This window comes from Oncorhynchus keta, chromosome 17 (assembly GCF_023373465.1).
Source record: "Oncorhynchus keta strain PuntledgeMale-10-30-2019 chromosome 17, Oket_V2, whole genome shotgun sequence".
NCBI classification, from domain to species: domain Eukaryota; kingdom Metazoa; phylum Chordata; class Actinopteri; order Salmoniformes; family Salmonidae; genus Oncorhynchus; species Oncorhynchus keta.
Genome location: NC_068437.1, coordinates 28,279,512 through 28,423,690, shown reverse-complemented (window position 1 = coordinate 28,423,690; position 144,179 = coordinate 28,279,512). Strand labels below are relative to the sequence as shown.

General features: G+C 42.4%; 7 protein-coding genes and 1 pseudogene across 25 annotated transcripts in view; 5 read left to right on the top strand and 3 right to left on the bottom strand.

Annotated features, from left to right (window-relative positions):
* The window catches only part of LOC118396752 (telomere repeats-binding bouquet formation protein 1-like), a 23,080-nt gene extending 21,360 nt beyond the window's left edge, over window positions 1–1,720 (bottom strand). For 6 of the 8 annotated variants that reach the window (XM_035791154.2, XM_035791155.2, XM_035791159.2 and 3 more), the window contains exons 1-3: window positions 900–1,085; window positions 292–343; window positions 74–184 (exon numbers count right to left, since the gene is read on the bottom strand). In XM_035791154.2, the coding sequence (XP_035647047.2) occupies window positions 74–184; window positions 292–343; window positions 900–953 (217 nt within the window). In that variant the 5' untranslated portion in view covers window positions 954–1,085. Of the gene's footprint in view, window positions 1–73; window positions 185–291; window positions 396–899; window positions 1,086–1,573 lie in introns of those variants that run through there. The other 2 variants (XM_035791157.2, XM_035791156.2) reach the window with 2 other exon arrangements.
* Window positions 1,240–8,202, top strand: LOC118396753 (tripartite motif-containing protein 16-like). 6 transcript variants are annotated; one of them, XM_052465801.1, is made up of 4 exons: window positions 1,240–1,533; window positions 3,060–3,111; window positions 3,233–3,764; window positions 4,208–4,506. In XM_052465801.1, coding segments are annotated over exons 2-4 (585 nt in total). In that variant the 5' UTR covers window positions 1,240–1,533; the 3' UTR covers window positions 4,209–4,506. The 6 variants fall into 6 exon arrangements, with proteins under 6 accessions (XP_052321761.1, XP_052321758.1, XP_052321757.1 ...); XM_052465798.1 differs by lacking the exons at window positions 3,060–3,111; window positions 3,233–3,764; window positions 4,208–4,506 and adding exons at window positions 5,994–6,045; window positions 6,167–8,202; XM_052465797.1 differs by having other exon boundaries at window positions 3,233–4,506.
* Window positions 8,203–24,306: 16,104 nt separating this feature from the next.
* On the bottom strand, window positions 24,307–38,081 carry LOC118396749 (transmembrane protein 116-like). 5 transcript variants are annotated; one of them, XM_035791147.2, is made up of 14 exons: window positions 37,957–38,081; window positions 37,189–37,279; window positions 36,950–37,043; window positions 36,704–36,747; window positions 34,544–34,607; window positions 28,678–28,812; window positions 27,984–28,079; window positions 27,832–27,881; window positions 27,605–27,709; window positions 27,404–27,449; window positions 27,236–27,307; window positions 26,921–27,074; window positions 26,636–26,709; window positions 24,307–26,354 (listed from the first exon to the last, which is right to left on the bottom strand). In XM_035791147.2, the coding sequence occupies exons 2-14, from the start codon at window positions 37,248–37,250 to the stop codon at window positions 26,178–26,180; spliced, it is 1,173 nt and encodes a 390-aa protein (XP_035647040.1). In that variant the 5' UTR covers window positions 37,251–37,279; window positions 37,957–38,081; the 3' UTR covers window positions 24,307–26,177. The 5 variants fall into 5 exon arrangements, with proteins under 5 accessions (XP_035647040.1, XP_035647042.1, XP_052321752.1 ...); XM_035791149.2 differs by lacking the exon at window positions 37,189–37,279 and having other exon boundaries at window positions 37,957–38,020; XM_052465792.1 differs by having other exon boundaries at window positions 37,189–38,011.
* On the top strand, window positions 38,052–41,959 carry LOC118396751 (ADP-ribosylation factor 4-like). The gene is made up of 6 exons (XM_035791150.2): window positions 38,052–38,282; window positions 38,878–38,958; window positions 39,552–39,661; window positions 39,788–39,859; window positions 40,154–40,279; window positions 40,360–41,959. The coding sequence occupies exons 1-6, from the start codon at window positions 38,216–38,218 to the stop codon at window positions 40,444–40,446; spliced, it is 543 nt and encodes a 180-aa protein (XP_035647043.1). The 5' UTR covers window positions 38,052–38,215; the 3' UTR covers window positions 40,447–41,959.
* Window positions 41,960–43,414: 1,455 nt separating this feature from the next.
* LOC118396253 (peroxisomal membrane protein 11A-like) lies at window positions 43,415–44,680 on the top strand (annotated as a pseudogene).
* A 1,373-nt stretch (window positions 44,681–46,053) lies between these two features.
* Window positions 46,054–90,395, bottom strand: LOC118396748 (RNA polymerase II elongation factor ELL2-like). Its single transcript, XM_035791146.2, has 12 exons — window positions 90,240–90,395; window positions 85,246–85,293; window positions 70,083–70,210; window positions 69,241–69,401; window positions 58,803–59,047; window positions 58,189–58,313; window positions 56,702–56,819; window positions 54,302–54,758; window positions 51,909–51,972; window positions 50,469–50,640; window positions 50,298–50,342; window positions 46,054–49,470 (listed from the first exon to the last, which is right to left on the bottom strand). The coding sequence occupies exons 1-12, from the start codon at window positions 90,375–90,377 to the stop codon at window positions 49,360–49,362; spliced, it is 1,812 nt and encodes a 603-aa protein (XP_035647039.2). The 5' UTR covers window positions 90,378–90,395; the 3' UTR covers window positions 46,054–49,359.
* Window positions 90,396–93,426: 3,031 nt separating this feature from the next.
* Window positions 93,427–142,635, top strand: LOC118396747 (peptidyl-prolyl cis-trans isomerase FKBP8-like). Its single transcript, XM_035791145.2, has 8 exons — window positions 93,427–94,253; window positions 94,646–94,815; window positions 95,121–95,209; window positions 130,025–130,242; window positions 138,415–138,593; window positions 138,815–138,892; window positions 141,833–141,967; window positions 142,075–142,635. The coding sequence occupies exons 1-8, from the start codon at window positions 93,797–93,799 to the stop codon at window positions 142,159–142,161; spliced, it is 1,413 nt and encodes a 470-aa protein (XP_035647038.1). The 5' UTR covers window positions 93,427–93,796; the 3' UTR covers window positions 142,162–142,635.
* On the top strand, window positions 123,489–126,161 carry LOC127908236 (uncharacterized protein DDB_G0290685-like). 3 transcript variants are annotated; one of them, XM_052465790.1, is made up of 2 exons: window positions 123,489–125,510; window positions 125,637–126,161. In XM_052465790.1, exons 1-2 carry the CDS (start codon window positions 123,500–123,502, stop codon window positions 126,071–126,073), a joined length of 2,448 nt encoding a protein of 815 aa, XP_052321750.1. In that variant the 5' UTR covers window positions 123,489–123,499; the 3' UTR covers window positions 126,074–126,161. The 3 variants fall into 3 exon arrangements, with proteins under 3 accessions (XP_052321750.1, XP_052321751.1, XP_052321749.1); XM_052465791.1 differs by having other exon boundaries at window positions 123,489–125,678; window positions 125,889–126,161; XM_052465789.1 differs by having other exon boundaries at window positions 123,489–125,888; window positions 125,931–126,161.
* Window positions 142,636–144,179: the final 1,544 nt, after the last annotated feature.

Here is a 144,179-nt window from a genome sequence, read left to right as displayed (position 1 = left end):
CACTATTATTGGTTCACTTGTCTATTAAATTAATCTACAGAAGATTTGCTGTTTGTGTGGGCGTGTGAGAGACCTCTCTGTTGACAGATGGAGTAGATGGTGAAAAGAGCTTGTTTCTGTGAAGCAGGACATTTCATCTGGTACTTCAGACACTCCAGCAACAAACTCAGATCTGTCTTTGTGGCTGTAAAGTAGAAAAACACATTTAAAAAAGACAAACCAAACAAATAAATGAACAAAAACATAAAGTAGTGTCATGTGTAACATAAAAGTCCAGCAATTAATACTCACCATTACGTTTGCTTATGCTGGAAACATACATTTCCATTTTCAATGGATCGAGCTGCCAGGGTGGGACATGGATATGTTTCAAGAAATAAGGATGCTAGCTAGGACTGTAGGACAGATGTTGTTACCAAAGAAATACAGGCTGTATTAATCTGTGCTGTTGCTGTAACTAGCTAGCTAGCAAGAAAGTACGATCCAAGAGGTTTATAAACTCTGTGGGATGGCGCTTTCAAAACAACTGGGAAGTTGAAATACAATAAACAGGTAAAATCGTGACGTCGGTGATCTTTAGGTCGGAAACTCCGAGCTCTCGAAAGAGGCCCGAGTTGCAGACTTGGACTGCCAAATTGGATGACCGTTCAAAACACGGTTTCCCTCCCTCTCAGTTCCCAGTTGTATTTGAGGCCGGATATGTTATGAACGCGGCAGTAGTCACAGATTGTTGTCACCACCTGAGCTAGCTAACGTTAGCTATCTGCTACTAGATGTGTCACGACTCTCATGAGCGACCTTGCACAAAAAAAAACAGCTATCTAGCTACCTGTCTAGTGCTTGCCAATTCATCAATACACTTCATGAATTACAATTCAAATCAAAGCATACACTCTTACATTGTCATTTGCTGGCCAGTAAACAGACTTTAAGATGTTTATGTGTTGATGCATTTGCTGGTGCACCGGATGGATGTACCTCCACCGTTTTTGATTGGCCTCCGTAAAGGCGCGACTTGTCGGAGGCCGAACGAAGCCAGGGACTTTTTTTTTTTAAACCTAGCTAACGTTAGCTAAATATCAACAGGTCAAGGTGTCTTAGCTTCAGTATTATTTACAGTAGTGTAAAATAGTTCGTTATGCGTTAGCCTGGGCAGCTGCTTTGGGCTTTATGGATCTCCAGTATCTATGTACTTATAGTGTTACTAGTGGAGATCCATAAAGCCCACGGTTTAGCCAGACGTTGGTTAAGTTAGCAGCTGCCCAGGCTTCAGTTCGGAGTGAAACTCATGTCATCTCCGTATGCCTTGCACATTTCAGACGTTTCCTAGCTAGCTAATGTTACATTGCAACAGTTACCAGGCCAACAGGGCAGGGGTCGCTTTAGCTTTTAGAAATCTGCATTTTAAAAACGCACACCATCATAAACATTTTTTAAAAGCGCTGCGTAGGCCTTGCAACATTTACGGTGATATGGCCTCTGCAGAAGTCGGCATTCATACTTGGGATTTTCCGAGCCGCTCAGAGATGTGAAGTGAGTTTGTGTTTATACAGGACCTCCCACCCTCACCTACCGTTAATGCGGAGCCCGAAAATGTAAGAGGCGTATGGCGATGCGGTAGAGTTAAATGTGACCTCTGTGTGCCTCCAATCTGGCTTGCAATTACACCATACCACCCATATGGCGTCCGCGTTTTCGGATCAAGCATAAATTTACTCTTGACCCGAGATGTATGTATTTTTTTTATTTAACTAGGCAAGTCAGTTAAGAACACATTCTTATTTACAATGACGGCCAAACCCGGACGAGGCCCTATGGGACTCCCAATCACGGCCGGATGAGATTATGCCTGGATTCGAATCAGGGACTTCTTGCACCCGAAATGCAGTGCCTTAGACCCGCTGCGCTACTCGGGGGCGTGCAACTATAGTTTTCACACAAAATAAAATAATGTAAAGCTATTTGGCTAGCAACTAAGCTACACACCATAAGACGTTTACAATGAAAGAGCAAGGTCTTTTTTTGCCAACAGGTTTATCATAGAAAGCATTTAGACAGCTACATTTTCTAATGTTTTGCTTGAAGTTAATCTCTTATTTTAACTAGCTACCGGAGAAAATGTGTTGGTTAGCTAGCGAACTACATACATATCAGGAGCAATAGGGACGTCGCACGTACATGTGTGAAACTAGCCACAATAGTGGCGTTTGCCATTCCCTTTCAAAATAAAAATCCCCGATTTGAAAGTGATCAAACGGGTTCAAATAGTGTAATCCTGCCATTTGGAATAAATAATTCTGAGCGAGGTCAGAATGTTGTTATATAAATTCCACAAAGACAATGAGAAAAGTGTAAACAAAATGTTACACATTTGTTGAAATCGGACTGTGGATGTATTAGACTTTAGAGTTGCGTTGGGGCATATCACTTTGCCAGTGCCGTTTAAGATGAGGGAGGACGATTTGTTTTTTCGTGAGCATGGCCTTATTTATATTACAGTATATTGGTTGACTATCATTCATATTCCATTTACCCTGTTCAATGTAACAGAGATCAATTTTAGGTTCCAGACAATGACATTCAGTACCACCTTGCAAACTCTTGCCTGCATCTAGCTGATATAGGGTGTAATCATTAGTCCAACAGTTGCAAACAAGACTTTCTATTGGACAAATTCAGGTATGTTGATCGCTGTTTTGTTCCGTTTGCTTCAGTTTAAGAAACTTCCGTTTAAGAATCCCTTTCAACAGAATTGGTGAAATGAATACACCCCTGATCACGAGTAAACACAGTTCACTGAACTCGCATGCAGCTGTGTGTGTGTCTCTCTCTCTCTCTCTCCCTTGTATGTATAAATACATACACCAATGTAAATTACTAAAAATATTACAACAAAAACATTACATGTGAATACAGTTCATGGATAGGTTGCAGTTCACACAGTTCAGCTCATGTGAGGGGGGAGGAGGAGGTTGTTGGGCAGAGTTATTTGTTTGATTAAATTGGTTGTAATGAATCCCCCTCTTCTCTATGTGTTTCCTAACGGGTACCGTGCAAAGATGAAGGTTGTTTCACCTCCTGAACCCAATACCAGAGAAGAGTTCTTGAAATGTGAGTAAATATCTACACACAACTATGAATACGGTTTCACTAGCCTGCCTGACCTACACACAAATGCGTGCAGGTATACAGACACATGCAAACACAATGTTTTATTTCAAAATAATTTCAGATTCCTGCCAGCTCACATTGGACCCCAACACAGCTAATAGATATCTGCGTCTGTCTGAGGGGAACAGGAAGGTGACCAGGAGTGAAAATGCTGAGTCCTATCTTCACCATCCAGACAGATTTAACTTCTACTGCCAGCTGCTGTGTAAAGAAGCTTTGTCTGGAACCTGTTACTGGGAGGTAGAAAGGAGTGGGAGCAAGTGTAAAGTTGCCGTGTCTTATAAAGGGATCTGCAGGAGAGGAGATGGAGTGGATGTTAGCTTTGGACGAAATTATCAGTCCTGGACTTTGGTCTGTGATCTGTCTATCTGCTCTTTCAGGCACAAAAATATAAATACTGATATCCCTACCCCCTGCTCCTCCAGAGTAGGAGTGTACCTGGACCACAAGGCAGGAACTCTGTCCTTCTACAGTGTCTCTGACAAGATGACCCTCCTCCACAGAGTCCAGACCACATTCACTCAGCCCCTCTACCCTGGATTCTGGGTTGGTCCTGGTTATGGATCATCTGTGAAGATACTGACACCAATATAGTAAATTAACAAAGTTGTATCTACACTCATTGACTTTCAGTATGCTCATAAGCATCGTAAAATCTTTTTCAGCCTGACACAATAACATGATACCTTTATGAAAACAGTAATGCAATCTACAAGTGAGTGCACCCGTGCACTATTCAGAGGATGCAGTCCATTTAAATGAAAGGGATTTAATCTGTTCGACATCAGCTTTGCACAAGCTCCATTGACAATGAGCTGTTTGCATTGTTTGTTGAAATCAATTCTATGCAATCTGATGTAGCTCATGGAATGGATGTTTCTTTTGTAGTATATGTTTTGTTGAGTTGATGTTTAAATGGCTTCCGGTCCACAGTTATGGAGCTTTGACTTGAAGGGTTACCGCTGTTCTAGTAAATGTCATTCAATCTCAAACTTACAATAAGAAAGTTCTCTCTCTCTCTCTATGGTTGTGACAGACCACTTATAGCCCCTCTGCTGGCCGTAGCTGGTATCTGATACGTGAGTTAAGATCCAGGAAGTGAAATGTTATATGGGTTATTGGGAGCCACTCCAAAGCCTACTCCTCAGCACAATTGGAAACGAAACTCATCTCTTCAGCTCAGTCTGCTTGCATTTCAAAATGGCAGAAGCCATGGACTCAATCAGTTGTTCAATCTGTTTGGAGATACTGAAGGATCCAGTGACTATTCCCTGTGGACACAGCTACTGTATGGACTGTATTAAATGCTTCTGGGATCAGAAACTTGTCTGCAGCTGCCCCCAGTGCAGACAGATCTTCCCTACAAGGCCTGTTCTGAACAAAAACACTGTCATTGCAGAATTGGTGGAAACACTGACAGAAATAAATACGAAGAAGATTCAGGAGGTGAGACTTAAGGTGAGTTCTGTACCATCACTCATTCGTATATCTATATGTACATATTCTTTATCCCTTTACACTTGTGTGTATAAGGTAGTAGATTTGGAATAGTTAGGTTAGATTACTCGTTGGTTTCTACTGCATTGTCGGAACTAGAAGCACAAGCATTTCTCTACACTCGCATTAACATCTGCTAACCATGTGTATGTGACAAATAAATTTGATTTGATTTGAGTGTTGACAACTCACATGTAGCTTATTGAATTAGCAGATTCCTAGACTAAAGCCAATGAGGAGCCCATGCAGGGCCTCATTCAAACACCACTGAGTCCCACTGTGGGGAATAGGCTATCTGGGGTCCTGGTGTGAGCTGAGTGAATGGGTGGGATGATAATAATAATAATCATTCTTTGTGCCTCTTTTTTTGTGTCTTGCATGATCTCAACAACACAGCATCACCACATTTAGCACTTAAAGGGATATATATATATTTAACCGGGCAAGTCGGTTAAGAACAAATTCTTATTTACAATGACGGCCTACCACGGCCAAACCCTAACCCGGACGACGCTTGGCCAATTGTGCCAAACCCTAACCCGGACGATGCTAGTTCAATTGTGCACCACCCTATGGGACTCCCAATCATGTCCGGTTGTGATACAGCCTGGAATCGAACTAGGGTCTGTAGTGACGCCTCGGGCACTGAGATGCAGTGCCATTGACTGCTGCGCCACTAATAGTTCACCCTAATTATAAAATTACATGTTGATTTTCATACCCTGTAAGCAGTCTATGAACAAGGTATGACGACAATGAATGCTTGGTTTAGTTTCTCTAGCTCTCTTTCCATATGCTAACGTTTTAGCATTTGTGGCACAAATCCTTTTCAAGTCATGGTACCAATATTAGAATTTTCCACGCATTATGTTCAAATCATCTATAAGTGACTTTGTTGAGTTTCACAATCAATTTGAAATGCTTTTGGATGACTTGGACATGATGTGTGACAAATGCTTATATCGGTACCATGACTTGAATGGGATTTGTACCACAAATACTAAAACGTTAGCATTTGGAAACAGTTCCAGGGAAATAAAACAAAAGCATGGATTGCTGCCATACTGCTCACTCCAGGGTTAGGAAAACCAATGTGTAATTTTGGTAAACTATCCATTCAAATGCATACACCAATGTAGATCACAAACAATATTACAACAAAAACATTACATGTGAATACAGTTCATGGATAGGTTGCAGTTCACACAGTTCAGCTCATGTGAGGGGGGAGGAGGAGGTTGTTGGGCAGAGTTATTTGTTTGATTAAATTGGTTGTAATGAATCCCCCTCTTCTCTATGTGTTTCCTAACGGGTACCGTGCAAAGATGAAGGTTGTTTCACCTCCTGAACCCAATACCAGAGAAGAGTTCTTGAAATGTGAGTAAATATCTACACACAACTATGAATACGGTTTCACTAGCCTGCCTGACCTACACACAAATGCGTGCAGGTATACAGACACATGCAAACACAATGTTTTATTTCAAAATAATTTCAGATTCCTGCCAGCTCACATTGGACCCCAACACAGCTAATAGATATCTGCGTCTGTCTGAGGGGAACAGGAAGGTGACCAGGAGTGAAAATGCTGAGTCCTATCTTCACCATCCAGACAGATTTAACTTCTACTGCCAGCTGCTGTGTAAAGAAGCTTTGTCTGGAACCTGCTACTGGGAGGTAGAAAGGAGTGGGAGCAAGTGTAAAGTTGCCGTGTCTTATAAAGGGATCTGCAGGAGAGGAGATGGAGTGGATGTTAGCTTTGGACGAAATTATCAGTCCTGGACTTTGGTCTGTGATCCGTCTATCTGCTCTTTCAGGCACAATAATATCAATACTGATATCCCTACCCCCTGCTCCTCCAGAGTAGGAGTGTACCTGGACCACAAGGCAGGAACTCTGTCCTTCTACAGTGTCTCTGACAAGATGACCCTCCTCCACAGAGTCCAGACCACATTCACTCAGCCCCTCTACCCTGGATTCTGGGTTGGTCCTGGTTATGGATCATCTGTGAAGATACTGACACCAATATAGTAAATTAACAAAGTTGTATCTACACTCATTGACTTTCAGTATGTTCATAAGCATCGTAAAATCTTTTTCAGCCTGACATAATAACATGATACCTTTATGAAAACAGTAATGCAATCTACAAGTGAGTGCACCCGTGCACTATTCAGAGGATGCAGTCCATTTAAATGAAAGGGATTTAATCTGTTAGACATCAGCTTTGCACAACCTCCATTGACAATGAGTTGTTTGCATTGTTCTTAAAGAAACACATATTTATCTACACTTATTGACTTTCACTGTGTACATATACATCATGCAATCTGTTTCAACCTGACAGACTTAACATTATTTTATGATACAAACTACTGGTGAATGCACAACATGTGCACTACTGTTAAAATATGAACTGTCCACAGTCTTTGTCACTGAAAGGGATTGATTCTAATGTTAGGCATCAGTGTACACAAATTACTATACCCTGTTCAAAGGCACTTAAATATTGCCCATTCACCCTCTGAATGGCACACATACCCAGTCCATGTCTCAAGGCTTAAACATCCTTATTTAATCTGTCTCCTCCCCTTCATCTACACTGATTGAAGTGGATTTGACAAGTGACACCAAAAAGCGATCATGGCTTTCATCTGGATTCACCTGGTCTATGCCATGGATAAAGCACTTGCGTTTCAAAATGGCAGAAGCCATGGACTTGATCAGTTGTTCAATATGTTAGGAGATACTGAAGGATCCGGTGACTATTCCTTCTGGACACAGCTACTGTATGGACTGTATTGAAGGCTACTGGGATCTGGATGTCCAGAAGCTTGTGTGCAGCTAGCCCTTGATCATGACTCTCTGTTGCATTACGTTACACATCAAAGTCATTGGACGGTGCCGTTTTCTGTAGGGGCAAAATATGTTAAGAGCCATGACGCTCTTTCCGAACATTATCATGCATCACTTGCGGTACAGTTTTGGAAGCATAAGGACCTTGTATTTCACATCGGCAAGAAATTATTTTTAAAAAACAAAAGGTTAAATTGATGCACAATTTTATAGGGTTAGGATTCCCACACGGACAACAGACGGAAGACCAACTGGACTACCTGTGCTAATTAGCTATATGCATCTTTCGAACACCTGTGTATAAATGGAAGACGGAGGCCACAAACGTGTTGTCCCTGAAAAATACTGTCAGCTACAACTGTGTTAAAACCGATTAAAACAGTATACAGTGAGTGTGTATTTTGCATTTGTGAATATATATTGTTGTGATATGAAAGTGGATGGATTTATGTTTCTAGAACCGTACCACAATTGAGAATTCACTTGGGCTATTTAAGCCGGTAAGGCCCGCCTGCTCTTTGTGCGGGCTTCATTTTCCTGTGTGTATGTTTGTGGTGGTGCGTTTCCCTTTGTTTTTCCAACGGACGGGTTGGGGCCTGGTTTTGGGCCAGTCTCGTATGTGCACCCAGTATTGGCGTGACCATTTTTCTCTGTTACGGAATAAAACATTGTTCTTTACCTTCTGCTTCCTGCTTTTCCTGGGATGGGGTCCCTGGACGAGAAAAGGTTGAAGACTTGTAGTCTTGGCCCTAATTGATGTGCTCTCTGTCACCTGGAGCTGCATGTCAGATGGTCCAGGATCACAAGGAAAGCACAAAGGACAATGCCCAAGGACTAGTCAGCCCTTCCCCTTGAGTGGTAAAAGTGTATCTCTCTTCTGTTACACTATTCAGAGGACTAACTATTGAATATGATAGAGTAATACTATAGTATCCATGTCTGGTATCTCTCTTAAACTTGTTCACTGAGGATAACTCTGACGCTCTCTATATGGATGTACTGTATGATCTCTGTGGTTACTTGTATTCGTATAGGGTGAACTCTGAATTACTCTATGCAAAGGGGTTGTATACCTGTACAGGGTGGACTTCTTAGGAATGATTTACATTGCTCTCATGCACTACACAAGCCTTTAGACGCTGTGACACCCTGTGCAGATTGGGCCTGGATGGTCAGGCTAGTCTGTAAACTTGGTATGTTTTGTTTGGTGAATGGGGGTTGGTTTTGGGTTGAAAGGTTACACCCTCATAAATTGAATGAAATGCCTTTGTTCTCCCTCTTATCCTGTATCCAGTCCATGGAGGAAAGCTGTATGATCAATTCTCATTTCCTAGGCTTCCAGGACTCTGGCCAAGAAGGCATCTCTTTGTTCCTGCTTTGTCATCTAAGATAACCTTAGGATCTACACTACTGTTCAAAAGTTTGTGGTCACTTAGAAATGTCCTTGTTTTTTAAAGAAAAGTACATTATTTGTCCATAAAAATAAAAATAAAATTGATCAGAAATACTGTGTAGACTGTATTTCGAATCATACAACACCGGCTCCGACGCTTGTCGGATGTGGCAGGGCTTGCAAACTATTACAGACTACAAAGGGAAGCACAGCAGCTGCGCAGTGACACGAGTATACCAGACAAGCTAAATAACTTCTATGCTCGCTTCAAGGCAAGTAACAATGAAACATGCATGAGAGCACCAACTGTTCCGGATGACTGCGTGATCACGTCTCCACAGCTGATGTGAGTAAGACCTTTAAACAGGTCAACATTCACAAAGCCGCTGGGCCAGATGGATTACCAGGACGTGTACTCAGAGCATGCCCTGACCAACTGGCAAGTGTCTTCAATGACATTTTCAACCCCTCCCTGTCTGAGTCTGTAATACCAACATGTTTCAAGCAGACCATCATAGTCCCTGTACCCAAGAACACTAAGGCAACCTGCCTAAATGACGACCGACCCATAGCACTCACATTTGTAGCCATGAAGTGCTTTGAAAGGCTGGTCATGGCTCACATCAACACCATTATCCCAGAAATCCTAAACCCACTCTAATTTTCATACCGCACCAACAGATCCACAGATGATGCAATCTCTATTGCACTCCACACTGCCCTTTCCCACCTGGACAAAAGGAACACCTATGTGAGAATGCTATTTATTGACTGCAGCTCAGCGTTCAAAACCATAGTGCCCTCAAAGCTCATCACTAAGCTAAGGACCCTGGGACTAAACAGCTCTCTCTGCAACTGGATCCTAGACTTCCAGACGGGCCGCACCCAGGTGGTAAGGGTAGGTAACAACACATCCCCCACGCTGATCCTCAACACGGGGGCCCCTCAGGGCTGCGTGCTCAGTCCCCTCCTGTACTCCCTTTCACTCATGACTGCATGGCCAGGCACAACTCCAACACCATCATTAAGTTTGCTGATGACACAACAGTGGTAGGCCTGATCACCGACAACAATGAGACGGTCAGTGACCAGGTCAGAGACCTGACCACCTCTCCCTCAATGTGATCAAGACAAAGGAAATGATTGTGGACTACAGGAAAAAGAGCACCAAGCATGCCCCCATCCTCATCGACAAGGCAAGTTGAGATCTTGTCCACATCAACAACAAACTAACATGGTCCAAGCACACCAAGACAGTTTTGAAGAGGGCACGATAAAACCTATTCCCCCCATTTGACATGGGTCCTCGAATCCTCAAAAGATTTTACAGCTGCACCATCGGGAGCATCCTGATGGGTTGCATCACTGCCTGGTATGGCAACTGCTCGGCTGCTCGGTCTCCGACTGACAAGGCACTACAGAGGGTAGTGCGTACAATCCAATACATCACTGGGGCCAAGCTTCCTGCCATCCAGGACCTCTATACCAGGCGGTGTCAGAGGAAGGCCCTAAAAATCATCAAAGACTCCAGCCACCCTAGTCATAGACTGTTCTCTCTGCTACCGGATGGCAAGCGCAACCGGAGTGCCAAGTCTAGGCCCAAGAAGCTTCTAAACAGCTTCTACCCCCAGCTTCTACCCCCTCTACCCCCAAGACTCCTGAACAGCTAATCAACTGGCTACCCAGACACTATTTGCACCCCCTCCACTTCTCCACTTGCAAAGTGGAATTATTAGCTGTTTCGGGTCAAAAGTTGCATGATTTCACGTAGCCACTGTCTTCTATCTCCTCATCATTATGGCCTGCAGTGTCAGTGAGTATCCTAGCAACGGTTCTGTTTTGGAATCTCAATATTGACACAGAGAGCTGTTAGCAAAGAGCAGGTAAGGGGTTATTGAGAAAACCTTAAAATGTTTCAAGACCCTCATTCACAGTTTCAATGTTTCCTCGGTCAACAATAATTACTTTTATTTCATTCATTTTGCGTGTACACACTCTAAATTTGCCTCTCCGGGCTGCATAGAATGAATTGAAATGCTCTTCTGCCCTCTCCAGTGGGGTCTTATTTGGAATTTCATCCTCCATCATTCACTTTTAATTCTCTCAATTTACAATGACACCATTTTGGGTTTGATTGTTAACTGCAATGCCCCTTTAGACCTCCTTTAATGCTTTGAAAACACAGTCATCCATTTCAGCGTATGGACCCATTTTGCATTGAACATGTGCAAGTTTGGGATTTTAGATGCATTTAAACATTTCATTCCATTATAGGTTTTGTCCCCTTTAATTAAGTTTAAACACGCAGTATCTTTAGATCCTTTAGTTGCGTTCCATTGATGCATTGCATTTCTGCGTTAGGCCAAATATTAGACATTTGATTAGGCCACATTGTGCATTGGTGCCCAGTGTTTCCCAAACTCAAACGTCTTAATTGTTTTCACAGCGCTGTGTTTGGAATTCCATTTCCAAGTTAACATTCCAATTATAAGCACATTTGCACTTCCATAGTATGCTTGATCAAATTGCATTGAACAGGGCAGCTCATTCATTTGCAGAGATTACTCGCGGCTGATGAATTCTAGGAGTTCAAGTCCTTCCAAGCGAGCTGTCCTTGCGGTCCGAATGAAATGATAAATAGAAAAATATCCAGAGTGTGTCCATACCAGAGCTTTCCTTCCGATAGTAATCCTTCACGGAGTCTTTTGACTTGTAGTCACCAAATACAGTAATTGCCTCAACAGCACTCTGTAGGGTAACACCATGGTGTAGCCAGAGGACAGCTAGCTTCCATTATTCTTTCGGTACATTGACTTCAATACAAAACCTAGGAGGATCACGGTTCTCACCCCCTTTCATAGACTTACACAGTAATTATGACAACTTCAAGAGGACGTCCTCCAACCTATCAGAGCTCTTGCAGCATGAACTGACATGTTGTCCACTCAATCAAAGGATCAGAGAATGAATATAGTACTGAAAGAATAAGCTAAAGCTAGCTCACACTGCAGTGCATAAAAAGTGGTGACAATAGTTGAACAGTTTTGAACAAATTAATTTATTCAAAAATGAAGGAAGCGCAAGAGAGAGAGAGATTACTAGAAATATCATTTTTGTCACCTTTCACTTACTTAGCTAGCTAATGCTTAAGCCTACTCAAACACCCAGCTCAAACAGAGGATGATATGTTAGCTAGCTGACTTTGACTATCCAACACTGGAACTCTTCCAAGTCAAGTTAAGCTTTTGGCTTTACTAATTAATTTCCCCCGGGGCCCGCCGGTGTAACTGCTAAACTAGTTACTGACTGTACTGCATGATTGTAGTGGGTTTGCTAACGCATTAGTTCTATTAGCTATGTTGACTATGATGTTACTTTAGCTAATATGGTGACAATGATGTAGGCTGTGTGTAGCGGTTAGTGGTTGTTACATATCAGACAACTGATGTGTTGTGCATTAAAGTCCACAAGCAAAGGGAAAAAGTGAGAGGAGGAGAGCCGATAGATGCGATAAGCAATACAACAAGTTATTTGTATGTGGCTGCTATGAAAGTGAACTGTATTTACGTGTGATCAGGGGTCTATTCATTCCTCCGATTCAGTTGAAAAACATTTCTTAAACGAAAACGAACTGAACGAAACGGGGATAAACATACCTGAATTTGTCCATTAAAAACTCTTATTTGCAACTGTTGGACTATATGATTACACCCTAGATCAGCTTGATGCAGGCAAAAGTGTGCAATGCGGTATTGAATGTGTCACTGTCTGTCCATGTGTTACTGCCCGTCACCTCAACATTTTCTTTTAACCTGTGTGCACCTACGTTATAAACTTTCATTCTTAGGCCAGCAACCTAATGATGGGTATAGGGAAAATGTTTGTATCATGTAGTAGCCTAAACCTATCAATTTTACATTGAACTGGGTGAATGGAATATTAATGACATCCAATATGCTATAATAGGAATAAGGCCATGCTCATGAAAAAAAGAATCATCCTCCCTCATCTTAAACTGCACCGACCACCACTCATGTGAAAACATGTTTCATATTATTTGGGCAAATGATTGAAAATTAAATACAGAAATATCCCATTTACATAAGTATTTACACCACTGAGTCAATACATGTTAGAATCACCTTTGGCAGTGATTACAGCTGTGAGTATTTCTGGGTAAGTCTCTAAGAGCTTTGCACACCTGGATTGTACAATATTTGACCATTATTCTTTTCAAAATTCTTCAAGCTCTGTCAAATTGGTTGTTGATCATTGGCCATAGATGAAGCAGATTTAAGTCATTACTGTAACTCGCCCACTCAGGAACATTCACTGTCTTCTTGGTAAGCAGCTCCAGTGTAGATTTGGCATTGGGATTTCGGTTGTTGTCCTGCTGAAAGGTGAATGAATCTTCCAGCGTCTAGTGAAAAGCAAACTGAACCAGGTTTTCCTCAAGGATTTTGCCTGTGCTTAGCTCCATTCCGTAACTTTTTTTATCCTGAAAAACTCTCCAGTCCTTAATGATTTCAAACATATGAATACCATGATGCAGCCACCACTATGCCTGAAAATATGGATTGGTACTCAGTAATGTGTTGTATTGGATTTGCCTCAAACATAAGGCTTTGTATTCAGAAAAAAAGGTCATTCCTTTCCCACATTTTTTGCAGTTTTTCTTTACTGCCTTGTTGCTAACAGAATGCATGTTTTTGAATATTTTTATTCGGTACACGCTTCCTTTTCACTCTGTCAATTGGGTTAGTATTGTGGAGTAACTACAATGTTATTAAACTCTGTCCCATTGGCTTCATGGTGAAATTCCTATTTCAGCTTTTCATGTTAAATGAACTTGTACATATTTCGAAAAACATACACATTTAATTCAACATCGAAAAACTCTCCCACTTTAGTAGATGCTTTTTCCACTTGGAAGCGCCAGGTTCACTCGACCTTATTCATGGTTTCCACCTGCATAATGGTGAAGGAATTATGAGGGAATTAGGTCAAGGTTAGAATATGGCTTATCTGTAGACACGCCTCCACCACACCTTAATTTCTTAGATCTCCACCTCAACAAATAGCTGGTGAACAGCATGCTATTCTCATTCTTAAGTTCATGGTCAGAATAAGCATAGTGAAAAAAGTGCATAAAAAGGAATGACGATGTATTTACACGTGCTCAATAACTTGGGTCAGAATCGTCTCCTAAGGGGTTTGATAAACAAAATATCCTCATAAAGTGTGCTTTACCGTGTCAAGTAAAGTGACACAAGGTCCCCTTTGGCACCAGGGAGTATGTACCAAGGCAAAGTAGGTAATGACAAAGAAGTACTGTAGAACTTTCCCTTTTCAATAATGTGCCTATACATACAGTATCTTCCCATGTGTGACTACAAGAGACACCGCCCAGGATTTATCTGTAGTCAGATGATGTGTTTTATAAAAGTCAAGAACCATATCTTGTCCTGGTCAACCATTAACACAAAACGTCATATAGTACCCTCCATGTGCCTCTCTGTCTAACCATTAACAGTAAAATGGCCAATATAGAGTGAACTCTCGACTTGAACCACTGTTATGTCTGCGGGGAGGCTAAATACATTTGATTCTATTACAGTGAAATTCAAATGGATTTAATTGTAATTTTTGGTCAATGTTCTACATAAAATACTCTGCAATGTCAAAGTGGAAAATATATTTAAAATGATTTTAAGATCAATAAAAAACAGAATACTAATATAGGTTGATTAGATAAGTATTCTCCTCCTGAGTCGAGGTATTGTGGATCATGATATTCACTGTGTTATTGGTAAGAAACTCCCATGTAGATTTGGCCTTGTGTTGTAGGTTATTGTCCTGCTGAAAGTTGAATTCCTCTCCCAGTGTCTGTTGTAAAGCAAACTGAAGCAAGTTTTAATCTAGGATTTGACCTGTGTTTAGCTCATTCCGTTTCTTTTCATGCTAAAAAAAACTCACCTTTCTTTGCCTATGTCAAGCATACCTAAACGATGAGGCAGCCGCCACTATGCTTGAAAATAAGGAGCTAGTTACTCAGGAATGTGTTGTATTGGATTAGCCCCAAACATAAGGCTTTGCATTTAGGCCAAAAAAGTGTATTCCTTTGCTGTCTTCTTTTGCAGTATTACTCTACCGCCTTGTTGCATACAAGATGCATGTTTTGCAATATTTGTATTCTGTACATTTTATTCTTATTTTTACTTTGTCATCTAGGCTATTATTGTGGAGTCACTACAATGCTGTCGATCCATCCTCAGTTTTCTCCCATCACAGCATTTGAACTCTGCAGCTGTTTTAAATCTCCAATGGCCTCATGGTGACATCCCTGAGCAGTTTCCATCCTGTCCTGCAGCTCAGTTCAGAAAGACGACTGCATCTTTGATATGTCTGGGTGGTTTAATACATCACCCACAGCATAATTGGGACCCGTCAGGAAACTAGGCATTTGTTGCGCATCACTACTTCACAGGAGAGGCATTTGAACGTAACACTTTTTTATTTATTATCAAAATGTGTTTTTTTGCAGATATGCCTTCTGGAACATGTGGACTTGCATGTGCCTTAATAACAAACTTCTATGCCTTCTCTAAATATGTAAATATGAGCCTAGTTGGTTTCAAATAAAATCAAATTTTATTTGTCACGTGCGCCGAATACAACAGTTGTAGACCTTACAGTGAAATGCTTTCTTACAGGCTCTAACCAATAGTGCAAAAAAGGTACATACAGACACTGGTTAGTCAGGCTGATTGAGGTAGTATGTACATGTAGGTATGGTTAAAGTGACTATGCATATATGATGAACAGAGAGTAGCAGTAGAGTAAAAGAGGGGGTGGCGAGTGACGGGACACAATGCAGATACCCCGGTTAGCCAATGTGCGGGAGCACTGGTTGGTTGGCCCAATTGAGGTAGTATGTACATGAATGTATAGTTAAAGTGACTATGCATATATGATAAACAGAGAGTAGCAGCAGCGTAAAAGCCACAAGAAAAGACAGGAACCTTCCCGCTAGCCATGATTGGCTGAGATAATGAATGGGCTGGACATGCCGAGAGATTAGTTCGGATTGGTCTGCCATGTAGCACACTTCAATAACATGAGCTGCTCAGTATGTGTAGGTAATCCTTTCTGACGCTGCTTTTTTGAAAGATATCACATAGTAGAATTGCAAATGAGTTGCTCTCCACTTTCTGGAGCACAGAATTTTTAAATCAGTGGAATGCTTGGTGGAATTAGAGTATGATAGCTAAGGAGATGGAGAAAATTATTGCGTTTGATTGCAAATAAGCAGAGGTAGTCGAAAAGAGAACACATAGAAGTCAAACTAAGGGCAGCCGTGACAGATTGGGAGAAGCGTCCATTCATGTATACAGGTAAGATAGTCTAGCTCGCTACATTTTCAGATATAATGCGTTTCTAATTTTGTCCGAAATGTGTTTGAATTTCAAGTTAAATGGACTGTTAGCTAGCTAACTAACGTTACGTGTATGGTCTGTGTAGTAATATTATTTGTATCGCAGAGCCATTTGCATTGCTAGTTATAGCCTAATGTTAACTAGCTAGCTAACATTGAAACTGGTTGGTTAGCTCCATGCAGATTCATGCAGGGTAGTAATGTTATGAGTTGGGATTATGGTTCATTGTTTAGTTAGCTAGCTACAGTGTCCAAGTTAAGAAATTCTCCGGTAGAATGCCCTGCTTTTATTTTGTCACACTCACAACCATAGACTATTTTCTGTAATTTGCTCACCATTAAGTTGTAAATAATGATATTGTTGTGAGTTTATTTTCCTGTAATAAGGAAGACAAAAGAGCTAAAGAAAAGACGTTGTCAGCTATATGATATGGTCAACTAAATTTATTTTTAAACGGGTGGGTTTATTGTCTTTTAAAATACACTAGTTATGCTATTTAGGGCCACCAGGCTACTGATGTCACAAAGCCTGTAGCTTTTTTGTTTATACTTTTTCACAACGACAAGTTTGATGTCGGACAACAATAGACTGTTCATGATGTCACTGCGACATTGGTTGATAGACATAGTATAAACCAGCCTTTAGTCTTGAAATTTTGGGTTGTTTAGTACATGGCCTCACATGTCCCTTATCGAGATGGGTGGCGCTAAGGCTTAAGAGGGTGTGAACGATGCTGAATGAGTGTAGACAAAGAAGAGCTCTCCAGTAGGTTTACCAAAACATTCAAGGCCCATTTTCTCAAAAGTGAGGTAACAAGTTTATCAACTTTCCAAGCAAAATTACTTTTTCATTGTTCCTCAACTGTATTGTATGATATACCATTTTCTATCTCTGAGTCTCTACTTTTATCCAATGTAAAAAAACACAATTTCAAATTTTTGCTAGATAAGCCCGAATCGAAGCCGGTCGGTCACAATTATTAACTTAACCATGCTTAAATAAATATTAAATGTCTGATTTGTTATTTTTACCCAGCTACAATCACTGCCCTTCTTTATAAGGCTTTCAAAAAGTTCCCTGGTCTTTGTAGTTGAATCGTTGCATGAAAATCAATATTAGACTGAGGGACCTTACAAATGTTGGTAACCCTTCATTTTACAGTCTGGTAATTACTAGATAAATACCTCGCAACAAAAAGTAAATACATAGTAACTATTTAGTCCCAAACATACTTAGTAGGAACCAAAAATGTACAAACTACTTACGAAATACAAAGGTACAAAATGTAATTATATAGTAGTCCACTTTATTCCAAAATAAATGTATTAAGCACCTTATAAGTACAAGGTACTTATTATGTAAATACCTAGAAACAACATCTGATATATATATATTTTTTACCATGTACTCACCACATAAATACCTTCAAGTCAATCATCCTGACGTTGGTATTCTCTCACAATGTTTATATGTGCTTTGCATTTAGTTACCATGTACAGTGCATTTGGAAAGTGTTTAGACCCCTTCACTTTTCCACATGTTACAGTACATCCTTATACTAGAATGTATTAAATAGTTTAAATCTACACACAATACCCCATAATGACATAGATAGCAAAAATAGGTTTAAAGAAATGTTTACACATTTTTTTTAAATATCACATTTACATAAGTATTCGGGCCCTTTACTTGGTACTTTGTTGAAGCACCTTTGGCAGCAATTACAGCCTCGAGTATTATTGGGTATGACGCTACAAGCTAGGCAAACCTACAGTATATTTGGGGAGTTTCTCCCATTCTTCTCTGCAAATCCTCTCAAGCTCTGTCAGGTTGGATGGGGAGCGTCGCTGCACTGCTATTTTCAGGTCTCTACAGAGATGTTGGATCGGGTTCAAGTCCGAGACTTGTCACGAAGACCCTCCTGCTTTGTCTTGGCTGTGTGCTTAGGGTCGTTTGTCCTATTGGAAGGTGAAACTCCACCCCAGTCTGAGGTCCTGGGCACGCTGGAGCAGGTTTTCATCAAAGATCTCTCTGTACTTTGCTCCGTTCATCTTTCCCTGACTAGTCTCCCAGACCCTGCTGCGGGAAATAATCCCCACAGCATGATGCTGCCAACACCATGCTTTACCGTAGGGGATGGTTTCATCAGACCAGAGAATCTGTGCCTTTTGGCAAACTCCAAACAGGCTGTCTTGTGCTTTTTACTGAGGAGTGGCTTCTGTCTGGCCACTGTACCATAAAGGCTTCATTGGTGGAGAGCTGCAAAGATGGTTGTCCTTCTGGAAATTTCTCCCATCTCCACAGAGGAGCTCTGGAGCTCTGTCAGAGTGACCATCGGGTTCTTGGTCACCTCCCTGACAAAGGCCCTTCTCCACCGATTGCTCAGTTTGGCCGGGCGGCCAGCTCTAGGAAGAGTCTTGGTGCTTCCAGACTTCTTCCATTTAAGAATGATGGAGTCCACTGTGTTCTTGGGGATCTTCAATGCTGCAGAAAGGTTTTGATACCCTTCGCCAGATCTGTGCCTCGACACAATCCTTTCTTGGGAGCTCTACGGACAATTCCTTCGACCACATGGCTGGGTATTTGCTCTGACATGCACTGTCAACTGTGGGACCTTATATAGACAGGTGTGTGCCTTTCCAAATCATGTCCAATCAATTTAATTTACCACAGGTGAAATCCACTCAAGTGGTAGAAACATCTCAAGGATGATTAATATAAACAGGATGAACCTGAGCTCATTATGGGATATTGTGTGTAGATTAATGGGGGGGGGGGGGAATGATTTAGTCCCTTGTAACATAACAAAATGTGGAAAAAGTCTAGGGGTCTGAATACTTTCCGAATGCACAGTATGTTTGTATTAAAAGGGCTGTAAAATTAGGTGATGTCTGTTTCCAGGTAGATACAATGTAGTTACTTGTAAAATACTACCACATTGGATGACTCCATCTGATAAAGACGACAGAAAATCTGTCCGTGATCTTACCCTGTTGTCTCATGGTACACCTTCACACATACAGGGTAGGTTAAAAGTAGACAGGCTGTAAAATGAAGCTGTTGCTAATACATGTAAATACCAGATACTTGTAAGTCAACACTCTATGGTTTAGTCTAATTATTGTGTAGACATAATGTACCAAGTCATTTTCCTTACATGATACTACTTTAACACTTACAGGGAAGGTACATTTTACATTGACAATTTAGTCACTTAGCAGACAATCCTATCCAGAGTGACTTACAATTAGTGCATTCATCTTAAGATAGCTAAGTGAGACTACACATCACAATCTTATCAAGTACAGTTTCCCTCAATGTATTTATCAGCTAAGTCAGTGCTCATGGGAAAAGAGAAGCGCTGTGAGAGTAATATAAGATACTCTTTAAAGAGGTAGGGTTTCAGATGTTTTTAAATATGGGCAGGGACTCCACTGTCTTGACTAGAGTGAAGCTTGTTTCACCATTGGGGTGCCAGGACAGAGAACAGCTTATTTTTTCACTGCAACTCCTCAACTGGCTTGGGAGATTCTAAGGTCGAGTCATGCGTCCTCCGAAACATGACCTGCCAAACCAAGCTCCTTAACACCCACCCGCTTAAGCCAGCTGCACCAATGTGCCAGAGGAAACACCGTTCAACTGACAACCATATTCAGCCTGCAGGCGCCCAGCCCGCCAGAAGGAGTCGCTAGAGCGCGATGAGTCAAGTAAAGCCCCCCCGGCCAAACCCTCCCCTTACCCAGACAACGATGGGTCAATTGTACGCCGCCTTATGGGACTACCAATCACAGCCGGTTGAAACACAGCTTGGGATCAAACCTGGGTCTGTATTGACATTTCAACCACTGCGATGCAGTGCCTTAGACCGCTGCGTCACTCAGGAGGCCAGACAGAGAACAGATTTGACTGGGCTGAGCGGGATCTGAACTCCTGTAGGGGTGGGGAGGCCAAGAGACCAGAGGTGCCGGAAAGGAGTGCTCAGTTTGGGCTGTAGGGTTTGAGCATAGCCTGAAGGTATAGAGGGGCAGTTCCCCTTGCTGCTCCGCAGGCAAGCACCAGAGTATTGAAGATGATACGAGCTTCAACTGGAAGCTAGTGGAGTATACAGAGACGTGAGGTTGGTATGGGAGAATGTAGGAAAGTTGAACGTCAGGCGGGCTGCGGCATTCTGTATAAGTTCATTGGGTTTGATGGCACAAGCGGGGAGCCCAGCCAACAGAGACTTGCAGTAGTCTAGACGGGAGATGACACGTGCATGGATTAGGACCTGCACTGCTTCCTGTTTGAGAAAAGGTTGTACTCTACGGATGTTGAAGAGCATGAACCTACAGGACCGAGTCACTGCTTTGATGTTTGCAGAGAATGACAGGATGTTGTCCAGGAACATACAAAGGTTCTTTGCACTTTCTTTTCAAAACACTTGAGCGTGCTCTCTCTGACCAACTCTATCGTTATCTCTTTCAGATCAGCCAAACTATTCAGGGTTCAAGCCAAGGGTTCAAGGTGGCTTACTCAACTGACACCACTCTTCTCTGTGTCACAGAAGCTCCAGAAGGAGGTCCAGATGGAACTGGCCTGTCGGGGCGACATGTTCAGTGTCCAAGGAGAGGTTGTCGTCTCGACATGCTAGTTCCGTCTGGACCTCCTCGCGCAGTCCTCTTCTGAATAGCGTACGGAGCACCGGCTCATTCCATCCACTGGAGGCTGCTACTGTCCGTAAGGTGAGCGTGTACTTGGCAGCCGTAGTTGGAGTAGGCGCTCACCCCCCTCTCTGCCCTCCGGTGGATGATTGAAGATACCTCTGAACAAAGCTATGAACCCCTCATACAAAGCCAGCTTCTCCTCTCTTCTCTCCCAGACGGCCATAGCCCACTCTAACACCCGCCCAGTCAGCAGAGAAATAACCATGGCAACCTTGGACTTCTTGGTGGTGGGGCTCCCATCTGGTGAGCAAAATAGAGGGAGCACTGGAGTAGGAAGCCACGGCATTTAGATGAGGTTCCGTCATATTTGTCCGGGAGGGACAAACGGGCATCGCTAATCTGGGCGGACTGCTGAATGGACTGGTGTGCTGGCTCGCTGAGTCGACTGGTTGTAGAGTATCCTCTGCTAGTTGAAGGCAATGCCGCTCGGGTATGTTTGAGATGTTGAAGAACCAAGGACCTCATCCACAGCCATCCCCAGTTGCGCCAGCTGGTCGTGGTGTTGATGAAGTAGGTTAACCTGTTCGTGGACCGTCTGGGAGATGTCCTGATTCCCTGCTTCTTCCATTTGTTGAGGCAGTACTCTATAACGGAGATGCTGGGACTTGAGAACAGGTGCAGGTGGTGAGTTTAATAAAGCAATAAACATGGAACAATACAAAACAAGAGTAGCGTCTGGACAGGAAACAAATAACCCATACTGCCTGAACGAAGGGAGTGACAGATATAGGGGAGGTAAGAGCGGGAGCAGACGTGACACTGCCCTTCTTTATGAGGCTTCGAAAAGCTCTCTGGTCTTTGTAGTTGAATCTGTACTTGAAATGCAATACTTGACTTAGGGACCTTACATATGTTGGCATGGGTGACAGAGGAAGAGGGTATTTGTCACATCTCCATCTCCGGCCTCTAGGTCACCAGGCTGCTCGTTTATGGCGCACACCTGTCACCAGCGTTACGCGCATTTGCGCATAATGACACTCACATGGACTCCATCACCTCCTTGATTACCTGCCCTTTATATGTCACTCCCTTTGGTTTCTTCCCGTCGTCATTGTTTCTCTTCCTGTTTCATGTCGGTGAGCTGTTTGTGTTTCTTGTTTTGTTAATTGATTAATTAAATGTATTCACTCCCTGAACTTGCTTCCCGACTCTCTGCGTACATCGTTACAGTAGTCCTTAAAAATCATATCTATCCATATTATTTTACACAGTGAGTCCATGTAACTTATTATGTGAAAAAAAAATGAAATTCAACATTTTGTCTTTCCTTAACAAAGGGGGTGCATACTTACAGTACCAGTCAAACGTTTGGACAAACCTACTCATTCCAGGGTTTTTCTTTATTTTTACTATTTTCTACATTGTAGAAAATTATGAAATAACACATATCGAATCATGCAGTAACCAAAAAGGTGTTAACCAGATCCAAAAAAAGGTATATTTGAGATTCTTCAAAGTAGCCACCCTTTGCCTTGATGACATCTTTGCACGCTCTTGGCATTCTCTCAACCAGTTTCATGAGGTAGTCACCTGGAATGCATTTCATTTAACAGGTGTGCCTTGTTAAAAATTAATTTGTGGAATTTCTTTCCTTTGTAATGCATTTGAGCCAATCAGTTGTGTTGTGACAAGGTAGGGATGGTACACAGAACATAGCCCTATTTGGTAAAAGACCACGTCTATATTATGGCAAAAACAGCTCAAATAAGCAAAGGGAAATGACAGTCCATCATTACTTTAAGACACGAAGGTCAGTCAATCCAGAAAATGTCAAGAACTTTCTTCAAGGTCAGTCGCAAAAACCATCAAGCTCTATGATGAAACTGGCTCTCATGAGGAACACTACAGGAAAGGAAGACCCAGAGTTACCTCTGCTTCAGAGGATAGGTTCATTCGAGTTACCAGCCTCAAATTTCAGCCCAAATAAATGCTTCACAGATTTCAAGTAACATTAATTGATCAGAAGAGACTGCGTGAATCAGGCTTTCATGGTCGAATTGCTACAAAGAAACCACTACTAAAGGACACCAGCAAGAAAATACTTTTTTGGGCCAAGAAACACGAGCAATGGACATTAGACCAGTGGAAATCTGTCTTTCGGTCTGATGAGTCCAAATTTGAGATCTTTGGTTCCAACCGCTGTGTCTTTGAGAGACGCAGAGTAGGTGAACGGATAATCTCTGCATGTGTGGTTCCCACCATGAATCATGGAGGAGGAGGTGTGATGGTGTGGGGGTGCTTTGCTGGTGACACTGTCTGTGATTTATTTAGAATTCAAGGCACACTTAACCAGCATGGCTACCACAGCATTCTGCAGCGATACACCATCCCATCTGGTTTGCGCTTTAGTGGGACTGTCATTTGTTTTTCAACAGGACAATGACCCAACATACCTCCAGGCTGTGTAAGGAATATTTAACCAAGGAGAGTGATGGATCAGATGACCTGGCCTCCACAATCACCCAACCTCAACCCAATTGAGATGGCTTGGGATGAGATGGACAGCAGAGTGATGGAAAAGCAGCCAACAAGTGCTCAGCATATGTAGGAACTCCTTCAAGACTGTTGGAAAAGCATTCCAGGTGAAGCTGGTTGAGAGAATGCCAAGAGTGTGCAAAGCTGTCATCAAAGCAAAGGGTGGCTACTTTGAAGAATCTCAAATATAAAATGTATTTTGATTTGTTTAACACTTTTTGTGGTTACTACATGATTCCATGTGTTATTTCATAGTTTTGATGTCTTTGCTATTATTCTACCAAGTAGAAAATAGTAAAAATGGATGATAAAGGGGTATATTGACATAATGGAAGGTAGGGGGGTTAAGAACGAGTGGGCTAGGGTTAGGAATGAGGGGGCTGCTACAGGTGAGTGTGAGGGGGGACTGAGGGATTAGGGGGAGGTATGGAGGGGGGTCAGAGGTGAGGACAGAATATACCCTAGAGTAGAAACACCTGCCACTACAAGTCTGTGACCTCAACCTTTTAAACTGTCATATCTTTCATCACACACTTTAACGTTTATGACTGGGCATGACTCAGCAGAAAACACATCACTCGTCTCTGTCACCAGTTGACTCAGCACTCCCAGCCAGTGACACACATAATGACTGAGTACAAGTTTATATTTTATCTGAACTATGCATTACAACAGGTGACCATCATGAAACAAGTCTGAAGTCATTATGATACAAGGTCACCATAGGATTAAACCATTTTGTTCTGAGCTTACAATAAATGAGAGTAGGAGAATGTCAGTTAAAATGGGACTGGGTACGAGGCCATTTATTGCACAAATAAAACATCATAACAACATAAATATACAAGGGAAATGTTATCCTGTGATTTTAATGCCTACCAAAGAACATCTACATGCTAAAGTACAGTACATTTAGTCCTTGAGTGCTTTTTCGTCTTTAGTCTATACACATGTCAAATGACTGAATAAAAATGATACTTCTGATTTGAATTAATTTTGTTCAAAGGGTGATACTATATAACCTGATAAAAAACAAACACTGAATGTGTACAAATGATAGCTTGCTATGGTTACTAGCTATATTGCTTGCTATATTGTACACAATCACTGACAGTTGCTCTAGCTATCTACTGGAAAGAGTGAAATCCCCAACACCATAAGGAAGCGCTTCATAAACCATATTCCATTAATCAAATCAATCAATCAAACGATGGTCATTGTCATGTCATGTTGTTCTCTGGCCCATCTGGCTCTACAACTCATCAAAATAATCACCTCATTCTCTCTTCTTACTGAAATAGCATTGTACTAAAAAATGAATATATCATTGAAGATTCTTCTAAATAACACTAACAAAAATGGTGCTACAGAAATCACATTCAAACGCATGTTTTGAGGTCCAGGAAAATTCTGAATTGCAAATGGTGTCTTCTGACATACCACTTAACGTAGTAGCATTTTATGTAGAATACCAGGTGAACTCTGTGATTAAAGGTGTTATTCCAGTCTCTTCAGTGGTGAGGTGGGAACAGTATCTTCCAGTAGTGGATCAATAGGCTAACGTTGCGCAATAATTTGGGGCATGTAGCCTATTTGAATCATTATGGAAGTCAGACCACACATAGCAGGTTAACCCTGGAGCCTGGCGCACAGTTCACAATGACTGGACCAGTTCAATTATTAGTAAGGATTATGGTTGATTTATCGGACTAGCCTATTGTTCAACCCCTATTGCACACTTTTTTCACCTTCCAATATTTTATGGATTGAATTTGAATATGGCAACTTTCAGGATGAATCAAAGCACTGTATTTTTGATTCATTTCTGTTGTGTTATTGACTGCATGTTTGTTTATTCCATGTGTAACTCTGGGTTGTTGTTTGTGTCGCACTGCTTTGCTTTATCTTGGCCAGGTCGCAGTTGTAAATGAGAACTTGTTCTCAACTGGCCTATCTGGTTAAATAAAGGTTCAATAAAAATATATATATTATATTTTGTGCGGAAAGGCTCACCAAACCAGTTCATGTCATACATACCTTCCTAACCCTAATATTTGCCTAAATAATCTACCAGAATATTTTTTAACCAGTTGGTGCTGAAACTGTAACAAATATGCATATATTTAGATGGCTTCCTTCCATTGATCTCTAATACTCTGAAGCTTTTCTCTCTATGTATTCTAGTGAGTCTGTCGACCAAATTCGAATTAAAGGTACACCGTATTTAAAGGGATGGTTTAAGTTGAATGTACAGAAAACTTTATTGAATGAAAACTCGATGAGAAAGTTTGTTAGCCAGCAAGTGGGAGGATTTTCAGCTGTTCTAGGAAATGTAGAACAAAGCCCGTTACACGCCTGCATAAGGAAAGTCTGAATACCAACTACTGAGAAGTGCATAGGAAAGACGTGTGTAGGATAGGCATACATTTCCTGAGTCTGAATCGACCCCTACGTCCATAGTACACCATTGTCTTGGTTCCGGACAACCATCCCAGTGGGAGTAGTAGAATGAAGTTATCCCAAGATGCTGATCTGAGGTCAGTGTTACATTGCTTCCCTCAGTGGTAAAGGTTAGTATTTGAGGAGGGTAAACTGTTTCTGTGCCAGAGGTAGAATTCCACCCGCAGCATAGCAGCTTCTCTAGAGTCAGGAGTTAGAGGTTAAGGGTCCAAGCGGCCCCCTCAGTGATTCGTCAAAGAAGGGCAGAGGGGCGTCTTGGCTGAGAAGGGGAATCCTCTCTCCGAGCACAGCGTCTCTGAAGTTCGGTCGTCTCCAGGCATAGACCACACTGTTCAGACAGCCCTGCAGAGACAACGTCATCGCCTGCAGAGACACCAGGATGGAAATGGAAGGGGGCACCTAGTCAGTTGCACAACTGAATGCATTCAACTGAAATGTGCCTTCCGCATTTAACCCAACCCCTCTGAATCAGGGTGGAGTATAGTGGGTAAGGATAAAGCATTATCGGTGCTTATCTTAGTGTCATTATTCATTTTTACATAGCTAAAGAAGGCTCTCTAGGGGAAAATGGCAATTCATTCTGGGTAATGGTATCTTGGAAGGGGTATGTCTGCAATCATCAGTGAGATAGTTGAAATACTGACCTGTATAACATACAGGGGGAAGAGATTTACTTGAGGTATGTCTGGTATCACAGACAGGACAACCAGAACAAGAGCTGGGGACGGGACAAAATAGATGATATTAGTCCTAAGGTTGGAGTTACAGAGTTATACACATACAGGGTGTGTGTGTGTGTGTGTGTGTGTGTGTGTGTGTGTGTGTGTGTGTGTGTGTGTGTGTGTGTGTGTGTGTGTGTGTGTGTGTGTGTGTGTGTGCATGTATGTGAGCGTGCATGTGTGCGTGCGTGGGGAGATGAATTTGTGTACCTGGGGTCCAGCAGAAGATGATGACCACCATCATGTAGCGAGCAGTGGAGAACATACCCCTCAGCCGTTTCCTGGAACGTGCATCTCCCTCCACAGGAAATAGTCCCTCTTCCTCATACCTGCGATACCAGCTGCCCACCTTGTAGTAAACCACCTGTACAGGTACATCATCATCATCACCTTAGCTCCTAATTTTCATGATCATCATTCTTCATTCTATTGGCTGTAAACTACTGTAAACTAACCCATGTTTATGAGATAACTATGGTGATTATTGTACTGTATGCTAGACTAGTGAAGATTTATGGTACTTACTGTGCAGCACACCAAAACTGGTATCACACTGACGAAGAGGAAGCATTGTATGAAGATATCATGGATATGTTCCTGGAAAACAAAACAAACAAGGTCTCATTCATTATGCTGTCCAATCCCTTTATGAACAGACAGATACAACATGCGTGGAACAAGGTATTTACTCACTATATCTGAGCAGTTGTCCCTCCAGATATGCAGGAAGAGGATACAGCTAAGAGGAACACACAATCACAGAGAGATGTGAGACACTCATAAGAAATGTTTTGCTAGAGTATGTACATTTTCTCTCATTAAAGTGTCATAAGCGTTATGCAAATGCACTAGGACGAACCCTGGCCTGTGCAGCACACAAAGAGACATACACACCTGTTGCAGTATGTGCTAGCTTCAGCGTTGTTTGCCGTCATGTGGCTGGGTGGTACCAGGACTAAAGTCATCACATACACAAAGTACATCACCAATGGTATAAACCTGTAGGGGCATCACACTCACTCAGTCAGGGACATACTGTATGTTGCTTTTAAACCACTACACAGAACAGTTTGGTTAAAAGTAGGGATGTTTCTATTTGAAAATGAAATAATTTGACTCACCACACACAAGCATATACAGGCACAACCCCCATCCTTTGTCGACACTGGGACTGGGGGGAGAGAGGGATACTTGATTTTATAATAAATCAAACAAAGTTGAGGTGTGTGCGCATGCACGTGTAGGAGCCCTTGGTGGATGCTTGGGTCCTCACCTCTTCCTCTCTTGGTCTCTCCCTCCATCCCTCGACTGCATGCTTTGACTCCCAGGCATACACTACCATCAGGAGGAACGACACGAAGTAAAACATCTGGAACAGAGCACGCACGCACGCACGCACGCACACACACACACACACACACACACACACACACACACACACACACACACACACACACACACACACACACACACACACACACACACACACACACACACACAACAAATTATTATAATAGCAAATGGCACACAGTAGTGTCAAGAGCACTTCAGTTAAAAGTCTATAATAGAAAGGACAAGCAGTAAAACTTTGCATCGTCACACTATCTCTAAAAATGACATCGCATAATGTCATGCTCCATGACATAACACAGTGTAGAACAGTTCAGCCAACACAAATTCTGTCTGATTTACACACAAAAAATGCTATTACAATTGGATCACGCTGAAGCAGTCAAAGACAGATTGTATGTATATCTATACCTTATGTATTCCTTAGTCTAGAGGTGCGCACACAAGCTTTTTTATAAATTCGTCATCAAAGCTATAGAGTGTATTTGAGGGAATAAGGACAACATTAAACTGTTTAACAAACTCTTTTGCATTTACAGAATGTTCATTCTAAGATTAGGATCATTATAGTGCATTATCCCTACATATAGTATAAAAGCCACAGAAGACTGGCTCACCAGTGACAGAGGCAGTAGTTTTTCACAGATTAACACACTGGGGGTGAAGGTGTGTGTTTCATTCATTGTGCTGGTGAACATCAGGGTGACTGCTGCCAACAGATCAGCTAGAGCCAGCTGGACCAGGGGATTCACCTAAAGAGACAAAGGCATTTGTGTGTTTGCAAAACTATGAGAACGTGACAATAACATTGTACATCTCTAGCCATAGAATATCTATCTGTCTAATGTGCTTGACGCAGGTGGGAATAAACTTGATATAATTCATAGCCTTGGTATTACAGCTTCAGTACGCCACAGGATGTTTTTGTGCTGGTCAACGGCAGTCAAGTCAGGAGTGAACCACAGGCTATATCTGTTCTTAGTTCTACATTTTTTGAACGAGGCATGCTTATAATAATAATAATAATAATATATGCCATTTAGCAGACGCTTTTATCCAAAGCGACTTACAGTCATGTGTGCATACATTCTATGATTGATTTAATTAAAAAATCAATGTCTTCCAAATCAAGGTTTCACAATTAATGGCACCCTTAAATATTACTGTAAATAAAATCTACCAAAATTAAACCAGGAATTAAATTCCACTTATTTAAGTTATCTAAGTGTTAAGGAACTATTTTGAGCCATTATATCACTTCCTTTTTCACTAGTGTATAAAAATGAGGTAACACACATGCAATATCCTTTGTCATTCAACACCATGAAGAAAACAAAAGAACTGGCAGTTCAAAAGAGACAGATGGTCATAGACCTTCAGAAATCTGGTAATGGCTACAAGAAGATCCACAAATGATTGAATATACCACTGAGTACTGTCAGGGCAATTATTTAAAAAAATCAAAAGATATGGAACAGTTGAAAACCACACGGGTAGAGGACGCAAATGCATTTTGCCCCCCAGGATAGGGAGGAGGATCGTGAGAGAAGCAACAAAAACCCAGAATCACTGTGAAAGAATTGCAGGCCTTGGTGGCATCTTGAGGTCTCCAGGTTTAAAAAAAGCACCATCAGCCACCTCCACAACCACAGGCTCTTTAGAAGGGTTGCCAGATGAAAGCCCTTAATGACCCCAAGACACAGACGCAAACGCTTGGAGTTTGCCAAATGTCATTTAAATTATGATTGGAAGGTGCTCTGGTCAGATGAGACCAAAATTTTACGTTTAGGTCAGATACAGCATCAGCATGTTTGGCGTCAAAACAGAGATGCATACAAGGAGAGGCACCTCATACCCATGGTGAAATATGGTGGTGGGTCAGTGATGTTTTTGGGCTGTTTTAATTCCAGAGGTCCAGAGGCACTAGTTACGATTGATGGCATAATGAATTCCACCAAGTACCAGGTAATTATGGCTGACAATCTGGTTGCCTCTGCCAGAAGGCTGGGACTTGGCCGTATGTGGACTTTCCAACAATACAATGACCCAAAACATGCCTCAAGATCCACACAGAAATGGTTCTGTAACAACAAAATCAATGTTCTGCCATGGCCATCTCAGTGGCTGGACCTCAATCCAATGGAAAACCTGTGGGCTGAGTTGAAGAGGGCAGTTGATAAGCGCAAACCCAAGAATGTGAAGGATATTGAAAGGATCTGCATAGAGGAATGGTCCAAAATCCCTCCAAATGTGTGTCACGCCCTGGTCGAAGTATTTTGTGTTTATCTTCATGTATTGGGTCAGGCCAGGGTGTGGCATGGGTTTTTGTATGTGGGGTGATCTAGCAAGGTCTATGGCTGTCTGGAGTGGTTCTCAATCAGAGGCAGGTGTTTATCATTGTCTCTGATTGGGAACCATATTTAGGCAGCCATATTCTTTGAGTTTGTCGTGGGTGATTGTCCTTAGTGTCCTTGTTCCTGTCTATGTGTTAGTGTACACAAGTATAGGCTGTTTCAGTATAGCTGCAGTGGTAGAGGCTGCACTACCCGGAGAAATGGACATGGGAGGACGAACTGGACGGTAAAGGACCCTGGGCTCAGCCTGGAGAATATCGCCGCCCCAAGGAAGAACTGGAGGCGGCGAAAGCTGAGAGGCGCAGGTATGAGGAGGCAGCACGGCGTAGCGGATGGAAGCCCGAGAGTCAGTCAGCCCCAAAAATGTATTGGGGGGGAGGCTACAGGGAGTAGGGCTACGCTAGGTAGGAGACCTACGCTAACTTCCTGTGGTTACCGGGGGGCTAGAGAGACCGGGCAGGCACCGTGTTATGCAGTGGTGCGCACGGTGTCCCCAGTGCGGGTGCATAGCCTGGTGCGGTATATTCCAGCTCGATCGAGCGTCGAGCCAAATGCCATGAAGCCGGCTCTACGCATCTGGTCCCCAGTGCGTCTCCTTGGGCCGGCTTACATGGCACCAGCCTTGCGCTCGGTGTCTCCGGTTCACCTGCATAGCCCAGTGCGGGCTATTCCACCTCGCCACACTGGCAGGGCGACCGAGAGTATTCAACCAGGTAAGGTTGGGCAGGCTCGGTGCTCAAGAGCTCCAGTGCGCCTGCACGGTCCGGTCTATCCAGTACCACCTCCACACCCCAGCCCTCCGGTAGCAGCTCCCCGCACCAGGCTTCCTGTGCGTGTCCTCGGTTCAGTACCACCAGTGCCAGCACCACGCATCAGGCCTACAGTGCGCCTCGCCTCTCCTGCGCTGTCGGAGCCTCCCGCCTCTCCAGCGCTGTCGGAGTCTTTCTCCTCTCCTGCGTTGCCGGAGTCTCCCGTCTGTTCAGCGCAGCCAGAGCTGCCAGCCTGCATGGAGCAGCCAGAGCTGCCAGTCTGCATGGAGCAGTCAGAGCTGTCAGTCTGCATGGAGCAGTCAGAGCTGTCAGGCTGCATGGAGCAGTCAGAGCTGTCAGTCTGCATGGAGCAGTCAGAGATGTCAGTTTGCATGAAGCAGCCAGAGATGTCAGTCTGCATGAAGCAGCCAGAGCTGTCAGTCTGCAAGGAGCTGCCAGAGCTGTCAGTCTGCAAGGAGCTGCCAGTCTGCAAGGAGCTGCCAGTCTGCAAGGAGCTGCCAGTCTGCAAGGAGCTGCCAGTCTGAAAGGAGCTGTCAGTCTGTAAGGAGCTGTCAGTCTGTAAGGAGCTGTCAGTCTGCAAGGAGCTGCCAGTCTGCACGGAGCCGCCAGAGCTGCTAGTCTGTAAGAAGCCGCCAGAGCTGTCAGCCTACATGGAGCAGCCAGAGCCGCCAGTCAGCATGGAGCAGCCAGATCTTTCAGTCTGCCAGGATCCGCCAGTCAACCAGACTCTTCCAGATCTGCCAGTCAACCAGACTCTTCCAGATCTGCCAGTCAACCAGACTCTTCCAGATCTGCCAGTTAACCAGACTCTTCCAGATCTGCCAGTCAACCAGACTCTTCCAGATCTGCCAGTCAACCAGACTCTTCCAGATCTGCCAGTCAACCAGACTCTTCCAGATCCGCCAGTCAACCAGACTCTTCCAGATCCGCCAGTCAGCCGGGATCTGCCAGAACTGCCAGTCGGCCAGGATCTGGTAGATCTATCTACCTGCCTGAGCTTCCTCTCACTCCTGAGCTTCCTCTCACTCCTGAGCTTCCTCTCACTCCCGAGCTTTCTCTCACTCCCAAGCTTTCTCTCACTCCCGAGCTTTCCCTCAGTCCCGAACTGCCTCAGTCCCGATCTGCTCCTCAGTCCAGTGGGGGTCGGCGGCGAGGGTGGACTATCCAGGGACGCGAGGAGAGGGGACTAAGACATTGACTGAGTGGGGTTCACGTTCCGCGCCGGAGCCGCCACCATGGACAGACGCCCACCCGGACCCTCCCTATTGTTTTGAGGTGCGTTCGGGAGTCCGCACCTTAGGGGGTTCTGTCACGCCCTGGTCGGAGTATTTTGTCCTTCTGTAGCTCAGTTGGTAGAGCATGGCGCTTGTAACGCCAGGGTAGTGGGTTCGATTCCCGGGACCACCCATACGTAGAATGTATGCACACATGACTGTAAGTCGCTTTGGATAAAAGCGTCTGCTAAATGGCATATATTATTATTATATTATTATTTATATATTATTTAGGTGTTTATCGTTGTCTCTGATTGGGAACCATATTTAGGCAGCCATATTCTTTGAGTTTGTCGTGGGTGATTATCCTTAGTGTCCTTGTTCCTGTCTATGTGTTAGTGCACACACGTATAGGCTGTTTCGGTTTTCGTTACGTTTATTGTTTTTTGTAGTGTTTGTATTTAGATTCGTGTTACGTTTGTTTATTAAAACATGGATCGCAATCTACACGCTGCATTTTGGTCCGACTCTCCTTCACACCTAGAAAACCGTTACAATGTGTTCCTTAACCTTGTCAAACATTACAGGAAAAGACTCCATGCTGTTATCCTTGCTACTTAATATAATGTTTACATACCCTACATTACTCATCTCATATGTATATGTATATACTGTACTCTATCATCTACTGCATCTTTATGTAATACATGTATCACTAGCCACTTTAAACTATGCCATTTTGTTTACATACCCTACACTACTCATCTCATATGTATATACTGTACTCGATACCATCTACTGCATCTTGCCTATGCCGTTCTGTACCATCACTCATTCATATAACTTTATGTACATACTCTTCATCCCTTTACACTTGTGTGTGTATAAGGTATTAGTTTTGGAATTGTTAGGTTAGATTACTCGTTGGTTATTACTGCATTGTCGGAACAAGAAGCACAAGCATTTCGCTACACTCGCATTAACATCTGCTAACCATGTGTATGTGACAAATACATTTGATTTGATTTGAGATGGTTGCACTAAGTACTAAATGAGGAGTGCCAATAATTATGAAACCTTGATTTTGGTGAAATGTATTTTGTATTAAATAATTGTATGATTTGGTGGTTTCCATTGGCACATTAATAAAGTACAGTATTTCTCACATGTTGGTATTTTGAGTTTATCCCTATAATTAATATTGTCAATATTTTCTTAAGTATTGTTTGTGCATTGCCAATCAGGGGTGCCAGTAATTTTGGAGCCAACTGTATATATTCTTAATCCATTTCTTACTTAGATTTACGTGTATTTTGGGAATATGTTGTGAAAATGTTAGATATCACTTGTTAGATATTACTGCACTTTCGGGGCGAGAAGCACAGTCATTTCATTACACTCGCAATAATATCTGCCTAACACATGTATGTGACCAATAAAATTAGTTTTGAATCTTTCTCCATCCCCTGTGAACTCACTAGAACGGCCTCTACAAATTTTTCTAGAGTAGATAGAGCAGTCCTATAGCTCTGACTCAATGAAGAAGTATAGGCACAGGCAGACAGCCAGGGAGTAGCCTGGGCCATGTTCAGTAGGCCACAACGATTCGGAAGATAATGATTATGTTATGTAGAACAGACATGCCTCTATCTGACAAGGAGAGTAAGGAATAATGTCAGCTCTCAATTCATGACTATTCTACAGATGTAGGATCTTAATTTGAGCCTGTTTGCTACAGCAGAATATTAATCCTGCAGCAACAGAAAATTAAAATGATGTGCCTTATAATTCATGGAGATTTTTGTCAAGGTTGATACATTTTTTGTAAGTGAACATCAAGCCTGAAATGTCAAAGTGGAAATTACAAACTTCAGAAGCGTTTTTAAACCTCAAATACACTACAAGTTCCATATTCCCTGGATTGTAGGAAAGTTCTCCTGCAACTGGGTGATCAAATTAAGATCATACATCTGTATCTGTAATGTTTATGTAGTTACATCCTAATGAGAGTGACCCTGGTAAACACATACTGTATTTTGCTAAGAGACAGCCTTGGAAATAATTATATCAAACTCACAATCACAGAAAGGTACAGGCACGCACGCACACACACAGTCAAAGATACTCTTCCTCTCATCCACCCACCTGTTCTTGTAGGTGGCTCCTCTTTACAATGGAAACCACCAGCACTGAAAAACTCCCAATCAAACTGGAAATAGAAAGTAAAATACCTAAATACTGATAGTACACAATTATAGCACCATTAAATAACAGTCAATCATGTCATTCTGAATGTTCACAAAGATTGTGTTGGAAAATAAATACAATCAAATTCCAACAGAAAGACATTGTATGCTAGTCTGGGTACAAGGAGTGGAAAATAATAGCTGAATAGAGATGGCAACCAGGCTAATATAATTAAATTAAGGAATATCAAATAATAAAATGTAATGTAGGCCTACACCATGTCCTATAAACCATCAGAATAACTAGCAGGTAATATATGCCTGACCTAGACACACACACTGTGGAGGCTGCTTGGTTGAGGGTATGTAGTAAAAGGGGGGAGCTGTCCAGGTGGACTGGGTGCTGAAATGGGAGGCAGGGGCTTGGGTGGGCGTGGGGCCATGTCCTGATCAACTGGAAGCTTACAACTCAAGAATCACTCACTGATCAAGACCTCTGCATTCAGATGTAGGCTACATGCATTCAAATTAAGATTTTCTTTCTAAAGCGCTATATCCACCTCTATATATGGGGAGACAGGTAGCCTAGCGGTATATATTGGTGGGCTAGTAACTGAAAGGTTGCTGGTTCAAATCCCAGAGGCGACAAGGTGGAAAAAACTGCAGTTCTGCCCTTGAGCAAGGCAGTTAACCCTGAACAACAGCTGGTCCCCGGGCGCCGTGTATGTCAATTAAAGCAGCCCCCGCACCTCTCTGATTCAGAGGGGTTGGGTTAAATGCGGAAAACGCATTTTGTTGTGCAACTGACTTGGTATCACCCTTCCCTATATCCCCAAATGTGTGTTTTTTACTAGAATTGATTGCTTTTGGGCACCTTCATGTGTGTGTAAAATATTACTGTTCATCGATTTTAGATGTGTGAAAAATATTAATATATATATTTTTTTCAAACCTATATATCCATTTTTAGCTGGAATGGAATGTTAATTTGCTGTAAATTTGACTGTGATATGTGGTTGTCTCACCTTGCTATCTTGAGATGAATACACTAACTGTAAGTCACTCTGGATGAGGGAATCTGCTAAATGACTCAAATGTAAACGATTAATAAAAACTAATATAATACTAATATTGATGTCACTAATGTATCATAAAAAAAATACATTTGCCTGTGTAAAACCTCCCACTGGGCACAGACATCAATTCAATGTATTTTCCACGTTGGTTCAAAGTAATTTCATTGAAATTATGTGGAAACAACGTTGATTCAACCAGTGTGTGCCCAGTGGGCTAGCAGTACAACTTGTTTCTCTGAGTGAGGCAGATAGAATTTAGCAAAAACATGATTATCTGTCTCTCTAAGATGAAACCATCAAGTGACAGATTTAACAACCCCATGCCATGATTTGATAGTGAAAACACACACCAATCTATTTCATAAGTTCTTTAAACAATAAAAGCTAATTGGCCAACATTTCTGAAAATGGATATATAGCATTTTGGAATGAAACCCTTCAAATATAATACGTAGAGAAAAATAACAAAGTTGTCTCCAAAATGACACATATCAAAATTGACCCTAAATAAACAAAACACATCAAGCGGTTCTTTGCAGCCAAACAACAAACTCCTCATCTACTATGCAGGATTAAAAGACAGCATAGTACTGTAAAGAGCTAGAGTTAGGCATGGAAAACACAGCGCTTTATATATTGAGTTATGATAAGTTATGATAAATTACTTTCGTCACATGCATGTCAAGTTGCTCAATTGGTCTGACTGGCAACACTGCAGAAATAAAAGATCAAATGACTGGATGCCAACCATGTTATTATGAGATGACACGTGTGTGACGTCAACTTTTCGGCTGTGTAATTTACTAGTCTACATTTTCATCAACAACCAAAACAAACTCAAATATTTTCTGGACTAGCCTGCTATAAATGGGTTAGATTTGAAAACGCATAGCGTAGGTAAGACTATTTGCACAACACAGAACAGTTACATTTAGAAACACTAACACTTAGACCTAAACGTTCTCAAATCTTAGCTGACATGCAACACTTCACATCCATGTGTCACAGATAGCCTATGGGTGTGGGAAGTCAGTTTTGCTTACCTTATAGACAGAGATACCAGGTACACAGTCGAGAGACCAGTGATCTACATAAAGAAAACAATGCAGAATCAATTCAACAGTGTGCTGAAATAGCCCTAAAACAGAATGAGCCTGGGCTTATTATAGCTAACTCCATTGTGGCTCTGTGAGATTTTTCAATGGGGCTTTTATAGCTATACCTACAATGTACACAGGGTTAGACTACACATCAATGTACTTGCACTAATTTAAAAAAATAGTTATTACCTGGTCATTGCTTAAAAATCGATTCAAACTCATTGTGAATGAGCCGCACAATTGCCACCTAGGCAAAGTTATCCAAAGCGCACCCGTACTTTGTCTGAAATAAATAAATCGTTATCCATGTAGTCCACAGCACAAAATATATGATTCTTTCTATACACCTGACTGGGTTATTAACAGGCGGCCCGCCCACGGCACCAAGACGCCTGCGCCTTGGACCTGTCTGTCACATGTCGATTTACCTTTGCAGCAAAAAATCCCCACACGGGACAGGTGTAGGAATTTCCCTGGAAATGCCGTGCATGGCGGACAGTCGATGAGCCAGGTCTCATACTGGTTTGGAGAAGACCAGAGCGAGTTGGCTATATATAACCCTATACATCCTATAATAATAACTGTGTAGCCTATAAGTTATTTATTTGTTTGGCATAGGCTACATTATGCATGCACCAGCTTTTAATGGGACACACAAGTTGCAAAGGAGAAATTAACATGCAGTCAAAACATTGTTTACTCTAAACACCGGGTTAACACGTGTCTCAGTGATAGTAGTTGCCCTATTTAGCCAAGCAGCACACTCCTGATAACACACAAGTCTCACGTTTTGCTCAACTGTTGCACAGAACGTGTGTGTGTGTGTGTGCGTGTCATTGGTCTGCCCATTGCAGAAACACATGACATCCCTCACACTTCACCAGAATGTAAATGGCATGCATGATGAGGAGGATTAACAAATTAATTATACCCTGTGAAGTTCAATATGGCTGTCAGAAGATATGGTGCGCTGAGAAATACTGACCAAAGAGGGTCTTATCTATCTAATGTGACATCATTAGTTCGCGTTGCAATAACAGCGAACCCGTGTTGTAATCTGACATCTGCTGGCACACAATGTGACTGCAAATAATCAGTGTGAACAACAAGTGACATTTTTACCTCAAAACATTATGTGACACAAATGGGTAGTGATGGATCGGTCGAACCTGTACATGCAGAGTCGTTTTACTTACGATCATGTCTGCTCAAGACAATTGTCTCTGCATTAGTTTAATATTGCTGTTGTCCATCACCACGTTGGCCCAAATGCTAATAAAGTTTAGTCAAATCGATGACGTCGGGAGTTCCACGTTGGCCCGGACGTGGCAGCATCAGAGGACAGAAACGATTCTTGCTTGGGAGTCACAAACAGAAAGATTCAGACCAATTTTCTCAAGAACGACAAGATTTTAGAAAAACTTTCTGTAATAATTTGAGACATTCACGCACAACATGGGGCTCCTAATCTCGTCAGTTTTTACCAGACTGTTCGGCAAGAAACAGATGAGAATACTTATGGGTAAGTGTCGGATGTTAGCTGGCTAACTGTGGCTTTCAAATGAACGCTGACGTTACAGGAGAACATCACGGGAGTCTTTAGTGAGTATGGAACATATAACGTTGTGTATATAAAAAAAAAGTTGATTTGTTGGACCCAAATGGCGTTGTAACCGTGACCAGTTAGCAGTAGCTAACGTTAGTTCATAGTTATCCAAAAAGTGTTGCTAGCTGCTACGTAGCTAACTTTTTGGTGGTTGATTTGTGTCAACAAACTCAGCAGAAAGTTCAAAAATGTTAACTAGCTAGGTAACCCGCGGGTATAGAAAAATGGAAAGCTAACCGGCTAACGCTAGTTACAAAAATGTGTTTCTTGGTCTGTCGTCGTGAGTGACAAGCTAGTTCTAGCTCACGTTAGTAAGCCGTCTGTTTAGCTAATGATAGCTATCCTTCATTTGCTGGTGGGTTTTGTGTCTTCATGCAGCTGTCGACACCGATAAGATACACCGTTAATAGCTACAATAAAAGTGTCCATTAAAAATATATATGCACGTTCTTGCTTGCAGTTGTATGTGAGAATGAGATATAATGTTCAAAATAAATGTTTGTTTTCTCAGTGGGTTTGGATGCTGCAGGGAAAACTACTATCTTGTACAAACTGAAGCTGGGAGAAATAGTGACCACCATTCCAACTATCGGTAAAACAAACACAGTCACACCCACCTTTCACCCTCCAGTCTCAAATCACTGTATTGGTCACATAAACATGTTTAGCAGATGTTATTGCTGGTGTAGTGAAATGCTTGTCTTTTTCTAGCTCCAACAGTGCAGATCTATCTAACAAGTAATATCTAACAATTTCACAACAATACAGACATCTAAGTAATGAAATGAAGAATATATAAATATATGGATGAGCAATGTCAGTGGCATAGATGAATATACAGTAGAAGAGAATAAAGTATATATAGATGAGTAATGCAACATATGTAAACATTATCCGTGACTAGTGTTCCATTTATTAGTGGCCAGTGATTTGAAGTATGTATATAGGCAGCAGCCTCTGTGCTAGTGATGGCTATTTAACAGTCTGATGGCCTTTAGATAGAAGCTGTTTTTCAGTCTCAACTGAAATTTAGCTTTAAATTGAGGTATAATTGACTTGGGTAGGATATTGGACTGTCACTAACCACATTCATGCACTTGTCTATAGATATAATATATTTCCGTCCATATATAATACATGGGATTGACATTTAGACCTAATGCATATCTTTGGTGTGTGTGACAGGCTTTAACGTGGAGACGGTGGAGTATAAGAACATCTGCTTCACGGTATGGGATGTGGGTGGTCAGGACAAGATCAGACCCCTCTGGAGACACTACTTCCAGAACACACAGGTAAATGCACACACCAAAAGGGAACCAGGGAGGCTACAGCCTACTCCTTTACTTCTCTCATGTAATGCCTCAGGGCATCCTCCTCCTCTGACTGTCCTGCTCTGACTGTGTTCATCCCTCACTCAGGGTCTGATCTTTGTAGTAGACAGCAACGACAGAGAGAGAGTGGCCGAGTCTGCAGAGGAGCTCTCTAAAATGGTAGGTATATTTACTCTGTATGATATGTAGTCGATGATGGGTATATTTACTGATGGTATGTAGTTAATGATGGGTCTATTTACTGTTGGTATGTAGTTAATGATGGGTATATTTACTGTTATGGTACGTAAAGGCCTATAGACTTGCCAAGTGTCTTGGCTGGGTCTATTTATAATTGACTGGACATTGAACCTGAAACTTATTGTGAAACAAATTATTTAATCACAGAGCACAGTGTTGACTTTCTGAGCAAGAGCTCATTATCTCAACTATTTATCTAATCCCCCCCCTCAGCTCCAGGAGGATGAGTTGAGAGAAGCAGTGTTGCTGGTGTTTGCTAACAAGCAGGACCTTCCCAATGCTATGGCCGTCAGCGACCTTACAGACAAACTGGGACTGCAGAGCCTCCGCAGCAGAGTGGTGAGTATGTGAGACATAGACATGCAGGCACGCTTTTTCTCAATGTTGATCCTTTTCTCTCTTGCTCTCTTACTTCTCAGTGGCACGTGCAGGCGACCTGTGCGACCCAGGGCACAGGACTGTATGAAGGACTGGACTGGCTTTCCAACGAGCTGTCCAAGCAATAACACCGGACATCACATGAGAAAAGGAGAGGGAGAACCACAGATAGGCTGACACCTTCAATCAAGACAAGTTTGGTCTTGAATAACTTGTGCACCTAGAATGGACAGGACTTGTGGACAAGGCAATCAATACATATAGGAACATCTTATTTTACTACTATTTTTACTTTGCTTTCTTTGACCATTATCCCTTTATATACTCTAATCTTCACTTTTTCCCCCACCTCATATCTTGCAGTAGATAAACTGATGCTTTCAGTTGCATGTTTAGCAAGTGGCTGCTCTGAGACACCATGGAGACGCCCCTTCTCTAAAGTGTTCTGCTGGGTTGATGTTACCCCCAACCACTGATCCTGGGTCAAATCTGCGTATGGTTGAGTATCAGGATTGTGGGTGTTGCAATCTGATCCTAGATCTGTGGTTAAGGGAAACTTCTACTGCAACCTGTTCAGCTACACTAGACCTCATGGACATTTTCACTGAAACAACCCATGTCCTATACCTCTCACCCCTGTGACTTCACTCCCATGTGTATTCACCTATGTAAGGGACCGAAGCTTCTAGAATGAGATGAAGAATAAAATGACAATGATGTCATAAATATCCAGATGTTTGAGGAAGTCTTTCTGCACTGGGTACCAAATGGAACACCTACCAGTGAATGGAACACAATGGAACCACTGGAAGCAGTTTGCTCCTGGTACTACTGGTTTTCGCCATCTCTTTGTAGGGTTGCTTTGCTCTGGGCTCGCCGCATAGAAAAGAGATGCTTGACTTCTTCCCCCCTTTTTTTTTTTTTAAATGGGCCACAATTATGTAATGACCCATTTCCTTATGTGCTATGATGTAAGCTGTGGGAAGCTGAAATTAGTAGGTTAGTAGGTAAAAGTTGCCACTAAACATTGAAACAGGTGTTTGATACTTTTCCATCCCCCTAATGATTCAGGTTAGGATGGTTAATCTGATCCAGGATCTGTGTATAGTATAACTTCTACCACAAATGAGCTGAAACCACTTTTTTTTGTCTAGTCTAGTGAGAATGTGCACCTAACCAAGACTGTGGCCCTGTTCTAATACTTAGGTGCTTTCTTCCCTCTCTGCCATCTTTGAAGTTAGTACATATCTGAAGTATTGGCTTTAAATAATGGTGTCAATGAATGAAATGAAGGAAGGAAAGGGAAGAAGGCTGAAGGATGTGTTTTCTAAGCATTGGATCCGGGACAATATTGGTGTTGTATTGTTCAGTGGCATGCTTTGGCTCAGCAGTGCTTGCTTGTGGCTGGGCACACTCTTCTGATATTTGATGGCTGTTGTTGTGTGCTTAATCTGACCCTCCCCCACACACCCTGCTGTATCTCCCGGAGCTATGCATACATTCCAACTGACGGATGCTTCTTGAAACTGCATAAAGCTGCCACAACTTTTGAATGATGTGATAACTAATTGTTTTACAAAACATGTATAAATAAATTCACCTGTTAAATTGTCTTTTTCTGAGGATTTAACTTTAAATTGACAGAGCTTGTCTTTTTTCATGTGTTTTGAATGTGATGAAATGGTTTTCAGTTTGTATGTAATTCTCTTTTAAGATTGCGTTTAGCAATGTGTAATGTACACATACATGCTCCATGTTCAGCAGCCCAAAGCTTTAGGTCTCTCCGGCTGAAGTGAATCAGCTCCTCCCTTCTGGCATAGTTCCAAAGCCAACACTAGAGAAACCTGAAGGGTGACTGCACGTTCACCTACACCCTGGCTGAGTGGAAACCTGGAATTAGATTAAATGGACTTGTCTAATGTGCTTGACCTCCCACAGAGTGCCTGACACAGATTTTACCTGAAGTATAGAGGGGGTGTGACACTATAATACATCCTGCCACGTCTTGGTATAGGTTGAAGTAGCCCCTAGTTATAATATTACGTGAGGTTTGCATCTACCCCACTAATGGTTAAGGTTAGGATTTGGAAAGGAAAGCTGATCCTTGATCTGTATCTAGGGGACACCTCCCCGGAGCCCAGATCTCTCACCCCAAAGGTGCGGACTCCGACCGCAAAACCTAAACCCATAGGGGAGGGTCTGGGTGGGCATCTGTCCGCGGTGGACCCCACTGCACCATAGTCTTGGCCCACTTAAGTGGCGCCTTTGGAGCGGCGACCCTCGCCGCCGACCTCGGACTGGGGACCCTTGCAGCGGGCCCCAAATAGACGGGAGACTCCTGCGGCGCCGGAGTGAAGGGCGGCTCCGGCAGCTCCTAACTGACGTGGCGGCTCCGGCAGCTCCTGACTGACGGGCGGGGCACCAGCAAAGCAAGCAGCACAGAGCTCCCCGAAAAGGTCAGGGACAAAGTTGTGTATAAGTACAGATCAGGGTTGGGTTATAAAAAAATATCTGAAACTTTTGAACATCCCACAGAACACCATTAAATCCATTATTAAAAAATGGAAAGAATATGGCACCACAACAAACATGCCAAGAGAGGGCCATCCACCAAAAATCACAGATCAGGCTAGGAGGGCCTTAATCAGAGAGGCAACAAAGAGACCAAAGATAACCCTGAAGGAGCTGCAAAGCTCCACAGCGGAAATTGGAGTATCTGTCCATAGGACCACTTTAAGCTGTACACTCCACAGAGCTGGGCTTTAAGGAAGAGTGGCCAGGAAAAAGCCACTGCTTACAGAATAAAATAGGAAAACATTTGGTGTTTGCCAAAAGGCATGTGGGAGACTCCCCAAACATATGGAAGACGGTACTCTGGTCAGATGAGACTAAAAATTAGCATTTTGGCCATCAAGGAAAATGTTATTTCTGGTGCAAACCCAACACCGCTCATCACCCCGAGAATGCCAGGTTCCCCTCAAGAATTTTGCTGTATTAAGTGCCATCCATCATTCCTTCAATTCTGACCAGTTTTCCAGTCCCTGCTGATGAAAAACTTCCCCACAGCATGATACTGCCACCACAACTCTTACCCTACCAGGTCTGGAACCCGCTGGTTTTCTGTTTTGCCTGATAATTAATTGCACCCTCTTGGTGTCCCAGATCGAAATCAGTCCTTGATTAGAGGGGGAAAATGAAAAACGCAGTGGACCTGGCTCGGAGGTCCAGAATTGAGATTGAAGGATCTAGTGTATATATAAATCATTGGTACTGTTTGGTATAGCCAAAGAATTCAGACCCTACCGTTACGCTTGTTTACACTGAGCTGCACTGAATGCCATCATGGTTACATTAAGACACCGCTGAGTCAGCGCAAGATATGGGTCGGAAATCTACCTTAATGCATGGATGGGATAAGGTACTATACTCAAAACGTTACTTTTGTTCAAACTCCTACATCGAGAAGATTGAAATACTGCTAGTGTTTCCTGAAAAACGCCCTTTTCGCCCTCAATATGCATGTGCCTGTCAAAGTATTTGCTTTGCAACAATTCCGCAATTAAAGAGTTTGTTGTCAAACTGCAGAGTCTGGTGTCCAACATGAGTTCTGGAAGGAAATGTGAGTTTGTACAGCCTTCCCCACCAACAACTACTGCACTCTCCAGGGACATACTGTAACTAACTAACCGGTTGAACAAGTGTTTTTGAAACAAGAAGTAGGCTAATTATTATTGGAAAGAGGCTCTCTGGTCTACCAATAATGTTTGGTTCAACAATATGTCAAATGTAGCCTAATTGATAACTGTTTTCATTCATGAGCATGTGCTGAAATCTGTCTTTGCTCTTTGTTTCAGTGTTCAAACTGGGGAACACTGTGAACTCCATTGACGAAGCCAGGCAGACCTTGTAGCTCTCTGACCCTGTGCTGCGTTTCTGCCTTACTGTGGCCAACCTCCAACGGCCCTTTGCTTTATCTGCAACAATTTACTCTGGGCCAGAAATGTTGGCATTCATTGTCTATGATATCAACAAGGAGCAGTGGAGCTTGAATGCCTCTCGTTGCTACTTCTTGCCAAGAAGTTAAGAGTCTAACCAGAGATGTTTACGTTATTACCCAGATTATGGTTCAGAGAACCAAAAATAGGCTGTTTCAACAAGAAATGGATCAGCACCTCAAAGACAGACCCGATCATGCTTTTCTGCTCCTGCTTATTGAGAGTCTTAAAAGACATCCCTCGGTTGCCCTCAACACACTGAAAAACATTTGATATTTCCATTTCACTGGACAGGTTGGGCGTTTACCGGTCAAACCCAGGGGTGGTGGGCTTTTGTGGGATAATGTCACCCCAGTTTGAAAATTAAACCATAACCTAGAGTTAACGGTAAATGAATGGAGCTAGAGTTATTAAATGAAGAGAAGCTATATACAGTATCATGAGCAGATGCCGGTACTAAGGTTTGTAGTCAAACACTGGTCAGAGAGAATTTAGCACGGGTTCCTTACTTTGAATATCACTACAGGTGAAGCTTCGTGTTGGCAGAAGTTCACTGTTGATAGCAACCCCTTCGGATAGTTAAACTGTTTGGAGCTTAAAGGGCAAATACTTTTATGTGTATTTTATGAGTAGCTTTCATTTTTTAAATCACCTCATTTTTTAATGATTACTGTTGGGACCAGAAATAGCTCATTGACTGACACATCGGTATCATTAGACATCTTTAAATTAGTAGATTATAAAGGGAACTTTGCAGTAGTTTAGGAATCACAAAGACAGAGACTGGACAGGGATCTTAGTAAACGTTATTGTTTACTAGTGTATGATTGAACTTAGTGCACTGTAGTTGGGTGCCATAATGCTTTATTTTACAGAAATTTGACGGATCAAGAGTTGCATGGAGATTTGCACCTGTATGGCCTTATCATTAGTTATAGATAATTTCTGTTCATTGTGAGGAAAATATAGTTAAGTTCAAATGTCTATGCAAATCATGTATTCCATAATAGAAAAGCATTATTAATACAGTAGATTTCTATGCATAATGCAATGTATGTAACAAAATGGGTTGAATGAGATTTTTTTTAAACTGTTCAATAAGAAAATAAAGAGATCCGATGGACTTTTATGCAGTTATTCACAATGTTGATGTAAAGGTACACTTATTTGAAGTCCTGAGTTGAACAAAGTAAAAAAATAAATAACATGGTTAATTACCAAGCAATTTGATAATTGTGGCCCCTGGGACTGAAACATATTGAGAAACACTCAAATGTAGATTACTAATTTGGGGTTGAAATCTTTGATTTGGAGAAAATATTTGTCCTTCTTTGCTTAATTGATTTGATCTAAAGTATTGTAGGTAATTGTGTGATGCACATTCGCTATTCAATATGATGATCAGTTTGTGGTGCAAGGATTCCCCAAAAAGTGCTGAAACACTGCCCCCTTAAGGAAATATATAGCAATTTATAAAACAGACAATTATTGATGAAAAGAGCTTTATTTATTTTTTCAGAGACATTAATACATTTTCTAGTATTTTTCTAGAGGAAAAGTTGGTGATAAAGCATCCCCCACAGACAATTGCAAATATATGTATATATATATATATATTACATTTACCTTTCGCCAAGTAGAGGCTTCTTGTCTGTCTTGAATAGACTGAGGAAATTGGGCAAAGAAGGAAGCAAAAAAAAGAATAGTTAACCAAATTTGTTCTCAAAAGTCGACAATCTGTAGTGATTTATACTAGACAAGAGATTTTATTTCACATTTCTATTGAGACATTTAATTTACCAATATCAACAAAGTAAATGCACCAGCAACAGCGAGACAATAAACAAAAACATATTCTAGAGTTGTTTGATTTGTAAGCAATATGCACATTAAATGGCATTTTGCATTTCAAGAGCACATTGTGGCTGTCTTAACAGTTTTTTAGCCACAAAGCTGTAGTCCTACACATGAAAAATAAAATTTAGGGACCAATAATTTGAGTACATATATTTTGTTTCACCTGCGTGTCATGCAATCAAATCAATTATGAAAGATAACATTATGTTAAAGCCAATGTGACTCAGATTTTCCTATTAGAAGGCACCTCGCTAACTCCTGCGTATATCACAATTGGCACTTATTCAGATGAATATGGCTCAGTCCAATACTGCACACAGAGACAGTGGTCTGTACTAGTCTCACATCTGGTCATGCGCTTTCCAGAATACCACAGTCAGTAGCATATATTTAATTTATTACATTTAGAATTCAACAATAAAAAAAGAACCCAAACTGTGACAGAAGAACTTCCACTATGTGTACATGTCAGGGATGAATCTAGCCCAGTCAAGCACTTCTGAGAGACCTTTCGGACATATTTCGATACGGAGCTCTGAAACCATGTGGTTTGTGACAGTGGTGAAGAATGGTAATGGATGAAAAAAAGGCCCTTAACATAGTCACAATTCATTTTCTATACTCCATTCATCATTATCAAACAGATATCCACAGAGCATTCATGAGGGAAACAAACAGAAATGAACACAAAATAATTAAGGCCTAGATTCAATCGGATCAAGCGTTAAGCGGTGACAGCAGACACCCGCATAGCGGATGTTGTGGCCCTCAGAGGTGGAACTGCATAGGAACCTTCAAATCGGTGAGCAGCTGCTCTTGCAACCATTGTCACAAAGCCACAAACGTCCCACTCGCGTTACATGTTCAGAAGGAGAAAGTGTAGGTTATACAGGAATAATGACGCTCAACTTGAAAAATCGTTAAACTAAATAATGAGGGTTTCTATCATCATAATCAAGGTGCACATTACATCACACGTTACACTGTTCCATAGTGTAAACAAGACGGCATGAGATTTCTGTTAATGCGACTCCGTGTAGTCAATTGCAATGTTGGCTTTATCTATAATGCAGGGAGCCACTTGTGGATTTGACAGCTCCACCTCATAGACTGTCAAAACAAACGCTATGAGGACGTTCGCTAAAGCAGATCTGATTGAATCGAGCCCCAACTCACATGGTAGAGGAATAGATCAACAATGTAAAAAGACATGCAGACATATAAGACGCAGTATTGAAAGCATTATACATTAACATAAATTATGCATTTCCTTCAACCCCAAAAAATGTGAACTAAAATACATGATCCTAAAACATTATACTAAATTGAGCAGATTAAAAAAAAGAGAGATTACATTACATTTCAGAAAGTCAATATCAGAGACATGAAAATGTGTTCATGGTGTGTTAAGGCAAAATGAACTATCTTCCCTTTACATTTAAGACAGCAATTAAGTAGCAAGATAGTGTACACAGACACTCACATTGATTTCATTACTGCTTACGAGTAGTCACTGTATTTGAAAAAATATATATCTTCAAGCCACAGATAATCAAAGTGAACTGTATGAAATCCCAGGTGATGACGACAGGTACACCCAGAGAGGTTCAGTTAATGTGGTCCAGTTTGTGTAAATGCATCTACTGCAGACAAACACATCCAGTAGCCCAATGTTGTAATGGAACATTCACTGATTCAAACTGAAAATAAACTGTCCCATCTTGCTGAGGTGAAATCTAGTAGACTGCTAGAGCAACATTAAGAAATACAATGTTACCAATGGTTACCACAGCATTTTCCTACAGAGCAGTTTCAACAGCAAGAGTGAAGAAGTTCACACAAGTCAGAAAATAGGTTTCTGAAATCTCATCTTTGAACTATGATTCATCTCTGATCTATCTAACCTAAACCAGGTTGAAATCCAAAGACACCAAAAGCTTCAAAATATTGCATTTCATCACTGCATGGGAGCAATCCTGTTTCTTGCTGGGCTGATAGAATACATCACACAGGCACAAGCTTTGTAATATAAAAATGGCTTTTGGAAGTACTGTTAAATGCTCCGGCATTGGACTATTGATCAAGGTAATAAAATATTCATGAATATTGTATGAACTGTATTACTATCATCAAAAGGTCAGAGAATACTGGCTCAAACAATGAGAATCATTTATCCAGAAGGATAAGAAGGTAATAGAATGCCATAACAATCCAAAAATATTACTTTGGCGTTTGATTGCAGTTCTTATTCAGATTAGTGTTCTTTCAGTAATGATGTAGTGGTTTAAACAGAAACATGGGAGTATACTGTATGACTAAGATGGCATTTTACTATATCATACAAATATCAAGATTCATAAACATTTTCTTCAGCATAGAGGGGGCGGTTGTTTCCAATCCCATGGCCCATATTTGATGAAGCAGAATGGCTCAATTACTGCAAACGGGAACTACAGACTGAACGTGAAATGTGGGTCAGAGGCGAATGTATAGGAGATTTGACTGGCATGTCTGATTAATGACATGTACTGTATCATCAACTTTAACAAATAGAGAAATGATCAACTCAAACAGTTCACTTGTTGTTCATAGAGGTTTGAGATATTTCCACATAACATTGCATATCTTCCAGCGTCCCCTAATCTTAATCCAGTGATTACAACCCTCTCTATAGAAATCAAGATCTTATATCACTATTTTACATCTATACATTCAGTGAAACAACAAACCGCAAATTGTACTGGGTACTTAAATATAGCATGGATAGAAGACTGGGTGTTAAGAGCATTTATTCTCATCTGTCCTTATGATTGTACCATCAAACTAAGTCTTTCTGTGTAGTTATGGCAATAGACCAAACGTTAAAAGCATTGGGCAGGAGAGTTCATGTACATTAACATTATGGATAGAAAAAGAAATTTGGCTTAAATTGCCAGCCATTACAACAACACTCGTCCTCAAAATGATTCATTTGATCACGTGTCGCTGGTCTTGGCCCACTTCATATAAGAGAACCTCTCTCCTCTCTTCCATCAACACTTGGAGGAATAAAGTGAATGTGTGATTCATATGTGATTAAAGTCCTTAACACTCCAGACCCAGGCTCGGCTGGTCAGTCTTTTGGTCCTGGGGAGTCTTTTGTTCAGTTGATAAAATAGCACCCTGTGGCAGCAGGGTGCAGGCCAGTCACTATGAAGGGGCCTGGATACGGTCATAGTCCAGGATCAGACCTTTGATGTGAGACAGTTTCTGATGCAGATACTCGCATCGCTTCTTCTCTTCCCGGTAACCAGGAAACTTCTACAAAGACAAGGCAGAGGGCCGTCAGAGAGCTGGCATTATGGTGGCATTGACAAAGTAGAGGGGCGTGTAGCGTATGGGAAAATATTATCCTCAGAGGTGTAAGGAATTAAGTAAAAATACTTTAAAGTACTACTTCAGTAGTTTTTGGGGTGGTATCTATACTTTACTATTCATTGGACTATTTTTTACTTCAATACATTCCTAAAGAAAGTAATGTACTGTACTTTTTACTCTATACATTTTCCCTGACACCCAAAAGTACTCATTACATTTTGCTTAGCAGGACAGGAAAATGGTCAAATTGCCACACTTATCAAGATAACATCCCTGGTCCTCCCTACTGCCTCTGATCTGGCAGACTCACTAAACACACATGCTTCATTTGTAAATTATGTCTGAGTGTTGGAGTGTGCCCCTGGCTATCCGTAAAATAAAATAATGATAAGAAAATAGTGCCATCTGGTTTGCTTAATATAAGGAATTTGAAATGATTTATACTTTTACATTTGATACTTCAGTATATTTTAGCAATTATATTTATATTAGAATAATTAAGCATATTTAAAACAAAATACTTGTAGCCTTTTACTCAAGTAGTATTTTATTGGATGACTTACAATTTTACTTGAGTCATTTTCTATTAAGGTATCTTTAGTTTTACTCAAGTATGACAGTTGGGTACTTTTTCCTACACTGTTGATCCTAATAACAACACTAATATCACTGGTATGAGTCAAAGTTCTTTGTGATAACCATACAGTCTATAGTAGATAAGACAGGCTATAAAATAATTCAATAATACTCCCTGCTCATGCATTACTTACCTTCTTATATTTTCTGTATTTCTGCAGTATTTGGTCCTCCATGAGCTGTAACGGAAGAAAAATACAAGACATTTAGTAAGCCCTTGAAAGTTCATCAAGCCAGGTCTTTAAATGTTTAAACAGAAGTGTTTTGCTTTGTGTATGGAAGTGACGTCAGTTCCTTGCTCATACCTTGTATTCCTGTGTACCGGTGGAGAGTGTGTTGATCTTTGAGCCCAGCTGAACAAACATCTCAGTGATGGTACCGATCCGGTGATGTAGGGCCCTGTACTCATCATACTCCGCACAGAAATCCTCCTTGTACTGTTTCCGTTGCTCTGAGGCTGTGATGATGTTGTACTTTCTGGAAAGAGAGACATTAACATCTTGTGAGCTGTCATTTCAACAACCACAGGCCCATGGCATCCATCCACTATGGTCTGGTCTAGTCTGGCCAGCTGTGACAGGCAACGTGGAATGGCCACATCAGGAGATAGAAATAGACAGGTTAGTTGACAACGTCACGAAAACGATGCGCACACTTCGACGGGTCAGAAGGCTGTGCATTGTTGTGATTCTGGATGGCCAGATACAGTAGTTAGCAATAATGACAAAAAGCTGCCATGTGGGGAAGCATAGGTGGCTTGTTTCAGGTCATTGTATCTTGTTACCATGTCTTGTTTTGAGGTGTTTTGACTGATACCATGTCTATGCTAATATGGCAAAAAATGTGCTAGCTAGCTAACCAACAACTGTAATGATGTATTTTCATTTAATTTAATTTCACCTTTATTAAACCAGCTAGGCCAGTTGAGAACAAGTTCTCAATTACAACTGCGACCTGGCCAAGAATAAACATTGGAGATTAAATATAGTTTCCATATAATAATATAAACCATCCCTGCATGTTTTATGCCACGTAGCATGCGTAAAATAAACACCTTAAACTAGATCCCCTACATAATGATCTTGATTAGAAGAAGAAAAAACTATCAGGGGAGGTTCAACCAAATCAGTAAATGTGGAGGAGTTAAGATGGCATGTCGCCTTGTTAACGTCCAAAGTGGAAGTTGTGCCACAGGCTCTCTTTCCATTTCCCCTGAAAACCAGAACATCCAGGACTCAGAGGCTACTAATCAACCAACCCATCTATAGAAACATGCATTCATCTCTCCAGCAGGTGGCACTGCAGATTAGCAGAATGATTGGCCTTTGACTCAGCAATGATTTCAGAGATGTGTTCTCAAGATGTGGAAATGTAAGACATTAGATCATTTGTTTTCTAAGTCATTCTCTGTGAAGCTCTGTTATTACTGAACATGTGACAGACCATTTAAACGTTCACATTTTCCACTATTTATGTGAATATTTTTAATCTGAATCCAGACCTTTTTGAACAAATCACATTCCTTTCACAACAAAAGTGGTTAAAGTAGTCATACCATTAAAGAAAACATTGAAGCAACAGATGTTAGTAACAGAACCTGAGACTTTGAAAGCACATACTGGCTTCACTTCTGCCATGTTTACAGTTTGAATGGGCTTCAAATAACAGATGAACCTAGCAGCACCACTCAGCAACCCAGGGCAATTCTGGAGGACTTATGAATGAAGCAGTGTGTTTGAACTTACATGAAATAGTCGGGCAGCTCTTCTGGTGACGTACGAGTGACAGGTGTTTTAGCCCCCTCATGGTCTGGAGATAAACACAAGCAGAGGAAAAAAAGGTTCATGTAATCTGCCAATGCAAACGTGACAAAGCTCATATCATACTAAGGCTGATGGAGTCGTTTATCAGTGCTACTGATAAGAGACCTGCTCCAAGGCAGGCGGTGACGCCAGCAGCGCCCCAGATTGGGAGGCAGAGCAGCCTGCTGACTCGATGGACCGTGGGTCACCCAGCTGTTCCACAGTCAATCATGTACACACTAGCCAGGGAACGGAATGGGGGTTGCTCGTGGAAAGGGAAAGGGGATACCTAGTCAGTTGTACAACTCAATACCTTCAACTGAAATGTGTCTTCCTCATTTAACCCAACCCGTCTGAATCAGAGAGGTGGGGGGGCTGCCTTAATCGACATCCACGTCTTCGGTGCTGAAGCTACATACACAGCACCCTTTCCACTGGAAATGTGTCTTCAGCTCACTGATTTAGTGTCACTCTGTTGAAAACCTACAGTATTTCACCATGAGCCTTCTAGATAAGTCACTTAACCTATTTGGGATAGGTTCCTTTGAAGTTTCATAATACTTTTCCAAATGAGGTAGTAGTTTTACTACTGCAATAAATATGGGTAATAAAAACATACATTTTGACTGTGATCTTTGCTATTTTGTATATGCAGAGAGTGTTTGACAATATTTATGTATATATGGAAAGTGTTTATTCGTATGTATACAAATACCGGGCAGTCTATGCTGTAATCTTGTTGGCTCAAATAAACAGAGTAGGTGCTTCTTCTAATGATTAAACTGCTCTGATTTCCATGTGTGCATAGGCCAGAAGTAGTGTACATCAGGGATCCCGTTAGAAAAACAGATATTTGACCGGCAGCGTTTTAATTTACCGGACATTTGAGAGATTTACCGGACCCATGTGCATTGGTATACGTAACCTGATTAGGGCGTCCACCCACAATGCTTAGAATGACAGAAATCACCTTTAGATGATAGTCATTCCTATTAACAGAACATCCAAGTCAAGGATGCAACGTTGTCGAAGTCTGATGTGCACTTTGTAGATGTTAGAATAACTGTCCACATTTACTTTCCTCGGACAACAAGACGAGTAACGAGAAGCAAAATCACTAGTCTATGTCAATCTACTATCCCCGATAGTAGAAACGTTTACCTATTCTATTGGTCAGCTTGTATAGAAAAAAATGCCTATTCCAAACAAACTCTGGGACAGCTGTGGGACGATAGGTCCCAAATTCATACGGCCTAGGCTATATATGTATATATATTTAAAAGCAATGATTATTTTGCAACAGATCAGAACGTTTAGCTAAAAATGTTGATGAATGATTATTACTTCACATTATAAGCGCAGCAATGTGCACAAGGTAGTAGGCTACGCACGAATGTTCGCTCCATAATACAATTAGATGTTGCCAAAATGACAACTCACATGCAAGCGGTTTGATGTGACAGTGATCAAAATATCAAATCAAAAGAACCAGCAATGCAGTTTTAAGAAAAAATAATTATGAAAATAATTAAGAAAATAATAAAATAAATAAAACTAACACAATAAAGTAACAATAACAAGGCTATATACAGGGGGTACCGGTACCGAGTCAATGTACAGTTTAGTCTAGATAATTGAGGTAATATGTACATGTAGGTTGGGGTAGAAATTTATAAAGAGGGGAGATGCAACAACTAGCATGGGTTGCTAATATGACTAAGATTGTGCCTTTGTCTACTGGACAATGAAAAAAAGTTGATATAAAATAATTGCCTCCACAAATAGGGTCTGATTGTGGCTAGGCTACTTTGAAGCAAGGTAAGACATCCCTCATAATATGTTTTACATTTTCAGGTTTCAAACAATTAAGTATGTTTTCAAAATGCATACTGCCTCCAGCTCATTGCAAGGTGGTTTGTTGTTTGAGATGCTGTACGTGTGTGATGAATAAGATACATAACAAATATACTGTACACAAGTGCCAATTTAATTCCGTTCAATTATGCAAATTTACCTATAGACCGATAAGCATGACCAGTTAAATGTATTTACATTGACTGGTATTTCCATCAATGAATAGGCTAAAAGCATTATTTGCAATAGGATTTATTTTTCTCCCGGACAATTGACCAGTGGCAATTTTATTTATTGGCTTTTAAAAAGAAATGATCAGCTACTACCGGCTATCGGAAATTCTGCTGTAAATATACCCTTGGATATGAATACTGTTATCATTATCAACATGTTTGTTTCTGTTATCATTCTAGTCAACAAGGTCTCAAAATTATATGATTTAGTTGAAAATGACATTGGGAATGAGAGGGTGCTTTTCTTACCATTGAAATGTTCCTGGTTCTGCTTCAGGTCGGGACTGTTCTCTATCCAGTCTTGTTTTAAGTGCTCCCGTTCCTTGTCTTTGTGCTTCTTGGACTTCTTCTTTTTGTGCTGGCCGTTGGCTAGCTGCTGGTCAGTGTAGATGGAGGGCTCAGTTTGTGGGGCCTTGGGGCTTGGTACGGCTGGGACCGGCTCGGTCCTCTCCAGCTTGGGAATGCTGGAGGAACCATCCAGTTTGTGCCGTGTGTAGAGACCATTAGGGCTTCCCTGGCTGTGATTGTTGGTTCTCTCAAACTCTGTTTTGGTCTGTACACTGGTGTTTCCTGGACCAGATGAGCTACGGGCTCCAATGGGACCAAGGTGTCCATTGGAAAGGGACTGCAGGGGTAAACTGTGGTCTAATAGTCTTTGCTTCTTGGGGGTCTGACAATCAGATAGCTCAGAGGGAAATGGGCGTTTCTATGTGAAGGGGTAGAGAAGAGGTTTTACGTGTAAGACTTTTTGGCAAAGACTAACCATTAAAACTTCCCAACTGGCTCCTGAAAACGGCAGTGACTGAACTGCCTCCAGCACTCCCATAAATAAAAAGCAGATGCTGCCACACCAACAAACGTTCCTCTCATTTCTTCCGTACTCAATCTTATTCTGCAGTATGTCTTGTCAAAAGGCACTAATCAAACAGAAATAATTTAAGCCTTGAAATTAATCTTTGCATTCTCTTTAATTTATAATGAATATCAAGAAAATAAACAGTGAGAAAGGGCAGGACATAGAAATGATTTTAGAGTTAGGAAGGTGAGTATTTACCACAGAGGGATATTTTAGAGTTAGGAAGGTGGGTATTTACCACAGAGAGAGATTTTAGAGTTAGGAAGGTGGGTATTTACCACAGAGAGAGATTTTAGAGTTAGGAAGGTGGGTATTTACCACACAGAGAGATTTTAGAGTTAGGAAGGTGGGTATTTACCACAGAGGGAGATTTTAGAGTTAGGAAGGTGGGTATTTACCACAGAGGGAGATTTTAGAGTTAGGAAGGTGGGTATTTACCACAGAGGGAGATTTTAGAGTTAGGAAGGTGGGTATTTACCACAGAGGGAGATTTTAGAGTTAGGAAGGTGGGTATTTACCACAGAGAGATTTTAGAGTTAGGAAGGTGGGTATTTACCACACAGAGAGATTTTAGAGTTAGGAAGGTGGGTATTTACCACAGAGGGAGATTTTAGAGTTAGGAAGGTGGGTATTTACCACAGAGGGAGATTTTAGAGTTAGGAAGGTGGGTATTTACCACAGAGGGAGATTTTAGAGTTAGGAAGGTGGGTATTTACCACAGAGGGAGATTTTAGAGTTAGGAAGGTGGGTATTTACCACAGAGAGAGATTTTAGAGTTAGGAAGGTGGGTATTTACCACAGAGGGAGATTTTAGAGTTAAGAAGGTGGGTATTTACCACACAGAGAGATTTTAGAGTTAGGAAGGTGGGTATTTACCACACAGAGACATTTTAGAGTTAGGAAGGTGGGTATTTACCACAGAGGGAGATTTTAGAGTTAGGAAGGTGGGTATTTACCACAGAGGAGATTTTAGAGTTAGGAAGGTGGGTATTTACCACAGAGGGAGATTTTAGAGTTAGGAAGGTGGGTATTTACCACAGAGGGAGATTTTAGAGTTAGGAAGGTGGGTATTTACCACACAGAGAGATTTTAGAGTTAGGAAGGTGGGTATTTACCACAGAGGGAGATTTTAGAGTTAGGAAGGTGGGTATTTACCAGAGAGAGATTTTAGAGTTAGGAAGGTGGGTATTTACCACAGAGAGAGATTCTAGAGTTAGGAAGGTGGGTATTTACCACACAGAGAGATTTTAGAGTTAGGAAGGTGGGTATTTACCACAGAGGGAGATTTTAGAGTTAGGAAGGTGGGTATTTACCACAGAGGGAGTTTTTAGAGTTAGGAAGGTGAGTATTTACCACAGAGAGAGATTTTAGAGTTAGGAAGGTGGGTATTTACCACAGAGGGAGATTTTAGAGTTAGGAAGGTGGGTATTTACCACAGAGGGAGATTTTAGAGTTAGGAAGGTGGGTATTTACCACAGAGGGAGTTTTTAGAGTTAGGAAGGTGGGTATTTACCACAGAGGGAGATTTTAGAGTTAGGAAGGTGGGTATTTACCACAGAGGGAGATTTTAGAGTTAGGAAGGTGGGTATTTACCACAGAGGGAGATTTTAGAGTTAGGAAAGTGAGTATTTACCACAGAGGGAGATTTTAGAGTTAGGAAGGTGGGTATTTACCACAGAGGGAGATTTTAGAGTTAGAAAGGTGGGTATTTACCACAGAGGGAGATTTTAGAGTTAGGAAGGTGGGTATTTACCACAGAGGGAGATTTTAGAGTTAGGAAGGTGGGTATTTACCACAGAGGGAGTTTTGACCGGGCTGAGCTGTGACGGAGAATCCCCAGGGGTTTTGTGGAATGAATGGTTTGACTGGAAACTCTTCAACTGGCTACTGCTGCTCAGTGGCTGCAGTTTCCTGCAACATTAGAAGGGGAAGGCATTTTTACTTTGCTATTCCGTCTATATTAGGGAAGATCATTTAAGCTTTAAACTTGACTTTGGACAGACGTATTAGTTTGTAAATAATGGTTCAAACTCCAACTGCAATTGTATGGTCTCCAGTGAAGTGAAAGAGTTGGGGCATGTTAACAGATGAAAACATAACACAACAAAACAGAAAGAACCATTTGGTTACTGTAACTTCAGGATCAAGATACATAAATTACAAGCAAAGTATTACGCCTTAGAAAATAACAAATAGAACCACGCTGTCAGACAGAAATTACACTCCAAAATATTTTACAACACACCAGTTTTCTACACTTGACCTCAAAGTGAAACTGACAAGTTTGCCAGCATGTTTCAAAGTGTTAGGCTATCTGTAGATTACATCTGTAAGAGACAGGCACTAAGGCGGAGCAGTGTCCAGTCATCTCAGTGAGGAGAACAATGGTGCCAGATGCAGGCTATGTTAGGCAAAACACTCCTCTCTCCACTGGCAATCTGCTTCCTCCAGCTCCTTCCTCACAGAAACCTCACTGGAATCAGAGTTCCATCATACCTCCCACAGCAGCCACATTACCTTTTTAACTAGATGATCAATGGAATCTGCTGGAAGCAGCACTGGCTTTCAGGACATTCCAGACATGAGATCCTCTGACAGACTAGGCTGCCAGCCTGGTTGGATTCTGATACTAATCACATCCAAATTAAGTTTCTCTCTGAGATAAACTATAGAAAAAGGCTCTTCATTATGATTCAAGAACGGACATATAGTTATGAGCCAAGTCAACAGCACCCGTATCCTGTACATTCAAAAGGCTCTTTCTAACATGTGAGTCAGTATTGTAAACAGAAGGGCAACAGCAAGTTGCACAATAAGCAGGCAGGACGTGGACATCCATCCAAAATGATGTCCACTCTCTCATTCTGAAAAGCTCAGCAGGGCTACTGTCCTCTACATTAATGCTATTTGGCAACACCATGCAGATAATATCCCCCCCACCCCATTAAGACATTATCTGTGCCGAGATATAGTCATTTAGAGTCTCTCCTTTCAACATGATCACAGCAACCTGCCACAGTAATCCAGTGGGCCTGCAGTCTTAGTGCCAGCACGTTGTCAAAAAGCATCAGAGCCCCCCCGCTACTGAGGAGAGGTAATCATCCAAGTACTGAAGCTTACAATGTTACATTAAAATGAACTACAGACAAGGGGGGCTCTCCACCACGACACCAACATCATGTTGATATAGAGGGAAATATTAAAATATTCACTGGTGAGAATGAGAAGGAGAGTGTGATGGTAGAGAAGGCAGGTGAGTAGAAGTACAAGCCACACCCACCTGGCCAGGAGCCTATGGATGAGCTGCTTCTCTTCCTCTAGGTAACCGGGCCAATCCTTCTGGACATGACTGTAGAACTCATCCTTCAGTGTAAAGCTGTGGTCTTTGGGATTCAGTTTAGCAACCTGCAAATCAATGACAAACACATTTTAACCGTCTGTCTCTAAAGTATTAGTTGCAGTTTTGACCCTGGTTAAAAAAAGGATCCAGTGGCAGGCTGTCAAAGTTCAATAATACATTGTTCACTATTAACAAGTAATTCATAGTAAACACAGCACTTACACCAGCACTGTGTTCAGTTAGAGTCACAAATGGAATGGCTCCGTGACAAAGAGAGCGAGAAAGCGGCGAGAGAGAGAGGCTCCTTTGCAGTGTCTACATTTGGAACCCCTAGAGGGGTTTAGAATGGCTTATAAATGCACCTGAATCCCAAAGGCACATTTAAAGTTGCTGTGATGTTTTACATGTGTTTCATTTACCTAAATAGATTAGGTTTATTCATTTCAAATGTATTACAATTGGACCACAATATGCAAAAGTTGTGCGTTATTGAGTTTGATCTCTACTCAATGAAAGTACAGTTTTAGTGTCGTGTTGTGTTCTAGAGGTCTCACATCGTCCAGTACTGCTCCCAGGTCAGCCTTGTCCTTAGGACTGGCCCTCTCCCTCTCCAGCCACAGTAGCAGCTCGGGCTTCCTGTAGGCCTTCAAGGCCAAGACGTGGATGATGCGGTCTCTTAGGGGCCGGAGGGCCACTGGGCTGGGGGCCCCGCTCCTCTTGTTGCTGGGGGAGTGCTTGTTGCTGCTGCTGTCCATGCTTGACGACAGGCCCTGCTTCCTCTGGATCTTCACACATTTACCTGACAGAGAAAAGTAGATACACAGAGAGGTGCCATTTGATGAGAACAATGTTAGTGACATACAAACAATATTATAGACATAAAAGCTACCTTCTTACTCATCTAAGCTACTGTTACCAAGTAAAGAGTAGTGGTTTTGTGCTCTTGTCAGTCGGTGAAAGTTTCAGCAATTACCACAATTATCACTTGGATGATCTAAAGCGCTCATAGAAAGCCAAGCAGTACACTGGACAAGCGGGATGGGAGGATTATGTTCTAACTGCCTCTGGACAGGTTTCAAATAGACTGACACTTCTCTGAGCCCAGCAACTCAACATCAGGCCAATCCTCAGGCCAGTTATGCAAAAAAAGGCCTGGTATAATGTGTGAGACAAGGGCCAGAAGCAAAACCTGATGTGCTTTGTCTTGACAGATGTCTGTCATAAATACAGTATGCAAACACTGCACACAGGAATAGCACCTTGCATCCATAGCAGGAAATAGCATCTGAACAAACATGTTTAGCCAGAACTCAAACAGCCTCATGTACACATGCAGTGTTGGTGGGCAGCGCCAGGCTTGGAGTTCAGTGAAAGAGTTGCCAGTGAAGTTAACCGGCTCCTGTGCAAGCAGAGGAGCATGGAAAGTTAAACACCTCACTGCTCACTCATACACAAAGGACTTTTCTTCCTGTTGCAGCACTAATTATCCTGGCTCCAAGCCAGCAGGACGTGGCGGTGCTTATAGATATATCTCCCAACCCTGATCTCATTAAAAAAGTTTAAGCTCTGCTTTGAAGGTTGCTATAGGATGCAAAGCACAGCATCTTCATGGAAGCAGAGTGGTTCTGGTACAACCGGTATCTACTATATTAAGTAAAGCTGGGGGCCAGCTGCACTGTACAGTGCGTGAAAGAGTTGATTTACTCTATGACATATGGACCTCGATGATTTACATACTCTGTAAAATAATGTCTGGCACCATGCACTCAATTTGACATTCCTAAAAGCCTACAGTTGTTGCACAACTGGAATGTAATAATGTTAAAGCTAGAATCTGCAGTTGATACATACATTTTTGGACTTCTAAATTAATAATATGTACCCATTGATTCTTGAAGAATATAACTTATAAATGACTTATGAGCTTATTTCAACTGTTATAGAACTCAAAATAAAAACTTGTTTCACTCCAATGTTTGGAAACAATGTACACATACACTTAGGTTGGAGTCATCGTTTTTCAGCCACTCCACACATTTCTTGTTTACAAACTATAGTTTGGCAAGTCGGTTAGGACATTTACTTTGTGCATGACACAAGTAATTTTTCCAACAATTGTTTACAGACAGATTATTTCACTTATAATTCACTGTATCACAATTCCAGTGGGTCAGAAATGTACATACACTAAGTTGACTGTGCCTTTAAACAGCTTGGAAAATTCCAGAAAATCATAGAAGCTTTAGAAGCTTCTGATAGGCTAATTGACATAATTTGAGTCAATTGGAGGTGTACCTGTGGATGTATTTCAAGGCCTACCTTCAAACTCAGTGCCTCTTTTCTTGACATCATGGGAAAATCAAAAGTAATCAGCCAAATCCTCCTAAAAATAATTATAGACCACCACAAGTCTGGTTCATCCTTGGGAGCAATTCTAAACACCTGAAGGTACCATGTTCATCTATACAAACAATAGTATGCAAGTATAAACACCATGGGACCACGCAGCCGTCATACCGCTCAGGAAGGAGACGCGTTCTGTCTCCTAGAGATGAACGTACCTTGGTGCGAAAAGTGCAAATCAATCCCAGAACAACAGCAAAGGACCTTTTGAAGATGCTGGAGGAAACCGGTACAAAAGTATCTATAGCCACAGTAAAACGAGTCCTATATCGACAATGGCTTCTTCCTGAGTAAGGAAGAAGCCATTGCTAAAAAAATAAAAAATAAAAAAGCCAGACTACGGTTTGCAACATCACATGGGGACAAAGATCATACTTTTTGGAGAAATGTCCTCTGGTCTGATGAAACAAAAATAGAACTGTTTGGCCATAATGACCGCCGTTATGTTTGGAGGATAAATGGGGAGGCTTGTAAGCCGAAGAACACCATCCCAACCATGAAGCACGGCGGTGACAGCAACATGTTGTGGGGGTGCTTTGCTGCAGGAGGGACTGGTGCACTTCTCAAAATAGATGGCATAATGAGGAAAGAAAATTATGTGGATATATTGAAGCAACATCTCAAGACATCAGTCAGGAAGTTAAAGCTCGGTCGCAAATGGGTCTTCCAAATGACCCCAAGCATACTTCCAAAGTTGTGGCAAAATGGCTTAAGGACAACAAAGTCAAGGTATTGGAGTGGCCATCACAAAGCCCTGACCTCAATCCTATAGAACATTTGTGGGCAGAACAGAAAATGCTTGTGCGAGCAAGGAGGCCTACAAAGCGGACTCAGTTACATCAGCTCTGTCAGGAGGAATGGGCCAAAATTCCCCCAACTTACAGTGGGAAGCTTGTGGAAGATTACCCAAAACATTTGACCCAAATTAAACAATTTAAAGGCAATGATACCAAATACTAATTGAGTGTACGTAAACTTCTGACCCACTGGGAATGTGATGAAAGAAATAAAAGCTTAAATAAATAATTCTCTCTACTATTATTCTGACATTTCACATTCTTAAAATAAAGTGGTGATCCTAACTGACAAATTCCCTAAGACAGGGAATTTGTACAAGGATTAAATGTCAGGAATTGTGAAAAACTGAGTTTAACTTCAGTAAGTCAGTGTGCAACAGATGGAAAATACATTCATGGGTAACAAAACATACCAGAATTCTCAGCAACACAAGTAAATTGTATTTGTGTCATACTTCCACTATGAAATTACTCCTGTGCAAGACAAAGACTACTTATAGACTTCAACTGTAATTGTAAACAAACACCGTATAGCCTTTAAAGCATGGTTAAAATGATCATTTTGATATCATAGATGGTCAGTCCTTGCATCCATAGCTCTGTCTATGAGAGTCGTTTCATTTCTCAAGGCCCATCACTCAGTATTTTACCTAAACAGAGGTGGGGGAAATGCTATGTTATTGTTTCAGCTTAGGATTCTAACTTTAAAACCATATTGGTTAACAAGTCTTCAAAATGTCTATTCTTCAAGAATGAAATGCTTTGCATAACAGTTACACAAAACTTCCTGACATTTTCATAACGTGAGAAATGAGGATATCATCAACATATACTATGCACCCCAGTAAGATTAAAGGGTGTAATTTTAATCAACTCTGGGCCTGAGGGTAAATCTCTGCTTTTGCCAAATGCAATGCAGTTTCCAGAGCTTGTCGTAACAGCTACTGTGGTTCAAGACACATACCATTTACAGTCCAATATCTTCCTGTAGTGTAGTGAAATAGCCTGTGTTGCCACATTTTAAACATGCAGCGACTAGACGCTAACAACAATAAATTCAATATGCTTGTCATGTAGTTGGTTATGGGAAGATTTGAAAAGCGCAATTCTGTCTACTGTATAGCTTTTACACGAAACCAGCAGAACACTGAACATGCTTGACTAAAACATACTTAACTTATTAGAAATAGGATATGGGTTGGTTCCTTTGTTGCTGAAAAATATTGTGTGAAAAATGCTCTAAAAAAAATCTAAAGCAGTAACTAGATACAGTAGTTGTACAGTTCTGTATATATTTTCTTTGTCAAACTTGTTCTGTTTGGTTGTGTTCTTGAACGTAGCCCTGTTTCTTTGTGTTCTTGAACACATTTCATTTTTGTTCATTGTTTTCACCTGTGTTAGTTACTCACCTGGTCTCATCAGCTCCTGATTTAGTTCAGTTCATTCTGTTTGTGCCTTTGTGAGGTATTATTTGTTTTGACTCTATTAAGCCTTTTCCTAGCTTGTTTGTGAGAACCAGTTATAGCCTTCAGTCCTTGTTTTGATTCACCTGCTTGTTTGCCAACCTGTGTATGACCATTGCCTGTCTGTGACCACGATTCCTAACTTCTGTGAAAGGTGTAATAAACACCTGCCGCGCTCTGCGTGTGAATCTACACCTTTTTCTTCCTGCGTATTCATTACAGTAGTCACATGTTTAGACACAACCATGTTGATAACATTGAAACCAAAACAGTAGCATTCACCCAAAATGTACGGTTACACCAAAAACTATATAATGGCTCAGCTTGATATTGTATGGGTGTTCCTCATCCCATCTGTCACCAAGGTGTAGTGTATCACAACCATGAGTAATGTACGTCAGACTGACACCAGACCCAGCAGAGAAGTGATGATGATTGACTGAGCCTATAACAGGCTAAGGAGAAGTTCTTCATGGTTCCATGTTGGGAGTCTATCCAGGACGGTGGGGTTAAGTCCTACTCTAGCAATAAGTGCCATGGGATCTTCAGTGATCACAGAGTTAGGATCTTGGCTTATCATCTTAACTGAAAGAGTGCACACAGTGTGTGGTATTCCTCACTCCTATAGACTCCTATAGAGGGAGGAGCGCTGTAGCATGTTCTACTGGTACCTGGTGTTCTCAGGCCGTCTCCTAACAAGATGACATTATTTTAACGAGACCCAACACTAACTGGACTAACCAGACCCAACACTAACTGGACTAACCAGACCCAACACTAACTAGACTAACCAGACCCAACACTAACTGGACTAACCAGACCTAACACTAACTGGACTAACCAGACCCAACACTAACTGGACTTACCAGACCCAACACTAACTGGACTTACCAGACCCAACACTAACTGGACTAACCAGACCCAACACTAACTGGACTAACCAGACACAACACTAACTGGACTAACCAGACCTAACACTAACTGGACTTACCAGACCCAACACTAACTGGACTAACCAGACCCAACACTAACTAGACTAACCAGACCCAACACTAACTGGACTAACCAGACCTAACACTAACTGGACTTACCAGACCCAACACTAACTGGACTAACCAGACCCAACACTAACTGGACTTACCAGACCCAACACTAACTGGACTAACCAGACCCAACACTAACTGGACTAACCAGACCTAACACTAACTGGACTAACCAGACCCAACACTAACTGGACTAACCAGACCTAACACTAACTGGACTAACCAGACCCAACACTAACTAGACTAACCAGACCCAACACTAACTGGACTAACCAGACCTAACACTAACTGACCCAGACCCAACACTAACTGTACTAGCAAACACTAACTGGACTTACCAGACCCAACACTAACTGGACTAACCAGACCCAACACTAACTGGACTAACCAGACCTCACTAACTGGATAATCAGGCCCAACACTAACTGGACAATCATTCCCAACACTAACTGGATAACCAGACCCAAAACTTGGACTAACCAGACCCAACACTAACTGGACTCCAGACCCAACACTAACTGGACCTTAACACTAACTGGACTTACAGACCTTTCTAACTGGACTAATCAGGCCCAACACTAACTGGACTAACCAGACCCAACACTAACTGGACTAACCAGACCCAACACTAACTGGACTCAGACCCAACACTAACTGGACTAACCAGACCCAACACTAACTGGACTAACCAGACCATAGAATTACTGGTACCAGAAAACACTAACTGGACTGGCTGCCCAACACTAACTGGTTTGTGGCCCAACACTAACTGGACAACCAGGCCCAACACTCTGGTTTACCAGACCTAACACTAACTGGACTTCAGACCCAACACTAACTGGGTGACCCAACACTAACTAGACTCCAGACCGTGCACTAACTGGACTAAAGACCTAACACTAACTGGTTACCAGACCCAACACTAACTGAAACCAGACCCAACACAACTGGACTTCCAGACTGACTGGACTAACCAGACCCAACACTAACTGGACTAACCAGACCTAACACTTGGACAACCAGACCCAACACTAACTGGAAACCAGACCTAACACTTGGACTAGAACCAGACCCAACACTAACTAGACTTTGAACACCAACTGGACAACAGACCTAACACTAACTGGACTGCCAGACCCAACATGACAACTAGACCTTTAACTGGACTTGACCCAACACCCTGGACAACCAGACCCAACACTAACTGGACAACAGACCTGGCACTAACTGGTAATCAGGCCCAACACTAACTGGACTAATCAGGCCCAACACTAACTGGACTAACCAGACCCAAAACTCAACTGGACTCCAGACCCAACACTAACTGGACTAACCAGACCCAACACTAACTGGTAACCAGACCTAACACTAACTGGACTTAGCCAGGACAGCAGAGTCCCAACACAACTGGACCAAAACCAGACCCAACACTAACTGGAAACCCTAACACTAACTGGACTAAAGACCCAACACTAACTGAAATAGACCCAACACTAACTGGACCCAGACCTAACAATAACTGGTCTAACCAGACCCAACACTTTGGACTGAGGCCCAAACTAACTGTCAACACTAACTGGACTAACCAGGCCTAACCCTTCTGACCCTCAATACTAGCAAACATGTGGTGGGGGATTCACTATACATCTATCTCCACTGAATATGTTCAACTAAAACACATTCCCTTTATAAGACCGTTTTGTACAATTACAGTAATGGTCAGAGATGACCTTAACATGCCTTTTACAGAATTTCTTCAATCTTTTCACTGGGAAAGTATTCGAACCATACATTAAAACTAAATGATATGCATTTTCCTGCAAACTATCATTTGTATGTAGAAACATGAGGAGATAGCCATAGAATTACTGTACCACAAAAATACTGCTGGCTGCCACAGGAGGTTTGTGTGCACAGTAGCGCAAATGGCATCTAGTTTATGACCCTTTAATTTCAGTTGCCTTTGAATGGGTGCCTTACTGTCCTGTCCGTGCTGTGGGAAAGTGCGTTGTGTGCCTTAAACCTTATGAAACCAATGTCAATGTTCCCAGGCTGAGGTTGCAAGTGGACGTCCTCCTTTTCACTTGACTAACTTTAATTTAAAATGCATTATTTGGATTAGAATTCAGTCGTTGTTTTGAACCCATTCAGCAAAGACATTACACTGCAATCTCAACATGACAGCTACCTTTAACAGGATTGTGCAACAGCCCTCAAGGAGCCTATTTCAACAGCATGGCATGTCATGTGTTCTGCCACCTCTGGTCTCTTGGCCCTCCCACCCCTACGGGAAGGCAGCTCAGCCCAGTCAAGTCCAGGCTCTTCTCTGTTCTGGCACCCCAATGGTAAAGCCAGCTTCCCCTGAAGCCAGGACAGCAGAGTCCCTGCCCATCTACCAAAATCATCTGAAACCCTACCTCTTTAAAGAGTATCTGAAATAGTCCCACAGCACCCCCTCTCTCCCCTACTTTATTGAGGAAAAATGTCATTACTATGTCATTACTATGAGATATGTGGTTGTCTCACCTAGCTATCTTAAGATGAATGCACTAACTGTAAGTCGCTCTGGATAAGAGCGTCTGCTAAATGACTACAATTTAAAATGTTAAAATGTGTTGCTTGCTTCATCAGTGGTAGAACATGGATCGTGCAGTATGTTCTATTTGTTTTAGACAATATGTGTAAAACTGTAAAACTGTCAGTGTCTGCAAAGAAGAGCTCTATGTGCCTTAAATCCACAAATGCATATTATGTCATAAAGACAGCATAGTTCTACACGTCTGTTCAGGTTATAATACACAGCATCGGTAACATGTCCATTTAGAACCCACCAGAAGACACATAAGTATACCTGTGTCTGCATCCTCCTACATGGCATGTAACTAATGCACATCCCAATGGTCCCACTGGTTCACATGCTGTATAAAAATATCTACAGCACTGCTATGCTGGGCTCTTGAGTGGCGCAGCAGTCTAAAGCACTGCATCTCAGTGCTAGAGGTTTGATACTGGGCTGTATCACACTGCATCTCAGTGCTAGAGGTTTGATACTGGGCTGTATCACACTGCATCTCAGTGCTAGAGGTTTGATACTGGGCTGTATCACACTGCATCTCAGTGCTAGAGGTTTGATACTGGGCTGTATCACACTGCATCTCAGTGCTAGAGGTTTGATACTGGGCTGTATCACACTGCATCTCAGTGCTAGAGGTTTGATACTGGGCTGTATCACACTGCATCTCAGTGCTAGAGGTTTGATACTGGGCTGTATCACACTGCATCTCAGTGCTAGAGGTTTGATACTGGGCTGTATCACACTGCATCTCAGTGCTAGAGGTTTGATACTGGGCTGTATCACACTGCATCTCAGTGCTAGAGGTTCGATACCGGGCTGTATCACACTGCATCTCAGTGCTAGAGGTTTGATACTGGGCTGTATCACACTGCATCTCAGTGCTAGAGGTTTGATACCGGGCTGTATCACACTGCATCTCAGTGCTAGAGGTTTGATACTGGGCTGTATCACACTGCATCTCAGTGCTAGAGGTTTGATACTGGGCTGTATCACACTGCATCTCAGTGCTAGAGGTTTGATACTGGGCTGTATCACACTGCATCTCAGTGCTAGAGGTTTGATACTGGGCTGTATCACACTGCATCTCAGTGCTAGAGGTTTGATACTGGGCTGTATCACACTGCATCTCAGTGCTAGAGGTTTGATACTGGGCTGTGTCACACTGCATCTCAGTGCTAGAGGTTCGATACCGGGCTGTATCACACTGCATCTCAGTGCTAGAGGTTTGATACCGGGCTGTATCACACTGCATCTCAGTGCTAGAGGTTTGATACCGGGCTGTATCACACTGCATCTCAGTGCTAGAGGTATGATACTGGGCTGTATCACACTGCATCTCAGTGCTAGAGGTTTGATACTGGGCTGTATCACACTGCATCTCAGTGCTAGAGGTTTGATACCGGGCTGTATCACACTGCATCTCAGTGCTAGAGGTTTGATACTGGGCTGTATCACACTGCATCTCAGTGCTAGAGGTTTGATACCGGGCTGTATCACACTGCATCTCAGTGCTAGAGGTTTGATACCGGGCTGTATCACACTGCATCTCAGTGCTAGAGGTTTGATACTGGGCTGTATCACACTGCATCTCAGTGCTAGAGGTTTGATACTGGGCTGTATCACACTGCTTCTCAGTGCTAGAGGTTTGATACTGGGCTGTATCACACTGCATCTCAGTGCTAGAGGTTTGATACCGGGCTGTATCACACTGCATCTCAGTGCTAGAGGTTTGATACTGGGCTGTATCACACTGCATCTCAGTGCTAGAGGTTTGATACTGGGCTGTATCACACTGCATCTCAGTGCTAGAGGTTCGATACCAGGCTGTGTCACACTGCATCTCAGTGCTAGAAGTTCGATACCGGGCTGTATCACACTGCTTCTCAGTGCTAGAGGTTTGATACCGGGCTGTATCACACTGCATCTCAGTGCTAGAGGTTTGATACCGGGCTGTATCACACTGCATCGCAGTGCTAGAGGTTTGATACCGGGCTGTATCACAACCAGCCATGATTGGGAGTCCCATAGGGTGGCGCACAATTGGCCCAGCGTCATCCGGGTTAAGGGAGGGTTTGGCCGGGGTAGGCCCTCATTGTAAAATAAGAATTTGTTCTTAACTGACTTGCCTAGTTAAATAAAGGTTCAATAAAAAAGTATGCTCCCACAATAATATCTTTACATAGTGGCACAAACATGTTTTTGATTCTGATTTTCGTCAGTTCTTAACTACTTATGGTAAATTATGGCCTTTGCTTCAGAGAATCTGCAAACAATAATTCAGTATTTCAGCTGATGAAAACTAATTGAATCGCAGCCACTGTAATTAAACTCTTAGGCAGAACTTCATCCACTCAGCATGAGACTTGTTAGTGCATACTTCTGGCAAACTCAATCACATGAATGGAGCTGGCAGGCAGGTTGGCAGTGTGCCTGAGCAATCTGGTCTAAATGAAGGGAGAAGAAGAAGAAAAAGAGGCCTCCCCTGTCGCATGAATAATTGCAACCCAGTACTTTGATCAACTATGCGATAACTTCCACACCATATGGCAATTATCAGCAGGACAAGATGGTAAAAGGCGATGGATTAGAAGCTTTCAGAGAACATTAAAACACCTCAATTTTTTTGCCCAAAGGTAAAGGGCTCGGTGTGAAGCTGGTTTGGACATAGCTCAGCCAGCAGAGGAAAAAGCAGCCTGTGACTGCAGACTTACCACGAGTGGAGCCTGGCTTGATCTCGATGGCCGACCTGCTCATGATGTCCTTCTCCACCTGAGACATGCGCTCCCGGGTCATCTGGTACGAGTCATCAGTGGCACACACAGTGATCTTGTCCTGAATACTGCCCTGGCCCTCCAGGTGCTCCCTGCCCTCCCTGAGGCGAGTAGAAGATCAGGCTCACATAGCAGCAAAAAGTCTCACACTACTTCCAAATCAATACAGCATTTCTTGAAAATGTGTTTTGTGTGATTCTGTCTACATATGACATGTGTCTCACTCCCAGGGCTGGTTCTGTGACTTCTGTCCTCATGCTTGTTCCTCACATCCTATGCTAAGGCATTAAGCTGCAGAACAAGTGAAGTATTGTAAAAGCCACAAGACTTTGAGCTGCAGGGCAAACAGAGCGTCACAGCTCTACCCCCCCAACTAACCATACATGGTTCCAAACACTGTGATCTCACTGTCCTCAGACATGTGTAGGTCAAAGGTCTAGAGACAACCAACCTCAACTGTCAAACTTTAGCAACACAGTATGCTAAATAGGTGCTTACAGTAACTAAAAAGACAAAACAAAAAGCTCAACAGAAAGTACTTAAATCAAAAGGACAGAGTTTATGAGTAGTTCTAAAATAAGACTGAACTGTATTATACATGCAATGGTAAGAAAAATTGTCTGAGGATAAGCTGTAATTTGAAGCGGTCACATTGTGACAAGGGTTACTTAGGTTGGCAATAGGAGAGAGAGTGTAAGAGAGAGCCGTGTCTCAGAAGTCCTGTGGTCACAATCTGACTGAACTGGCTGTGGTTGACTGTGAAAACAGTGGCGTGTGCTTACCTTGAGACATACTGGTGGGTGCAGTCGAAGCTGGCCTGAGGTTTGTCCTTGCTATCACTGGACAGGTAGAAGGAGAAGACCCGTAGTGCGTCCGAGGCATCTGGGGACGGGGCGGGGATCTTGATGTACTGTTGTCAGGGGACACAGAGAGATCGTTAGAACACTGAGGAGACCTTGTGTAAAATGATAAATGTTTATCATGTTTAGCATATTCAGCTGTGCCATCGGACTGCATATTCTAAACATGCTAAATGAAATGCCTTGCGTTTGTGTCATACAATCCGAAAAGTTTTGGAATCTAACGTATACAGGACTGTAAAGAAGGAAGTCATCAATTAGGTTACGCATTTAATTGGATAGCAAAACGTGCTAAACAGGAAGACTGAGGTTATTGACATTGCATATGATTCAACTGCTCAGGGTGGCAGCCAGGCAGCCTCTGGCTTAATGTGATATCAAATGAAGCCACATCTGAAGCGTTTGAAAGTCAACTAGGCATATCATATCACTTCTCCAATCTAATTCCAAACGTCAACACACATCTTTGAAAGCCATGCTGTAGTTCTGCTCTTCAATGGTACACTATATATACAAAAGTATGTGGACACCTGTTCAAATAAGTGGATTTGACTATTTAAGCCACACCCGTTGCTGACAGGTGTATACAAATTGAGCACACTGCCATGCAATCTCTATAGACAAACATTGGCAGTAGAATGCCCTTACTGAAGAGCTCAGTGACTTTCAATGTGGCACCGTCATAGAATGCCCCCTTTCCAACAAGTGAGTTCGTCAAGTTTCTCCCTGCTAGAGCTGTCCCGGTCAATTGTAAGTGCTGTTATTGTGAACTGAAAATGACTAGGAGCAACAACGGTTAAGCCGCAAAGTGGTAGGCCACACAAGCTCACAGAACGGGACCGCCGAGTTCTGAAGCGCATAAAAATCATCTGTCCTTTGTTGCAACACATACTGCTGAGTTCCAATCTGCCCCTGGGAGCATTAACTATTCGTCAGGAGCTTAATTAAATGGGTCTCCATGGCTGAGCAGATGCACACAAGTCCAAGGTCACCATGTGCAATGTCAAGTGTTGGCTGGATTGGTGTAAAGCTCACCGCCATTGGACTCTGGAGCAGTGGAAATGTGTTCTCTGGAGTGATGAATCACGCTTCACAATCTGGCAGTCCGACGGTCAAATCTGGGTTTGACGGATGCCAAAAAATGCAGAGTGCCAACTATAAAGTTTGGTGGAGGAATAATGGTCTGGGGTTGTTTTTCATGGTTCGGGCTAGGCCCCTTAGTTCCAGGGAAGGGAAATCTTAATGCTACAGCATACAATGACATTCTAGATAATTCTGTGCTTCCAACTTTGGGGAAGGCCCTTTCCTGTTCAGCATGACAATGCCCCAGTGCACAAAGCAAGGTTCATGCATAAATGGTTTGTTGAGATCAGAGTGGAAGAACCGAACCTCAACCCCATCGAACACCTTTGGGATGAATTGGAACGCCGACTGCGAGCCAGGCCTAATCGCACAACATCAGTGCCTGACCTCACTAATGTTCTCGTGGCTGAATGGAAGCAAGTCCCCGCAGCAATGTTCCAACATCTAGCGGAAAGCCTTCCCTGAATAGTGGAGGCTGTTATAGCCATATTAATGCCCATGATTTTGGAATGAGATGTTTGACGAACAGGTGTCCATATACATGTAGTGTATTATCGATTACAGCGTTCCTCTGTAGTTGCTAACTGAATGCTGTGTCCATACAGAGCAATTCAGTTACTCAATTTTCAATCGCTGTTCCTAGCCCACTCCTGGTATAGAGAAGAGTGTAGACGGTAGTTTCTACAAAACATTTTTTACAGATTCTTTCTATTCATACTATTAAATGGCAAGTCTTAAACAAGTCTTTAAAAAACACTTTCCCTTCTTCTGTCTAAAAGTTATTGTGTGCTTGGTACATCCATATAAAACCATCTTCTCTCCAAACTAACATTCTCTGCTATCCTCAAACAACCCAAGATAAATATGTAAGCACAGCGCACAAAAACACCAATTATAGATGTATAAATACAGTCTTAAAACAGGCAAAATGTAAAAGGTGTCCATCTGTAGAGCACCATGTTAATCATCTACCTATACCCGTTTTCCTGTATTCTGCATGTTACACTCTGTGACACACTTGTATCAACCTTGCAGCATTACTGCTTTGATGTTCCTGCTTTGGAACAACACTGTTATTTAATGAGTACAGTTTATCTCACCAGGGGGTGATTGGAGTAAATGTAATCTAGAAGTTTATTCGCTAGTGGACCAAAGTAGATTTTAATGTATTGATATGAGAGCGGGCTTGACCCCCCCGCTGTTTTCAAGCCATAAAACTGACCTAAATAAGCAACTGGCTAAGACAATAAAGTCAGTTTTATGGCTTGGTAATGCCAGGATATCAGCCTCCCCGGTCCAACGGAACATACTAGGTGACCTCTTGTCAGCCATTGGACCGGGGAGGCTGATATCCTGGCATTACCAATAGGAACTCATAACCCTCCCACCTGGTTAATAGTGGCCAGTGTCATATACAGTACTGTCCAGGGCTCCCCTGGCGACCAACAGAGCTATGGGGCCACCATCAGTTACATTAAATGGCCTAAAAACCTACTTTCACTAAATGGCCAATTCAACAAAGAATGTTATTATTGTAATGTACTTAAAAACATTGGGCACTGACTGTCCATTTATTCAAGTTGAAATGGACAGTTTTGTTGATGCTGAGCCTGTGCCCTAGGGTCTCTTCTCACTACGAGAGATTGCCCAGAGGTTTCGAGAAAATACCCTCGGCTCAACCTTTAACTGTAATACACAACCTCCGGAGGTTGCGGGTGAGAATTGTCTTCTAAATACACCACCTCCGGAGGTTGCGGGTGAGAATTGTCTTCTAAATAAACCACCTCCGGAGGTTGCGGGTGAGAATGGTCTTCTAAATAAACCACCTCCGGAGGTTGCGGGTGAGAATTGTCTTCTAAATAAACCACCTCCGGAGGTTGCGGGTGAGAATTGTCTTCTAAATAAACCACCTCCGGAGGTTGCGGGTGAGAATTGTCTTCTAAATAACCCACCTCCGGAGGTTGCGGGTGAGCCTTGCTCACCCCCCTCCTCCGAGCATTGCAGAATTGTCTTCTAGAGTCAAATGCTTCTATAGTAAATTCTAAAATTCTGTTTTTTGAACAGCTGAAATGTATCGGCATTTTCCTTATATTTGAGACTCGTTTACTCTGAAATTGACACCGTAGCTTTGAGGGAATCTCAGAACACTTGTCATTTATTTCAAAGCAAAAGCTAACAAGAATGCAAGTAGCTGAATTTCTCAACTCCAAGATGTACAAGTACAATAAAGTTGAGTGGTGACGAGTGTGGGTGTACTGCACCTCCGACTAGATCGAGTTGCTGTCAGTTGATACTTGTAAAAATGTCCATTATTGAATGATTTCCTTGTACCCATGTTTGTCCTGTGTAAATGCAAGCTTTTCTTTGGGTGCTAAAATCCATAGTTTTTTTAATAAAAATTGCATTTTATGTGAGCAATCTAGCTATGGTTCAGATAGCTGAATGCTAACGTCAGCCAATGTTAACTAACGAAGCTAACGAGCTAGCTAGTAATATGCAAGGGTGAAAGTAAGGCAGGCTGGTATGGCATCCTGGCAAAATACACCGTACAGGTAAAATTTGAGCCTATCTCAATAAATAAAACAAAATGTAAAGAAAACTGTAGACTATTACACCACTATTTATCATTACTGCATGTCAGAGGCATGACCATTTTGCAAATGGACTTATAAATGAGCGTCATAGCCTACGCTCCAAAATGTGATGTGGTACGAAGAGAACATTTAAATCAGAACATGATTGACATTTTGCCAAGGCAGAGAGAGATAAGTGACCGAGACGGGCACGGACAGCAGTGGCTGCATAAATTCTGGCGTAATGACAATCGTCAAATGTCATACATTTTGTTAGGGTGTTTTGTGTAACAGATGTCTCTTTCCATTCACCACTGTTTGGAGGCTGGAAATATGTGGATGAACATGCACGGGTAGCCTAGTAAAGGAGCCATTTGAAGTGACGGTTTGACAAGTGTGTACACACATAGGCGGTCCCGTACCGGGAACAAATTCATTAAACTTCCACCCCTGGTAATATGCGAGGAGGATGCATACATTTTGCTTAGCTTGCTAGCTACTTATCGCTGTATAATATTAATGACCCTGTATGATAATGTTACTGGACTTTTATATTTGTATGAGAGGGGTAAACGTACATTTTTGCTTTTCTAAAGTTACTCGATGAAGCAGATGTTGTTGGCTAACGTTAGCTAGCAGTTGTGCCACTTTGGGTGTGATATTGTTTTGATCCTAAATTAATGAGTGGATGGACGAGAAAATAAACCATTTTGACGTCTGCACATGCTTGTGAATTGTTGCATTATTTAAAGAGTGTAATATGGTTTTCTTGCATTAATCAAGAGGGCAATATGGTAGATTAAAAGTTGCTCGCATAGCTGGCTAACGGGTACTGTGATAATTACGGTAAATTTGAGCTGGGAAGCAAGAACGTCATCCCCTTTCAGCATGGGACATTCCATTGCTAATGTAAATTGAGAAGTTTATGTACATTATGTAAATAGACATTTTTGTCCCGATGCCTCTCTTTCAACTTTCATCAATATGAATAAGCAGAGGAAATTTGAGGACAAGATCTAATTAGATTACATTTTATTCATCACATGCTCTTAAACAACAGGTGTAGACTAACAGTGAAATGCTTACTTACAGCCCTTCACAACAAACAGAGAAAGAAAAAAGAGGAATAGAAAAGTAAAACACGTAATAATAAAAGTGACAATAAATACACAGTGAGTGACGATAAATTGGCTATATACACAGGGTACCAGTACAGAGTCTATGTGCAGGAGTACGAGGTCATTGAGGTAGATATGTACATATAACTAGGAATAAAGTGACTAGGCAACAGGATTGAAAGTAAACAGTAGCAGCAGTGTATGTTACGAGTCAAACAAAGTTTGTGCAAAAAGGGTTAATGCAGATAGTCCAGGTAGCTATTTGGTTAACTAATTAATTAACTTATGGCTTGGGGGTAGAAGCTGTTCAGGGTCCTGTTGGTTCGAGACTTTGTGCATCAGTACCACTTGCAGTGCAGTAGCAGAGAGAACAGTCTATGACTTGAGTCTTTGACAATTTTTAGGTCCTTCCTCTGACACCGCCTGAAAAGGGGCAGAGAGATGGGCCACAGAATGATTACTTCTTTTGACCCAGCATGATTACTGACTGACTGACAATGTGCACAGCCATACTCAGAAATTGTTGGCAAATCATCTGAAAGTAAGTCACTTTCACTTCTCTAATGGTGTCAGACTAGCTTGACACGGCTAACAACACAAAGGACCAAAACATAGAGTAATATTTTCATCTTATTAGGAGCCATAAGAAAAATAGAGGACAGACAGTGGCCTTGAAACAGTATGTTCCGTTATATTTGTGAAGTGATTGATTCCAGGCTGGCTGGCAGAAAACACAGTGCCTGGGGTAGATGTGGCAGGCAGGACTCTGGCTGCCACAAATGCCTAGTTATGCAGTACAGCAATAAGCAGCTTCTGTAGCTTGTAGCCAATAAACAGTTCCTCTTTCAACCCCCCCCATCTCTCTCCCCCTCCGAACCCCACAGCGAGCTATGCACCCTACCCCCATCACCGAGCCTCAGCTCTCTTTATAGCACACAACATGCAAGCCACACTGCGGAACACAAAACGCAAGGCAGCCCACAAAGCCATGGACACTTGTGATATCAAACTGACCATTAGTTATGTTGACCTATATCTGTCCAGCCCTTTGTGAAGTGGGGTACGATTCCACTAATGGCTGCTTAAGGTTTCTGCTAATTAACTGCCATCAACCAAAAAAGAGTCAAAGTAAACAGAAGAGCCATATCGTCAGGACCTATTACCTCAAGACTTGGTCTTGACCAAAATTACAAGCAACAAGTCATAGAAAGAGAGGCTCCAGAAGTAGGTCAAGGCAGACAGCATTGCAAAGGAGAATGACTTGTTTCAAATGGAGACGCTGATAAACAAAAGCCTGCCTGCCCCTAGGGAGAGCACAGCTCAGGGTTTACAGTCTTAGCTGTGCAATCCCCGCACCCCCCAGAACCCCAACCCCCATAACGCCAGCACTTCCCTCGGTTTCTATGCCCTTAGTGCGAGGCAAGCATCGAGCACCCCCCTCCAGCCAAGCGTTAGAGTTGCCTGTCACCTAATCAATGTTACTCAGGTCAGTCCATTTTGAGGGCGCCCCCATTTTATTCACAGTTTTCTTCTCCATCTTCATAACCATATGTAATTCAACCCATTAGTTCCCAGCTCTGCACTCCTGGCTCCTGGGGGAGAAACCATCTCCCCTGGCAGCTTTTAGCCCCGACAGTACCTGGTGTGAAGTTTAAGGGCCCTAAAGCATGAGGCACTCCCGTTAAAAGCTCTGTCTGAGCACACAGGGGCCATCATCAACTGGCTACCTGCCACTTTCTCCTGTCTTCAGATTACATTTCCCAGGACAGTTAATCATGCTAGAGGGTTTCGAATAAACACTTAATAGAAAAGGTACACAAAAAAGCTTAGGCCTACATTTGTGTGCTTTGTGTATTTAAAAGAAATCTATACAAATGTTTATAACAACAAAACTCTTGAAATATTGATAATTTGTTTTAAACTAAATAAAAAATAATCAATATTTTGTGGGTTCCCATTTTCCAAACCGATGGAAATCTAACATTACTTTTACCTTGGTCCCTTTCTGTTCCAGAACCACCACCCACATTGACAGGTAAGTTTAATATCAGCGTGAGTAACAGAGTAACAGAGATGTGTATTTCCATAAAGCAGACTCACACAGGGCAGGCAGGTTGCACCATAAAGCTGTCCTTGCCCTGGGCCCCCAGGCCTCAGGGGCCCCCAGGCCTCAGGGGCCCCTGTCTTCCCCAGGCAGTGTGAGCCTTCCCTTTCCATCTCTGGTGAAGGCGGGGGAGCCCCACACTCCCGCAGGTCACATGGAAGGACTAAGGTCAAACATCTCCTAAGCTACGCTGCAGCTGAGGCCGTATGCCACCCTTCAACCAAACATCAACATCAGCGGTCAATGCCTCCAACTAACTACTTAGGCCTACATAGGAAACAAATCAATATTTAGAGTTCGCTAACCACAGGAATTAGGCATCACACTTCTGTCTGTACTCTTTATTTTATCTGATCATTTCAAGGGACATTTATTCTAAAAACGCCCCAACAGAACAAATGGGAGTCAGTGAGCAGTGGACTGTCAGAGGACTGAGTCAGTCAGCTTTGTCCAATAGTGTCCATCCTGTGAGCTGATCTTGGCAGTTGGACAGTCATCCCAGCAAAATGGCATCAGATTGACAATCCTCAGCACCTTGTCAGAACAGTTTCTCGATGGGGCGCGGGGGAAGATACAATAACCCCCACTGTGGCCCAGGCACATATGCTGCAGCCTTACTCCCGGCTGGCTGGCCGGCCCTGTGTGTTTAGAGATGTCAAATACTTTCAGGCTGTTGTAAGGTGTGAACTGGACTGGAACAGAACAACTTGGTGGGGGCTCTGCTGTTAGAGCAGGACAAAGGGCACCCCTCATTGGTGTCCATGGAAAACTCCTCCTCTGACACACAGACAGCATTAACACTATTCATTATCTCAGATCATGTTGCTCTTCTTCTGCCTTACATTTGGTGGCGGATGAGATCATTATTCTGGTAAAGATATATACTTTCTTTCCTCCTGCTAACCACCCATCACCAGGAAAGATGATAAGTATTTATTTGGTGAAGTTCTTTTCTTCTTCTTGGGTCTGTAGACATTACCGAGCAGGTAGAGATCCTAGCTCTGGTATTTAGCATGGCAGCACAGTGATGGGAGCAGGTGCCTAGATATATGAACGTGATTTACTCTAGTCTGTGCCTCCTGCCCTTGTCTGTACTGACACTACTGGCCATTGTCCTCTTATCCCAGTCTGCACAGTCATAGCTGCTGCTGTGAGCTGCCTGTCTTTTGTTCTTGCATCTTCCCCCACAGAGCTGAGAGCAATGGACCGTCGGCCAGCCTGGATTATTCATGAACAGCAGGGACGTGTGGCGGGCGGCTGGAGAGGGCTAGGACAACAGCACCGTCACAGCGTGACTCCCAGCTCAGCTCGTGCATGAGGAATGGTACTCCACAGTCCTCTCTTTCCCTGTCTCTCTGGTATGTGGTGATCACCAAAGCATCCCAATGAGAGTACAAACAGAACAGAGAGAACTACTCTGGGAGGAGGAGGGGGTGGATTAGAGCTGAGGACAACAGCATTCCCTCCCTCTGCCACAGTGCCTCTCCTCACAAACAGCAATACACACACGCTGGATCCATGTGTACTATGAGGACACACTGCTAAGACACTCACAATGTTCCACACAGAACTATTGGTCAAAAAGGAAAAGGAAGCTTACAAGTGGTGTTTAAAAAGGAAGGCATTATTCCAATGACACATGCAGACAACCATAGAAGGCAACACAGGCAGACGATGCCACAGGGAAATCTGGGGCACATATTAATTCCGGCTCTCCACAATCCTCCCGCTGTTTACCGTATGATCAATGACTCATAGATCATGAACACAATGCATGAGATCACCTCTCTTTTAAATCATGCTTTTAGTGAGGCTGTCTTTTTGTTCCTGTGCTTCAAGTCAGCCCTACCGTTGATAAAGACTTGCCGATCCACAGAGAGGAGGGTTGGGGGTTTTAAGGGGGTTGTTGAGGGGAGTAGGGGGTGGGCAATTGGCCTGGCTACAGCATCCCCCAAGGTATCGACTCTTATGCCAAGCAAAATGTGCCTTCTCCAAGAGAGGCTGGGCTAATCTGTCAACCTCAGCAAACATATGGTTCAATAACTCACTCCCTCCATTCCTGTACAGTATATCACCCACTCTAAATCTGGTAAACAACGAGGTTGTTATTCTTCTTTAGGTTAAACAATAGCTCAGTCTGTAGTACTCTAGTGATTTGAACCCTAAAGAACACAAGCACTACAGACTTCAGACAGAAACTCTCCCCTCTGACTATTCCACTTCCGTAACCATCTTTGTTTACAGAGGCAGTGTTGCTTGTATCCTGTTGTGCTGCATTTTGAAAATGCTGGAAAAATAATGGATGTGGGAAGAGTTGAGGAAAAGTGACCATTGCTGATAGCCGAACAACCAACCAGACAAACTGAAAGATCGGAGGAACAGAGGATTGCTCTTTCTAACATCACATACTGCTTTTCACTCTCGCTGATGTCTGTTTTGTTGCACTGGTGCTTTCAGAGAAGAAGGAAAAATATATAATTCAAAGTGATGTTATTACCCTCCTTGGTAGCTTCTGGGTCAGTGCTTACTGGTGTACAGATGGATTTAGTTCCAACAGGATCTCCTTGGTTTAGCCTATTCCTGTGATGTGATATAAATAGCTGCCATGATGTTCCTATCACTGTTGATGTAATGAAAGGAGAACACTACAACTGTACATGTATAAACAATGGGGGCTGGGTATGTCAATCAATATTCCTAATACTTTTTTGACATGTGCTAATAAATAAACACATATTGGTTGAGCTAATATGTGAGCAGCACTACAACATCCTGGATCTATTAGTCATCCTGGATCGGTGACCACACACTCTCTGAGACGGTGCCCGGCCAGATAGATCAGTGCTGCTGGGAATCAACATGTTCTCAGTCCAACGACCAACCAATCAAAACATCAGAACTCCGTACCTCCAGTTCCATATCTGTGTTAAGTTACATGCTTAATTACTACACAAAAACATGCAAATATGTTTTAACAAAACATTGTAACTTGGAATAATATCCTCCTCGAATCCCTACTTCAGAGCTACACAAGCTTTCTCAATATCAGAGCTGCTTGCTAAAGAAAGAGAGCCGGGCTTCCCTGGACTGGGAGATGTCTCATTAGGCTTGTCCCTCAGATACTGTGATCCCAAAATACTGGGGCCAACAGCTTTGCCAGTCAAAACAGTGGGCCTCAGATGCGCAGGACACACAGAGCCTTTTTCCTAGCTTGACACATCTGGATGAATAGAGCGACGTGTGCCTGAAGGACGACTCCCCCCACCTTCTAGTTGTGCTACTGGGAAAGGACCTCTCTCTGACTGCATTCCTCTTATTGTTATTCTAATTAGCTTTCGGGAAAATACCTGACGGGCATGCACACACCGACACACACACACACCGACACACACGCCGACACGAAGCTAAAGCTAATTTGCAGTGAGATGGAGAGGCGGAGCGCTCTGGGTGGGGGTAGGGTCGGGGCAGCCGCATGTGAGATGGAGGCCCTGATGTCGCCCAAGGCTTCAGCCAAGGCAGAGGGTGAAACGGCACAATAATCAGGGAGGTAGACGGGAGGGACCGGGGGGGTCCTAGCTGAGCCACACACAGTTGTCATTAGATGATCCCTGGGAAGAATGCTCCCTAATGCCTCCTCTACTCTCCTCTCAGCACCAGACAGCATTTAGGATCTATACTCATTGAGGGGGATTAAGGAGAATTTTGAGAGATTGTCGGGAGGTATCGATTCGCATAAGACATTACTGTAATGTAAACTTCTGTATTTCTCACATCTCTAACACTATCTTTGGAGGTCGCACACGACACTCACCCAACAGTTTCCCCCCTCTAAGCAGTGCAGTGTAAACAGAATTGTCTCGTTCAAGCCAACATTCATACAGCAAAAATACAACTGAAATGTGTAGACATTTTCATTATATTTGAGACTTTTATTAAGTTTTCACCTGTTACTTTCTGAAATTGTCACCTTAGCTTTAAAAAGGGAAGCTCAGTGTTTTTCCCCCTTGAATGCTCTGAGCCACCTTCCTGGTAAGAAGAATGTAGCAAGAAGCTAATCAATTCACCAAATCAAAACCAATTTTATTTGTCACATACACGTGTTTAGCAGATGTTATTGTGGGTGTAGCGAAATGCTCGTCTTCCTAGCTCCAACAGTGCAGTAATATCTAACAAGTAATATCTAACAATTTCACAACAATATACACAAATCTAAAGCAAAGGAATGGAATTAAGAATATATAAATATTTGGATGAGCAATGTCCAGGGAAATGATTAACGTTTTCAGTCACAATTTTGCATTTACCTCCTATAATGCCTATAATTCCATGATATTGATCAAATGAAGCCTAGTTTGTTATAATGTAACTTTAATAGGCTGAAGCTGATATTTTCTGTCCGTATGAGAGGAGTAAACATTCATGTTTGATATGCTAAAGTTACTAGCTATCTAGCTGTGGTCTTGAAAGCTACATTTAATATGTGTACAAAGGAGAAAATAACCCTTTATTTGTCTGCACTGGCTTGTCAATTGTCACATTATTCAAGAGTGTAATATGGTTTAGTTGCATTATTCAAAATTGTAGCTAATCTGTTTTAGAGGAAAAGTTGCTTGTTTTGTTAAATAATTGCAAGCTTACTGGCTAGACAGTGGCTACTGGCTAAGTTACTGTGATAGTGATATTTATGGTAAATTTGGAGCAGCCAAGCAAGAATGTCACGTTACCAGCCACAACAAAAGGTAAGGCAAGGATGGCATGTAAATTGAAATGTTTACATATATATTATGTCAAGTGTAATCTCTTTACACTTATTTTTTGTTATTATTATTTCACCTTCGTTTAACCAGGTAGGCTAGTTGAGAACAAGTTCTCATTTACAACTGCAACCTGGCCAAGATAAACAAAGCAGAGTGACACAAACAGCACAGAGTTACACATGGAATAAACAAACGTACAGTCAATAACGCAATAGAAAAATCTATATACAGTGTGTGCACATGCAGTAAGATTAGGGAGGTAAGGCAATAAATAGGCCATAGTGGCGAAGTTACAATTTAGCATTAACACTGGAGTGATAGATGTGCAGAAGATGAACGTGCAAGTAGAGATACTGGGGTGCAAAAGAGCAAAAAAATAAATAACAATATGGGGATGAGTTAGTTGGGTGTGCTATTTACAGATGGGCTGTGTACAGGTTCAATGATCGGCAAGCAGCTCTGACAGCTGACACTTAAAGTTAGTGAGGGAGATACAAGACTCCAGATTCAGTGATTTTTGCAAGTTGTTCCAGTCATTGGCAGCAGGGAACTGGAAGGAAAGGTGGCCTAATGAGGAGTTGGCTTTGGGGGTGACGAGAGAAATATACATTCTGGAGCGCGTGCTATGGGTGGGTGCTGCTATGGTGACCAGTGAGCTGAGACAAGGAGGGGCTTTACCTAGCAAAGACTTATAGATGACCTTGAGCCAGTGGGTTTGGCGACAAATATGAAGCGAGGGCCAGCCAACGAGAGAGCATACAGGTTGCAGTCATGGGTAGTATATGGGGCTTTGGTGACAAAACGGATGACACTGTGATAGACTACATCCAATTTTCTTTGTAGAGTGTTGGAGGCTATTTTGTAAATGACATCGCCGAAGTCAAGGATCGGTAGGATAGTCAGTTTTACGAGGGTATGTTTGGCAGCATGAGTGAAGGATGCTTTGTTTGCGAAACAGGGAGCCGATTCTAGATTTAATTTTGGATTGGAGATGCATAATGTGAGTCTGGAAGGAGAGTTTACAGTCTAAGCAGACACCACCTCAGTTCCTGCCATCCAGGACATCTATACCAGGCGGTGTCAGAGGAAGGCCCTTAAAATTGCCAAAGACTCCAGCCACCCTAGTAATCATGTCCACTTTGCTACCACACGGCAAGTGGTACTGGAGCGCCAAGTCTAGGTCCAAGAGGCTTCTAAACAGCTTCTACCCCCAAGCCATAAAACCCCTGAACATCTAATCAAATGGCTACCCAGACTACATACATTGCCCCCCTCTTTTACGCAGCTGTACTCTCTGTTATTATATAGGCATAGTCACTTTAATAACTCTACCTACATGTACATATTACCTCAATTAACCAGTGCCCAGCATATTGACTCTGTACCGGTACCCCCTGTATATAGCCTCACTATTGTTATTTTACTGCTGCCCTTTAATTATTTGTTACTTTTATTTCTTTTTTGGGGGGTCTTTAAAAAAACTGCATTGTTGGTTAAGGGCTTGTAAGTAAGCATTTCACTGTAAGGTCTGTTGTATTCGGCGCATGTGACAAATAAAATTGGATTTGATTTTTGATTTGATCGTTTGAGTGTCACTCGGATTTCCGTTTACTACGTTACATCTAGTCTATTGGACCAGCAGGGCACGTCTGAGAGAACAATGCCGTCTATCACTGGTCACAAGCTCATCACATACCCACTCCTCATCCACTAGTCTACATTCACATCTCTTTTGGGCTGGGGGTGATGTCACCAGCTCAAGAGTACAGGAAAATGATATCACTCAACACGGTTTTTGAAATGTTAAGAGCTGCTGTAGATATGATGGGTAAGGACACTGTTTACCGTGACTGTACTGTTAGGAACCTTAGAGCCCATTGGTCCCCCTCTGTCTGGTGTACCCCAGTCTGCCACATTCACCACCATCCTCCCCCCATTAACAGCTTAATCTGCTCTCCCTCCAACGGCAGATAGCTCATTAATGCCCAACCGGCCAGCACAGGGGGCCGCTGTCAGAGGGGGAGGGAGCTTATGCTTGAATTCCGCCAAAGCAATTTGAATATATAATGTGCCAACAAAGATATAATCACAAAATCCTACTCAGTGATTAAAGCATACTTTAATTGCACACACTTAAAAAAGCTCAACAGAAGGACTGATGTCGCCTATCCGTATTCATCGCTTCGATTTTGCATATGTTCAATTACAACACTCGCTGGCTTGCATATGTTTCTGTTTACTTAAGCTACATTCTGTATCAGAGTACTTTATTATTTTCTGATGAAGCGCCATAAAGAACTGTGCAGACAGAGGGAGAACAACTCCACGGCTGCCATAGCATCCCCCTTTCCTCATCTCGGCTCTTTCATGTCTACACAGAGGACAACAGGCGTGGAGACATGGGGCTCCCTCGGGTTCACCAACTCCCCAACCTCCTCCCCCTCTACAAACAAAGCCTTTTCAGTTGCCAGCCTGACCCAGTAACCTGGCTAGCAGCCTGGGGGTATAGTGTACCCTCTCTTAGGGTCTGTGTGAGCACACAGGCCAGCATTTGTGTACAGAGCAAAGTCACTTTGGTCAATGCAGGGATTAGAGCAGCTCCTTTTAGACAGGGCCGACCGATTGTGTAGTAAATGTGCAGTAGGCTTGCAAGCAGCGCTGGGGAGGGTGCTTTAGTGCCCGGCTAATCTGGTTGGACACAGGCATCTTTCTTTACTGCTGCTTCACAGGAATGTCTTCTCCATTTCACTGCCAAGTGTTTCTGTAGATTATGTGCTAGGTCTGACTACACTCAGCATCAAGGATAACATGACACATAGCTACAATTAAACAAACTTGGTTTGCAGTATTTATGCATTAGCATATTATCACATATTTTCCCCTGTAGTCAGATAAAAATCACAAACATGGTCCTGGAATACTGTGAGAATACCAGCTGTATGCTTCCAGTTTTCAGAATAACTGGCAGTACTGTAGTTGTGTAAATAAAGACTCTGTATAAACATTGCTGTAGCACGTCTGATTGAATCCAGTTCTAAATCGAACATGGAAAGCTGAAGCATAACAACCCTAAACTCACACATGCCACAAATGCAAAGGAGGTCACATTAAATACTGTTAGTCCCTTTGCAAGGCAGTCAAGCTATTATTGTATTTATAACAACAAATGTGAGAACAGCTCCATTCTACTGTATATCTCTGTAAGGCAACAATAACCACCAGCTGAAGAATAGAACAACATGTGCAATCTAATCAGGCAGGCCTTCAGGGTTTAGTAAGTGGATGCATGCAACTGGACTGCCCTCTTGTTTCAAGACATGTTTTTGAATCTCATTAGAAAATGCAGTGGAGGAACTGTTACGAATGTGCTGCCTGTACAGCAAATCAGAACTAATTCAAGCATTTCATTTCTGAAGCATTAGAAAGGAGGTGAAAACACATTCATCTCACCCCCTGGCTCCCCTTGAAGCAAATTGCTGGCTGATTTGGTAAGGATCCCTGGGGAGAGACAAAAAGAGGAAAGTGGTTATCATGTAATATAACAGACTCAAGAATTGCAGGTAAATACAATACGATTGAACCTAAAATACATCAGGTAAAATTAAATATTGAAATGAAATATTGTTATTTAATAATAAATATTACAAATCTGGTCAAGCTCTGCTAGTAGATATATTTGCTGCGATTACACTGAATAACAGCAATTTCTCCCACAGCAATAATGACTTATTCATCAAGATGAGAATGTATTAAAACAGTGCTACTTAGGTCAGTGGGGCAAATTATACCATTAGCTAACCATCACAATAATTATAGTTTCCCATCCCTTATTTGCCCCCAATGACCGAAGTACAACCTCTTAAATGTTCATTCAATAATAAAACAACCCAGAGATCAATGTTGCTTCACCAATAATCTGCACTGGAATGTCTCTGATTAATCAATCTAGAGCACAGAAAACTTGTTTCACTCAACCAGTTCTCATAGTCAATTGGAAATTGGGGAGGAAGGAAAGGCGATAGAGAGCAAGTGAGAGAGAAAGAGAGAGAAGGGTGAGAGAGAGAGAGAGAGAGAGAGAGAGAGAGAGGGGAGAGAGTGTGAGAGAGGGGAGAGAGTGTGAGAGAGGGGAGATACAGAGCAAGTGTGAGAGAACAAGGGAGTGAGAGAGAGGGGAAAGATAGCAAGAGAGGGGAGAGAGAGAGGGGGAAGATACAGAGCAAGTGAGAGAGAACAAGAGAGTGAAAGAGAGGGGAGAGAGTGAGAGAGAGTGAGGGGAGATAGAGAGAATCAAGGAAAAATCCTCATCACAAAGCCTTTAGAGTAGAATCCCTAATCATTTTCTCAGCTGATTTCTCATCAAAATGACTCTACATTTGTTTACAAGTGAGATACATTTTATCAGCCCTCCGTACTGTGACCTGCACAAACATGTCCTCCATGTACAACGCTGTCCTCCATGTACAACGCTGTCCTCCATGTACAACGCTGTCCTCCACGTACAACGCTGTCCTCCACGTACAACGCTGTCCTCCACGTACAACGCTGTCTTCCACGTACAACGCTGTCCTCCACGTACAACGCTGTCTTCCACGTACAACGCTGTCCTCCACGTACAACGCTGTCCTCCATGTACAACGCTGTCTTCCATGTACAACGCTGTCTTCCATGTACAACGCTGTCCTCCATGTACAACGCTGTCCTCCATGTACAACGCTGTCTTCCATGTACAACGCTGTCCTCCATGTACAACGCTGTCTTCCATGTACAACGCTGTCCTCCATGTACAACGCTGTCCTCCATGTACAACGCTGTCCTCCATGTACAACGCTGTCTTCCATGTACAACGCTGTCCTCCATGTACAACGCTGTCCTCCATGTACAACGCTGTCCTCCATGTACAACGCTGTCTTCCATGTACAACGCTGTCTTCCATGTACAACGCTGTCCTCCATGTTCAACGCTGTCTTCCATGTACAACGCTGTCTTCCATGTACAACGCTGTCTTCCATGTACAACGCTGTCCTCCATGTACAACGCTGTCTTCCATGTACAACGCTGTCCTCCATGTACAACCCTGTCTTCCATGTACAACGCTGTCCTCCATGTACAACGCTGTCCTCCATGTACAACGCTGTCCTCCATGTACAACGCTGTCTTCCATGTACAACGCTGTCTTCCATGTACAACGCTGTCCTCCATGTACAACGCTGTCCTCCATGTACAACGCTGTCCTCCATGTACAACGCTGTCCTCCATGTACAACGCTGTCCTCCATGTACAACGCTGTCCTCCATGTACAACGCTGTCCTCCATGTACAACGCTGTCTTCCATGTACAACGCTGTCCTCCATGTACAACGCTGTCCTCCATGTACAACGCTGTCCTCCATGTACAACGCTGTCCTCCATGTACAACGCTGTCCTCCATGTACAACGCTGTCCTCCATGTACAACGCTGTCCTCCATGTACAACGCTGTCCTCCATGTACAACGCTGTCCTCCATGTACAACGCTGTCCTCCATGTACAACGCTGTCCTCCATGTACAACGCTGTCCTCCATGTACAACGCTGTCTTCCATGTACAACGCTGTCTTCCATGTACAACGCTGTCCTCCATGTACAACGCTGTCTTCCATGTACAACGCTGTCCTCCATGTTCAACGCTGTCTTCCATGTACAACGCTGTCTTCCATGTACAACGCTGTCCTCCATGTACAACGCTGTCTTCCATGTACAACGCTGTCTTCCATGTACAACGCTGTCCTCCATGTACAACGCTGTCCTCCATGTACAACGCTGTCCTCCATGTACAACGCTGTCCTCCATGTACAACGCTGTCTTCCATGTACAACGCTGTCCTCCATGTACAACGCTGTCCTCCATGTACAACGCTGTCCTCCATGTACAACGCTGTCCTCCATGTACAACGCTGTCTTCCATGTACAACGCTGTCCTCCATGTACAACGCTGTCCTCCATGTACAACGCTGTCTTCCATGTACAACCCTGTCTTCCATGTACAACGCTGTCTTCCATGTACAACGCTGTCTTCCATGTACAACGCTGTCCTCCATGTACAACGCTGTCCTCCATGTACAACGCTGTCCTCCATGTACAACGCTGTCCTCCATGTACAACGCTGTCTTCCATGTACAACGCTGTCTTCCATGTACAACCCTGTCTTCCATGTACAACCCTGTCTTCCATGTACAACGCTGTCCTCCATGTACAACGCTGTCCTCCATGTACAACGCTGTCTTCCATGTACAACGCTGTCCTCCATGTACAACGCTGTCCTCCATGTACAACGCTGTCCTCCAAATAAGGCTTTATGTAACTGTAACCACACTGCATGTTTCAAGTGTTCCTGAACAGTCAAGAAGGATCAGAACCTGTATATGACTAGTATGTAACAGATAACAAAAACGGTTATCTCTGAGGTACTCCTAGCGATGATACAGGGTCAAGAGATAAGAGCCATTATCTGAAAGGTACAGCTGCAGCCATGGTCAACAGGCCTGTTTATCTATTGTAGACGGTTTTGGGAGAGGTCATCCTGCTGCTCTCTTTCCTTCTGGTCATTGCTCAATAGGCCTACAGCTCGTGTTGTATTTTAAAGGGTAGGCTTATTAGGAATCCATTTGTTTTATGGGTCAGTTGCATGATGAACATTAGGGGCTCTTCATTTACTCATACAGAGTGAAACCCACAGAAACTGATAATGACCTGACTTAACAACCTTGTGAAGAAGCATGATGAACTAAATCCCACACTGTAGTTATACATGAGCTATATATATTTGGTTAAAAACTTGACTTATAAAAAAGCCTATTGAAAAGAGAGCAGACCCCTGTGTATATATACACTTTGTATCTGATTACATTCATGACACTTCAGCAGATGTGGGAGTTGCCATGCATTTTCATTGGGAAATGGAACCCATAGTTTAACACCACCTGATGGACCAATGATCTCTGGAATTGGGCGTGCTTCTAAACGTTTAAAGGGCAAAACAATGCACAAGGGCACAGCAACAAAACTTCCAACAACAACGGACTCGGGGGTTGGGGTGAAATTGACAGGGCCACATCCAACTGCTGTCCACATTTACAGCAATTGACTGTAGAGGTCTCCAAGTTGTCCCTACTTTTCATAGTTACTACACAACTGCCTGTTGGAGGCTAAGTAAAATACTTAGTACTACCTAAGTAGTTTTTTGGGGGGTATCTGTAAAGAAAATATGTACTTTTTACTCCGTACATTTTCCCTGACACCCACAACTACTCATTATATTTCAAATGCTCAGGCAGGAGAGCAATAGGGTTCAATTCATACACTTATCAATATAACACATTGTCACCCTTACTGCCTCTGATCTGGCAGGCTCACTAAACACAAATGCTGCGTTGGTAAATTGTGTCTGAGTGTTGGAGTGTGCCCCTGGCTGTCCGTAAATTCAATCAAAATAAAGAAAAGTGTGCCATCTGGTTTGCTTAATAATATAAGGAATTTCATTGACAGCATTTACTTTTACTCAAGTATGACAATGTAGTACTTTTTCCACCACTGTACTTAAGTACATTTAAAACCAGATACTTTGACTTTTACTTGAGTAACTTCTACTAAGGTATCTTTACTTTTACTCAAGTATGACAGTTGAGTACTTTTTCTACCACTGACAACAGGCATCAAAGGGATTTTTCATCTCCAAAACAACACACAGGCTCGGCTACAGTTACTTAGAAATGCGTACTGCATATTATCCATGTCACACAGGCATACGGTTATTAGGCTACACATTTTCCAAACTGAGAAACTGCCACATTATCAGAAACCATAACAGCTTATGTAGGCTATTGTACTTTTAAAGTAACACGATTGGTGGATAGATTTACAATTTACAATGAATGTTGAGTTCCATTATTCGCAGATAGGTTAAAGCGCTGATGAGAGCATAAATATGGTCTTGCGCTATTTATTTTCAAATTCTAAGCATTATTTCTTTGTGTTTCTAAATGACGAATAGATGTTTGGACTATTAAGTCACATAAAATATATTACTTCGAAACATCAATGATCACAGAGGCCATGCACCACACGAATGAAAGTTAAAGCAATCGGAGGACATTTTCAAAGCAATTTAAAACAACCTCAAATTGTGTATTGGGTGCTGTGGCATAACTTATATGGTCCCATATAATCAAACAACCATAGACTACTAAAACTGTAAACTATGACATCGATCAATAAACTATTACATAGCCTAGTGTTCGCAGTGTACAACAAGCACAATAAACGATAGGCTACTAGGTCGCTGACACTTTCAGTACTTGATGGAACTTTTTACCCAGTGGTCTACCTGTTTTCATTGCGATTAGACTATAGTCGGAGTATCCAATTAAACAAACACCCAAGCAAGAGCAAATTAAATCGGATGGGACTTACCTTAAGATTTTGGTAGGCTTCAAGCGTTCGAATGGCGGTATCAGTTAGCTTGACGTGATACAGAGTTTTATTTTGAACGTTTTTGTTGATTTTTGCACAGGAGAGCCCATACCGATGCTCCTGTCTCAGCGCTGCCATGTCTACAACTGAGGTAAATTGGCGACATTCTCTGTGAAACGTCACTTGGACGGAGGCGGAGTTAACGTTGCATGCGTCGCCGTGGTCACGTCACACACGCACACACACACACACACACACACACCATGAACATGTCTTTGCATGTTTTTGTTTTGATATTATAATAGCAATGTCATACTGTAGGTTAATTTAGAAGAATAGGCTATCTTTTCTTCGTACTGGATGAGAAGGAAAAGGAGGAAAAGCTCTCTGTTAAAATTATACCCCCATCTAGAGAGCCTTTCTCTAATAGACTGAAAACAATTTGAGGTAGACCTATCACAGAAAAAATGCTGACTATGTCACCAAAATCTTTTGGAAGATTGCTTGTGTGACACAAATGCTATGTTTTGGTATGCTTCTATTGTAAATAATAATGAATCATAATCATTGTTATTACTATCTTTCATGTGATAATATCATCTCCCTATTGGGTAATAAAAAACAAATGTGTTTATAACCTAGGATCCAATGTATTCTTACAGCCCTGAAGTCATAATAATCGCCACATTGAAAACCATGGAAATATGAAATCTAGAAAAAAATATTTAAAAAACAATTTTATTCTGAACTAGATTAAAAATACAAAAATATACTCTGTTGATCTGGAGGGCCAATCCCGTGCTCGCAGACAGATGATGTGAAACGGACAGTGATGAAAAACGAGGGAATCTGGGTTAATTAAAGGCATAATCCCTAACAGTCAAGATGCTTGGGCCTTGGATTAATAAGGAGCTCTCTCACAGTCACAAATGGAGTCGTTAATTGCATATGGCTGTCTGAGGTTCTCTATGACTATCTGAACCAGACTATATCAACACTTATCACAGAAAATATATAGTGTACAGTGCGGTATGCTGTCTATTGACAATAATGTAAGAGGAAATACTGAATTCAGACCCTAAAGATTATCACTGTGAATGCTCTTGTCGGTTGTAGCTACTATGTGGGACAATATACCTCAGGAGATTTAACAACCCAAATCCAAACTCTCAAGTGACGGTATTAAGGATTCATAGTGATGGTATTAAGGATTCATAGTGATGGTATTAAGGATTCATAGTGATGGTATTAAGGATTCATAGTGATGGTATCATAGAATGCAAGTGTGGCTCTTGCACAGGTGTATGTTAGTCTCATGTTCAGGGTCCTTTCAGTGAATTGCTCTAAGATGTTTTGCAGTACAACAGTGTTAAGGAGGTTGGGGCTAAACAGAGGGGGTCATAAAAACATATATACTGTAGGTACTATTAAAAAGCTTTCCTCATGTTGAGCTTCCACACAAACTACCAAAATACATAGTATGCACACATTATTTTATCATTTTAATTTATTTGAATATAGCAAAAAGTAGATACTTGGCATTGGAATTGGCCTTCTTTAGTGCATTTAGTTTAACTCAGATAACAATTTCCCCATTGAGCAGTCAATTAAATCATTCATCTAACATTATTTTGAGATTTTCCATCCAGATAGTTTGCATATTTTTTAGATCAGTCCATAGAGAATTGGTACAACAAGACATCCAGCTATATGTGTAAACCTGTCTATCTCAATACCCATTTCAGGTAAATAACCATAGCAAGCTGGAGTCTTTTATCTCCCTCACTAACTTTAAGCATCAGCTGTCAGAGCAGCTTACCGACCATTGCACCTGTACACAGCCCATCTGTAAATAGCCCACCCAACTACCTCATCCCCATATTGTTATTTACATTTTGCTCCTTTGCACCCCAGTATCTCTACTTGCACGTTCATCTTCTGCACATCTATCACTCCAGTGTTTAATTGCTAAATTGTAATTATTTCGCCACTATGGCCTATTTATTGCCTTACCTCCCTAATCTTACTACATTTGCACACACTGTATATAGATTTTTCTATTGTGTTATTGCCTGTACGTTTGTTTATCACACGTGTAACTCTGTGTTGTTTGTGTCGCACTGCTTTGCTTTATCTTGGCCAGGTCGCAGTTGTAAATGAGAACTTGTTCTCAACTAGCCTACCTGGTTAAGTAAATGTGAAATATATATACATATATTTTTGTTAAATTATTCACTGAATGGCTCATTTTACCTTCAGTCAAATTGGCAAAGTGGTCTTAAGTTTAGGCATGACAGTCTGAATATTTTTGTTTCACTTTTTTTTATTGCGACATGACCAGAAACAGCAATGACACACACTCAAAAAAGCAGCTTTTAATAACTTTATACAATTACTGCAATCTCTCAGTAACTTTATCCGAATGAATAAAACAAAGATGTTTTATTATGTTGACACAGTGACAGGGGATATCTAACAGACACTCCAAATAATGCACACAACAAACATTTGTCATTGTTTCAAAACAAAAGCTGTTTTCATTTAAATTGTGAGTGCGTTTTGAATTGAGGGCTGTGTATACTGATATTGGTTGAAGGCTGCCATGCCATCAGTTATTAAGATAATACACTCTAGTCACTAAAGGACCGAGCCCGGTCTTGTCTTGAAAGTGTTGTTTACTGGTTCCTCTTCCACAGAAGGTATGTGGCAACCCTAGAAAAACCTGTTCTGTTTGTAGAAATATACTATCCCCAGATCCTATATCTAGATTGTGCCACTCAAAATGTTCCTGTTTGATTGATTTTCCCTTCAAACGTATTAGACATTAAATCAGTGAAAGAAAGTGAGTACATTGTTGCTGATAAGTATATTAAGGGAAATCCACTCAACTCAATAAAAAAAGCACCCATCGTCTCATACAGGTCATCAGGGCTATTCTAGGTCTCCCTCTTAACACTTGTCTACTTAAAAAGGGAAAATAAGATATTGTGCCACATAGTAAAACAAAACTGAACCCAAGACGGCAGAGTCCCTGAGATCTTATTGGTGGAAAGCATTTATGGAAACGGCATGATGGAGCAGCACGATGAAGTCATTAAGAAGCTTACAGACTTTCAAGAAGATTAGATTTTACTCTTCTAATCCTCCAGATTACAGCCGCGCAAGCCTGCTGACCGAATGTGTTTCATTTGTTGTACAATTTCTTTCCATTGATAATTTCTTGTTGCTCCTAACTCTCTGGAATATGTAGGCTAACAAGGAGTAGCAGGATTGATAGGAGGTTGAGGTGAGACTGTGTATAGCTCTAGTTGGTAAAACAAAGTTCTGGAAAACAATTGATGCAACCGGGATTTGGGGCTGGTTTAAATTGGATTTAACAGGAATTTATGTGGATTTCGGTTTTCATAAAAACTACAGACCGTCGCTAATGGATGAAGGCACCTCTCAGCCGTAACTAGACCGAACGACTGCTTCCACACTACAGAATCAACCGACCAGGCAGGCATCGTGGGATAGATAGGCTGGAGGAAGATCATCTCTCTTGGAGGCCTTTACAGATGGTATCCATTGCTCCCTGTAGTGAGATGGAGACAGAGCCCTGCTCTGGAGAGCAAGAGAAGTGGGTTGTGGAGACCAATGAGCCAGAGTTGAAGCAGGCCTACACAGGTCCTGGTGACAAGGACAGTCAGAAAGAGAAGGAACTGTCCCATGGGCCTCAACAAGAAGATACGGAGCCCCATGGGGAGGGAGACCCCAGGATAGAATGCCAGGGTGGAGGTAATGCTGGCACTACATTAAACACTGTCCCTAAGAAGACAGAGACCGCCTGTGTGGAAGAGAGGAAGCTGAAGAAGACCCTCAGTTTTGTAAAAACAGTGAGGTTCTGCGAGACAGAGTCTGTGGAGGACAGGGAGAGCTCAGAGGAGAGTCTCTTCCCAGACCATGAGATGGTGCAGTGGATCTCCTCCAGCTTTGAGGAGCTGTTCCTGGCTGAAGACTGGGAGGACATCACAGGTATGTTACTCATTCAATACAGTCATCATCATAAAACGTTTAAGCAATTATGTTGGAATATTGAAATGCTTTGTTGAAGCAATATTGCACTCATGGCAAACTTTGTTGTTCTATTGTAAACACATGTGTTTGTCAATTGTTGTGGCACTGCCTGTAATTTGCATGCAAACAAATTCTACAGAATTTTTTTTGAGTCATGTTTCTTCGTGGTCATGGCAATTGAATTAATTAAATTATGTTTCATTTAAACTGTATTACATGACATTATGCCCTTTCCTATTTTTATTTTTCTCCAAGTGCCTCTTTGATCAACAACAAGCAGATTAACCCTCTGCCACCTCTTTCACCCTCCTCCTTCTCTCTGTCCGTCCCTTGATCCTTCCTTCTCCCAGATGACCGCCTGTTGAGGAAGAAGGTGCTGACGCCTGGCCCCCAGAAAGCTGAGCATCCAGCCTGGGGTCAGGAGGTCACAGTCAAAATGCAGGGAGTGCTGGAGGATCGGAGTGTGGTGGAGAAAGACCGTAAACTGGTGTTCGTCATCGGAGAGGGAGATGTCAACCAGGTGGGATCTAAAGACATTCTGATTGACAGGACAGGTTCCAACACACCTATCCTGCACCCTGTCACACACAACTGCATTTGCTAAGCATAACACAGGGTTGGACTTATCCTTCAGAGAATGTACATGTGATATCTATAGGTCTCAGTGTAGCCATAACACAACAGAACTAGAAATTGTCCATTGGTATTCTATATTTCTATAGTGTTTCAATGTATGCGAGGTAAATGAATAACTCTTTATATGTGTGAAAATAAACCATTAACAGTGAGGGAGCTGTGGGTAACACAATGCTTTTTAACACACAGGCCCTGGAGGAGTGTGCTATAGCCATGCAACAGGACGAGATCACATTACTGCTGGCAGATTCACAGTACACCTATGGACTTCTGGGAAGGTAAACACCGCTGGGAGTATCATGATCAACAGCACCACTTTAGGGTAAAGACACAATTACAACAATAATATATACAGTTCAAGTCCAGGTTTGGACACACCTACTCATTCCAAGGTTTTTCTTAATTCTTTTATATTTTCTACATTGTAGAATAATAGTGTAGACATCAAAACAATTAAATAACACATATTTGAATCATGTAATAAGAAAAAAAAGTGTTAAACAAATCGAGATTCTTCAAAGTAGCCAGCCTTTGCCTTGATGACAGCTTTGCACACTCTTAGCATTCTCTCAACCAGCTTCATGAGGTAGTCACCTGGAATTAATTTCAATTAACAGCTGTGCTTTGTTAAAAGTTCATTTGTTCAATTTCTTTCCTTCTTAATGGTAAAAGACCAAGTCCATATTACGGCAAGAGCAGCTCAAATATATATATTTAACTAGGCAAGACAGTTAAGAACAACTTCTTATTTACAATGACTGCCTACCCCAGCCAAACCCAAATGACGCTGGGCCAATTGTGCGCTGCCCTATATGACTCCCAATCACAGACAGATGTGATACAGCCTGGATTTGATCCAGGGACTGTGCAAAGGTCCCTGAATCACTTGATTTGAACCAGGGACCTCTATGCACTGAATTGCAGTGCCTTAGACCACTGCGCCACGTGGGAGTTCAAATAAGCAAAGAGAAACGACAGTCCATCATTACTTTAAGACATGAAGGACAGTCAATCCGGAACATTTCAAGAACTTTGAAAGTCTCTTCAAAGTGCAGTCGCAAAACCCATCAAGCTCTATGATGAAACTGGCTCTCATGAGGACCGCCACAGGAAAGGAAGACACAGAGTTACCTTCCACATCTCAACATCAACTGTTTTTTTTATTTATATATTTTTATTTCACCTTTATTTAACCAGGTAGGCTAGTTGAGATCACCTTTCTTTAATCAGGTAGGCTAGTTGAGAACACCTTTATTTAACCAGGTAGGCTAGTTGAGAACACCTTTATTTAACCAGGTAGGCTATTTGAGAACAAGTTCTCATTTGCAACTGCGACCTGGCCAAGATAAAGTTGGAGGAGACTGAGGAGACTGAGTGAATCAAGCCTTCATGGTCGAATTGCTGCAAGGAAACCACTACTAAAGGACACCAATAAGAAGAGACTTGCTTGAGCCAAAAAATACGAGCAATGGACATTAGACCAGTGGAAATCTGTCCTTTGGTCTGCGATTTTTGGTTCCAATCGCTGTGTCTTTGTTCAGACGCAGAGTATGTGAACGGATGATCTCTGCATGTCTGGTTCCCACCGTGAAGAATGGAGGAGGTGTGATGGTGTGGGGGTGCTTTGCTAATGACACTGTGATTTATTTAGAATTCAAGGCACACTTATTATGGCTAACACAGCATCCTGCAGCGATACATCATCCCATCTGGTTTGCGCTTAGTGGGACTATCATTTGTTGTAAAAACTCAAACATAGACTTGGCCATCCATCACCCCTCATTTTAATAAGGAATGTAACATATATTATCACACTAAGGGGCAGTCCTAGTGTACCTGCTGATCAGAGGGCAGCCTGACTAATGAACCAGTAACGGGAGCAGATGGCTTGCTGAACACACCCTTCACACTCGGCCAGAGTCCTCTACCCTCCCTCACGCTCTATGGGATGACACCACTAAAATTGCAGCCAATGGCTTGGGTTTACAACCCACGCCCCATTAATAAGCCATTGCATGTATAGAACGTAACACATTGACACCTGTGGAGCCGAAACAAACTCATATCATACTTCACATCCAATTCTTACTTCAACATTGTAACCTGATCATTCTTTTTCAAATTACCGCTTGAGTTGTAAAAGAAAACTAACTGAACGAAATGGCATAAATTCAGTTATTTGCTGGCAAATGTCATGCTCCCTTCATAAAAAGTGTAAAATAATTTTGTTCATCCACAGCCATATAACTGGGTGTTTCTAATAGGTAAACAAATTAGGATAAAGCTAATGAACAGTGTGCCACGCAACATGTGTAATCTCCCACATAGATTACCCAATCATCAGGTTGTTTAGGATCTTCCTCTTGATATTTACATACAACTGAATGTAGCTAATTGAGACGAGACAAACAATTTGTGGACAAAGCAGTATAAAGATAAAACAGCTGTCCTATATGTAAAGATTTGTTGTTTGCACTCTACTTTCTAGAATATAGCCATTTCTGAGGATCCATGGGCAAGGGTTCCCTTAGACTGTGTCATGCCTCTGTGTGGTTTTGTATTTCTTGCCAGAGCCTGATGCAGTGTAAAGCGTGCGTTGCAAGTCTTCCGCTCTGTTACGTGTGGTACTATGCTATGTGTGAGGTCTTGTTTGTATTGAGTTTGTGGAGCTCTAGAGGTCCAGAGTAGTTGATCAATTCTACTTTAGAAAAATAAGGGTGAGAGGAGGGTGATCCTCTGAGGTGAATCTCTCCCTCTGTCCCTGAGGTGAGTCCCTTGGTCTGTCTGTTTCTGAGGTGAATCTCTCCCTCTGTCCCTGAGGTGAGTCCCCTGGTCTGTCTCTGAGGTGAATCTCTCCCTCTGTCCCTGAGGTGAGTCCCTTGGTCTGTCTGTTTCTGAGGTGAATCTCTCCCTCTGTCCCTGAGGTGAGTCCCTTGGTCTGTCTGTTTCTGAGGTGAATCTCTCCCTCTGTCCCTGAGGGGAGTCCCTTGGTCTGTCTGTTTCTGAGGTGAATCTCTCCCTCTGTCCCTGAGGTGAGTCCCTTGGTCTGTCTGTTTCTGAGGTGAATCTCTCCCTCTGTCCCTGAGGGGAGTCCCCTGGTATGCCTGTCTGTCCCTGAGGTGCGTCCCCTGGTCTGCCTGTCCCTGAGGTAAGTCCCCTGGTCTGTCTGTCCCTGAGGTGAGTCCCTTGGTCTGTCTGTTTCTGAGGTGAATCTCTCCCTCTGTCACTGAGGGGAGTCCCCTGGTATGTCTGTCTGTCCCTGAGGTGCGTCCCCTGGTCTGTCCCTGAGGTGCGTCCCCTGGTCTGCCTGTCCCTGAGGTGAGTCCCCTGGTCTGTCTGTTCCTGACGTGAGTCCCCTGGTCTGTCTGTCCCTGAGGCGATTCCCTGGTCTGTGAGTAGACAGAGAGAGATAGAGAGGCAGGTAGACAGGCAGGCTGGAGCTCAGTTAATGATTGTTTTGATGCAGCTGATTAGGACTGTGTACTGTGGAGTCAAATTTAGCCCTTCCCCTGAGGTAGTCCTCCTGGGCCCCGTGCCAGCTCCTAAAAGGGTGGTGACTAAGCTGTTTGAGTAAATTCTCCCTGCTGTGATGTCCATCAATGAAATACAGCTAGTCGTGTCTCAGAGGCTTGAAGCTTGAATGAGATCTTTTTAGAATATGTAACAGAGAGTTACATAAATGAATGAAACAAGCCACATTGCTTTTTGCCATGATGTGATTCAAAGTTGAAGGATGGTAAAATAATTGAAACTAAAATGTCAAGATAAAAGCTACTTTAAAAATAATACCATGCAGTGTATTCTATTTGCAGAAAAAAATATGACAGTCCCAGTGTGTAAAAGGCATAAAATGACAGAGACGAAGAGGGAGAATGTCATTACTCTCTAGCCATTCTCTGATGGATACATTGATTGAACCCTGTCGGTCGCCTGTTGCAGACAGCGGCAATGTCTTTGTTGAGAGCACTTCACAGCTATTTGTCTGAATCAGACAGCCTGATTCACTGGTAGGGATGCACCTGGCGTATTGTGTGGGTGCTGCTGCCTGCTGCACCTGATCCTAAAAGACTTGGTCTGATGGATTACTACAGTGATGGTTTTACAGTATGTTAGGATATGGCCAAGGAAATCCCTGGAACAGTCTTCACGAGCAGCAATTTACCTGCTTCCATACGACAGATAGGCTGGCGAGAGGTTTATGGGGTAAATCGAGTGGAAAGCACACTGACATTTGTGCTGCCAGATCTGGCAGGAATGAGCCATGGAACATAGCAATAAAGGATTGACTCCATCATCACAGCCGTCTCTGACACAAGTATCTTATGTCAAAAGCATCCTGAAACAGGGTCAGAGCATTTCCGGAGAGATACAGACTGGACTCTGTCATTTACCACATCATAATCATAAACCCATGGAGAGCAACATCTGTGGATCTGCACTCAGGACAAAGACCAACACCGTTAAAATGTCCTGGGGGCACGAGGAGTCTGCCCCCCTCAGCTCCTTACAGACCCAAAGTCAACAACACAAACATGTGCACTGACAGCTGTTGTGATTGCATTAGGTTTATTCAGGATAAAGATCATCTTTGCAAATATTAGGAAAGGTAATCAATTCCAGTTGTAGTCCTCAGTTGACACCCTTTTTATTTGACATCTGTTCAAAACACTGAATTCATATCTATTCAACAGAACAGCATTTTTGGCAGAGGTTTGTTTTCTTGGCAGAGATGAAAGCCATGTTAATGATGCATGATAGAGAGAGCCGTTGTTATTTACTATGATACGGGGACATGTCAAACAGTCTAATGAACACACCTAACAGGGCTTTGTAGAGTCAACCCAAGGTCTATCCACTATTTGATGTGCTGTGTAATAGTCAAAGGGTGAGGAATACTATCCATTTAACTCATGCAGAAGGATTAGCACATTCCAAACATGTGAGACCGGCAAAGAAAAATTGGATACACAATGGCTATCAGATGGCTGTCATGCTCAGATTTCTGCATGGAGCAAAGCAAACAAGTTTGTCCAAAGAAAGAGGTGAGGAATATCTCCTGCATTGATCTCAGGTGTACTGGGCCTGCTGGCCACTGGAGCCTGGGGATGAAAATTGCAATGTACGCACGCACGCACGCACGCACGCACGCACGCACACACACACGCACACACGCACACACACACACACACACACACACACACACACACACACACACACACACACACACACACACACACACACACACACACACACACACACACACACACACACACACACACACACACACACACACACACACACACACACACACACACACACATAATTAGTGGATTTGGATAGGGTGGCAGCCAGGCAGCCTCTGGCTTAATGTGATATCAAATGAAGCCACATCTGAAGCATTTGAAAGTCAACTAGGCATATCATATCACTTCTCCAATCTAATTCCAAACGTCAACACACATCTTTGAAAGCCGTGCTGTAGTTCTGCTCTTCGATGGTACACTATATATACAAAAGTATGTGGACACCTGTTCAAATAAGTGCATTTGACTATTTAAGCCACACCCGTTGCTGACAGGTGTATAAAAATTGAGCACACAGCCATGCATTTCCATAGACAAACATTGGCAGCATAATGGCCTTACTGAAGAGCTCAGTGACTTTAATTGTGGCACCGTCATAGAATGCCACCTTTCTAACAAGTCAGTTCGTCAAATATCTGCCCCGGTCATCTGTAAGTACTGTTATTGTGAAGTGGAAGCATCTAGGAGCAACAATGGCTCAGCTGTAAAGTGGTAGGCCACACAAGCTCACAAAACGGGACTGCCGAGTGCTGAAGCGCATAACGTGCAAAAAGTGTCTTTCCTCAGTTGCAACACTCACTACCGAACTCCAAACTGCCTCTGGAAGCAACGTCAGCAAAAGAACTGCACGTCGGGAGCTTCATGACATGGGTTTCCATGGCCGAGCAGCCACACACAAGCCTAAGATCACCATGTGCAATCCCAAGCATCGGCTGAAGTGGTGTAAAACGTGCCGCCATTGGACTCTGGAGCAGTGGAAACGTGTTTTCTGGAGTGATGACTCACACTTCACCATCTGGCAGTCCGACGGACAAATGCATAGTGCCAACTATAAAGTTTGATGTATGAGGAATATAATGGTCTGGGGATGTTTTTCATGGTTCGTGCTAGGCCCCTTAGTTCCAGTGAAGGGAAATCTTAATACTACAGCATACAATGACATTCTAGACGATGCTGTGCTTCCAACTTTGTGGCAACAGTTTTGGGGAAGGCCCTTTCCTGTTTCAGCATGACAAAGAGGTCCTACAGAAATGGTTTGTTGAGATCGGAGTGGAAGAACTTGACTGGCCTGCACAGAACCCTGGCCTCAACCCCATCGAACATCTTTGGGATGAAATTGGAACGCTGATTGCGTGCCAGGCCTAATTGCACACCATCAGTGCCCTTTCCTTACTAATGCTCTTGAGACTGAATGGAAGCAAGTCCCAGCAGCAATGTTTCAACATCTAGTGGAAAGCCTTCCCAGAAGAGTGGAGGCTGTTATAGCAGTAAAGGGGGGACCAACTTCATATTAAAGCCCATGATTTTGGAATAAGATTTTCTACGAGCAGGTGTCCACATACAGTACATAAGGTCATGGAGTGTACCTTGAGGCAGGGTTAATAGCATTGATTGGTCCATTAGTTGTTTAAAGAGACTCCCACAGTGAGCACAATGGTTTGATAGTGTCTCGTACTGTCAAAAAAAATCTGTTGTTAAATCAGATTAGAAGTTATGGGTCAGTTTCTTTATTTACCCAGAACACGCATGAAACGTGTGATGATCAGGTAGCACCTTTTCACCTTCCTGGGAATGTACTTAAGAGTGACTTGGTAAACACTTCTCAGGACTCAAGTCTTTCCTCATCTCCTTAGAGACACACCCATATCCAGCGGGGAATGTAGCTGCTTAACGTAACAGTGACATTCTTAGAAGAAAGGAGAGCATGCAGACAAAGTGAGCCACAAACCAGACCACCACCATGTTGTGAACTAGGTTGTGAACTATGGGTTCTGATAAATGACTTGTCTGATGAGTGAGGGTATATGTGGGTGTTTGCTATTCTCAATGAAAATGTATCATTTGCAATGACATGACACATAAGACAAATATACCCACACATGCACATACGCATGCACACACACTGTACACTCACACATACACTTTGTGTGAAAGTCTATTTGCAACAGGGATATGAATCAACACATCCAGCCCTGGTAACTCCCAACCTTTTCCAAGCTTTGAGAAAGACCAGAACAACAACAGAAAAGAACTGGCTGCAACTTGTTCTCTGGCATTAATAACAATGGACTCAGCCATCCAATGGTGTTTGGTCCAAAGATATGAATGGTGGTAGTATTTTAAATCCATAGCCACCAGTACAGTCAGTAATAGTCACTTTGGAAAGTGAAACTCTTGTTTTGGTAAAACATGAACTCCTACGAAACTACTTCTTACCTCTGGTACTTACACTGTAATAGGGCATTTCCACGTAAAAAGACCCATGAACACTAACATGTGATGATCATATTATGAGTACATCAAATTTGATGTCAAATGAGCTAAGAGTCTATACATTTTCTTAAATTAAGGCATACAGTGGATTGGGAAAGTATTCAGACCCCTTGACTTTTTCCAAATGTTGTTATGTTACGGCCTTATTCTAAAATTGATTAAATGAATGAATCTCCACAATGACAAAGCAAAAACAGTTTATAAATTCTAGCAATTTTATTAAAACCAAAAAAAACAAATACCTTATTTACATAAGTATTCAGACCCTTAGCTATGAGACTTGAAATTGAGCTCAGGTGCATCCTGTTTATATCGATCATCCTTGATGTTTCCACAACTTGATTGGAGTCCACCTGTGGTAAATTCAATTAATTGTCATTATTTGGAAAGGCACACACCTAAGGTCCCGCAGTTGACAGTGCATGTCAGAGCAAAAACCCAGCCATGAGGTCAAAGGAATTGTCAGTAGTGAGCCGAGACAGGATTGTGTCGAAGCACAGATATGGGGAAATGTACCAAAACAATTCTGCAACATTGAAGGTCCCCAAGAACACAGTGGCCTCCATCATTCTTAAATGGAATAAGTTTGGAACCACCAAGACACTCCCTAGAGCTGGCCGCAAGGCCAAACTAAGCAATCGGTGGAGAAGGCCCTTGGTCAGGGAGGTGACCAAAAACCCGATGGTCACTCTGACAGAGCTCCATAGTTCCTCTGTGTAGTCAGTATCTAGGTTTCCATCCAATTGGCAACAGATTAAAAAACATATATTTAAAAAAATATGTATAAAGAAAATATGCACATTTTCCCACCATTTGATGTGTTCCCACCAAACGGACTTGTTGCGGCTAAAAATCATTGTGTGATGACTGTCACGCCCTGGTCGAAGTATTTTTGTGTTTATCTTCATTTATTCGGTCAGGCCAGGGTGTGACATGGGTTTTTGTATGTGCTGTATATGTAGTGGGATTGTAGCTTAGTGGGGTGTTCTAGGTAGGTCTATGGCTGTCTGAAGTGGTTCTCAATCAGAGGCAGGTGTTTATCGTTGTCTGTGATTGGGAACCATATTTAGGCAGCCATATTCTTTGGTTGTGTTGTGGGTGATTGTCCTTAGTGTCCTGATGTCCTTGTTCTGTGTTAGTTGACACAAGTATAGGCTGTTTTCGGTTTTCGTTACGTTTATTGTTTTTGTAGTGTTTTGTATTGATTCGTGTTTACGTGTGTTTTTTTCCATTAAACATGGATCGCAATCTACACGCTGCATTTTGGTCCGACTCTCCTTCACCACTAGAAAACCGTTACAGAATCACCCAACACAAACGGACCAAGCAGCGTGTCAACAGGCAGGAGCAGCCCAAAGAGGAGATGCGTATTAAGGATTTCTGGACATGGGAGGAAATCCTCGACGGGGGGGGGGCTCAGGGAGAGAGTGGCAGAGTCAGGAGTCATACCTGAGCCAACTCGCCCTGTTTATCGTGAGGAGCCAAGGAGGAGACCAGAACCAGAGCCGGTGTTGGAGGTGAGCGAAGCAGAGACTGTGAAGGAGTTAATGGGGAAATTGGAGGAGAGAGAAATGAGGGAGTTGCTGTGTTGGTGCTTTTTGCATGGAATTCGCCCGACGGAACGTGTCAGGGATTTGATGGCACCTGGGTCAGCGCTCCATACCCGTCCTGAGGTGCGTGTTAGTCGGCTGGTGAAGTTGGTGCCAGCCTCACGCACCAGGTCTCCTGTGCACATCCCTAGCCTTGCATGTCCTGTGCCAACACTGCTCTCAAGATCTCCAGTACGCCTTCACGGTCTAGCCCATCCTGTGCCACCTCCACACACCAGCCCTCCGGTAGCAGCTCCCTGCACCAGGCTTCCTGTGCGTGTCCTCGGCCCAGTACCACCAGTGCCAGCACTACGCATTAGGCCTACAGTGCGCCTCGTCTCTCCTGCGCTGCCGGAGCCTCCCGTCTGTTCAGCGCTATCAGAGCCTTTCTCCTCTTCTGCGCTACCGGAGTCTCCCGTCTGTTCTACAGCACTGCTGGAGTCTCCTGTCTGTTCAGCGCATCCAGAGCCTTCTTCCTCTACAGCGCTGCTGGAGTCTCCTGTCTGTTCAGCGCAGCCAGAGCTGTCAGTCTGCATGAAGCAGCCAGAGATGTCAGTCTGCAAGGAGCTGTCAGTCTGCAAGGAGCTGTCAGTCTGCAAGGAGCTGCCAGTCTGCAAGGTGCTGCCAGCCTGCATGGAGCAGCCAGAGCTGTCAGTCTGCAAGGAGCTGCCAGTCTGCAAGGTGCTGCCAGCCTGCATGGAGTAGCCAGAGCTGTCAGCCTGCATGGAGCAGTCAGAGCTGTCAGTCTGCATGGAGCAGTCAGAGCTGTCAGTCTGCATGAAGCAGTCAGAGCTGCCAGTCTGCAAAGAGCTGCCAGTCTACAAAGAGCTGTCAGGCTGCAAGGATCCGCCAGTCTGCCAGGATCCGCCAGAACTTCCAGTCGGCCAGGATCTGCCAGTCAGCCAGGATCTGCCAGTCAGCCAAGATCCATCAACCTGCCTGAGCTTCCTTTCACTCCTGAGCTTCCTTTCACTCCTGAGCTTCCTTTCACTCCTGAGCTTCCTTTCACTCCTGAGCTTCCTTTCACTCCTGAGCTTCCCCTCAGTCCCGAGCTTCCCCTCAGTCCCGATCTGCTGGGGGGTTCTGGGTGAGGACTACTAGGCCATGGTCGGCGGCGAGGGTGGACTATTCAAGGACGCGAGGAGGGACTAAGACAGTGGTTGAGTGGAGTCCACGTCCCGCGCCGGAGCCGCCACCATGGACAGACGCCCACCCGGACCCTCCCTATTGTTTTGAGGTGCGTTCGGGAGTCCGCACCTTAGGGGGGTTCTGTCACGCCCTGGTCGAAGTATTTTTGTGTTTATCTTAATTTATTTGGTCAGGCCAGGGTGTGACATGGGTTTTTGTATGTGGTGTGTATGTAGTGGGATTGTAGCTTAGTGGGGTGTTCTAGGTAGGTCTATGGCTGTCTGAAGTGTTTCTCAATCAGAGGCAGGTGTTTATCGTTGTCTCTGATTGGGAACCATATTTAGGCAGCCATATTCTTTGGTTGTGTTGTGGGTGATTGTCCTTAGTGTCCTGATGTCCTTGTTCTGTGTTAGTTGACACAAGTATAGGCTGTTTTCGGTTTTCATTACGTTTATTGTTTTTGTAGAGTTTTGTATTGATTGAAGGAAAAGGCGCCAACAAGTGCTAGGCATTTGTGGGATCTCCTTCAAGATTGTTGGAAAAGCATTCCAGGTGAAGCTGGTTGAGAGAATGCCAAGAAATGTGCAAAGCTGTTATCAAGGCAAAGGGTGGCTACTTTGCATAATCTCAAATGTAAAATATATTTTAATTTGTTTAACACTTTTTTGGTTACTACATGATTCCATGTGTGTTATTTCATAATGTTGATGTCTTCACTATTATTCTACAATGTAGAAAATAGTAAAAATAAAGAAAAACCCTTGAATGAGTAGGTGTGTCCAAACTTTTGACTGGTACTGTATTTAAAGTGATAAATCCGAGTCTCTCAGCGTCATTCTGTCACTGTGAAATTGCCCAATAGTAACCTTTCATTCGAAAAGCAATACTCTGAGTGCTTGTGTTTTTTCATGTACAGTATGTGTGTGTGCGTGCCTGCGTGTGAGTGTGTGCGCATGTGTTGGTATCTTATGCTTATCTCTTATCAACCCAGTCTCATTGTAAAATGATACAGCCCAGAAAATGTACTTCTGCTTTATGTTTAGAACACTGGTAAGAGGATATTTATTGGAAATCTTTCACAGAAAGAGTTTGCTTGTGAAAGTTCCAGCATGTGTGCGTATGTTTGTTCATGTGCATGTGTGTGTGTGTGTGTTGGTGTCTGGCTGAAAGGCCCACCAGATGAAATAAGCTGCTGTGACGCATCATCCCAGATATGTGTAAGCAGGACTGAACACTGAGGGGAACATGTGATCGAGGTGTGGCTCTCTGAACCCAAGGTAGAGTGTGACTCCCTCCCCATCGTGACATCAACAACTACCTTACCAGGGTCAAAATCAAGGTTTGACTCTTCCTGAGCCATCGTGGATGACTAAAAATAATGTCTCATAAACCAGGTTTACAACAGAATCAAACATGCTCCGAAGGGTTTAGCAGGCTAAACCATGGTCAGTGGGGGCTAAAAGATAAGGAGTAGGGATTCATCATTTTCTGCTGAAAAATTCCTTGTATGAGGTGTTGTCATTCATTGACAGTTTGGAAACATTGTGTTTCCTTCAATTGAACTATTTTGTGTGTGTGTGTATGTGTGTGTGTGGTCACGTGGTTGAGAAGTTAGAATTTTTGGACTGTGTTTGTAGCTTTCCTGGCAGGCTAGTAGCAGGCTGACAAGAGGCCACACCCAGCTCTCACCCAGCAGGAGCACAGACAACTACAGCACGCAAGGTTAGATCTGCTGATTTTCAGGTCAGCAGCAAGAGTAAAATATAAACAGGTTTAGGGAGATGACTATTAGAATGAATAAACTATACAGTTTGAAGGTGTGCTTGTAATTCTTTAGTTTTATTCAAGACTAGTAGTTTGGTTGGCCTGTATGTATTGCAACAACAACTGTCTTCTCTCAGGATGTGTGTGACGTGTGCTTGTGCTCATGTTTATCTTTTGGACTTCTTGCTAGCAGCAAACCCCACACTTATCTCTCCCATGGACACACCCCTCATTGTAATATGATACTGCTCTACTTCTGCTTTGAATTTGTTGTATCTGTGGTGAGAGGATATTTACTGGGGGGTGGACTCCCTCAATGTAGTTAAGGTTCTGTGAGAAGAGTTTAATTTATTTAGCTAGGGTTCTAAATTTAGCTATTTGTAATCTACTGACCAATAATTATTCAATTTTGCCTGCATAAACACAGTTTAATTGCTACCTTGATGTTTTGATGATTTCTTTAGACCATGCATTTTCAGCCACAAATGTTTTGATAGTATGTCACATGAATCATTCACAGTACCATTAAAGACATGCTCCGGTACTTTGGCGACTAAGAAAGTATTTTTGAAACCTCCTGCTTTGGGCTGGATGTGTCAATGTGTTGTTCATACATGCATAATCTATTAGCAGAATTACTGTGTTACCTCAATTAGCCACAAAATCCTTAATTTGAAAGCGACTTTTCTTGAAGCTGTGCCGTGCAATTTTGCCTTCATTTCCTCCCATGTGGGCCAGCCCCCTAGTAATTAGTGTTCTAGCCAATGAGATTCAGCCCCTCGCATTTCAGTGACAGCTCGCAAGAGACCTGCCAGGCGTTATCCAATGAGGTTGCAGGGCAGGCCCAACAGCTCATGTGGACACAGCAGAGAGAGAGAGAGCAATGACGTGGTGCACATATCTGTACATATATGACATAGTACTCAATTTCCGGGACCACTTTCAAGCCGAAAGTGAGTGCTACTTTCAGAACTACTGGCTAAAAAGTATACAAAAGTAGCTGAGAATCTCTTTAAAAGAATTGCTTGTTCCATTGTAATGCAAACATAATCTGCTATTAAGCTGTTTTACATTGTGAAAGTATACAGTTTGTTCCAAAGAAGATATTTATTTTGTGTGGATGGGTGCCAGATCAAAGAGATAGACATTATGCTCTCCTGCTGACAGACTCTCTGTTCAACACCCTCCCTTATATCTTCACAGTCTAAAAGCCAGTCAGAGAAAGGTAGTCCATGGTATCAAAATGAGATGTTTGAACTGGGGCATAAAGAGAAGAAAAGACAATCGACCATTGTAACACTCACCCCAGCACGTTGGCTTGACACAGCCATGTGGAGGCGCATCATTGAGAACGTGACATGCATACCCTCAGAGGACCCCACGTGAGGTAGCACTCCAGCTCTAATCAGGCCGAGCTACATGCTCCTCCTCGCCGCTGTGTGCCATTCTCTCCCCACCACATCCTCCATGCCTGCTGTGCACAGCGCATAGCCAATACGGGAAGGAGATTACTGGTGCATGGCAGAGAATAGAGGAGCCCATGAGGCTCCAGGATGAAATCTGCCACATCCACAGGAAGCTGATGTCTTCTCCAGGCACAGATGAATATGTGCCAGGACCCCAGATACAGCTCTGGGCTCTGGGGTGTACACATATGATTTGAAACATGGGGGTGTTATTGTAGGTTCCTCTATTCCCTTCCCTGGTTACTCATGAACTGTTTGCTCAATAGCAAAATAGCAAATGTGAAGTAAGGTGAATAAGTCAGAGTGCGATACACACAGACTAGCTAGCCCTGAAGTGCTACTTGAAAAGTAATTGAGATATTTGTCTGTTTTGATTAAGGCCAAGACACCTCAAGCGTGTAATAAGAGTACATGTATGCTCTCCCGTTCCTCTGTGTTCATAGCTGGTTTCCATCCACCTTGTTTTTCTTCATACACAGTAAGTGTTTAACAGACTTGGTTACTGGGACTCTTTCACTCCAGGGCCACCCTGCTTCTCTCCTAATTTGGGGTCCACACAGGTCAACTCCTATTATACTCAGAATTTAAGGCACGGCCATCAACCCCTCCAGAACACTCCCTTCTCATAATCTGACGTAAGTCAGACCCTTTTATGTTAACAGACATGTAGTTGCTGGGCAACTCAAACACAACCACTACATGAATTTGCTGATTGTAGCACCATTATAATGAAATCAGATGGGAAAGTGTGTGACCAGAAGTTGTTAGCATGAAAGAGCAACACAGAACAACACGCAAACACACAGAGACAGACGTAGTCGAAGCTCTGGTCGAGTCCTGGCCCTCTGGTTTGTGTTTAGGAGCTTTGGCGTGTTGACTGCATCACACACTAGAGTCTATATGCAGGGAATGACCCGATGATGTGAGCTGTCTGTGTTTCTCTGGCAGTATGGTGCTACAGTGTGGAGCGGGAGGCCCAGAGGCAGGGGGCCAGGGAGGCAGACTCGTGGCAGAGCAGGCAGTACAATGGGGGGCCCCCTCCGTCAGTGAGGACGTGGAGTGGTGGTGACTCATCATTTGAGACGTCAGCACTTCGTCATCAGCTGTCTGCATCAGCACAGCAGTCCATCACTGAAGCTCTGTGCTCATACTAACAATATGTCTTCAAAGGGCTTAATTAATCACCAACAGGCTCCCTCAGACTGAATTAACTTGAACAAGTCTTATTATAACACTAAACCCAGGGGTATTAGCGTTTTGCGATTAGTTCAGTGATTAATAAAATTCGTTTTTAAAAAATATGCGTTTGTATTTTGTGAAGTACCTGAGTGAATATGGTAAAGCATATAATTACCCTCTTTTGTATGCTCAGATAAATGGCTACACATTCCTCCTAATTGCCTGTGGCTGTCTGTATCTGATGAGTGTAACCCAAGGCCATTGCCGTCAGCTCTGGTCAAGTCAAGTAAAGTCCTTCCTCCTCAGACGTGATTATGTGTCTAATGAGTGGTGCTCTGGGTCTCATCCTTCCTCATGGCGATGATTTGAGGGAGAGAGTGTGAAGGGTCATGCTAATAGCACTGCTAAATTAAGCCCCCCCCCAGATATGTAGAGCTCTGCCATGACAACCTGAGACACAACTGCCTAATTAGTAAGAAAGTGTGCTGCACTGGGCCCTGTATCCACAGAGAGACTGGGCCTGGCGGGGGGAGAAAGACAGAGGGTGCATCATCATGGTTTAAGATGAGCTCATGCACACTTAACTAGCATTCTGAACTCTAGAGTTCAATGACAAGTTATATCAGTTTATCAAAATAAATGTTTCTGCCACTGCTTGTAATGCTATTTCATCTACTATGGCTTGATTTACAAAGCAATAATATCAACCATTTCAACTGTAAATCAGTCCGTCACGGCAGGTAAGCACCCTGGTGTGAGATGCGTGATGACCACTTGCTATGTGATGTGCACAATCCACTGGGTGATATTCTAGACATGGTGACATTTCTTTGATCACAATTTTTTCTCCGGTCCTTATCTTGTTTCCAATACATGCACCGGTAGCGACTCAGACTTTGACAGAAAGGAAATTAATTTTTGGATGAATATCTATTTTCATGACATTTATTTCATTCTCAGAATGTCACACATAAATGACTAAGCTGCACGTGGTCAAAAACATTTCTGTCATCAGCATTTACAGAAATCTATTAGGAGGGGATGGAATATTAAGTGTATGTCTGTCTCCCAGGCATAGCTAAAAGGTGTGGCAGTAGTGTGAGGGAGGCAATCTGAAACCTTGTTGGATGAGGATGATTTATTTAATTCATTAATATAATGTTCTGCAGTTCCTGTTTCACTCACTACACTCTCTCAGATACACAGTAAATCAAGGAGAGTTTGGATGCAGTCTATCACAGTGCCATCCGTTTTGTCACCAAAGCCCCATATGCTACCCACCAGCCCGACCTGTATTTTCTCGTTGGCTGGCCCTTGCTTCATAGTCGTCGACAAACCCACTGGCTCCAGGTCATCTATAAGTCTTTGCTAGGTAAAGCCCCGCCTTACCTCATCTCACTGGTCACCATAGCAGCACCCACCCGTAGCACGCGCTCCAGCAGGTATATTTCACTGGTCACCTCCAAAGCCAATTCCTCATTTGGCCGCTTTTCCTTCCAGTTCCCTGCTGCCAACAACTGGAATGAACTGCAAAAATCACTGAAGCTGGAGACTCATATCTCCCTCACTAACTATAAACACCAGCTGTCAGAGCAGCTCACAGATCCCTGCACCTGTACATAGCCCATCCAACTACCTCATCCCCATACTGTTATTTATTTCATTTATTTTGCTCCTTTGCACCCAGTATTTCTACTTGCACACTCATCTTCTGCACATCTATCACTCCATTGTTTAATTGCTATATTGTAATTATTTTGACACTATGCCACCTATTTATTGCCTTACCTCCCTTATCCTACCTCATTTGCACACACTGTATATAGACTTTTTCTATTGTATTATAGAATGTATGTTTGTTTATTCCATGTGTAATTATGTGTTGTTGTTTGTGTCGCACTTGTAACGGTATTCCTGTGGTGAAGTAGAGGCGGACAAAACGCAGCGTGGTTATATTGGTGAAATAAAAATATATATATTATTAAATGTGTCCATATAAACCTGAAAATAGTGTTGAGCTTAACCCCATAGGAGAGTAAACATTACTTGAAATAATAAGCTCTAGAATACTGAACAACACTACAGAGAGATAAAAAAAGTAACAGAGTAATTTTCAATTAATACTGTACAGAGTGAAACAAAATGATGCAGAGTTAAATATTAACACTACATTTAGCTTATGCAACTCTGTTGCCCGAGTATGTTTTACTCTTTTTAGACTGGGACCAAATGTTAGCAGAGTTACATTTTCTTCAATTAGAGTTCAATTTACTCTGGTGCCAGTCTAAGAGGAAAACCTAAGTACGTAGTTGAACTAACCTACACTTCCTGTGAATAGACAGCTGTTTGACCATTTTTTTAAACACCCATCACACGTTCAGTACTTCCTTGAATCTTGCAATCTTGAGAGTTGAGAGTAGGCCTAACTCAATCTGTTTAAAATAGCACATTATTTGAACCTAAATAACAATGGAAAGGTAATTATTGAGTTTCAAAGATTTTGTTTCAGTTGTGTGACTCTGGTGTTGTGCAATGACCAAAAACACTTTGAAGCTTTCAAATTCAAATTTGCACTAAAATGGTCTATGCATGTGAAGTTAGACACAGTGTCTGTGCAAAAAGAGAGCAGATCTGTCATTGCTTTTAACTGTGGCTTAGCCATTTACTTTACTAAGGAATCCACAGAGCCAAAGGTTCCCTTGGGCTGATAGTAAAATTCCTCCCTTACTGCACACAAACTAACATATCTGCCTCTCCGAAAGTCTTCAAATCTAGTCATAATCATGTAGCCAAATCTATTGAAAAAAAGTATCAACCAAAAATGACAATTTAATATCCCTGAAATTGGATAATAGACTGAATTCCCCTCCAGAATACTAGGTAGACTTCCACACTACCTTCACTGAACAGCCCATAACAAGGTTTACATTTGTGTGTTCCCATCAGTATAAATAACAGTGAAATAACAGGAAGTGCTGTTAACCTGTAGTCACACCTTCCTTCACGACATATCAGTGACAGTCCAGTGATTATATATTATATGGTCGATGCCAAATGTGTTGAAATGTTTATTCTGTTATGGAGCAGTTGTTACACTTGTACTTGTGGATCAATTTTTAAATGTTTTATGTATCATTGGCTAATATTTCATATAGAACATGCAGCCTAAAAAAAGCCATAAATTGTTCAGTGATAAACATGTCGACAACAATATCACAACTTCATAGTGTGGGTGATAATCATGAGTTGAAAACAACTGATATGAGTCTGCTTCACAGTGGCGTAGCACAGATTCGCTGGGCCCCTCCGTAAGTTTCGAGCAAGGCCCCATTTATGGGACAGAGAGAAAAATATGCAATATTACAGTTAATCTCATGCTACTTTACACATTTTGACATAAGGCTGAGAGAAAAATGAGCTGTTTCTTGAAAGATGGGACAATATGACCTTTCTTTCACAAATATTTGTCTTAACATGAACATTTTAAATACACTGCTCAACAAAAATAAAGGCAACACTAAAATAACACATCCTAGATCTGAATGATTCAAATATTCTTATTAAATACTTTTTTCTTTACATAGTTGAATGTGCTGATAACAAAATCACACAAAAATCATCATTGGAAATCAAATGTATCAACCCATGGAGGTCTGGATTTGGAGTGACACTTGAAATTAAAGTGGAACACGACGCTACAGGCTGATCCAACTTTGATGTAATGTCCTTAAAACAAGTCAAAATGAGGCTCAGTAGTGTGTGTGGCCTCCATGTGCCTTTATGACCTCCCTATAACGCCTGGAAATGCTCTGATGAGGTGGCGGATGGTCTCCTGAGGGATCTCCTACCAGACCTGGACTAAAGCATCCGCCAACTCCTGGAGTCTGTGGTGCAACGTGGTGTTGGTGGATGGAGCGAGACATGATGTCCCAGATGTGCTCAATTGGATTCAGGTCTGGGGAACGGGCGGGCCAGTCCATAGCATCAATGCCTTCCTCTTGCAGGAACTGCTGACACACTCCAGCCACATAAGGTCTAGCATTGTCTTGCATTAGGAGGAACCCAGGGCCAACCGCACCAGCATAGGGTCTCACAAGGGGTCTGAGGATCTCATCTCGATACCTAATGGCAGTCAGGCTACCTCTGGCGAGCACATGGAGGGCTGTGCAGCCCCCCAAAGAAATGCCACCCCACACCATGACTGACCCACCGACAAACCGGTCATGCTGGAGAATGTTGCAGGCAGCAGAACGTTCTCCACGGCGTCTCTAGACTCTGTCACGTCTGTCACGTGCTCAGTGTGAACCTGCTTTCATCTGTGAAGAGCACAGGGAGCCAGTGGCGAACTTGCCAATCTTAGGGGTTCTCTGGCAAATGCTAAACGTCTTGCACGGTGTTGGGCTGTAAGCACAACCCCCACCTGTGGACGTCGGGCCCTCATACCACCCTCATGGAGTCTGTTCCTGACCGTTTGAGCAGACATTTGTGGCCTGCTGGAGGTAATTTTGCAGGGCTCTGGCAGTCCTCCTCCTGCTCCTCCTTGCACAAAAGCGGAGGTAGCGGTCCTGCTGCTGGGTTGTTGCCCTCCTACGGCCTCCTCAACGTCTCCTGATGTACTGGCCTGTCTCCTGGTAGCGCCTCCATGCTCTGGACACTACGCTGACAGACACAGCAAACCTTCTTGCCACAGCTCGCATTGATGTGCCATCCTGGATGAGCTGCACTACCTGAGCCACTTGTGTGGGTTGTAGACTCCGTCTCATGCTACCACTAGAGTGAAAGCACTGCCAGCATTCAAAAGTGACCAAAACATCAGCCAGGAAGCATAGGAACTGAGAAGTGGTCTGTGGTCACCACCTGCAGAACCACTCCTTTATTGGGGGTGTCTTGCTAATTGCCTATAATTTCCACCTGTTGTCTATTCCATTTGCACAACAGCATGTGAAATTTATTGTCAATCAGTGTTGCTTCAGTTTGATTTCACAGAAGTGTGATTGACTTGGATTGACTTGGAGTTACATTGTGTTGTTTAAGTGTTCCCTTTATTTTTTTGAGCAGTGTATATATTTTGATAGACCAAAGTATCAGCCATCACACCATGGAAAGGAGCTGAGATGTATTTGAGATCTTAGAATGAAGCAATAAAGCCAGACGAGGTGTTGTGTATTGCCAAACTACCACGGCCAAAGGCTGTTCTCATTTCTGTTTTTCTTTATACAATGCAACTAACTGGATCTGTCAACTCCATCAGGCAACATAAAAGGCATTTCATTTGAACAATTATTGTTCAACAAGTGTTTAAAGGCCTTGATTGTTTCATTCTAACAGTAGATTATTCAAATATATTTTTGTTTTACAGCACCATTAAATCCTCCAGGGCTAATTTAATTAGCATTTTGGCATGTTTTTTTAGATTTACAACATTAACATTATCCCTTGGGTCTAGCACAGCAAATATTTAAATTGTTTAAGCATATGTTGCAGAACAGTGATTCAAATATTATTTGACAGCGTTAACAAGCCACTGGCAGAGTTGACAACACAACAGATACTCAAAACAGACATATTTTTTATTTTCTAAAAATAAAAGTTCAATACAAACATTTGTAAAATATGGAAAATTATTCATTTAAAAATCCCCAAATTGTCAAGCTCTGATCGTAGTTCTTTTTGTAATGTCGTTGTTTTAGTATGGTCAGGGCGTGAGTTGGGTGGGTTGTCTATGTTCTTTTTTCTATAATTCGGGATTTCTGTGTTTGGCCTGGTATGGTTCTCAATCAGAGGCAGCTGTCAATCGTTGTCCCTGATTGAGAACCATACTTAGGTTTCCTGGTTTCACTATTGAGTTGTGGGTGATTATTTTCCGTGTCAGTGTTTGTTCCACACGGGACTGTTTCGTTTGTTTAATTTATTCACGTTGTTATTTTGTACTTTTCAGTGTTCTATTAAAAGTAAGCAATATGAACACGTACCACGCTGCGCATTGGTCCTCCGATCCTTCCTACTACTCCTCCTCCTCGTCAGACTGGCCATGACTGACCCAGTAGACTCGAACCAGCTCCGCAACGACATCTCCTCCCAAGGAGCCACCATTGGAAGGCACGTGGAATTGCTTCATGGTCTTATGGAAGTGTTCCAGACCTTGGCCGAATACCACGAAAGAGTGTTGAACACAATGCTGGAGCAATTCCGCGGGTTTTCTGTTAGGCAGCCTACCACAACTTCCCAGCCCCTCAGTAACCTGACTGTTAGCAGCGCCACCTCCCCGGGCACCTCGGTTTCCCAGGAACCCTGCTTACCTCCCCCGGAACGCTTTGATGGAGAGTCGGTCACCTGTCGGGCGTTTCTCGATTCAGTGTTCCCTCATCATTGAGCTGGAGCCCTCCTCCTTACCCTCGGACCACTCTAAGATAGTGAACCTCATCACACTGATGTCCGGGAGGGCTCTCGTCTGGGCTACGGCAATATGGGAACAACAGTTGGCCGTATGCTTCAGTCTGGAGATGAAGAAGGTTTTCGATGCTCCGGGAAAGAGGCTGCCTCGAAGTTACTCCAGCTTTGGCAAGACTCCCACAGTGTGGCAGAGTATGTGGTGGATTTCCGCACGCTGGCAGCTGAGAGTGCCTGGAACCCGGAAGCACTTTTTGTCATGTTCCTGCACGGAGTATCGGAGGAAGTAAAGGATGAGCTTGCAGCCCGAGAACTACCGACGGATCTCATCGCCTTGACCATTCTGATCGATGGCCGATTACGGGAGCAAAGGAATGAGAGGAGGTTCGATTTCACTCGCCCACCCAAGGCTTCCACCTCGTCCGACAGGTTCTCCAACGCCTCCTGGAGAACCAGCTTTTTGTGAAAGCAGAGAAGTGCGAATTTCATTGCTCCACCATCCCCTTCCTGGGTTACATCATCGCTAAAGGGAGTGTACAGATGGATCCAGGGAAGGTGAGAGCGATGGTGGATTGGCCCCAGTCTACGTCCAGAGTGCAACTGCAATGTTTCCTGGGATTTGTCAACTTTTATATCCACTTTATCCGGGGTTACAGCACCCTGGCTTCCCCCGTCTGCACTCACCTCTCCCAAGGTTCTGTTCACGTGGTCCCAAGCTGCTGACCCAAGCTGTGGTTTTCCTGGTAGCCTGTTGGCTGTTTTTTCCTGGTAGCCTGTTGGCTGTTTTTTCCTGGTAGCCTGTTGGCTGTTTTTTCCTGGTAGCCTGTTGGCTGTTTTTTCCTGGTAGCCTGTTGGCTGTTTTTTCCTGGTAGCCTGTTGGTTTTCGTGGTTGTAAATTGAACTGTACGTATTCAAAACGTATTTATGGTAGGTTGGCATTTCTTGATTGATTATGTGGGTCAAATTTGATTCATGGAAGTGTATTATTCCATGTCACAACGTACTGCTGAACTCTTCAGTGGCATGGTTTGCCATGTTTGAAGCGGGCCTATAGACCTATTTTTTTGGCAAGACAGCTGTAATAGTTTGTAGGCTATGTTTTGTTTATTTAGATCTCTATTAATCTTTTCTTTACTATTAATGTCACGGGCCTAAATATAGATTGTGTCATGCCTTTATCGATCTGATATTTTGGTACCACTGGTTTTTCTGTTCGCGTTAATTTGTTTGCATTTGGAGTGGTGTCGGTATTCTAAGCCAAACTGCTATTCAGTATTTTTGTTTGCATGCATGAATACTGTAACTAGGCTACTAGGCTTTCAGCATTTAGTTTGCATTATTTTGGTAAAACCGATGTGTGTATGGCTGCATTCACATAGGCTGTTTAAAATAGGTGAATTACCCTATCAATCTTGTAGCCTATATTCATTACTGAAATGGACTTTACTGGGTAAGGAGCTCTTCACTGTTCTGATACAGCCCAGCGGAGAAAGGCTGCAGATTTCTCGCCAACTGGCACTTCTAAAGCATTTAATGATCTCGGAGTCTCGGCATTTGAACTTTATGTTTATTATGGTATATTGTGATATCAATATAGTTCCAATGCAAGAACCCCAAGAAATTGTGCTGCCCCCTTATACCTGGTGTACACTACACGACTTTCAAAATCCTAACATCGCTGATCCTCTCACATTTAATGACCGTCTTTCATGTAGTGTTTTGTCTTGCCAATGTAGTGCTACGCACACGAAATGATCTGGCACAGACGGGGTGTCACACACTACAAGATTCTGATGTGATGATGTGATTAGATTGTTAACATAGCTAAAATGACCTGTGGCTCAAAGCCGCCTCATACAAGTTCAGTCAGACATTCAATCGTGCCATACAGAGTTGACATTTCTAGCCAACATTTTGAATTGAAAAACATGACTTGTGAACTTCAGAGCTGTAATGATTTGACACTTTGGCTTTGGTTAAAGGCAAGTACAGACGCATACTAGTAGTCATCGCTCTTACTCAAGAGTCTACTCATTCTGGGTCAAGCGAAACAACATCATCATCATCTCACTGGCTTCTTCTCTGGCGAGCTCTCATTGGCTATTGCTGATCACCATTCTCCAAAACTTGTCGTAACACATCTCACACTACAAGAGCATTGCAGATTTTGTGTCGATAGATTCAAACATGTTTGAAAATATTGGGGCGTCTGGGACTGCTCAAAGACAGGATCGTAGCCGTCAGATTTAGCCTTTGGCTCGGTCACATTAAACGAGCATCGGTGATGGCCATGTGCCCCGAGTAGGCAACGACATGGGGATTTTGTCTCCGATCTCAATAACTTGTCTAGGACAGCTAAATTGTGGCCAAAATCGGTGTGTACACCCAGCTTAGTCACTTCATCCTGGCGCCGGGTCTGTGGCTTTATGACGTGTGAATACGCTTTCTGTGGGACCCGACCTCCAGATATAAAAAGGGTGATCATCACATTGCATCACACAATTTCATTTAATTCTGCGGTTTGAGACGCACCCTAAAATCAGTCTTGTCTCAAAATAGTCCCCTTTAGTCACAGCGTTGACCCATGTCTCTCTAAACCCCAGACAGAGGAGTCATAATATCGCTGTGGTTTTAGCAATCTGCTTCCACCAGCTCTTCTCAGATGCCCCGGCACACAAAATGCCTATAAAAAGCTACTGTAAGCACTGCAGCTAGCCCCAGGCCTGAGATTGGATTCATTTTAACAGGCTGAGGAGGCCTGCTGCAGATTATATGAGGACTTTTGAAGAGCTCACCCCCAGGCGGTGGGCAGGACCTACCCTTGATCCCTGCTGTTTCCTCCCTCATTGGATTTTGTGGAAGTGGGAATAAAATTACACAATATAGTAAAAACACACAGAGGCAGCAGCCCAGTTAGAGGTACATAGTTGACAGAATAAACGTTGGCTAGTCCTTGTATCGTAGACAGCAGCAGAGGACTGTTTTGCAGTAAATGAACCGCTGAGGCAGAAAACCAGCTGTGACGTTTCACTGAGGGCAGGATTAGAGATAAGCACCTTTGTGTGGTTGTTTTGGTGTTATGTCCAGAGCTGCACAAGTCTCTCTAAAATGCAAAACAGATTGGTGACCAATCCAATTGAGGTGTTTTTTTTACAACAGAGTGCCTCATAAATCCTCCACTGAGTATTATTAGAACACATCTATTTTTATTAACAGCATACTATTGTAGGTTATCTACATAGCAACCACGGTGAGGTCATTTCTGGGCATTTCCATCATTTAAAAACGGAATTTAAAAGTGCCTGACGTCAAATGGACTCCACTGTTTTCCCCCACAGATCTTTTTCCTTTATTCAGACTGATAAGGTGTCTGCCTGACAGATAACATAATGGGTCAGCTACATTAAGGACTATAAACATTACATTGAATTAATTAAATTTGCATTGCAGCTCTCTGTGAGTCAAACGGATCAGTCATGGATGCATGCATCCCATAGAGATGACATGGGGAGAGAGGAAATCAAAACAAAGCCTTCATAAGTGGGGAACATTATCCAAACAAACACTATGGCATGGCAGGGGTTACACACATTCTAGTGACTACTGTATATGAAAACATTACTCTGCCTTGATTATCAGTACATGTCACTTATACTACTGCACGTGTTTTAAGAAAACATGCTGAGTGTTTACTGTAAATGTTGCTTATCCTTACACGCCTATACTTTGATGGAGAGAGAAAATGCCTGAACAGCCCCAGGCCAGATGAGCCTGTCAATGTGACTCCCTCAACCCTTCTCTCTCTCAGCACCACTAGCAGACTTGCTGCTTCAGCTAAATATTTTGCCAACACCTCTTATAATTTCGACCCCACCCTCACTCAGGTCAGTCAGTGTCGGTTCAGATGTTGACCGGCAGAATAGGGTCAGTCCTAAAGGTTAACTCTACCCGTCGAGTTAAACTCTTCTAGGGCTTAAGTTACTGTGTTCTTCTTTGCTGCTTGGCTCTTTATGACCCCATCACATCTCAAGGCTTGCCAACTCCAATCAGCCTGTAGAAAGGTTATATAGGCTATATACCCTAGTTTCTCAAACTCTGCCAATAACAACCCCTAACAAACTAAACTACACATATACTCTTGTTGTGGCTAACTGTGGGTGGGTGGCTTACTTTGCTGGGCTTTGGACTTCAAAACAATTTCAGTATATGTGTGAGGGGGATCTAATGGCATCTTTAGGCTACAACAGCGATCGGTTGTGTGCAAGGCTCTGCTAAGCCGAGCCTCAAAGGAGTGTGTAGAGTTGCCTTCACCCCAGTAGGTTCCAGGTTCAGATTTCATTACAAGGCCAGAGCCTGGGTTAGTTCAGATGAGTTTGTTCCACTGACCGGCCTGTGTTTCCTGTCTTGTACTAATCAGGCCCCGGGGGATCATTCACTGAGACGGCTACAGGGCAAATCACTAGTGCCCTGTGTGACACTGTTAACCCAGTAGAGATTTAACAATGTTGGGATCTCAAATGACATCTGACAAGTTTCTGGCACTGCCTGTTTGTTTGAGGATAGTAGGTGCAGTTCACAGCCATTCATATTTTGGGGTAATAAAAAATTTGGTTGATGGAACTTTAGCTCTCTGTAGGCTACACAATAGGTAGTGCCTTGTAGCTACGTATGTTTAAGAAGCACAATGTACAGATCTGCTATAATTCTGCACCACCGAGTAAATGGTAGTGATCACACCTTTAAGAGGAAAACCTTTGGCAACTGTGTTTAATTATATTTTGTTCCAAAGGTCAATCCTGCACGAGGATGATAACCCTTTTTCTGAGAAACCTCTTTGAAACGGCATATGGCTTCAATTTCAGACCCAAATACCTTGCAACGGATGCAAGTTTGCATGCATGTGTGTAGGTTACAGTGTGTGAGTAGTGCATGCCTGTATTTGGATACATGTGTTAGGGATGTCATCTGAGTTTGCATCCTCATCGTGAGGCTGATGAGAGGCAGCTACCTGCATTGATAAAACATGACTCATCCTCCAGCAAAGTGGTTGTATTAGCTGTCCCTCTCCGGAAACCATGAAATGCAGTCACCTACTCCAGGATCACGATGGCAGGGGAGGTATTATTTATTATTTCCAATGACTCACAGTTCAGACTCAATTAAATGCACTCTCCTTGTGCCTTTGTGTGATCCTGTAAAACCCTCCATGACCTGATATGGCTTACTTCCTCTCCAAATGTCAGCAGAGAAATAACAAGGCTGTGCTGTGGCTGAGACTGGCCTGCTGATCATGGTGTTGTGATTGGATTGTTTGGATTGGATTGTTTAAAGGCTATTGATCCCACCAAGATAAAACAGATGTCTCCCTTAATGCACTGTGTAAGCTTCATTACCAGTTTAGATATCAAGTGTTAAACTGATCTATACACAGGACTGACATGCTGCTGCAGTAGCTAGTTAGCTACATTTTTTACACCCAGTGTAATAAGAAGTAACTGGAAAGTTAAAGTAACAATGCAGCTTTCTCCTGACATGACTGACAGGGCTCATTGATTTTAGGCCTATGATACACTTTATTTGATATTTTTTCACCCCCATTTCTCTCCCCTATTTCGTGATATCCAATTGGTAGTTACAATCTTGTCCCATCGCCCGTACGGACTCGGGAGAGGCAAAGGTCGAGAGCCATGCCTCCTCCGAAACACGACCTTGACACACTGCTCGCTTAACCCAGAAGCCAGCTGCACCAATGTGTCGGAGGAAACACTGTACAGCTGGTGACTGAAGTCAGCGTGCATGCGCCCTGGCCCGCCACAAGGAGTCGCTAGAGAGCGATGGGACAAGGACATCCCGGCCAGCCAAACCCTCCCCTAACCTGGACGACGCTGGGCCAATTGTGAGCCGCCTCATGGGTCTCCCGGTTACGGCGGGCTGCGACAGCCTGGAGTGACGCCTCTAGCACTGTGATGCAGTGTCTTAGACCACTGCGCCACTCGGGAGACCCTGTGATGCAATTTTGATAGCAGTACAAAAGATAGTTCCTAGCTTCCCTACGAAACAAAATTAAAATGGAAAGGAAACAGTTGCTGTGAAATTCTCTGAAACGAAGATGCACAAAGGCCACAGTAACAAAGGGGACATGTTGTTATACAGGCCAAATTTTCTCTGAGGAATTCCCCAGTAAACTATCCTCTATTACAATTTACACACAACCACCTTTAGCAAGTTTATCTCAACCAGTGAAATTACCCTAACTGGACCCCTTTGGCACAGTGACCTTCTGGTCTTAGCCTCCAGCCAGCCAGTTTGAGTAGCTATTTGTTTTTCAATAAAGGTGGTGTATTGAACAGCTTGTAATGTAGGCTAGCCTTTGGACTGTTGTAAATGGAGTGAGTTAAGAGCAGAAAGGCAAAACTACACGGCACATAGAAACAAATCACTGTTCTAGTTTGTCTATTTATACATTCTCAGTGATTGTTATATATCCTGGTCAATGGATTTTCATGGAATGTGTGACCAGGATGAGAAGAAAATCCCATATGAAGGTGGAATGTGTGACCAGGATAAGAAGAAAATCCCATATGAAGGTGGAATGTGTGACCAGGATAAGAAGAAAATCCCATATGAAGGTGGAATGTGTGACCAGGATAAGAAGAAAATCCCATATGAAGGTGGAATGTGTGACCAGGATGAGAAGAAAATCCCATATGAAGGTGGAATGTGTGACCAGGATGAGAAGAATATCCCATATGAAGGTGGAATGTGTGACCAGGATGAGAAGAAAATCCCATATGAAAGTGGAATGTGTGACCAGGATGAGAAGAATATCCCATATGAAGGTGGAATGTGTGACCAGGATGAGAAGAAAATCCCATATGAAGGTGGAATGTGTGACCAGGATGAGAAGAAAATCCCATATGAAGGTGGAATTTGTGACCAGGATGAGAAGAATATCCCATATGAAGGTGGTATGTGTGACCAGGATAAGAAGAAAATCACATATGAAGGTGGAATGTGTGACCAGGATGAGAAGAAAATCCCATATGAAGGTGGAATGTGTGACCAGGATGAGAAGAAAATCCCATATGAAAGTGGAATGTGTGACCAGGATGAGAAGAATATCCCATATGAAGGTGGAATGTGTGACCAGGATGAGAAGAAAATCCCATATGAAGGTGGAATGTGTGACCAGGATGAGAAGAAAATCCCATATGAAGGTGGAATGTGTGACCAGGATGAGAAGAATATCCCATATGAAGGTGGAATGTGTGACCAGGATGAGAAGAAAATCCCATATGAAGGTGGAATGTGTGACCAGGATGAGGAAGAAAATCCCATATGAAGGTGGAATGTGTGACCAGGATGAGAAGAAAATCCCATATGAAGGTGGAATGTGTGACCAGGATAAGAAGAAAATCACATATGAAGGTGGAATGTGTGACCAGGATAAGAAGAAAATCCCATATGAAGGTGGAATGTGTGACCAGGATGAGAAGAAAATCCCATATGAAGGTGGAATGTGTGACCAGGATGAGAAGAAAATCCCATATGAAAGTGGAATGTGTGACCAGGATGAGAAGAAAATCCCATATGAAGGTGGAATGTGTGACCAGGATGAGAAGAAAATCCCATATGAAGGTGGAATGTGTGACCAGGATGAGAAGAAAATCCCATATGAAAGTGGAATGTGTGACCAGGATGAGAAGAATATCCCATATGAAGGTGGAATGTGTGACCAGGATGAGAAGAAAATCCCATATGAAGGTGGAATGTGTGACCAGGATGAGAAGAAAATCCCATATGAAAGTGGAATGTGTGACCAGGATGAGAAGAAAATCCCATATGAAGGTGGAATGTGTGACCAGGATGAGAAGAAAATCCCATATGAAGGTGGAATGTGTGACCAGGATGAGAAGAAAATCCCATATGAAGGTGGAATGTGTGACCAGGATGAGAAGAAAATCCCATATGAAGGTGGAATGTGTGACCAGGATGAGAAGAAAATCCCATATGAAGGTGGAATGTGTGACCAGGATGAGAAGAAAATCCCATATGAAGGTGGAATGTGTGACCAGGATGAGAAGAAAATCCCATATGAAGGTGGAATGTGTGACCAGGATGAGAAGAAAATCCCATATGAAGGTGGAATGTGTGACCAGGATGAGAAGAAAATCCCATATGAAGGTGGAATGTGTGACCAGGATGAGAAGAATATCCCATATGAAGGTGGAATGTGTGACCAGGATGAGAAGAAAATCCCATATGAAGGTGGAATGTGTGACCAGGATGAGAAGAAAATCCCATATGAAGGTGGAATGTGTGACCAGGATGAGAAGAAAATCCCATATGAAGGTGGAATGTGTGACCAGGATGAGAAGAAAATCCCATATGAAGGTGGAATGTGTGACCAGGATGAGAAGAAAATCCCATATGAAGGTGGAATGTGTGACCAGGATGAGAAGAAAATCCCATATGAAGGTGGAATGTGTGACCAGGATGAGAAGAAAATCCCATATGAAGGTGGAATGTGTGACCAGGATGAGAAGAAAATCCCATATGAAGGTGGAATGTGTGACCAGGATGAGAAGAAAATCCCATATGAAGGTGGAATGTGTGACCAGGATGAGAAGAAAATCCCATATGAAGGTGGAATGTGTGACCAGGATGAGAAGAAAATCCCATATGAAGGTGGAATGTGTGACCAGGATGAGAAGAATATCCCATATGAAGGTGGAATGTGTGACCAGGATGAGAAGAAAATCCCATATGAAGGTGGAATGTGTGACCAGGATGAGAAGAAAATCCCATATGAAGGTGGAATGTGTGACCAGGATGAGAAGAAAATCCCATATGAAGGTGGAATGTGTGACCAGGATGAGAAGAAAATCCCATATGAAGGTGGAATGTGTGACCAGGATGAGAAGAAAATCCCATATGAAGGTGGAATGTGTGACCAGGATGAGAAGAAAATCCCATATGAAGGTGGAATGTGTGACCAGGATGAGAAGAAAATCCCATATGAAGGTGGAATGTGTGACCAGGATGAGAAGAAAATCCCATATGAAGGTGGAATGTGTGACCAGGATGAGAAGAAAATCCCATATGAAGGTGGAATGTGTGACCAGGATGAGAAGAAAATCCCATATGAAGGTGGAATGTGTGACCAGGATGAGAAGAAAATCCCATATGAAGGTGGAATGTGTGACCAGGATGAGAAGAAAATCCCATATGAAGGTGGAATGTGTGACCAGGATGAGAAGAAAATCCCATATGAAGGTGGAATGTGTGACCAGGATGAGAAGAAAATCCCATATGAAGGTGGAATGTGTGACCAGGATGAGAAGAAAATCCCATATGAAGGTGGAATGTGTGACCAGGATGAGAAGAAAATCCCATATGAAGGTGGAATGTGTGACCAGGATGAGAAGAAAATCCCATATGAAGGTGGAATGTGTGACCAGGATGAGAAGAATATCCCATATGAAGGTGGAATGTGTGACCAGGATGAGAAGAAAATCCCATATGAAGGTGGAATGTGTGACCAGGATGAGAAGAAAATCCCATATGAAGGTGGAATGTGTGACCAGGATGAGAAGAAAATCCCATATGAAGGTGGAATGTGTGACCAGGATGAGAAGAATATCCCATATGAAGGTGGAATGTGTGACCAGGATGAGAAGAATATCCCATATGAAGGTGGAATGTGTGACCAGGATGAGAAGAATATCCCATATGAAGGTGGAATGTGTGACCAGGATGAGAAGAATATCCCATATGAAGGTGGAATGTGTGACCAGGATGAGAAGAATATCCCATATGAAGGTGGAATGTGTGACCAGGATGAGAAGAATATCCCATATGAAGGTGGAATGTGTGACCAGGATGAGAAGAAAATCCCATATGAAGGTGGAATGTGTGACCAGGATGAGAAGAATATCCCATATGAAGGTGGAATGTGTGACCAGGATGAGAAGAAAATCCCATATGAAGGTGGAATGTGTGACCAGGATAAGAAGAAAATCCCATATGAAGTTGTTGTGCTCTTTTAAAATAAATCAACTATTCACATTTGCATTAAATAAATATAATGCCTGTGAGGACTTGTCAAGAAAGGTGGTGGACAGATTGATGACAGATCATGAAAGGATACTTCCTCTGTAGTACGCAACAAAAAGGACAAACAACAATACAGTATATCAAACCTATCAAAGCCATTTGGGATTTATTACAGTTTCCAGTAATAGCCCAATTAACTTTGAATGTTTCAAAACCACAGGCAGAACATAAACACATTCACTTTGTGAATACATTCCATCGCACATCTGTGCTTATGGACACTTGCCCAAGACACCGAAGGGGAGATTAACTCTTCGAAGGGTCCTGTCCGATAAATATTGCATGGACCTAGGCTCTGTGGGTTCACCTACAGTAAGCATGGCTGTGATCAAATTCAGCTATACATCTACATATACTAAATCTGAATATTCTACGAGCAGTAGCGGTCAGTACCGTTCAAGATGAGGGAGGACAATTATTTTATATTACAGCATATTGGATGACTGTGATTCATATTCCATTCACCCAGTTCAATGTAACATTGATATGTTTAGGCAACTACATGACACATAAATGTTCCCTATACGCATCATGAGATTGCTACAACCTGGCATATGAATGAACGTTTAAAATGTACAGTAGGTGCACACAGATCGAGAGACAACTTTGAGGTGACAGACAGTGACATTCAATATCGCCTCGGACTGTTACCTGCATCGAGCAGATATTGGGTGTAATCGTTAGTCCAACAGTTGCAAGAGAGTTTCTATTGGACAAATTCAGGTATATTTATCCACGTTTTTGTTCCTTTTGCTTCCGTTTAAGAATTGTAAAAATAAATAAAAAACAGAATAGGTGGAATGGATACACCCCTGATCACGTGTGAACACAGTTCACTTTCATAGCAGCCACGTTGTATTTTGTCTTGTGCCTATGCACTCTCCTCCTCTCACCTCTTCCCTTCGCTTGTGGACTTCAATACACAACACATCAGCTGTATATGACCAGGCGGAAAAACCTTTCCAAACCAAACCGCTAGACACAACCTACATCGTTCTCATCATATTAGCGAAAGTAACATCATAGTTAGCATAACTTATAGAACTAATGAGTTAGTAAACCCATTACAATCAAGCAGTAAGGTTACAGTGTGCAGTCAGTAAGCAGTTACACTGGTGGGCCCCGGTGGCAATAAATTAGTCAAACGAAAAAGCTTACCTTGACTTGGAAGAGTTCCAGTGTTGTGTTGGAAAATCATAGCCAGCTAGCTAGCATAGCATCCCTCTGTTTGAGCAGGGTGTTTCAGTAGGCTAAATTAGCTCGCTGCATTTGCTAGCTAGCTAAGTGAAAAAAATGGCTCTCTATTTCTCTCTTGCTTCTTCATTTTGAAAGAAAGAAATTTGATCAAAATTGTTCTGTCTTTTTCTCTCTTATGGTCAGCTACTCACCACATTTTATGCACTGCAGTGCCAGCTAGCTGTAGTTTATGCGTTCAGTACTAGATTCAATCTCTGATCCTTTTATTGGGTGGCAACATGTCAGTTCATGCTGCAAAAGCTCTGATAGGTTGGATGACATCCTCCGGAAGTTGTCATAATTACTGTGTAAGTTTATGGAAGGGGTTGAGAAACATGAGCCAATGTACCCAGAGGAGGATGGAAACTAGCTGTCTTCCGGCTACACCATGGTGCTACCCTACAGAGTGCTGTTGATGCTATAGTAGACCTTCTTTGCAAAATAGTGTGTTTTAATCAATTATTTGGTCACGTGATTATATTTAGTATAGTTTTATCTATTAATGTTTTACCATTTTTATTTTTATGAAATTCAATGAGGAGGATGGTCCTCCACTTCCTCCTCTGAGGAGCCTCCACCATCTACGAGCTAGTCACATTGAAAAGGGTCAGCATCACTAATGGTGGAGTCTGAAAACCGGTTTACCGGTTTTCGCCTGGTGAAGGAGAAGAGGACCAAGGTGCAGCGTGTTAAGTGTTCATCTTAATAAACAAAATAAACTGAACACTGTAATGACAAAAATAATAAAGAGCGAGAACGAAAACAAAACAGTTCTGTAAGGAATACGCACAAACAGAAAACAATCACCCACAACCAAAATGGGGAAAACAGGCTGCCTAAGATTCTCAATCAGAGACAACAATCAACAGCTGCCTCTGATTGAGAACCATACCAGGCCAAACACAGAAATACAACATAGACAAAAGAACATAGACTACCCACCCCAACTCACGCCCTGACCAAACTAACACAAATATATAATAAAGGAACTAAGGTCAGAACGTGACAGCTAGTTCTTTTTTTGTCTACTCATCCAAAGCCCCTACTTCCTCCAGTCCCAAGCAAAGGGATCTATCTCATGTTTCCAAGGCCATACTGTAGTTCATCTGCTACATGCTCCTGCATCACATAACACAGGATGTTGTCCCTTGGGTGGAGAGGTGAAAAGGTAACCCGATTCCACCTCCTGATACAGCCACACAGTGACTGGAGCTATACTAATTCTGTTAGACAGACATACATTGTGTAATTGACACAACCTGTTTGAATAATTCATGATCTGACACACCACAGTGCTATCCCCTTGCAACAATGACAACTGGACTTATCAGTATCAGGCTTAGTTTCAGACCAATACTTTTTAGAACTGCATTTTCGAATATGATTGTTTTTTTAAAGTGAAGTGAGTTTTATTAATTTATTTTGGCATACAGTATGACCTTGATATACTTAGGAAGCTAATGAATCAGAATGGCACCTGATAATTATGTATTTAGATTGAATGCTGGACAATAATGAGAGGGGGTTTACCACTTGTCCTATAATTAAGCAAGGGCTGTGCACTGTACCTTCTAGATGTTCACATATGGTATGGAAATTGTGGAGCTTTCCACCAAAATAAGTTCCACTAAGTTCAACCTACTGCTCCCTCTGCTAAACATCACCAAATTAAGAGAGCCCATGTCATGCATGTGTGGACACATCGGAATCAGAGCCGTTACCCAGTTAATGATTATACTCTATTGTGTGCTATGGGGTCAAAGGGACCATATGATCAGCTGGAGAACCAAATGAACGTTCCCTCTGAGTGAATCTTGAGTAAGCTGAAGCAATCAGTAACTCACAGGTGTAACTCACAGGTGGACCAGATTACATTTCTTGCCTGTTTTGAGGGATTGGAATACCCTCACAAGTTCACAAACCCAAGTACTCATGTTGACTTACATATTAGACTTTAATTCACTGTAGCAACACTGCCCTGGGAGAGAACAGCTGTCTAAACGAGTGTGAATGGACAGGAATATGAAAAAGAAGAGAGGCCCGCACACTGAATATGCTCCCAAATTGACCACCTTTACTGGACAACACTTCGATCCAATATGACCTGACGAAGATCCATGAAGGATCAAAACGTTGTCCATTAAAGGTGACAAACTGGAGCATATTCAGTGTGCACACCTCTCTCTTCTTTTTCAAGTATCCTTTATTAGCCAAACACCTTAGTTGTTTAAGGATGTGCGCATGACCATTAACTTTTCAACAAGACAGGAATATATCACATTTTAACAGTACCAGTTCCCTATTGACCAGATAGCAGAAATTGGGTGTCTACTAATATATATTGCAGGTGAAGTCACCGGTCAATATGCAGTCCAATCAATTAAGATGTAACCAAAACAACGTAAAACTTAGTTGTGATATTAGCAAATGAAGGCATGTGGAGAATGACTTCAGAACAAATGTTTTTGTGATGTTTGCACGTCAACATACGAGCTATTACATGCACTGACCCAGCATATTTACACACAAGGATGTGTGACAATCAAAGATATTTAGACAATGCCCATTGTCTGAGGCTCTCCACATTGCTCCAGTCTGAGTGTGATTGAAGGTTTGTTTATGTGTGTGTGTATTTGTTTTTTTGTCAGGGAGCCTGATATTCCAGCCTGGGCCCCCTTACTCTACCAGCTACAACTCCTGAACATCAGACAGAAGCCCGACCCCCTGATTCTCCCCATGTCTGACCGTATACGCATCGGCAACCACAAACGAGAGCGGGGGAACTTCCATTTCCAGAGGGAGGAGTACAGCATGGCTACCAGGGCCTACTGGATGGCTCTGGATGTCCTTACTACACACACTAAAGGTAATCCCTACCTTCATCACGTGCATCCTGCTACATCCACATGTACACGCGCACAGCAGTAAACAGATGTTTTATAACTAGCACACTTCAGAAAAATACAGCTTCCACATTTCCAGCACCCAATTGCATGATAGTCTCCTCATGGCTTACTGCTAGTCCATCTCAGCACTAATCATACTATCGTAATGCAGAGGCACATCCACCAGAGGTGACTGTCAGGAGAAATGTTATTGTTAATTCTTATGGTAATCAAACCTAATAAACTTTCATGTTAATTCAAGGTCCTTAATAATTTTAATTGCTGGAAAGGCAGGGTGGACCCAAGAGAGACATTTGACAGAAATGAGTCAGTGAGGAGAAGAGCATGGGCTGCCTCTAAATGTATCAATGATGATGGGCCAATGGTTACATTTTCCTCAGCACTTAATAAGCAATGAATATATTAGATGCAACAAGACTGTGAATTTGCCGGATGAGATAACGCTAAAGAATATTCAGAAATTCAAAAGATGGCATATAACTCCATCATTGAATATCTGCATTAGAATTATCACTGCATATCCCAACAGATATATACACGTTTCTCTTGGGATTACCACAGATAGTCATTGCACTACGATGTATTGGCATAAGGCATTGTGTTTTTGTAAAGCAAAGGATCACATGCTGGGATGGTTTCTGTCAGATAAATAAATAAAACATAAATAAAACTTGCATCAAAACACTCTGTTTTAGGTCTCTAGTCACCATTCACACGTGAATACACAATGGCATAACCACACTCCTGGAATCTAAGCGAGATGAATCAACCTTGTCTGTCTCTAGAATATCCTGTAAATCCTTGAATAGCTGCTCCATCCCCCTAATCTAGATCCTAACATAGCTCTGCTAACAACAATCCCTCAAATATCTTAAACTAATGGTAGGCCGTCATTGTACAGAATAATTAGTTCTTTATTGACTTGCCTAGTTAAATAATTGTTAAATAAAAAGTAAAAAATAATAATCAAATGTCAAAGGCATAAAAAATGAGCATATGGATTTGAAAACAGGTGGTATAGCCTATGCTCCAAAATGCGATATGGTTTGACAAGAAAACAGACATTTTTCCAAGGCAGAGATAAGTGGCCAACACCAAGCCAGATTTTTTTATTATATTAGCCCACACAGCTACAAGAATGCACTTTCATGCTAGGTTTAGAGAACCCAAATCAGTTATAGAACAATCTTAAAAATATCTACTTTGGTTTAGATACAAGCATCATGAAACACAAATCTCTTAAATCTCATAACACAACAAATGAATTTGACTTGGTCAAAATGTTATTTGCTTACCACTTTTTCAATAAGGTTTCTCAGACTCCAAGAAAGGATAACCTCTTCCTAAATATTAGGTCCAATTATTATTATTTTTGTATTATTAATTAATTGTCTGTATAATTTCCTAGAAACAATGGGTTGTTCAACTTACCCCACTCTCCCATAAACTAAAAGAGCATTGTCATCATTTCCACAGTATTATTCCAAACTCACAGTGTCGGCATATACACCGAGTACACAAAACACTAACCCCTGTGTGGTGTTCGGGTCTGTGGGACCCATTTTCAAATGTTTACTGAAAGAAAAATTATACAATGAATAATTTATTAAACCTGAGAGTCATTGGCCTCAATGAAAACACATTTGTGCACCACCCTACATTTGTACACCACCCTACAGATTTATATTACATATGTGCTGTTCGAGTCCACTGAGCCTGAGGGTAATACAAGTGTGGAAAATTGTGTGTGTAGGTGAAAACAAGTACAAATTAAACAACAAGGTTTGCTATGTACCTTCGGTCTTCCTCCTCCCTGGGCCTACTGATTCAACATAGCACCAATAACCGGTCTGTCTCCCTGCCTGTCTCCCGCTTTTCTTGCACTCTTTATCCTTTGTAGTGTGTGAAACTACACAATGTATTGCGGGAAGGTGCACAATGTTATTACAATACATCATTTTGACACGTTGTAAAAAAAAAAGAAATGCTGTATTTTCCTACACTCTACCCCAGCCAGGTGCACATTGGGGGAGGGACACAACAAATAAATAGCTTTGCATGTGTGGCTCCTTACCACAATCAGTAAGGCAGAAATAATCACTGCTCAGAGGGCCTTAGAAATAATTTTTGCAGAGAGGGAAGCTATTGTGGAAGGAATGTCTTCCACTTTGGAAGATGAAGAATTTTCCGAATATGTGGATCATGTCTCTGTCAATTCGGAGTCTGACAGTGAGTTGGAAGAAGAGGATGATATTGAACATCAGCCAGCCTCAGGACCAGCCCGTCAGCAACTAGCTCAACAGCAGCCTGCAGGAGGAGAAAATATGAATGTCAAAAAATTGTGGGCCTCCCGGGTGGCACAGTGGTTAAGGGCGCTGTACTGCAGCGCCAGCTGTGCCACCAGAGACTCTGGGTTCGCACCCAGGCTCTGTCGTAACGGCCGCGACCGGGAAGTCCGTGGGGCGACGCACAATTGGCCTAGCGTCGTCCGGGTTAGGGAGGGCTTGGCCGAAGGGATGTCCTTGTCTCATCGCGCACCAGCGACTCCTGTGGCGTGCAGGGCGCAGTGCGCGCTAACCAAGGTTGCCAGGTGCACGGTGTTTCATCCAACACATTGGTGCGGCTGGCTTCCGGGTTGGATGCGCGCTGTGTTAGGAAGCAGTGCGGCTTGGTTGGGTTGTGTATTGGAGGACACATGACTTTCAACCTTCATCTCCCAAGAGCGTACAGGAGTTGTAGCGATGAGACAAGATAGTAGCTACTAAAAAACAATTGGATACCACATAATTGGGGTAAAAACATGTTTTTTAAATTACAAAAAATGGTGAAATTGAAAGGTGGCTGGCTGAGGTTGAATGGTGAAATTGCCCAAGGAATGAGCCACCCCGCATGGCTGCCAATATGACAAGGATGCAACCAGGGCTGACACGGATGGCGGTTACAGATGTGCAGGACATAAAGTCTTCTTCTGAACTGTTCAACCCAGACACCTTCCAGAAAATCATTCTGGACTGGACTAATTTGGAGGGAAGGCATGTTTTTGGAGAGAGATGGAAGGAGATGGACCAAACTCATTTACATCCATACTTTGGGGTTCTTATCCTTGCTGGTGTTTTCAGATCCAATGGAGAATCCACAGAATCTCTGTGGGATGCAGGAACTTGCAGATAACTTTTCCGTGCAACAAAACTTCCACATAATTTCCAGGATTCTCCACAGAGAGACAAGCTAGCTGCAATCAGGTCAGTGTGGGACAAGTTTTACAACCCTGGCCCAACATTATTATTGATGAGCAGCTTATGTCATTTAGAGGCCGCTGCCCCTTCAGGCAGTACATACTATCTAAAATATGGAATCAAGATCTGGGCTGCCTGTGATGCTGCTTTATCATATGTGTGGAACTTGCAAGCGTATACAGGGAAGCCAGATGGAGGAGCCCCTGAAAATAACCAAGGGATGCAGGTTGTCCTGGATGTGACACAGGGACTCTGTGTCCACAACATCACATGCAATAACTTTTTTACTTTGCACAAACTGGGACAGGAGCTCCTCAAGAGGAAGCTGAGTATGGTAAGAACAGTACTAAAAAACAAGCTATAGCTCCCAACTCAGCTGTTGAATACACAGAACAGGTATATGAATTCCTCAGAGTTTGTGTTCACTGCCTACACACATACCTAGTGTCCTATGTGCCAAAGAAAGGAGAAAATGTGGTACTCATGAGTATGCTGCATAGGGATGGGAGAATCTGTGGCCAGGACCATAAAAAAACAGAAATCATGATGGATCACAATGCCACAAAAGGAGGTGTGGACAATTTAGACAAGCTGGTAACTGGCTACATATGTCAAATAAGAACCCTATGCTGGCCACTTGTGATATTCTCCAACATCTTGGACATATTAGAGTACAACACATTTGTCATCTGGATGGCGCTGAACCCAGATTGGAAGAGAGGGAATCTCCAGAGGAGATGGCTCTTTCTCGAGGAGCTTGGCAAGGCATTGGTAAGACCTCAAATCCAGAGGAGGCAACATATCCCAAGGATCCCAGCTTCTGCAGCCATCGTGAGGAGGATTCAGGAGGATGCTAGTGCCCCATCCGCCCGACCCACAGAACCAACAACTCCAATACCGGATGTGTGAGTGATGTTCTTCCCTGTGTGTGTCCGACTCTCCTACCTTGGCCTGCTATAACTATATATGTGAGTGAGTGAGTGAGATGTTAGTACAATTCCTGAACTAAGTGTTTTCATCATTCTAGATTGCAGCTGGTAGCAACAAGAAGAAGCGTGTGATGTGTGTGGACCCAAGAAGGACAGGAAGACACAGTACACATGCATCAAGTGCAAGAAATACATTTGGAACACACACACACAGTAAACCTCTGTCCCTCATGTGGTGTGTGTAGACCGGCCTTAAAATGTTAATGTTGAATCATTTCCATAAAATACTGTCTTTAAATTTGTCCTTGCAATTTGTTCACTTCAAAGCAATAAACATCAATAGTGATGAAAACCTTGTTTCATTTATATTTGTTCAAGATAAACATGATTTACTCCACCCATGTCTTGATTATAATTTAATTTTGTTTTCAAAAATCACATTTTATGAAAACAAACAAATAGCGCTTTTATTGATAAATGTGATCTAGCAGAGGTAAATGGCAAATATTAACCATGTATGCTGTCTATATTAACCATGTATGCTGTCTATATTAACCATGTATGCTGTCTATATTAACCATGTATGCTGTCTATATTAACCATGTATGCTGTCTATATTAACCATGTATGCTGTCTATATTAACCATGTATGCTGTCTATATTAACCATGTATGCTGTCTATATTAACCATGTATGCTGTCTATATTAACCATGTATGCTGTCTATATTAACCATGTATGCTGTCTATATTGCTTGTAATTGATATGTCAACATCTACGTTTGAAGTATTTTTACATTAATTGTTATGGCTGTATTGTTTTAAAAACCCTTATGATTTTGTGGGTCCACCAGACCCGCGAACATTGGGTGAATAACAAAAACATGAACACCACAAAAGGTTTAAGAACATGACATAGACTGACCAGGTGAATCCAGGTGAAAGCTATGATCCCTTATTGATGTCACTTGTTAAATCCACTTCAAATCAATGTAGATGAAGGGGAGGAGACAGGTTAAATAAGGATTTTTAAACATTGAGACAATTGAGATCGTGTATATGTGTGTCATTCGGAGGGTGATTGGGCAAGACAAAAGATTGAAATGCCTTTGAACGGGGTATGGTAGTAGGTGTCAAGTGCACCGGTTTGTGTCAAGAACTGCAACGCTGCTGGGTTTTTCACACTCAACAGTTTCCTGTGTCTATCAAGAATGGTATACCACCCAAACGACATCCAGCCAACTTGACACAACTGTGGAAGGTATTAGAGTCAACATGGGCCAGCAATTTGCATACCGCCCCAACAGATCCACAGTTGACGCAATCTCTATTGCACTCAAACACTGCCCTTTCCCACCTGGACAAAAGGAACACCTACGTGAGAATGTTGTTCATTGACTACAGCTCAGCATTCAACACTATAGAGACTTTAAAGCTCAGCACTAAGCTAAGCACCCTGGGACTAAACACCTCCCTCTGCAACTGGATCCTGGACTTCCTGACGGGCCGCCCCAGGTGAAAAGGGTAGACAACAACACATCTACCCGCTTCATGTTCCTTGGTGTCCACATCACCAACAAACTATAATGGTGCAAAAACACCAAGACAGTTGTGAAGAGGGCACAACAACACCTATTCTCCCCCAGAAGACTGAAAAGATTTAGCATGGGTCCTCAGATCCTCAAAATATTCTACATTTTTTACACTGCTGCTACTCGCTGTTTATTATCTATGCATAGTCACTTTACCCCTACCTACATGGACATATTACCTCAATTACCCCCTGTATATACAGTTGAAGTTGGAAGTTTACATATACCTTAGCCAAATACATTTAAAAACTCCTGAAATGTAATACTAGTAAAAATTCCCTGTCTTAGGACGTTTAGGATCACCACTTTATTTTAAGAATGTGAAATGTCAGAATAATAGTAGAGAGAATGATTTATTTCAGCTTTTATTTCTTTCATCACATTCCCAGTGGGTCAGAAGTTTACATACTCTCAATTAGTATTTGGTAGCATTGCCTTTAAATTGTTTTACTTGGGTCAAACGTTTAGTGTAGCCTTCCACAAGCTTCCCACAAGAAGTTGGGTGAATGTTTGCCCATTCCTCATGACAGAGCTGGTGTAACTGAGTCAGGTTTGTAGGCCTTCTTGCTTGCACACGCGTTTTCAGTTCTGCCCACAAATTTTCTATAGAATTGAGGTCCGGTCTTGTGATGGCCACTCCAATACCTTGACTTTGTTGTCCTTAAGCCATCTTGGCACAACTTTGGAAGTATGCTTGGGGTCATTGTCCATTTGGAAGACCCATTTGCGACCAAGCTTTAACTTCCTGACTGATGTCTTGAGATGTTGCTTCAATATATCCACATAATTTTCTTTCCTCATGATGCCATCTATTTTGTGAAGTGCACCAGTCCCTCCTGCAGCAAAGCACCCCCAAATTGCATGATTCTGCCACCCCCGTGCTTCACGGTTGGGATGGTGTTCTTTGGTTTGCAAGCGTCCCCTTTTCCCTCCAAACATAACAATGGTCATTATGGCCAAACAGTTCTATTTTTGTTTCATCAGACCAGAGGACATTTCTCCAAAAAGTACAATCTTTGTCCCCATGTGCAGTTGCAAACCGTAGTGTGGCATTTTTATGGCGGTTTTTGAGCAGTGGTTTCTTCCTTGCAGAGCAGACTTTCAGGTTGTGTCGACATAAGACTCGTTTTACTATGAAGATACTTTTGTACCTGTTTCCTCCAGCCTCTTCACAGGATCGTTTGCTGTTGTTCTGGGATTGATTTGCACTTCGCACCAAAGTACGTTCATCTCTAGGAGACAGAACGTGTCTCCTTCCTGAGCGGTATGACGGCTGTGTGGTCCCATAGTGTTTATACTTGCGTACTATTGTTTGTACAGATGAACGCGGTACCTTCGGGCATTTGGAAATTGCTCCCAAGGATGAACCAGACTTTCAGATTTCTTTTGATTTTCTCATGATGTCAAGCAAAGAGGCACTGAGTTTGAAGGTAGTCCTTGAAATAATCCACAGGTACACCTCCAATTGACTCCAATTAAGTAAATTAGCCTATCAGAAGGTGACATTTTCCAAGCTGTTTAAAGGCACAGTCAACTTAGTGTGTTAACTTCTGACCCACTGGAATTGTGATACAGTGAATTATTTTTTAAATAATCTGTCTGTAAACAATTGTTGGAAAAATAACTTGTGTCATGCACAAAGTAAATGTCCTAACCAACTTGCCAAACTATAGTTTGTTAACAAGAAATATGTGGAGTGGTTGAAAAATGAGTTTAAATGACTCCAACCTAAGTGGATGTAAACTTCTGACTAAAACTGTAGCCTTGTTATTGTTATTTTATTGTAGCTGTTTCATTTTTTACTTTAGTTTATCTGGTAAATATTTTTTCTCCACTCTTATTTTTCTTAAAACTGCATTGTTGGTTAAGGGCTTGTAAGTATGCATTTCACGTAAGGTGACACCTGTTGTATTCATTGCATGTGATAAATGAAATGAGATTTGATTTGATCCCTGTGGTATGCTTTCTCAAGCATTTCACTACACCCACAATAATATATGCTAAATATGTGTATGTGACCAATAACATATTATTTGATACCTTGTAGAGTTCATGCCCGACGAATTGAGGCTGTTCTGAGGGCAAAAGGGGGGCTTGCAACTCAATACTAAGGTGTTTCTAATGTTTGGTATACTCAGTGTATATAAAATACAGGACCATCACGTTTTTGACTGCACTAGGCCTTTAACAGTGGATTTTTATAACAGTGGCAAGCAAACATACAGATGTCCTTAGTACATCAAATACCCAGTCTCTCCTCCGTTCAGTTCCTTTGTAAGTATATAATTCTCCCTGAAACCTAGAAAGACTGGGGCTCCCAATACATATACATAACAATAGCCCAGGTGTGAGAGGCTGTGTGGCCTGTTTCCCCTAGATGGTGGAAGTGCTGTGCTGGAGGAGGGGGAGGAGGTGCAGGACTACCGGGTGAAGTGTCTCAACAACCTGGCAGCAGCTCAGCTGAAACTGGAGCAGTACGACGATGCACTACACACCAGTCGGGATGTTTTGTCCCTGGACCCACAAAATGTCAAAGCCCTCTTCAGAACGGGAAAGGTGAGGGACACACTAACATCACATTACCTCACCTTCAATCCACTGTCATTAGTCTACAGTGCCTGGGTGCATGAATAATTCTGTTACATAACCCTATTCAGATATTTTAGATGAGTGCAAAGATTTACTGCAAATCAACATGTACAACTGAAACATGTACAGTATACTACTGAAGGATGATGTTGATTTAGCTGTTCAGAGATATTGCAATCTGTTTGCAGCTTCTGTCAGACAAGAGCGAATACGGGGAGGCCATGGAGATACTGAAGAAGGCTCTGAAACTGGAGCCGTCCACCAAGGTGAGATAGTCTTTCTATCTCTAGGTTCTCACCACCTCCACCTCACCCTAGCCTGCTAGTGAAATCCAACCCCCCCACAAACAGATCAAGGATCCATGTCCACTACAGGTCCCTGAAATTATTTCCCAATCAAAAAGACAGCTGACACTAGGCAAGAGATGTGATGGAAATAAAATGATACAGTACAATACTCAACAAGTTCTTAAATCATGTCTGGAATAGTGTGTGACTCACAGTTCACCCTTAGTTAACAGCGTTATTGGGCTATAGTATGTACTATAGCCCAATACTGCCAAAGTCAAAGTAATGCCAAAAAAGAAGCTGTTGGGCATCGGTTTGTGTTGTATTTTACAGCACTTAAAGTAGTGAACTTGAATTGGAAACTACATTCCCAGTTGTCACTATACTTTGTCACACAGCATGTTGACTTGACAAAAGCTAAGAATCTGAGAATATGAAGACCCAGTCATGGAAAATTCCACCAAAATGTATAATGGGTGTGTGCTTCAAAAACAATTATGGTGGATTTAGCCTCTGTATTGGTTTAGACTAGAACATGTGGAATTAAATGTTTTTCCATTACCAGAAAAAACTGCAGACTGAAAACTCACCTCAGATTTTGCTCATGGGCACAATATCGTTTAGCAAAGAAAAGTCAACCAAAGGTACTAGAGCCCAGACACTTTGCAAGGATCATTGTGTTGTGTTAGTTCTATAGCCACAGTGAAGACCTGTTCTGTCTTGCTCCTATTGCTGTCTGCAAAATTCTCTACTCAGCCACAAAGATTAGAGCTGTCTGGAAACACTGATGTCACACTAATAAAGCAAATCAACATTTTCATTAATGTAACACCTTTAAGTCTTCCATTAGGATTAAAGTTGCAATGAGGGCCTACAGTTAGTTAATAATATCATTATGCCCCCCCAAAAATAATTATATAATTCTGAGTGTTGTGTGTTTGTTTTTTGTTTTTAAACCATGCTCTGAATGTGCTTTTCTGTGGCCATCGCCCTATTTGGCTTGACCTGAAGTGTGCACTGGTGGTGGTGAGACACTGTTGTCTAGACTAAACTAAAATATCTGCTGCCTTGGTAATTACACCCTTGCCTTGATGGTGGATAAAACAATCTTTACCCCCAGAGACCTCATTTAGCTGAGTCGGTAAGGAATTGAAAAGCAGAAACATTGGGAATCCAAATGACATATAAAAGCCTTTTTGCACTATCGACACTGCCTACTACCAGAAATATTCCATTATTATCAATCAATCATCTTGATAAGAAAGAACAACAATCTTTTGTTTGACCAGAGCTTTGTCATCAAATCTCATCATTAATTTAAGTCCTATAAATCAAATCTAACCAGTACTGTAATTTCAGTAACACTAGAATGAACAATGACGATTAGGCTACCGAGATCCTACCAAATAAAAAGAAATGTGAAACTAAGTACACTACAAAACACAAGACAACTTTGAGCCATTGCTATCGTTTCAGGAAATCCAACAAACATTTTCTGTACCACACAGACAATTCTTTGGCTATCTGCAAGTAAGACATTTTATTGAATCTAAGATGGTGTTCCCCCCCAGAACCCAATATGAACCCCAGTTGACAATCTCTTGTAGAAAGCTGAAAGACACAAATGTTGCAAGTAGCTCAAGTACCCTGACTAAGGTATGAGAAACGGAGCTGGGAAAAGGCTCAGAAATCCAAAACTGTACAAAGGCTATGCTCAAGGCAAGCAGACTGTTCACCTGCAACAAGGTGCAAGAGATGCAATATACGAATATGCAAAGGGTTCATAGGACTCCCATGAAATGTAATAAAAATGAATGCAGAATTCTCTGATACCTGCTGTATGTGTAGGCAGGAAAATGACACCCATGTCCACATGGGAAGATTTCTGGGAAAATGCAGAAATGGAGCTGGATGGCATGTTCAGATGTCCTATAAGAATGGACTCATGGCTATTTGTACTGGGTGTCGTCGGAAACAGGTCCTCACTTACCTTACCTTAGCACAGCTCAATCTCCTTAACTCTTTATGGCCCGCAAATGCATTCTCCTTAACTGGATAAAAGACATGCCACCCACAATAAATCAGTGTTACTGTGAGATCTTTAAAGTGCTGCCACAGGAGAAAATGTGTGCTATATTTAGGAACAAGGAAGGAGACCCTATATATTATGTGACCCTTTTAACTATCTCTTCACCCTAATCTCGCAGATACCCTGAGAAGTGTTCATATAAAAAAGGCTGTGAGTCTACGGGTCTTCTGTTGATACAACTGAACTCTTTGATATACTACAGCCACACACACCAGTCAAATTAATAAAGTCATGTAATGAAAGCTGACTCCAGGTTGAATGAAAAGAAAGATTGTTAAGGGTAATGGAAGATTGTAAGAGAGCAGAGAACTGAAAGTGAATGTTTAAATCTTGTTTTTTGTGTGTGTTACTGTTTTATGTTACCTTATATCTACATATATACAATTAGTGTGTGATGTTGACCTGAAACAAGGAAAATTAAATAATAAAAATATGTATTTAAAAAGACAACTTTGATGAGGGCTTAACAAGAAACTGCCATATATTTGTTGTATAATATTGGTTGACAATTACATTTTATGCTAGAAAGATAAACAAAATGCGAGTGTCAAGAATGTCAACATTAGGGGATCTAATTCAAGCTGATCAAGTCCAACTATGACTTGGACTGAGATTGTTGCATTTAATATGATCTATGCTACCATCTACTGGTCAACTCCTATACTACAACCTCATTCTCAATGACAATCCACCTAGCATAGTTCACTGCTAAAATACTCAATTGTATTGTATAAGATTGTCCTTTATGAGTACACACCTGAAACATGTGAATTTAGTTTCACATTGAGGGTAAAGGTAAGTGACTACAGTCTGTCTCTTTCCCTTCCCAGGCCATCCATGTTGAGCTGTCAAAGCTAGTGAAAAGGCAATCAGGAGGCAAAAACACCCAGAAGTGGCAAGCCAAACCTGCCCAGCTCCTTGGAGACAATATTGCCCCATTTCTGACTCCTAACAAGAAGCCACCTGTAAGCCACTGAGAACTTTCCCTGAGTGAAATGTTTCAGTTGAATTCAGTTCGCAAGTAGGAAAAAAACATGACTGTTTTTTGACATTGCGTCACTTGGTGTTTCAGGGAATTTCATGGAAGTTCCTGCTTGGTGCTCTGGTGGTGGCCTTGGGCAGTTTAGTGACGTCAGTGGTTCTGACTGCAAGAAACTGACGTCTTCTGCAAAGGAACTGTCCAGCTCATGAATAGTAAACTGACTTGTGTCTGCTGTGAATAATAAATAAAACACTGCACTGAACTATGGAATAAACCTGTATCAACGTTCACTGACATAATGTAGCAGCACCAACATTTGCACCACAGATTGTGTTTATTTGAGTGTAACAGAGTAAACTAATGGCGCTTCTTCCGAAGAATGTATGCAATGTCTTTTTTTTCTTCTTTCTTTTTTTAACAAAACAGCTTTGTGATAGAATCCATTTTAGTACAAAACTCAGACTGGAATAGTCACATGGTCAATGTCTTGAATGAATGAGGGGCTTCTGTAATAACAGGATATATGTGTCCCAATAAACTGTATCTATGTCAATGGAAAATCTAAAACATGAAAGTGTACTGTCTGTTGATACAGAAACAACATCAGTTAAGCTGCATACTTTAATAGCTATATTCCAGTCATTGCAAAGCAATCACTATCCTGCTATTCAGTGAAGGGGATGTGTGGTCCCAAATCTGGGATTAAGGGGTTAATGATGAACATTCAAAATTGGCCATGCTGTCAATGATGCATGACTTGTGCAGCGCTCAAAACAACTGTTAACTCGGAACTACGAAAACTTGACTTCAGTGAGTTCAAGTCAACTGGACAAATCGGGAATAAATGAGTCAACCTCGGAATTGTACATCTGGCCTCTTTCTAGAACTACAACCTGAAGATTAATGACGTCATCATGATTCAACCTTGTTTTTTTCCGAGTTCCCATGAATCCAAAGAATGCCAGATTTTGATGACAACATTTGCCCACGAAGGACTGCAGCACCACCTTCCTGTTCAAGTGAGCACAGCACAACAAGGTGAGTCCAAAATGTATTGTATGCAGCTGCATAAATTATGTAATATGCCAGGGAGATATGTATACTGTAGTTAAGAAAGTAATACTAAATGTATGTTGTGTAGTAAGATGTTAGTATCCCATGTGCCTCACCTGAAAGATTTGGTATATTTCTCTTAATTTCATCTACTATTCAGACTTGGTGGTGCAAATGTAACCTATAACCTGTTTTAGAGAAATGTAATCATCGAATATTGTAAGAGCTTCATTGTCTGCTTAAATGCCCCCTTTATTTAACGAACGGTTCTGACTTGGTGTACAGGTAAGAATGACCCATGTTCTGAATTCTGCCGCTGTACGTTTCAAAAGTGATGTCACAGGAAGGCCAAAAAGACCATAAAGGACAACAACCACCCGAGCCACTGCCTGTTCACCTCGCTATCATACAGGTGCATCAAAACTGGGACCGAGAGACTGAAAAACAGTTTCTATCGCAAGACCATCAGACTGTTATAGCCATCACTAGCACATTACAGGCTGCTGCCTATGTACATATACTTCAAATATCTGGCCACTTCAATAAATGGAACACTAGTGGCTTTAATAATGTTCATATATTTTCATTACTCATCTTATATGTACAGTGCCTTGCGAAAGTATTTGGCCCCCTTGAACTTTGCAACCTTTTGCCACATTTCAGGCTTCAAACATAAAGATATAAAACTGTATTTTTTTGTGAAGAATCAACAACAAGTGGAACACAATCATGAAGTGGAACGACATTTATTGGATATTTCAAACTTTAACAAATCAAAAACTGAAAAATTGGGCATACAAAGTTATACTGTTACAGGGGCAAGAAATGTGAATCGTTTTGCTCTCAAGAAAAGGGCGCCATTGAAAGGAGTGATTACTTGGGTAGCAGTAAATGTAAAAGTTGACCAAGTGAAGAGTTGTGATGCTCGCTGTTTGGTGTGACGCAGACAGTGTGGCATGAGTGGTGAAACAGAAGTCATTGTCTGTTCTTCTGAATTTTGATGTTGATTCTTTGCCTGAAAAAGTGATGTTAGGATATATAAGTTATCATGTACAAGCTTTTGTGCCAAATACATTACCTTGTGACAGCTGTGGGCATGTGGCAGCAGTGTGTAGGAGGGAGGTTCCTTGGTGTGAGAAGTT

Excerpts from the sequence above, each read along its gene's own strand:
- LOC118396753 (XM_035791160.2), top strand. The coding sequence starts at position 4,282 with ATGGGTTATTGGGAGCCACTCCAAAGCCTACTCCTCAGCACAATTGGA. Across the intron at positions 4,630-5,993 it reads TTCAGGAGGTGAGACTTAAG|ATGAAGGTTGTTTCACCTCC; the intron begins GTGAGTTCTGTA and ends TACCGTGCAAAG. Across the intron at positions 6,046-6,166 it reads CAGAGAAGAGTTCTTGAAAT|ATTCCTGCCAGCTCACATTG; the intron begins GTGAGTAAATAT and ends AAATAATTTCAG.
- LOC118396749 (XM_035791147.2), bottom strand. The coding sequence starts at position 37,250 with ATGCACGGCATTTCCAGGGAAATTCCTACACCTGTCCCGTGTGGGGAT. Across the intron at positions 34,608-36,703 it reads CTGGTATCTCTGTCTATAAG|TTTGATTGGGAGTTTTTCAG; the intron begins GTAAGCAAAACT and ends TTCTATTTCCAG. Across the intron at positions 27,710-27,831 it reads CCTGTATATGCTTGTGTGTG|GTTTATACCATTGGTGATGT; the intron begins GTGAGTCAAATT and ends ATGCCCCTACAG.
- LOC118396751 (XM_035791150.2), top strand. The coding sequence starts at position 38,216 with ATGGGGCTCCTAATCTCGTCAGTTTTTACCAGACTGTTCGGCAAGAAA. Across the intron at positions 38,283-38,877 it reads ACAGATGAGAATACTTATGG|TGGGTTTGGATGCTGCAGGG; the intron begins GTAAGTGTCGGA and ends TTGTTTTCTCAG. Across the intron at positions 38,959-39,551 it reads GACCACCATTCCAACTATCG|GCTTTAACGTGGAGACGGTG; the intron begins GTAAAACAAACA and ends TGTGTGTGACAG.
- LOC118396748 (XM_035791146.2), bottom strand. The coding sequence starts at position 90,377 with ATGGCAGCGCTGAGACAGGAGCATCGGTATGGGCTCTCCTGTGCAAAA. Across the intron at positions 51,973-54,301 it reads GAACCAGGAACATTTCAATG|ACCATGAGGGGGCTAAAACA; the intron begins GTAAGAAAAGCA and ends GTTTATCTCCAG. Across the intron at positions 50,641-51,908 it reads GAGCTGCCCGACTATTTCAT|AAAGTACAACATCATCACAG; the intron begins GTAAGTTCAAAC and ends CTCTCTTTCCAG.
- LOC118396747 (XM_035791145.2), top strand. The coding sequence starts at position 93,797 with ATGGTATCCATTGCTCCCTGTAGTGAGATGGAGACAGAGCCCTGCTCT. Across the intron at positions 94,254-94,645 it reads AGACTGGGAGGACATCACAG|ATGACCGCCTGTTGAGGAAG; the intron begins GTATGTTACTCA and ends TCCTTCTCCCAG. Across the intron at positions 95,210-130,024 it reads ACCTATGGACTTCTGGGAAG|GGAGCCTGATATTCCAGCCT; the intron begins GTAAACACCGCT and ends TTTTTTTGTCAG.
- LOC127908236 (XM_052465789.1), top strand. The coding sequence starts at position 123,500 with ATGTGTGACCAGGATGAGAAGAAAATCCCATATGAAGGTGGAATGTGT. Across the intron at positions 125,889-125,930 it reads GAAGAATATCCCATATGAAG|GTGGAATGTGTGACCAGGAT; the intron begins GTGGAATGTGTG and ends TCCCATATGAAG.